The sequence below is a fragment of the Siphateles boraxobius genome, unplaced genomic scaffold (assembly GCF_051911475.1).
Source record: "Siphateles boraxobius isolate OS27281-9 unplaced genomic scaffold, OSU_SipBor_1 24, whole genome shotgun sequence".
NCBI lineage: Eukaryota > Metazoa > Chordata > Actinopteri > Cypriniformes > Leuciscidae > Siphateles > Siphateles boraxobius.
Genome location: NW_027508855.1, coordinates 14,334,415 through 14,478,593, shown reverse-complemented (window position 1 = coordinate 14,478,593; position 144,179 = coordinate 14,334,415). Strand labels below are relative to the sequence as shown.

Genomic DNA, 144,179 nt, shown 5'->3' with positions numbered 1-144,179 from the left:
GTTATAAACATACTGAGGACTTATCGTTTGGGCAGGGTATGGATCATACTTCAGCTGCTCATCATACTGACTTGGGTGGCAGAAATCCATAGTCTTCTCCACTGAAGTGAGTCGGGGACTGAAAGTTGGTGTGGCCCTTGTACTGCTGTAAAGCCTTTGCTTGTCGTGCTTATTTATAATTACTGGCTCTTCGTATGCGATAGGTGGAGGAGGCTCTGGCCAGTCTTCATCACTCACATGCTCTGCATGGTGGAACTTAACTGATGGACGATTAGAATGGATCTTACGAGTAGATAAAGGCCTTTGGAGACTACAGGCTCTGTCTAAAAGCTGAATCAACTCGTCTTTGGCTGTCTCGATTCGTTTAAGGTCAGCTTTAATGGCCTGCTGTGTTTCAAGGAGTCTGGCATTCTCCTCTGAGATCCTTTGCAAATTTATAGAGCTAGCATCTGACCGATCGCTCTGGTATCCATCACCAAGGGGAAGGGACTCTGCATTGGATTCAAACTGTAGTCGATTTGGATATTGTGGTGATGACTGGTGGAAAGAGTTGGAAATGCGCTGCTGTAGAAGGTTTGGTAGGTCATGATGCTCATCCCTGACAGTCAGCCGCGAAGGTGAATAAAAGGCAGATGAACTGTGTGCTCTTTGAGGTTTTGCTGCAGATACTCTGTTGCATGATGAAGAGTAATCGTCATCAGAAGACTCCACTGCTGCTTCTCTCGTACTGATTGGTGGAGCTGATTTATGAAGATTTGGGAAATCCACCTCATAATCTTGTAAATAGGCTGGACGGCGCTTTGGGCGAACCGAAGGGTTTACTGGTGCAGAACTGGCTGACATCTTAATCCAGGGAAGTGTAATCCGGCTCGAAGGACCATTTGTTGAGTTTGGAATTGGAAATTTGAATGTTATCTTTTAAGGACTGTAGGATAAGCAACACTCGCCCTGGATGGGCCTATCAGAACCCAGGAACTCAGTCAACCACAGTTGTTTCCTTTGATGTCTTTACTGGAGCATATGTTTGTGTGTGGCTGTACAAAGATAAATAACAATTACAATAAGTAAATAATACAGACTTCAGATCCAATTATTTAACAATCCAATATAGTAAACAATACTACAATCCGTGTGGAATATTACTTGCAATAAGAGTGCAATACAATAACTCCATGATTAGCCATATTAGCATCCGAATAGGCCATTTAACTATAATCGCATTTAACTCACACTTGTACTTGCAATTTACTACAGACACCTTGAACATGAAAATATCTCTCTCAACATAAATTATGTCAGCAGTATGATCAAAGCGATCGCATAATTCGACGGCAGATGTGAATATGATCCTGCATGTAACGATCGTTAGTTAGACACCATAAAACACTCGAATTTAGTTACAATAACTTCAACAATCAACAATTATATACAAGATTACAACATGAGCTTTCTCCTAAGTGTATATTAACAAGAATGAACTCACTTTATAGCATGCACGCACACATAACACTCCAACTTGGATCGGCTCGCATTTCTTCCTCACAGAACACTTTGCGGCATCAAAAAAGGGCAACAAGTCTTAAAGGGGCCACACACGCAAGCCGTTTGTACAGGTACGCGCGCTACACACATCCTACGACGTAGCTACAGTGTGAGTTCGATTAACCCAATGTAAATTAACCCAAACACACACACACACACACACACACACACACACACACACACACACACACACACACACATTCCCCCACCAGTGAAGACCACACTCAGGACAGAGCGTGGTGTCCGCTTACAAGACATTTTATGACTGATCGGAATGTCCCAAAGGAAGTGGATTCCAAAGCGAAAAGGAACTTCTTTTCTTTAAAAGACATTTAACCAGATATATTCGATGTGTTTTTTTTGTGTGTCCATTTGCCCATGTCACATTGGAATGACTATGATTTTATCGTAGCTTAAGGTGAATTATAAATACCTTCATTATGCATTTTAAATATAACTGTCTATTCCCATAACTTGTACACATAGTTCTGGACACCTCCAGAATGCTTTCGGTGTGATCAATCAGAATACGTACAGTAATATCCAGTAAAATATAGTTTACTATGTTTTCCATCTTTGGAGTGAAAAAAGACCAAAACTAACATCACTGCTGTTCTTAGATAATAGCGTTTACAACCCAAAGGAATGTTCACAGAACTGTGGCTCTCTCTGAATTCTAACCAAGGAGGAGAAATGAATCCTGTATTCATATATACACTTAAAATGGATGCGCATGCGCGTGCGATCTGTGTTTGTGTTTGGAGCTCCGTCGAATTGATTCATTAATCGCTGATTTTCTTCTTTACCACTCATTTATAAACAAGCACTTTCTATTTTATATCATGTGAACTTATCCTCGACACTATTCCTTATAAAAAACAATCGGATTGCTTTGATATCGCTACTTAGACCCAACTTTCCGAATCTCGGCTACTAGCCTTTAGCCCGCTAGCATTTCACGCGTGGCCTCGCGCCTATCGACCCTCTCATTTTACACCCGTTTGACTGAAAGGATACGTGTTATATCCATCATTTCAGTCCTAAATTAGTAGTGATATTGGTAGTATCACTACTAATTTACTGTTCATCTGTTATAATGGCGAACATATCGGATGTGTGTCTAACGTTACCTCTGAGTGCAGGTGAGGACACATTCGAGCTGGTTTCGGTACGATTGGAGCTGGAGTCGGTGGAGAAACAGATCCGCGTTCTGCTGGTGAAGCAAGCCGAGCTGCGAGATCGGCGATCAACGCTTGAAACATCACGCGCCGATGCTCACAAGTCAGTGGTTAGTAACTTTTTGACTCCGACTTCGTCTACTCCGTGCGTTTCTCTGCCCAGGAGGACGCGATCATCTCTGCCTTCATTCACTCCGGCACCGAGGCAACACCACGGACCCTGGGTGATCCCACAGCGGAAGACACGAGACAGGACCAGACCAAGGACTTCCCCCCCCCTCCCGGTCTTCGAGATCTCCACCCGGAACCGCTTCTCCCCTCTTCGCGAGCCGGAACGTGACGCCGCCGTGATCATCGGCACTTCCATGGTCCGTCATGTCCGTGCTACCTCAGGTAAGCGTAAGGTGCGCACTCACTGCTTTCCTGGTGCTCGTGTTCTTGATGTCGCTGCACAGATTCCCGAGATCCTGAACGGTGACGAGCGCGTCGGAGCTGTGGTCCTACACGCCGGGACGAACGACATCAGGCTGCGGCAGACGGAGGTTCTGAAGAAGGACTACAGAAGCCTGATCGAGACGGTTCGCAGCACATCGCCTGAAGCAACGATCATCGTGTCTGGACCGCTTCCCACGTACCGACTAGGACAAGAAAGGTTCAGTAGATTATTTGCTCTAAATGAATGGTTAATGTCATGGTGTAATGAACAGAAACTGCTCTTTGTAAATAATTGGAATCTGTTCTGGGAGCGACCTAGGCTCTACCGTGCTGATGGCCTGCACCCCAGCAGAATCGGAGCGGCTGTTCTGTCGGACAACATCTCCAAGACGTTACACACCATATGACAAGTAAGTCAAAGTCCAAATCACAGTCTTTGCTGTCCCAACTTAATTGATATAAGTAGTGTAGAACATTATATAGAAACTGTGTCTATTCCTCGCTTAGTGAGGCCAAACAATAAATCTAGTGTAGGATCTAGCAAAAATCTTATTGTAATTAAACCAGAAAATCTAAATATCAGTGAACAAAAACAATTTCTAAAGCTAGGTCTTCTAAACATTAGATCGCTCACACCTAAGGCGGTTATTGTAAATGAAATGGTCACAGATAATAGTTTCGATGTACTTTGCCTTACTGAAACCTGGCTTAAACCAAATGATTATTTCGGTCTAAATGAGTCCACTCCACCAGGATACTGTTATAAGCATGAGCCCCGTCTGATCGGTCGTGGCGGCGGTGTTGCAACAATCTATAGAGATATTCTTAATGTTACTCAGAAAACAGGTCACAGGTTTAATTCGTTTGAAGTACTTGTGCTAAATGTTACGCTCTTAGATGCAAGAAACAAATCCATATTATCTCTAGCCTTGGCTACCCTATATAGACCTCCAGGGCCCTATGCTGATTTCCTAAAAGAGTTTGCATACTTTCTCTCAGATCTATTGGTCAATGTCGATAAAGCAATAATTGTTGGAGACTTTAACATACACGTAGATAATACAAATGATGCGTTAGGGACTGCGTTTACAGATTTATTAAACTCCTTTGGGGTCACGCAAAACGTCAGTGGTCCCACTCATCGTCTAAATCATACACTAGATTTAATTATATCATATGGAACCAATCCAACTGATATAAATATTATACCGCAAAGTGATGATCTCACTGATCATTACATGGTAACTTGTATAATACGTACTGCTGAAATTTGTCACGTTGCGCAACGTTATCGACCAGGCAGAACAATCCTTCCAACCACTATAGATAGATTCTCAAATAGATTACCTGATCTATCTCAGCTGCGCAGTGCACCCAAACAAACAGATGAACTAGAGGAAATGACTAGCAGTTTGAGCACCATGTTCTCTAGTACACTAGATATTGTTGCACCAATTAGATTAAAAAAGGTAAGAGAGAAAACTAAAGCACCATGGTACAACAGTGCTACGCATGCAATCAAGAGAGAAACTCGTAACTTAGAGCGTAAATGGAAACAAACTAATTTAGAGGTCTTTAGAATCGCGTGGAAAGACAGTATGTCACGTTATAAAAAGGCTCTAAAAGCAGCAAGGGCTGAGCATCTCCGCAAACTAATAGAAAATAACCAAAATAATCCAAGGTTTTTATTCAACACCGTGGCTAGACTAACAAATAAACAAACATCACCAGAGCAAAATATTCCATTACAATATAGTAGTAATGATTTTATGAATTACTTCAATGAGAAAATAGAAAGCATCCGAAACACAATTGTAAATATACAATCCTCTATGATGTCTTATGATTCAGCCTCAATTATGGCCCCTCTAGAACAACTACACCGCTTTACAACTATAGGACAGGAAGAGCTAAATAAACTTATCATTGCATCGAAACCAACAACATGTTTATTAGATCCAATACCCACTAAACTACTGAAAGAAGTGTTACCTGTAGTCGAAGAGCCTCTTCTTAATATTATTAACTCGTCTTTATTTTTAGGTCATGTTCCAAAAATATTCAAGCTGGCAGTAATAAAACCTCTCATTAAGAAACCGCAATTAGATCCAAATAACTTAGCAAATTACAGACCCATCTCAAATCTTCCATTTATGTCTAAAATACTAGAAAAAATTGTGTCCGCTCAATTGTGCTCTTTCTTACAAGAAAATGATATCTATGAAAAATTCCAGTCGGGATTCAGACCGCATCATAGCACAGAAACTGCGCTAGTTAAAATTACAAATGATTTACTTTTAGCTTCTGACCAAGGCTGTATCTCAATACTAGTTCTACTCGATCTAAGCGCTGCGTTCGACACTATCGATCATAAAATACTCCTGGATCGACTACAAAACTACACTGGTGTTCAGGGACAGGCATTAAGCTGGTTTAGATCTTACTTATCAGACCGTTACCACTTTGTCTGTCTAAATGGGGAAAAATCAAAGATAACGTCAGTAGACTATGGAGTGCCGCAAGGATCGGTGTTAGGCCCTCTGCTATTCTCAATATATATGCTGCCACTTGGTAATATTATAAGAAAACATGGAATTAATTTCCACTGTTATGCTGATGACACTCAATTATATATCTCATCACGACCAGATGAAAACACTAACTTATCTAAATTGACAGAGTGTCTAAATGATATAAAATGCTGGATGACGTGTAATTTCCTGCTATTAAATTCAGATAAAACGGAGGTACTACTTATTGGTCCAAAAAACTACCCACAAAATCCCTTACAATACAACTTTAATTTAGAAGGATGTCCTGTTACTTTATCCACTACAGTAAAAGACCTGGGTGTTATACTAGACCGCAACTTGACTTTCGAAAATCATATTTCATATATTACAAGAACAGCCTTTTTCCACCTTAGAAACATTGCTAAGCTACGCAACATGCTATCTGTTTCTGATGCAGAAAAGTTAGTTCATGCATTCATGACCTCGAGATTAGATTACTGTAATGCTTTATTAGCTGGCTGTCCTAAATCCTCAATCAACAAGCTACAGTTAGTGCAAAATGCAGCTGCTAGAGTTCTTACTAGATCAAGAAAATATGATCATATAACACCTATTTTATCATCTCTACACTGGTTACCTATTAAGTTACGTATCAATTACAAAGTATTCCTACTGACCTATAAAGCCCTAAATGGTTTAGCTCCTGTGTATTTAACAGACCTTCTATCGCCATACAATCCATCGCGCTCTTTAAGATCACTAAATTCGAGGCTTCTGGTCATTCCTAGGATATCTAAGTCCACTAAAGGAGGGAGGGCGTTCTCGCATTTAGCTCCTAAACTCTGGAATAGCCTTCCTGATATTGTACGAGACTCAGACTCGCTGTCCCAGTTTAAAACTAGATTAAAGACGCATCTCTTTAACCAAGCATTCACTTAATGCTTAACCTTTGATACTGCTGAATCAGTTCGAATGCATTAACATTATGAACATCAGCTATGCTAATTATTTCCCATCTGCCTTTCTGCTGTTATCTCGGGACGCTAGTCCCGAGGTAAATAGCGTTCGTCAGCTCCAGTTTGTATCCAGCCTCTCACGGAGACTTCAGATGCCCCAACACCTGTGAAGAGACGACTCGACGCCTGTGAAGAGACGACTCAAAGCCGGCGATATGTTATGCCATAAATTAATACTTGATTAACTAACTGTATTTTTCTATGTACATTTCCGAAATGCAATTTCTGTAAAGCTGCTTTGAGACAATGTGTATTGTGAAAAGCGCTATACAAATAAATTTGAATTGAATTGAATTGAATATATATATATATATGCTATTATATATCCACTTGAGAATTGTATGAACAATGTATCTAAGTTCCCTATTTCATGAGTTGCCTTTTTGTGGTTTGGTCTATGTTTCTCGACAACTCTAATGCGATAATGTTTTAAACTTTGCCAACTAATGTTTAACCAAATCCATTTGTGGCAAGTTTGGTCTCGATAAACTCCAATCTTCATTCCCCATTTGTTAATTGACATTACATTTTGCTAAACTTGTGACACATTAGTATTATAAGAATTGTGAAGATTCTGCTCTTAAACACCGACGAAATTAGGGTTTCAAATGTCTCTCTCCTAGACAAAGAGCAATAAAAACCAAAGTCCCGCCTGTGAAATTCCAACCCTCTAATTGGCCAAGTCAACAGGAAGAGGCCAGATTTCTCCAAGGTGATAAATGACGCTTCCCCCCTCCGCTCGCTCTGTTACTTCGCCTGTCTTTGTGTCATAATGTAAGGTCTCGCCTCCGGGCGAGCTCTTCGCCTTTCTTTTATTTGTTTCTAGTTTAGTTTGTGTTTTTCAGTCTTAGATAAGTCTCCGTGTTTAATTCCAATCGACGAGTGAAAAGAACACCGCGTGACATATCTCTTCAGCAAATCCATCTACAAGGGACCTTTAAACGAGCGCGTGCTCGTTTTGAAGGAGAAACACGCGCACGTGACCACGTGGCGAGAGACGCACACACGCTTCTTCACCAGCCATGCGAAGATGTGACGTTAACTCCGCGTGATTTCCCCGTAGAGAGCTTTATTTCTTTTCTTTGTTAGTCATAGTTTTGTTTTCCGTAGTCGACTCTGTTCACTTCCACAAAGTGAAACGAACTTAGCCGAACTATTTTCCTTTGGTAATGTTACCCCAAAGACTTGGAAACTCCGTTCAACACGCGCGCCAAGCAGCCCCCAGTGACGCTTCCTAAAGGACTCCGCTCACGCACGCGCAGGAATGCCGCGACACAGAGAGACCCAGAAACTTAAGTATATCTCTTTATAGAGCTTCTAAGAAGCATTAAGATGATGTTTTCGTGTTGTTACAGACAGGGGACTGTCAGGGGGAATGTTGCCAATGCTCTCTCTCTCTCTCTCTCTCTCTCTCTCTCTCTTCCTCTTCCCCTCTCACACGTGTTTCCATTGTCCACACTCTATGCATTTCTCGTTCATCGATGCCTTATCGTGTATTGTTATTATGTTTGTAAATACATATATCCCATGTAACCGTAGTAAATACATAAGTAGTTCTGCCTTATTAAATTCATTATATTCATCTGATTGATGTACTGCCTTTTTGCTCATTTTCAAGTCCCTTAAGTGCCAAAAGATCTTATAGCAACAAGCTTACAAATTAAAGATACTTTAAAGAGTATGTGTTTATAGGGCAGGAAACCCAATTCTTGTGGCCACAGAATTGCTTTTCCTGAAATCCTATAAAGTAAGATGATATTGTGGAGTCCCACAAATATTAGTCTGACAATTGAGCTAATTAATTTAGCCTGTTTTGTAAGACGTGGTCCGTGTAGTTAATTGCAATCAACTTGTGGTTAAGTGCAAGGATACACAGACATGCATGCAGGTAAAATGACATCATCCCTTATCGGGAGTTTTATTAACATGTAAGACTGATCTAATCCAAACATGTATGAATAATTATTAATTACCAATTATTAATTATGATATGCAAATTCCCCACGGATTAGATCCGCCCCAGAGTCTTTACATCATTTTCATTCTTTTAACTCAAACTGAGGTTTTTACCAACCTTTAATGATTTTTCATGTTCATCGCTATTTCAAAATAAAGGCCTGCACACACCTAATGAGTATGAAATATTCTTGTTCCAAATTGATAAATTACTGCTCCTTTGTAATTTATTTTTAAAAAAAGTCACCAAATATGAAAACTAAAGATTATAAGATTTCAAATGATATATAGTTTGTCAATATTATTTAAGGTCTTTATTAAGATTTTATTGTTTAAAAATATACAATAGCAAAAAATATATAAAAGCAACCTTTGGGATGGTGACAGTTAAGGGGTTTAACATAATCTACTAAAGTTAATCATTTCAAAGTAAGTCAGAATAAATCCAAATTTAACAATTTATTAATAGTCAGGAAAATGTATCATGCCAATTAATTAATCAATTCAAATATACAATACAAAACATAAAATGCACTGGAATAAAGCGTAAAAGATGTATACCTGACATTAGAAAAAATACATAATGCTGAGTCAAGTCAAGCCAAGTCAAGTCTCCTTCATTTATATAGCACTTTTAACAATATACAGTAGATTGATTCAAAGCAGCTTCACAGTGATAATAGGAAATTAAAGTAACAGAGATTGTTTTGGCTTTACAGCAGCTCTAGAATAAAGTTATTGTCCAGCTAAAGTTAGTTTTGATTGATTCCAATCCATTCCATTGCAAAGATCATTAGTTGTTAACTTAGGGGCCGCTTACATGCCACCGTTCTAACAGAAAACCCTTAACGCGCTCCGACCTGCTCATTTGCATAACAACAGTGCCTGGTGGCTTGAGAACGTAAACCTTGAAATGGGTTCCAAGGTGCAAGCGTTGAACATTTTTGAAAAACGTTATCATCTCCATGTAAACTTCAAAAACGTGAATCTGTGAAAACGCTGACGGCGTGCACATGCATTATTACGTGTTTAGTCTATAGGTATGCGCATTTGAATATATATATGTGCGGAGATGTGTAGTCTTTCTTTACAAATTGACTTCATCAAATTACTTGTCTGGCCTTAAAAATTCAAAATACAGAATTTTTGTCGCTTCCGCGTATACATGTGAACTGGAATCATTTTGACAATGTTTTATCTGTACTGAGGTAAAGGGAAGGAGGCCTTCAAAGGGGAGAGACTAATTGACACTTCAGGACTGCGTTGCCGTTGTGTCCAGGCGCATGTACTTCTTCAGATCTGGATACGGCTTGGATCCGGCGGACTGCGGTAAACCTTGGGATAAATAGAGAGACTAATATTAGCGAAGACAGACGCCATTCTTCTTATGATGTAACGAGTACATCAGGATTTATGGGAAGTGTTCCCGGTTCCGGCTGACCTAATCTTGCAGCCTAACATTGAATTATAGAAGTTGATCATGTGTTATGTGTAAGCTCGGTCAAAGAGATGTGTTTTTAGTCTAGATTTAAACTGACAGAGTGTGTCTGCTTCCCGGAGAATGTTAGGAAGACTGTTCCAATGTTTTGGTGCTAAATAAGAAAAGGATCTACTGCCAGCAGTCGATTTTGATATTCTAGGTATTATCAACTGGCCAGAATTTTGAGATCACAATAGACATGAAGGACTATAATGCGTTAAGAGCTCCTCAAGTACTGGGGAGCTAAACCATTTAGTGCTTTGTAAGTAATCAGCAATATTTAAAAATGTATAGAATGTTTAATAGGGACCCAAAGCAATGTTGACAGAACAGGGCTAATATGGTCATACTTCCTGGTTCTGGTAAGAACTCTAGCTGTTGCATTTTGAACCAGCTGTAGTTTGTTTATTAAGCGTGCAGGGAAACCACCCATAAGAGCATTACAATAATCTAGCCTTGACGTCATGAACGCATGAACTTACTGTTCCACATTTGTAGTCATTCCTCAGTTCAGTGTAGGCCTATAGTAGGCTGTGTTATGTATGCTGATTGACTTTATGATTAGTTAAATCTGTTTTGCACATGCATCGCAACAGAGTTAACCATTTCAGACAGTACCGGACAGCCTCGGTCTCGTTCACTTCACGTCTGTGGGCGTTACGCACAGCTCAGTGTGGCCGCTCCAATTTACCTGGATAAAATAGCTGGGATAGTTGGTGTCTCCGGTGAGTTGGTTAAGTGCGTGCTGATGATTTATTATCTTTTTAAATAGGAGGGAAATAATTGCACAATGAGCAATATTTTTTTTAATAAATATTGAAAAATATTTTCAACATTCATGGTTGTGCGTTTCATATTATTTTTTGCATGCATGTATAGGCCAAACACCAGAGGATGCGAGTAGCAAAAGCGGAGTGGTGTGATGCTTAAATAGAAGTTAAAAAACTTAAACATACGTTTCATATATATGTTTAAATAATATAATGTTATTAGGGATGCACCAAAATGAAAATTCTTGGCCGAAGCCGAATACCGAACGCGGTGTTTCACATTTTTTCCATTTATTTTGCCAATTTTTTCACCATTGCATTTAATTAAATAGTAAAAATATGCTTTTTTACTAATTTGTCTTGCTTTTCAGAGAAAAAAAATCAAATTGCAAAAATACATTTTATTTAACACATTTTTTACATTCCAGCAGATATTATTTAAACAAAGCACAATTAAACTTAAAATAAATAAATTAGTAAAATAAAAAATATATTTTTATTTGGCCATCTTTGAAGCCCCCCCTTCTTGAATAGCCTATGTTAGGCCTATCATATAATGGAATTACTTTTGCGCCAATAATAAACGTAACTTTTCGAGAAACTGATGAAAATATAAATTGAAACTGAAAAAAATATCTTTGAAACTGAAAAAGAATAAATCGCGGGCACAATTTTTTACTTCGTTCTTAATACACAGAATGTTTTGCTAACTATTTCTCATATTTCGTTCGCTGATCTGAACTTACAAATGCGCTTCCAGAGTTTTCAGTTACGCGACTGAAGTTTTCGTTTAAGCTCCCTGAGTTTTCGTTCGCAATGCGCTCTATGCACGAACGCTGCTGACGTATTTCCGGTAGGATCTCAGCCAGCGTCTTTACTTCCGCATAGCGCGAAGTGTATAGCGGCACAACTTTAATAAAATTCATTTTCTCAGAAACGGAGACAACGATTTTAGAAACTGATTCGCTAGTCGGATTTCGCACGATATGAGAGAATACTCACCCTCAAAGTTGTCGATGTAGGTCGAAATATATAATTTAAAGCCCTTCTCTTTCTTACTCTTGTGTGACAGCTAACTGCCTCACAGTGTTGTTAACATCATTCACGTCAACCGCAGGAAGTTTTTGTAAACAGCGAGTGTAATTTGCCATTATCTCCACCTAAGGCAAACCCGGCTTCTGACGCAGCACCGGATGTAACTGGGCGGGCTGAGACAAAACGCGGAAGCGATCGTGCATAGAGCCTATTCTGACACATATCTCTCGTGGGGGCGGGGCTAGTAGCAGTGTGTTCTCATTGGCTACTGAGTTTTTGATTGACAGCTTCGTGACCTGGAAGTGAAGACGTCAGTGTTGTGTTTACATGTTTGAATGTGAGCGTCTGTAAGCGCAGCTTTCTATTTCATTTTACTGATATTACGTTTTTATCTGTATTTATTTGCTGGTACACTATATTGTTGAGATGATTTCTTATAGAAGGAATAGTAGCCTACAGACGAATGATATCATTATCATTCTTGCTTTTTAAGGTGGTGAGGCATTTTAGAGCTCAGTGAGCCCATAACATTATACAGTGTTGTCTTGATTCAACTGTTAGCCCAATCATTACATGACTTGTTTATCTACATACGATTATGTCTTTGATTAGATCATAGTTGCTTCGATTAGATAATATTCCCCCCAGCCACCCCAAACAACATTGGGCTAGAGTACTTTACAGTACCTGTACTGTGTAGCCTACAGTACAAAAAGTACTGTATCAGACAATGACCGATGCCATTGGACCAGAGCGCTGTCAATCACTGCCTGATTCAACTTTGGCAATGTAAAGCATTTTTTTACCATGCCAATAAAGCTATTTAAAACTGAATTTCTCAATTTCTGATTAATTTGTGATGCAGAGTTTTTGAATTCAGACCATGGGCGTCCCCCACTTTTTATACAATGTAAATTCGTCCCCCGCACTTTTTTATAGGGCAAGTGTTTCAACGACAAGCCGAGGTTTTCACGGGTGTGTATACATCGATATTTAAAATCAAAAGAGTCAAGGATAGTCTATACGTGACTTTCACGTTTCCATGGTAATCAGTCACTCGTCCATTAGCTTACGACACGCCCGCACCCGCGCCGAATCCATCAGTTTCATAGAGTTCAAAATGGCAAAAAACTCTTCACTCCTTTTTCACGAAAAAGTCAAGCACTGTAAGTAAGTTGTCATGTAGTATCCGAATTGTGTTGCACAATGATGAATAACTTCGCCTATTTCTCTTGTTGAATAATTAACATGTTTTGTTGTAAATTCGCTACCCGAACAAACATGCAATATTTTCAATCTTTTTTTACTCGTAATGCATTTTATTTTCACAGATATATTATCAAAGGCTTTCAAATGAGAATAAACATGGTGAATGTTATTGCTGAATTTGTATTTTCATGCATTAACAGCCACGATCTGCTTGAATCAGGCAGCGTTGTAACATGTGTACATGATGTTTATCATAATTTGGTAACACTTTACAATTAGATAAAAAAAGTTTGTAGACAAACTTTAAGTTCTCTTGAAAAGCCTAACTAGAAAGTTTGTAGTAGTTTTAAAAGCTTGAAGTTTGAAGGTTTTCAATTGGAAAGTTTTAGTTTAGTAAGACAGACTTTGTTTAGGCTAGAAAGAAAATGTAACTTTGCCAAAAGAAGAACTTTTATTTTAAGTAAATGTTATTTTTAAATCAGCTTCAGTGTGATATTTAACCATATTATCATGCTTAACACTGATAATTTGAATAATTGTAATGCAATGATCAGATATCTAAATCAGAGAATATCATATGTTTGGGCAGTTGGCTTATTTATTTTTAACAGTGGATTCGGGGCACTCAAAGTGCACCAGATTAGTGAATTTATCTTTAAAATGTACAACATTTTCTTTCAGGGGCGCATGCCCCCGGACCCCCCTAGAGGTACAGAGATCCACCTACGAAAATATTGTGGTAACACAGTAGACTATATGATGGTCTATGAAAAATACACATTTTATTATCTTATTAAAATACATGATCAGGATTTTACCACCTTCACCTCATTTTAAGCCAGGAAAAACCCTGCATGTGCAATATAAAGTACTGGACAACTTTCTTTATTTTTTTCTGCATTATTGCTTTAAAATAAATAGCATATTAAGCCAATTAAGCAAAAATCTGTCAACAAAAGTCTGAAGAAAAATAAAACTGGTATTACACTTGACATTCTGTCCCCCTCACTTTTGAAATGATGGCTACGCCCCTGACTCAGACCACAGACTCTGTTCATATGTGAACACACAATTATTTTGAAGTATCACCCTGGTCACAATATTTATTCTGATTACTTTTGTGTGATAAAGATGACTGATAAAGCTATTAAATGTAGCTAGTATGAGTAACAAAATGCTTTTTCTGTGTCCATATTTGACTAATAACAATGCAAAAATGTTCACTTCAAATTAACATTTCTGAGAAAAATGTTTAATCTTTAATACTCTTTAATAATAAATATATGTCCAAATTCAAAACTTAATACATGCAAGTAATTATGACTGAAAACATCCAGCAACTAGGGAATACACACCCATGGATATATGTTTATATATAGGGCTATAACAGCCGTCTACTGGTTACACAACAGTATTACAGATGATAAATGGTGCATGACTCAGATGTAAATATTTAGTACTGTAAAATCCCTTAAACATTTATATAATTTGTTTGAAATAAATATTTTAAGTCTTCAACTTGTTACTGTATGTGGTAGTTCAAATCAGTTTGTATTGATTATAATATGTTTCCTTTCTCATTTTCCAGGGAGTTGAGCAACTTTTCCATAAACAAAATTCTGATGCTGATACAGAGGATGGAGTGATAGTACCAGAGATACACTGTCCACATCAGACAATAATCTTACTTTGTTCAGACACATCATATTTGAATGACTGGGATCTTGATCTTCAGACACCTGATTTATTTTGTTTTTATAAAATAGCAAATATTTTAATTTCCTCTAGATCAAAACAAACACAGTTCACAAGTACACAAGAGGTTGCACTTAATTTATATTAGTTTATACTGATCATGCTGTTGGTATGCTAATCCATATGAATGTTAAGGGGATAGTTCACCCAAAAATACAATTCTCACTTATTTTACTCACCCTCATGCTGTCCCAGATGCATTTTACTTTCTTTCTACAGATAAACACGAATTAAGATTTTAAGGAAAGTAATCCATCTCTGCGAGTCCTAAAGATGCTTTAAAAACCACACACAGTGACCGTGATGTCCATGCGACCTCAGTGGATGAATCAATCACTTCTGGAGTGAAACAATAGGCTAGACAGGAAAAATACTAATAATGTAAACCGTTTAAAACTATTAAAACTCACTTCCGACCAACTGTCATATGTACATGAATTACAATCCACTTGTATTATATGGACTCACAGAGATGGATTATTTCCTTAAAAATCTTTGTTTATGTTTATGTGAAGAAAGAAAGTCATATACATCTGAGATGGCATGAAGTGAGTAAATGATGTGAGAATTAATATGAGAAATAGTTAGCAAAACATTATGTGTATTAAGAACGAAGTAAAAAAATGTGCCCGCGATTTATTCTTTTTTAGTTTCAAAGATATTTTTTTCAGTTTCAATTTATATTTTCATTAGTTTCTTGAAAAGTTACGTTCATTATTATTGGCACAAAAGTAATTCCAATTAAAAAATGTGGATGAACCCACAACAAATGAATAACTGTCCTAGACATAAGCCTACTTTTGCGGTTTACATACACTTTATCGTGGGCGTTGACAGGTTTGCATGCATTGCCTTAGATCAATTGGGTTTCAATATAGCGCGCGCTCTCCGTGGCGATTAGCAGATAAGGAGTTGCCATGAGAACGACTGACATCTCTCTCTTTTCATACAGATTACATAAACAGAGAATATTTGTTTTCGTTTTGAATTAGATCATTTAAAAGTAGACAATTAAATGATTATAAAGATAGATTGCCTTTGCCTGTGTGACTAGTATTGGCTGAGTTTTGTTTTAAGTTTACAACATGCTCCAGAAAAAAAGTTAACGGAGACTGAGGCAGAAAGCCACCCTGTTTATTTTCTTTATTTTACAAAAGCACAGTTATGTTTCTTGTGTGGACACAAGTAGACATTTAACAGTTTATTTTTTCATTTTTCTTAAGTCTGCATTTAAGTGACCATAAATGACGGAGTATTTTAAGTCTATTTTGCTGCTATGTGAAAAAAATCCAGCAAAACGCGGCATGGCTGCATTTATAAAGCGTGCGCCTCTCACTCTAGGCTGGTTACTATTTGATCGCGTCATCAAAAACGTCATTGTTCGATCAAATTTATTCTGTCTTTTTACTTATTCGGCCGAACACCGAAAGTGTTTTTTTTTTGTTGCTATTTTCCCCTGAATAATTTCGGTTGCCGAACATTCGGTGCATCCCTAACTGTTAGTTTTTTTATGTCATCTATGTTGGTTATATGAAAATGGAATCGCATGAGATGAGTAAGATAGGATCATAAGATGCCTAAGGCTATCGGAAAACATTTGGAATGGGTCAGACATAATTTTGACCACTTATTAAGTTTTGTTTTAAGTGAATTTCGTTTTGTATAAATTGTATAAGTAAGTAAGAATAAGAATTAATAAGTAAGAAGCAAATATAGTAGACAATATAGGGTAATTAGGACACGGAGGCGCCGGCGCGTGAACTGGAGTACTCTCATAAATTAACCAAAATGACAGAAAACGTACTCGGTTACTAACGTAACCTCGGTTGTCTCTAGAAGAGGGAACGAGTACTGCGTAATATCTTACGCTAGGGAAAAAACCTCTTTTCCATGAGATATTGAAGCCAAAAATTATCCTTAATTTTGAATTAATGTAAAATGCGTTGTAGCAGCATGCAAACATAGGCAAGGCAGCTCGCGTGCCTATTGGCTGTCCTTGGGCAACTGCAGCAGCCTATCGAGAGAGGCCCTTTGGTGACGGTTCAATGGGGGCGCCTCGTGCCCACTGTGTCACACTATAGGTATATTTATAGGGCCTAGCCCTATATGATATAAGTTTTTTCATTGCCGAAGCGAACCAGAGCGTGTTGTAGGCACGGCAAGATACGCAGTACTCGTTCCCTCTTCTAGAGAGAACCGAGGTTACGTTAGTAACAGAGTACGTTCTCTTACGAGAGGTTCTCTCGTACTGTGTAATATCTTATGCTAGGGGAACACAGTGTAAAACGCCGTGCGTGCTGGGAACCAACACCAAAGTCCCAAGGGCAGGTGCCCGGGGCTCATATAGTGCACAGTCACCAGGGACTCACAGAGAGCCAGAGAAGAGAGGATAGCAGCGCCATTCCCAATAAGTTAGCATCCCAAAGGAGCTAATCACTGTAACAGTGTTACACACAGTCAGGGTGAAAACGTTCGGCCTGAACTGTGTAACAGTTTGGGTATTACTTTTGCCCATGGGGAAAATTTTATCGGTAAGCGAGCGGTGCTCAAGCGATTGTAGTTTTCTGCGCCGAAGCAGCGGGGCATAATACTCGATTTTATACCGACAGTAGTTTAGCCTGTAGGGCGGGAACCTCTAGGTTATAAAACCTTATAAATATAGACGGGGAGGCCCAGCCTGCAGCCATCCCGATATCCTGTAAGGTAATCCCGCTAGACCAAGCCCACGACGAGGCCATGCCTCTTGTGGAGTGCGCTCTAACACCTAAAGGGCACTTAAGGCCCTTTGACGTGTATGCCAGCGTAACAAAATTTTCGATACCGATACCTTGACTTCGATACCGGTTCCTGAACGATACTTTTTTCGATACCAATTTTATCAATATAACATTACCTAAAAGGAAAACTTTTATTTTTTTCAGTTTGTTGACTTTTTTACGCTCATATTTTGAGTCTGTAAAAAAGCACCAATGCTAAAGTTTTCTATGTTTCCTAATCATTTAACAACATGTATTTTTTACTTCAATGAGCTCATTGTTTCTGCCTTAACTAAATGCATTGTTTAACAATGAAACTGAATGAAAATTAATTGAAATGCATTATACACAGTCACCCCTGATAACAAATCACTCTAAATTGTAATTTAGTGAAAAATGCTGAATTGATCGGAATGTGAATTGAATTAAATATAGGCTCCTGGGGTGCGGGATATATTCCTCACGCTCAGCACACATGAAGTTTGCGCAATTAAAGCACTGGCAAAAGTAGCCTAATTATTATGGTTGTGTCAGGAAACGATAGCAAGGAGATATTTTAATTGTTTATTAATGAACAAGTGTTTACTAAGTGTTGGCTGCAAAGATTAATATTGCGAATTTGCGATGCTGACTCGTCATCCCTGCAGTAGTGAACGCGGGCGCGCCTATATGGATTAGGTTATCAAACTATTTATTTCTAATTGTTTCGTTTAAAAGTAGACATATTTTGAACATATATAGAACTATTTCTCATGTTTGTGAGACAAGTATCCTATACGCTGAGTTTTGGTTTATATGTGACGCGCTCCAGTTCTTGTAGTCGAAGGCTGATAAACTTTCTACTCTCGAGTGTATTCTGTGTGCTTTTAAGTGCCTTATCAGATTTACTGTGTTACCGGTCTTGGCAGCAATTATCTTGTCGAAAATATTGCATCGTGTGCTTATGGCATCGAGTCGGGTACATAGGTACACTTTTGATCATTTCCACATATTTTCTATTTATCTGGGTTGGACGCTTACACACACGCACACACACACACACTACAGCCTCATGTGCGACAAGACACGTCTCTGGGCAGCCGCGTAAACTAGTGTTTTTCCGCCACAGCCAATCATGCTGCATGTTTATTGTTTCACTGACGTTGACGAGATTAACCACTTAGGTACCGAAACTTGGTACCGAAAAAAAGACATGTTTCGATACTCGGTAGTATCGAGGCAATCCGGTCGGTACCTAAAAAGTACCGAACTCGGTACCCAGCCCTAGGCGTCAACTATCCATTTGGATAGGCTCTGTTTCGACGCGGCTAGGCCCTTAGCATGACCGCTGAACGAAACGAAAAGCTGCTCAGTCTGTCTGAAAACGGACGAGCGAGACACATAAGCTCTTAATACCATGACTGGGTAAAGGAAGCTCGCGCTTCCTTTGCCCAGGAGGTCTTTCTTCATCGGAATTTGCCATGGGGCAGTGCTCGTCAGCTGCATCAGGACTGGGAACCAAGCTTGGTTTGTCCAGAGAGCGGAGCCACAAGAAGCACTGAGCATTCGGTTTCCCTGATTCGTTCCAACACCTGAGGCAGTAGCAAACTGGGGGAAAAGCATAGAGCGGGCAGCGGGGCCAGCGCACTTTGAAGCAAACTTTGGGCAGTGAGCTTTCCCTTGGGACGCAAACAGGTCTACCTGCGCTCTGCCAAATGTCTCCCACAGCAGAAGGACCGTCTGCGGGTGCAGAGACCATTCTCCTGCTGGAATATTGTTTCTGGAAAGTCTGTCTGGCCCCAAATACAGGCGACCAGGCACATGTGCTGCTCTCAGTGAGCGCAGATTGTGCTGAGCCCAGATCAGGAGGCGCTCCGTCAGCCTGTAAAGGTTTCGGGATTTGATGCCGCCCTGGTGATTTATGTAGGCTACCACCGACATGTTGTCCGAGCGGACCAAGACGTGGTGACCTTTTATTCGGGGACAAAGGCGCCTCAGCGCACTGTCGACTGCCATCATTTCTAGACAGTTTATGTGTAGGAGCTTCTCTCGTTCTGACCACTGGCCAAAGAACGGCCCTCGTGCAGCGCTCCCCATCCGTGGACACCACCTGCACACTCGAGGAAGTCCCCAGGTTTACACCTGACTGGTACCAGTCGGTCGCTCTCCAAGGTTTCAGAGCTGTAACGCATTTCTGATCGACTTTGAGGCGAAACAGACCGGAGGCTCAAGCTCGAGACGGTACTCGTGCTTTTAGCCATAACTGCAGTGGGCGCATGCGAAGCAGACCCAGCTGGAGTACTGATGATGTTGAGGCCATGAGACCCAGCATTTTCTGAAACCCCGAGCGGGACTATAGTGCCGCAGCGGAAGGATTTCGTGATACGCTGAATGTTCAGTGTGCGCTCTGGCGACAGTCGCGCTGTCATAAACAGCGAGTTCAGTTCTGTGCCCAGAAAGGATATTTTCTGACTGGGAGACAGCGAACTTTTCGCCCAATTGACTGTGAGACCTAGATTCTCGAGGTGCTCCAGTAATATGGTCCTGTGTTCTATGAGCTCTGAATGAGATCGAGCTAGAATCAGCCAATCGTCCAAGTAGTTCAAAACTCGCATGCCCCGAAGTTTCAGGGGTGCGAGAGCCGCGTCCATGCACATTGTAAATGTACGGGGTGCAAGAGACAGGCCGAACGGTAGGACTGTGAATTGACATGCCTGGCCCTCGAAGGCGAATCTCAAGAATTTCCTGTGACGTGATTTGTATCTGGAAATAAGCGTCCTTCAGATCTATTGACATAAACCAGTCCCCTTGGCAAATCTGTGCGAGGATTTTCCTGGTTGTGAGCAGTGAGGAGCTGAGAAATGTTTGAGAAATGGAGATCGGCAGGACTAAAACACACTCTTTTCTCATTTCGCCGGTGACGCATGCCTGCGGGGGCGGGGTATCTTTCTTATAACGTAAAGAAAGCTAGCCACGGTTTTGCTGCTGGCTCGTTTCCCTGACGACTCGCGGGCAGAAGGGGGAGGTCCACAGAGCTCGCCCAATCCTCACTGTCCGACGCCAGGATAGAGCAGCTGGCCTTCTCTACAGATGCAGCTATCTCGTCGTCATTAATGGCGGAAGCGGCGGCGCGCGGCGGCCGTTGTCCGTCAGTGAGCGAATCGAGGTTTCACGGGCTGGAGAAGGCTCGGGGACCCGCTGAGTACGTCGCTTTTACGGCGCGGCACTACAGCGGGCGGAAGTGCAGACTCTGAGAAAAAATGCCAGGCGAGTCCTTAGAGTCACCATGGCAATAGCTCGCAATGATGGCAGCCGCCGTCAGCGAGCGCGAGAGCTGCATGATCCTTACCCAGGCGGGAAACGCAGATGAAATGGTGGTCCCCATTGCTGAGTGCGGCTCGGCACAAGCTACAGGAATGAAGCAACTTTAAAAAGACACTGCTCTTTTAGATAAAGAGAGAGACTGCGAGTCGCGACGGTGAGCACACACTTTGCAGAGTGCAAAAGGACATAGACATCGGATAGCATAGCAGGAATGGCGACTGAAGGCGGCGAGATGAAGGCCAGCGACTTCAGATGCAGAGGCTCGTCCCGCAGAAGGCTTTTTCAACGGCACGGCTTCTCACTCCGGATCCAGCGATGCGTGAGCTTCGCTGAAGATATGAAAAATCTGTTATATCAGCCCATCGAGCTATATTTATAGGGCTAGGCCATGCCCGCTTCGGCGGGAGTGTGACACAGTGGGCACGAGGCGCCCCCATTGGACCGTCACCAAAGGGCCTCTCTCGATAGGCTGCTGCAGTTGCCGCAGGACAGCCAATAGGCACGCAAGCCGCCTTGCCTATGTCTGCATGCTGCCGCAACACGTTTTACATTAATTCAAAATTAAGGATAATTTTTGGCTTCAATATCTCGTGGAAAAGAGGTTTTCCCCTAATGATATTACGATATTAAGATATTACGCAGTACGAGAGAACCTCTCGTAAGAGAACACTAGTTTATTAATAAACAATTCAAATGTTTAATGCATAATCCTTACTTTGGCCGGTTCTTTGTGGCAAGCTTTATGCGTGCGTTGAGATGAAGATTGGGCAAAATAGAATTGCTGTCATTATAAAAGGTTTCTAGTGTGAATGTATTGCTTGATTTTCTGTTTACATTTCATGTTGTGACACTTCTCTTCTCTCGAACATAATGCTGCTATATCAGAGCAGCCAAAGCGTCAACAAGCTTCCCGGTACTTTTTGACAAGCGTCCTCAACAGGGCGACCCGAGCTTCTTTACTGCTCAAGTCGGCGGCGGTGTGAACGTACCTACAGTTATGCTTCTTACGCAGACTTTTGGGACTCAGTTTTGGTGTCAAGGCGCAATGAATGAAATTCACAAATGGTAATTAAATTTATATATGTATAAAAAAAATGGAAAACAAAAGGCGCGGCTCGAAATGGCTGTTATTTCAAATAGTGTAGCATATTTTAAACTAATCGGTTAACCGGTTTCAACCAGCGAATGAGGCTCGGTGGTCAGTCAAGAAAGTTTTTAGTTTTCACCATCCCTACATATACACCAAGGATGGCTTGAGGGTGAGTAAACCATGGGGTAATATTCATTTTGGGGTAAACTGTCCCTTTATCTGAAGGGTTATCACATATTGGACAGGACGGACAACATGACTGATGTCTCACACCTTAATTGCCAAGGAGGGCTACGTTCTTGACCCCTGTACAGACTGGCGAAGCATGTCTTTTTTGGGGCGCAGACCAAGTTTCTGTCAGTCAGAGCGGTTCATATTCCAGGCCATTTGAACCTGGGAGCAGACCTACTTTCGAGGCAGGACTTGGAACCTGAAGAATGGAGGCTGCACCCTCAGGTGGTGTGCCTAATATGGCAGAGGTTTGGCCGAGCGAAAGTGAATTTGTTTGCTTCGAGCATGATAATGCACTGCCTGCTCTAAATCTCCCTGTCTCCTTTGTCGCCTCTGGTAATAGATGCTCTGGTTCAGAAGTGGCCCAGACTTTATACCTTCCCACCGATTTGATTTCTCTCAACGGTTCTGCTCAGAGTATGAGCGGACGAAGTGAGACATCTGTTGCTCGTGACCCCGTTCTGGCCCACTCAGATATGGTTTTCAGACCTGGTCAATCTGCTTGTTGGCCCTCCTTTGGAGATTTCCCTCAGGCCATCCTGCTGACTCAGGCCCAGGGTATGATTTGGCAACCCGGTCCAGACTTATGGAAGCAGTGGGTCAGGCCCCTGAGCGGGCCACATTAATGTATTCTGGTCTTTCAGCTGAGATCACAGATACTATCGTTAATTCTAGGACCCCATCTACAAGGTGCCTGTATGCTTTTAAATGGAAAAAAGCTGTTTGCCTCTTGGTTCCGGAAACGTGACCTGGACCAGTTCAATGCCCTGTGGGTTCAATACTGGAGTTCCTGGCTCCCAGGTTTTATCTGCTTAAGCGGACACTTTCCACAGTCTTCCAACTATTCTCAGAGACATGAAGGTGTTATGGTATATCGTTCCCATAGCGTGAACTTTGCAGCATTGAGTGAACCTATGAAAGGGAACGTCTCGGTTACGTATGTAACCTTGGTTCCCTGAATAGGGAACGAGACGCCGCAATGTCTGCCTTTCCCATACCTTTCAATAAGTAGTTCCCTTCGTCTTAGAAATCTAATATAATAACGCGCAGCACGCTGATATGAAGCTGGTTTAAGAGCTTCAGACATTCTTCACATCGAAGGTGTTCCACATAGCAATGAGTTTGCAGCATCTCGTTCCCTGTTCAGGGGACTAAGGGTACATAAGTAACCGAGATCTTTCCAATAATGTGAAAATCCAGAGAAATCAATTATTTTAACCAGTGTAATGGCCCGTGTCATTGCGTCACCTGTAAAGGACATCATATACGGGTTACCCTCGATTTCTGGTTTTACTTCTGTAGAAACCATGGAAACACCAAAGAAGCTTAAAGGATTAGTTCACCTCAAAATGAAAATGACCTAATAATTTACTCACCCCAATGCCATCCAAGATATCCATGTCTTTCGTCTTTCTTTCCTCAGTTGAAGAAAAAATAGTTTTTTTTTGAGGAAAACATTGCTGGAATTTTCTTTGAATAATGGACATCAATGACAACCAGCGTTTTGAAGTCCAAATCAATGCAGTTTCAAAGGTCTTTGAAGTGCTTTAACGGACTGTGCACACTCGCAGCTGAGAACGGGGGTCTTGTCTGGCGAAACAATAGGTCATTTTCAATAAAATATATATACATACTTTTTAACTACAATTGTTCGGATTGAGGTGATCTGCAAGGTCATCACGTTGAAAGGTCAGGCTCGATGTCGCCAGCATCGGCGGAAGTACCGCCCCATTGTTTACAAAGCGACCAATACAATTTGAACTATCCTCCTTCGCACGGTCGAGTGGGGCGGTACTTCAGCTGGCACTGGCAACATCGAGCCTGACCTTTCAACGTGATGTACTTCCCGGCGTGTTGCAGATCAGCTCAATCCGAACAATTGTAGTTAAAAAGTATATATATTTTTTTTTGTTGGAAAATGACCTATTGTTTTGCTAGACAAGACCCCCTTCTTAGCTGCGATTGTGCACAGTCCATTAAAGCACTTCAAAGACCTTTGAAACTGCATTGATTTGGACTTCAAAACGCTGGTTGTCATTGAAGTCCATTTTTCGAAGAAAAATCCAGAAATGTTTTCCTCAAAAAACTTAATTTCTCTTCCACTGAGGAAAGAAAGACATATCTCGTATGGCATTGTGGTGAGTAAATTATTAGGAAATTTTCATTCTGAGTTGAACTAAACTAGACAGGTGAGCAACTTTTTCGATATATTTATTGACAGAAAGCTTTGTTATATAGAACACCACGATTAGTATTGTTGAATCTCTTGTCTTCTTGATTTACCATAAGTAACATGTTTTTACCCAAAAAGTAAATCAGACAACTATTTTGTCAAGTGGCTAACATAGTTAATTACATATTGTGCCTTTAATAATATATATATATATCGATTTGTCAAAATGACAATCAAATCTGAATGTTTGTGCAAGTTAAAATCTAGGGGTACACAATTCATAAAGTGCTATCTACAGTATGTGACATTTTATGAGCCTATTCATCAATTCATGTCATCAATTGTTGCAAAGAGTTTACATAATCCAGACACTTCCAGCTTTAAACCCTTTCATCGTCTTTGTTGTGTTTGGCTTATGGGATTCGTCATGATCTTGGAAATGTTTATATTCTCTATATATCTCAGATCACCAGACACATACCCTTGGTTTTTTCATCTCTTATTTTATGGGCCTCATTTTTCATTTGTCAAAAGGTAACTTATCTTCGTGAAAGTAGGCATTTTATGTCAAAAACGGCATAACCTCTTTATATGATGCATGGAAAATTCCTTACAAAATGCAGAAACCGTTGAACAACTGATTACTGTTATATTTTTATTACGAAAATTCTGACACAGCTGTGGGAAAAATGTATCCAGCAGATGTTTTTGAGGTTTTATGTGAATAGCCAAAGGTTGATGTGAAGGAATTGTTTTATTTTACACTAGTAGATTCTTTAAATTGGACCAGAGTATTATGTTTATGTATTATGTATGAGAACATATTTAACTGAAAACTTTTTAGATATGCTTTTTGACATTGGACACATTACATGAAATCCTCATTCACATGCAAGGACATACTTTCCAATTGGCACCTTGCCATAATTCAGTTCTAACAGAAATATTTGCATGGAATGGTTAGAAAAAGACTATCACGATACTGGTCTAAAAAGGTTACATTTTAAATTGCATGACTTTTTACTGCACAAGTGTCCAGCAGGGGGCGCTGTTTACGCCGAATGATTTTTTTTTTGCAGAGCTACAAGAACATCTGAACTGAAATGAGGTGCAAATGGAGTAGCTGGTAGTTGTCTGTCTTATGATGTTTTAACTTACTGAACAATAATGAATACTGAATTGTCTGGGCTGTGTGATTTTGCCTGTCACTTATAATACAGTGAAGGTTAGCCTAGTTTTTAGTAATTTGTTACGTTCTTTGACTTTTATAATAGAAATTATATAGGCTACTTTAATCAGTTTATTGTCCTGAAAGAAATTAATATTAAAACAATTAACAAACAAGCCTGTTTCAAACCATGACTACTTTATACAGGACTTGCGCCGCAGAAGAAAACTCTGTCCCTCTGAGGGAATGAAAAGCTCATGAAAAGCTTGAAAAAAATTAAATGTGAAGTGGAACCTGATTTTATGATAAGCTTATATGCAAGTGAGTGTTTTTGGAGTCTGATATTTTTCGCTGTTGATTTAAGTTTATTATGAATCATTATGATATGAGGCTGGGGGCAAGTGTCATACTTTTTTTTTTAAATAAACAACTGGATGACTTTTCATTCTCTAAAATGTAATTAATCATTAAAGAGTTTTAAAACAAATAATTGTTTTGGTACCACGTGGGCTTTAATCCCAAACGTAAAGGTATAAGAACAGTAGGTATAAACTAGAAAACGATTCAGGAATTTGAATGAACACGAATCGCCTATTGATTATCGCTTCATACAGCAGTAATAATATATGTTTTTTTTTTCCCAATAAAAAAATCTTATAATCTTTTTAACAGTTCAGCTGCTGATTAGTAGGTCTTTTGTTAGGACCACTGACTGGCACCCAGATAAATACAGCTTCTACTAGTAATAATAATTACCCATCAACACTAATGATACAGCATTCAGATATCGCACACATCTGTGAAAATATGCGGATGACACAGAACTCTGTTGCCATCATGTGGGCTTCTAGCAATAGTACATCTCAAGTCTTATTCTGACTTTGTCATTAAACATTATAGCTGAATTGTTTAGTTTTAAAATAAAATCTGATGTACAGCAAGAATGTATAGTCTCCCATGCTCAACAGAACTGTCAAGATTGGCAGTAAATAAATTAATAAACATTGCCACAGAAGTTCTTAATTTTTTTTAATTATTTTTTCTTAGTTTAGAACATAAAACAGTATTGTGGATCCTACCACATACACTATGTATTCACATAATACACCATACAGCTACAAGGAGAGAGACCAAACAAAAGAAAACACTTTTTACATACTGCATACTCAACATGAAAAATAGAACTAAGAACAATCTTTAACTCATAAAGGAATGTAGCTGCCAGTTTTTTTCTGTCTTTTTTTTCCTTTTTAGACATTTTGTCCTTTTGATGTTTTAAACTGGGCATGATTTATACTCATAACAGAGTGCTGATAGAGGGGGCAGGGTAGTGTGTGTATTTATGTGAGTTTGTGTGACAATGTGGCCAAATGTGTGTAAAGAAAAAGTGAGTATATTCAATTAAATGACAAAATGTATCAAAATTTCAGAATGGGTGAAAACATTTCTGGGCAATTTAGGTAGCACCAGAATATAAAATTAACAGTCTATTCACATCAAAGGCATGAGTACCTATTCCTCTACCTGCCATCAGGCTCTTCAAGTACCATTTCAATTATTTAGGGTGATGGCTAAATAGGGAAACTGGATCAGTTGGAGTGCTTTTTTATTTGTTTATTTATTTATTTATTTATTTATTTAAAAAGAAAAACTGTGACCATCAGAAGTGTTTCAGAAATAACTATGTAAAAAATATTTTAAAATGATCAGCACCATATAGGTTTTCATCTCAAATACTCTCAAAACGAGTTCACATCAATTTAAGAGCCCAAGAACTTTAGCAACAGTGTTTGCCAAGAGTCATTCCCACAGTGAACTGTAGAGGGTAGCACCATGGTTCAAAAGACATTTAGGGTGAATGAAATTGCAACAGGCTTCAAGAGCTGTCTTGAAACTCAGCTTCTTCTCAACTTCAGGGGTAAGTCTCACATCTCAGAGAACAATGACAATCTAGATAATATAATGTCAGTGCAGACTCTAAGTTCTGTTAAACTTACCCCACAACAATATTTAATTAAAAACAAATTTCAGCAATACATGATCTACCTGTAGATTTGAACTGAAAGCTGCAAGTTTAAACCTGATTATTTTCAGTTCTATGGGCAATTTTCGTGTAAAAACGATGTACTTCCAATCCCTTTGTAAAAAAAAAAGTGAGTCCTGAATCCTTGCGAACTGTATTAGTCAACATGCTCACATTTGTTTCTTTGTTCTCCATTACTTTATGGTTTATAGATGTGGATCAGATGCAGGGGAAGGAAGCCGGTGACAATGGTAGTACAGAGGTATTGGTGTAAGTACAGTACTCACGAAAGGAAGGACAGCAGTATCTTGAGTACACTGACAAAGCATCCTGCTTTCTGGTCTGTTGTTGACGGCTTGACATACAGACAACTGAAGACTAAAAATTTAGGAATCATTCATGATTAGGCCATCATCCCTCACCAGTTAAATAATCTTACCTAAATATTCAACTATTTACATTTCTATCTCTCCCAATAAAATTCCTTTAAAACAAAAACTAGGTTTCAAGTTGTCAATAATCCGTTCTTATTTTTTTTCTCATTAAAATCAAGATTAAAAGTGCTTTTATAAAATCCTCTCTTCAATATTTACAATTTCTCTAAAATGAACAAACCCAAAAAAATAAAATGACAGCAATCACAAGAACAATAATCATCATCATTATCATATAATAAATAATAATAAAAAAGTAGGTACGAATGTGGATGTAGACAGCAAGCCTGCAGTCTATAGCGCCCGTGTGTCTGTAGCATGTTGTGACTGGGACCAGTGTCTGTACAACATGAGGTAAAGAGCATTAGAACCACTTAATGAGCACCAGGATCTCTCCTATGAGTGTCAAGCATCTTAAAGCCCTGTGTAAACCAGCGGCAGCCCTGCATTGCTCCCTATATGAAGCTCACAGACAGGCATTCACACTGGCACACATACATTCTTACCAGCGTGCATGTTTCGGAATCTACACACACACACACACACACACACACACACTGTGTACTTGTACATACAATCACACAAACAACTGAGCTGAAACTGTATGCATTGACATTCAGCACCATGAATTCCAGGTGTGGGTGATCTCTCAGGGCGAAAAGAGAGAAGAGGGCTGCTTACAACAAGAGGGGCAACTTTACAGGAGCATTAAAGACTCATAGTAGCACCAACTCCAAGAAATGTGGTCTGTCTATCACAAATGGGTAACTACAGTTAATCTGGACATGGAAGACATGTTCAGTTTACACAGGGCCGGTTGTGTTGGGAATCCCATATATAAAAACAATTATTGGGAACTAAGGGAACCAGTTAGGCAAGTCCCCCTTTAGCTTTAACCCTGTGTAGATCTTTTTTTGACAGTCTGCTGACTGAAACCAACCAGATCCACTAACGTTTCAAATCTACTCATCTGTAATGACAATTTTGCAGCAATATTTTTTAAAATACAGATTTCTTGCGTATTGCAGCTCAAGGTCTTTGGACTACAGTCAATTTGAGCATATTTAAGGTAAATCAAGCCGAGATTGCAGAATTTCAAACCAATATAAATTGGCTGATGATTTTAGAATTCCCTGCTTGAGCCATGTTTGGATTGTTCAGTCATTGTGGAGATCACAAGCTTAAGACCCATGGTGGGTTATCTGCAGCTCTTTTGGGAGGATTTACGGAGGTGGATTTTTGCTAGGACTATCAGCACCTTAGAGAACTTAGTCTAAAAATGTCACATGGGTAGTGAAGGATGACCAATGAAACTGCAGGCAAATGAGTCAGCACCAATCAGGTGACATGATTTAAGGTTGAACCAATTACCGGGACTGGGAGGTCCCCGTCACTGAACATGACTGACATCTGCTGATGTAAAGAGCACCCAGGTCCAGCACCGGCCTCGATATTGTGAGGGCAAAATTAGAGAAAAGAAGCACCATTTGAAGGGATGAGAGACTTCACAGATTTCATTAGAGTGACACCAAACAGAAAGGCCCAAGCTGGTGTCTGGCTCTCTCTTTCTTGTGCAAGTGTTCGGTGACTAGCACAATATAGAGCAAATACTCTTTAGTTGCCTAAATGCAGTCACATAAAGATGACTTGCAATGATGTGAAGGCGCTTCATTAATATAGAGATTGGTGGGGTTGGAAGAGGCGAAAAGCGCAACAAAAAATGCTGAATAGCTTTTTCTCATGTTCATAATGAACAAGTGAGAATGAAGAAAGGAAGTCCCTCTGAGTCTAGAGGGGGAGGGAGGGGGAGGGGAAATCATATTAATAAAAATTATGAAAAAACATTAACATTAAAATAAAAAATAGTCATCTTCATAATATAACAACAATACCTGTAATATCAACGTTGACAGTAACAATAGCAATTGTAATAATATTGATAATAGAGCAATAATAATTAGGATCAAATTCACTTAAGGAGGGGTAGCTATGGAAATCCCTCCCACGTTGGAGAGAGCAAGAGCACCATAGACAGCGTGTCCGTTTGGGGAGTTCCCAAACTGCTGCCAAAATTTGAGGTAAAAGAAAAAAAAGTGAAAAAGTGCCCCTTCTAATATCCCTCCCTTGTGGTGGCCTGAGAGGTGTTAGAGCTGGAAGAGGGGAAGGAAATGGTAAAGGTGTAAGATTCATGATCCTTATCATTTCTATTCCCATCTCTGGCTCTAGGGGGCAACAGTTTACAAGAGTTCACACGAATCGGCTATAAGGACCAGTGAGTTGTGTGGACGGGTAAGGTGAAACTGTGACTACGGTGGTGGTATGCTGTGTGGGCGCCATTCGTGTCATCACACCCTCTCGTTTGTCCTTGGTTTGTCCAGGGGATGGGCTTGCTGATCCACCCGCCCACTTGCGCTTTTTCCCATAGGCCTTAATTTCTTCCTGTGAGAGACCCAAAAGAGCTGCTTCTTGTTGCCGCTGCCGTGCTCGCTCGGCCAGGAGTTTCATCTTGGATTCCCACAAAGCCAGACCATGGCTGGGCTGGTTCAGGTTCTTGTGCTGGTAGAATACCAGGGATATGCGGCTTGGGTGAGAACGGTCAGGCTTTTTAAGTGGTGTGGTGGCATGGAGCTCCCGACGGGCACATTCAATCAAGATAGAGCCATGAGCAGGGGCAACTGCAACTCCTCCAATGTTGGGATCCATGAAGTTGTGTTCACTGTCCGACCACACCTCATCCTCTTTAGGGTCATGTTCACTCTGGGTCTCTGCCTCACTGTCCCAACATGCCTGATCATTCGGCCTTTGCAGTGCATCAGGAAACAAGCGTCCCTCAGGAGCTGGAGATGGTGTGCTGCCTGCTGCTGATCCACCACCAGATTTCCAGGCTTTCTCCTGGAGTCCCAGAGGTGCAGAGCCACAATTCTCACCTGCTTGGGAAAGCATTTTGTCTGGGAAAGCACCAGCAGGGTGGCCTTGCCTGATACCACCAGTGCCGTAACCCATGGGACCATAAGGACCCCATGCTTTAGGCTGTGGACTAGGGGCAGGGCTACCCCACTGTCTTGGGGTGGATAGGTGTGGAGAGGGTGCAGGTGATGGACCGCCTTTTAGGGATGGGGACGGAGATGGGGCAGGGGATGACATTAGAGTGTTAGGGCAGGGACTCCACTGTTGCTGCTGTGGATACTGAAGGTGTTCATGTTGGTGCGGGTGTTGCTGGTGGAGCCTCTGCTTATCTGGAGTGAAAGGCAAATTAGTTGCAGTTCTGATGTTTCCATCCCAGCTTTTAGAGACTATGCTGCCATTTGGTTTGTGCTCAGGCCAGCCTTCAGGTTTTGGCGTGGTACTGGGAGTGCTAGGGCAGCTCTGAGCTTGCCCATCCGATCTGCCATCATATAGTGGCACATCCATGGGCTCCTGCTTGATGACTGGTGTTGAGCGGTGGTTCTGCTCAAGTGACACTGATGGAGTATGACTAGGTGGAACAGGAGACAGCGAAATCTCAGGAGGGTGTGGGTAGCCTTGAATGGATGCATCAGCCATTTGTTGCTGTGTGTGCCCCGGACGGCTGTGATAGGCCTGTGCCAGTGTGGCTTGGAGACACCGAACATCTGGCTTTTGGTCAAATGGTGTGGCAGATGGTTCTCCAGCTTTGGGCCAGGCTCCGTTATCATATCCCAAAAGCTCAGGAGGAAAAAGTGCACTAGGAGGGTAGTTGTAATATCGGTAGCGTATTTCTTGGAGGTTAGGGTGAAAACCATTGATGGGGCTCTGTGCAGGAGGTTGGCTGTTGGTAGGGATGCGACCTCTTGCATAGTTACCAGGGTAGGAGAACGAACTGCTTATGCTGTGGGGATCAGGGGTTGTCTTGCCGTTCCTTAGTGCTGGGTAGCCATGTATGGCTCCATTGAAGGGCTGGAAGCGGTCGACAGGCTCTTTTTTGATGGTTGGTTTCACCTCTTGTTTTGGAATAGCTAAATAAAAAATAAACGAGAAAAAAGGTATATATTAAATGTATACTTTATGGTTATTGAGTTCCAAACCTTCAATTGGATTGGCAAATTCTATTCAAATAATAACACCACTGTGTCCAAAGTCCACATCTCTAAAATACTCCCACTTCAGCTAAATTAAAGACCCGAAGATTTTGCCGACCAACATGCTAACACATATCAGACGACATCATCCAGATGTGCTAATTACCAGAGCTAGGCAGAAAAACACTACAGGAGTGCAAAAACTAATCTCTGCAGTTTACGTTTTTCATTATTCTATTTATTTTGTACTTTGGTCACAATCAGTTACAAAACTGAAAAGCATCTCTTGTGTTACAAAATACCTTTTGTTTTTTATCAGCCCTACATAAAAATTCCCTATTGTTGCATTCTGTTTACTGCTCTGTGCTTAATATAATAAAGGGGGCTGTACTGTACCAACTAGGGGACTAAATGCCGCTAGGTGGAACAAACTAATTTGCACTGATGTCTGTTCAAAATAAATGAAAAGAAACCTAGCTTTGGTGATTTGTTGCTTTTTCCTGTTGTAACGAACTCGTATCGAATCGTGACCCCAAATCCGAGGTGCGTACCGTACCGTAACTTCTGTTTACCGTTACACCCCTAATATAAAGTTAAACTGATATTTAACCACTAACCTTTATTGCCTTGCTGATGGTGGGGTGACTCCATGTGGTGCATCTCCATCTTGACAGTCTTCTCTGGGGTTTCTGCAAGCTGCAATTTTCTGTTCTTCTTCTCTGATGCTGCCTTTTTGGCCTCCAACCGACGCTGCCTGCAGGATTTAGCAGGTTCCGGAAGTTTTCTAACCTCTCGACGGAAGTTAGAGAGCACCTGGATGGCTCCTGTTTGCATTTTGAGACGCTGGTTCTCCTCACTACCAAATTCATCAGTTGTAGACATCTTGTAGAGTGGAAGCACATGCAGCTGCTCATCTTCTGGAATTGTGCCCACTGAGCGATTGTCCTCTTTCGTTAGAGTGCACACCTGAAAGTAACCAAATTAGGAAGTGTAAGGCTAAAGTAAATAGCAACTATTTCCACCATAGGGTGCATCTAACTCCTACTACCTGTTGTACATAAAAATGTTCTCACAAAACAACTCTAAACTCGACAAGTGAATCGTTTTACTCGTGCTCATTTATTTGTACATGAATAATTCACAATGCATGTATTGTAACAGTAGTACTCCAGGCAATCACAGTGCAGCCCTGGAGAGCATTCACTTAAAAAAATAAGTAAAACATCTAAAATGGCCACTACAGACAAAAAAATATTATTTACACAAATACATGTACATACAAATGGAAATTAATAACGTACCACAGTGCAGCCATTGTGAAGGTTATGCTGGTCTTTGTGAGCATGGGCACAAAAATCCATGCATGCAGTGACTCCTGAAAATGGCCGTCCTTCCTTCAAACCCAACCGACAGTCTGAAGCAATGTTCTCATTTAAACACTGAGCAACACAGAAAATTGTTTAAATAAATCAATTTGTTTTCTGTTTATTTATTTAACACTTCCTGATTCTGTAATTTAAACATTAAAATACACTGACTATTTTTAATTGTCAAACAAATTCAACAAACCTGGTTACTGTAGGCCTGGGGAGCCAGCCGTTGATATAGAGGGGCCACATGTGTGGCCAAGTTTTGGAAGTTATCCCTGAGATCATCCTCCTATACAAAAAATTAATTACTCTTGGCTATTTGTATTGGGCTTATAAAAATAACCACTAATTACATTAAAGAAGTATTCTCCCCTTCTTTATGAGCAACTGACCTCTTTGGGGTGGTCTCCCTGCAGTCTGAACTTGCGAGGGTTTTTGCTTCGAGCATACTTGCATCCATTGAAGTACATGCTCCAGGAACAGCCAAAAGAGAAGGAAGCTCCACAGGTCTCTGAGTCCTTCCCTTGGCACGCACATGTTCGACTGCAAAAGGCACCCACCATGAATTTAATCAGTTGTAACTATGATCTCTTACAATAGGTGACATAAGTAGGAGTCATTGTAAAATAGTCTAGAAAAATGTACCTAATATAATCAAATGAATTATTCAGAAATTGTCTTTAGGTCAACACATTTTGAGAGTAAATCATCCAATATAACTCCACCTGATGTTTGACTGATGCACATGTGATGCAACAAATTAGGTACAACTTTACAGTCATTAAACAAATTAGTCAATCCGAAATATAATTTTCTTGTGACCTCTTTGCTACATCTCTTGAAGACACAAAAGGCAAAAAATAAAAAATAAAAACATCAGTTGCGGTCAAAACTCACTCGTCATTGAGTCCACAACGACGGCTGGTGGGGTTGCCATATTTAATGATGGTTTCTGTAAGTTCTCTGTACAGTTTATCTCCCAGAGCACGGGGCACACCTTCCCAGGCCAAAATAACAACAACAATAACAGAATTGGCACAGTGGTGCCCAGGCCGTTGCTTCACAATGCATAACAATTTCTCCTTCTCGCTGCTGCGACGAATCACCTACAGAGAGAAAGACAGTCAATAACGATCAAGGCATATGGTAGATGCTAATCTGTAGGTGTGTTTACAGCAGGAAGACAGAAATCCTATGTATGTAACTTGTAAATTATTTTCCCACTTGGGCAGGGTCACAATGTAAAGAAATAATTCGTAGGGATGTCTTTGACTGTTATGTCATGTCTTGTGACATTTGAAGTTTAAAATAGTCCCTGACAAGCTGTTTTTGAATGCCAGAAGGTTCTAAGAAACATGCTTGTTTTGCTTATGTGAACTCCGAATTATACAGGACTTTCTTAAGCCCGATTAGTTGTCTGATCATTCAGGTAACCAAATGACTAATTGATATTAGAAATATATAGTTTTCCACACTTACCCACTTAGCGATAGGACATCCCTGAGAGCTCTTTCCTTCTCGTCCTGTGTAAACCACCCTCTCAATACGAACGGCTTCACCCTTCTCCCCATACCTGAAATAATAAAGAGAGAGAAGGGGATATACATGAATATCAGATGATGTCACCAACGTCTCCTCGCTGACGTTACTCACTTCTAAAACTAATCTGCCGCCATCTTCAGTACCTGATTCGGCAAGAACGATTCGTCAGTCGCAAAGGAACCAGCTAGCTATGCCTTCAATATGCTGTGCGGTGGGGTGCAACAGCAAAAAAGGAGACCCCAAAATATCCTTTTACAGGCTACCTCAGGACGAAAAAAGACGACATCAGTGGCTTGCAGCCATCAAGAGGGCAGACTGGACACCAACTGCAAACACTCGTCTGTGCAGTGCTCATTTTGTCTGTGGTGAGTGGATGTAAATCTGGAATATTTGAAAATCGCCTTTAAATTTGTCCATTTATATTCGCGATTTTGCTGCATTCACTTACAAAAATAAGTGTTTTATATATTTACGGTAGGAAATTTACAAAATATCTCCATGGAACATGATCTTTACTTAATATCCTAATGATTTTTGGCATAAAAGAAAAATCGATAATTTTGACCCATACAATGTATTGTTGGCTATTGCCAAAAATATACCTGTTCTACTTATGACTGGTTTTGTGGTCCAATGAAACTCTCAGTGCATGAGCATTACAGCAGCATGTGGGAAGTATAAATACTTTTCAGTTATAACTACACAGTCTGATGGAGAAGCTTCCAAGATCCACAGGGGTGGGCTATAAGGTCAAAGGCCACAAAAGGGTCAGGCTTAGGCTTAAGAAGGCTATAGCCACTGTCTGACAGACAAACAAAGGGGAGGTTCTTCTTCTACCCACCACCTCCCCCTCTATCTCAGAGAAGATGACTCAAGCTATAGAAATTACTGCCACTATGCCCTCAATCAGCACTCAAATAAAGCAATGAGAGTGGACAAGTGTACTAGAGGTCAGCAAAGGTGGAGATAATCTATCCAAATGGGTCAAGGAAGTCTTAGCTTCTGTATGCTTACAGGAGAAAGGGAGCAACACCCTGTGGAGCTTTTCTTCACTTCTGAATGATGACAGGATCTTTAAGTATTAGTAAAAGTTTTCAGACCTCAGGGAATCTATAAAGAATTCTCATATATAGCAAACTAACTTGATTTACAGCATAAATAGAGTGAACATTTTTAACATATGGACACCATATGACCGCTGCTGAAAAGGAAATGTTATTTCCTTTTGCCATGTGTATCTGGAAAAACAACAACTAGAGGATACTCATTGCTTCAAGTTTTAATATATACCCTTTATATATACCCCACCATTTTCATCACTTTCACACCTCCTTTGATTTCCTCTAAATTCTTTAACTCTTCCCCTGCTATTCATTGTCTTTCTATCTCCCTGTCTCTCCCCTGTGTCGCTCTTTTGATGCCAATATTTCCTGTTACTCCTGTTGGATTCTGGGTCAGGAATTCCCTGGGGACAATATCATAGAGAAGGAAGGTGGGAGGAGGGGAAGGGGAGAGCAAACGGCAGAAAAGGGAGATGCTTATCCTCGGCTGGTTAAGAATCTGTTGCCAGGATCCAACTGCCAGAGCTTCCAAACAACTCTCACAGAACAATGAAAGGGTCACTAGGGAACTCTTAAAGCAAATGACGTAGGATCAGCAGTATTCCTCTGTGGTTTCAGAAGTTTAATAACTTCTGGTTTAAACAGTAGAAAAATATATTGTAATCTATAAATGGATTTTCATTTGAGTTTTTGTGAATGTTAGTCATTGTATGTGTATGACAATATTTTCCTCTCTTTTTTTTGGTTAATATTTTACTTAGGGCTGTGTTGAAAAAATCGATTCACCAATTCTGAATCGATTTTGATATTAATTTCTAAAGATCGATCTGTAACTCAGAGGATCGATTTAATAATATATATGCTTATATTTTCCCTGTGAACTTTAACTTGCCGCGACTGGAAGATCCCTGTATGCGCATTGAAAGGCTTTCACTCAGCGCGCACATTGTTACGACAACGGGCTTTGAGTGAGTCATTAAACCGTTCATTCAACGAACACGTTCAAAAAAGCTGATTCATTAAAAGAGATGTAATGAAACAATGTGTTAATTATTTTTAACTTTGAGTTCCACTTTTCAAGGCTCAGCTGAGCAGCAATGTGTCGCATGGGTAACGCTGAAGCTGATGCTTCACTTATTAGAGACCAATAATGCATTGATTCAATGCGTGACTCGCTGATTTTATTTTCCCGCGGCTTCCTCGCGCTGTGGAATGCTGACCAGCCCTGCTGCTGACGCGCATTAATGGTAAATACCCGTGACGTGAAAGTTAGAAGGATGATACGACAAATATTTTGCTTTCCTTTGACACGGCAATACGAATTTTCACGAATACACATGACTTCAAAGACAGAAGCAGGTAATCGCACGCGCTCTGCCGATCTCTCTCATTCACTGTCTGTGCGAAGCCTCTGTAGGCTACACATCACCACGATAAACAGTCTTGTTTGTTATCATTATGAACTTGTTTAACATTCAATACACATGCATGAAGTTCAAAACAAGAAGGGTATAGCCTTATAAAAAAACGTGAATATCGCGGTTGCTGCGGTTACTTGCAATCCTCTGCGGTTGACTTGTCAGTAGCGCGGTACTACAAGATTTCGGTAGCCTAATCGCGATAGCCCTAGTAGCCTACTGCTGCTGAAATACCTCTGCGTCCTCTGTCGTCTACACCAGTGCAAGTTTGTGAAAGCAGTTGTATCAACACTCTGGAAGGGGGATTGTTCTTTACAACCATCAATACTCCATTAATTTGCAGTTAAATGTCTATAATAATAGTATCAATATGTTGCATAACTAAAGTCCTGTAATTCAGGTAACAGCTGGAAAAAATGCTTTTTTCTAAAACACTTATCTAAATCTCGAAGATCGGATCAGATCGGATCGAATCGAATAATGATAATCGATTCAAGATCTTGAGAATCGGAATCGAATCGATTCTTGAAATTTGAATCGAAACCCAGCCCTAATTTTACTAAAAAAGGACAAGACAGAAAAGGCAATTGCTAGAGTAAAAGCAAGCAGGCTGACCATTAAATTCAACATTCAAACTAGTTTCTTCAGCTAATTCCATTGTTTTAATAGTAATTCCATTGTTTTAATTCAGCTAATTCCCTTGCTTTAATAGTAGATCAAGCTTAATTTTAAAGTAGGAGCACATATGGCCCTTACATGTCCTGCAGGTTGTGTTAGCAAACAAACATGCCCACAAAAAAATCTGTGGAGGAGAAATTATGGTATGCAATAATGATTCAGTAATCTGACTTGTGCATCTCACCTCTCTTCCATCAGTTTTCTGACTGAAGGCATGTCTGGCCCAGACCCCAAATGGTTGTAGTATGGGCCCTCGTCCTTTTCTAGGATTTGGTCTAAGGGAGACAGATAGTGAAAGAGAATGCAGGTTAAAGCATGGACACACTCTTATACAATGATGCTTAATTCAGATGGCTAATGTGTAATTCCATTAGAATGATAGTATGAGTCATTCATGTGTGTGGATGAGCAAAAAGAGAGAATATGAAAAAAGTGTTTGTGAGAAACAACTATAGTGGATGCATACTACCTGCGTACTCAGCAGTGTAAAATACTGTACCAACAATACATGTAAGAATAGCTAACAAAATAGGAAAAATTGAGTGATTTTGAGAAGCACAGACTATGAGAGAAAAAAAAAAGATACAACAATCAAAAATATATACTAGATGTATTCTCCCATGTTAAAATCAGAACTGCTGTACTACATATGGAATGTGTTTGGTGTGTTTGTGAGTATCAAATGGCACTGGGTGTTCCCTGTGGTGTTGACAGAGTGCTATAAGGATTCACTATGGAAACCTCCCTTCTATTGTGCTTTGCTTTTAATAACAGTCAAGCTCCAACAAGTGTTCAGGCACAGGTTACTACCCTTGAATGAATACTTTCTTAACTGATTTATTTTATATTTGGCAAATCATTTTGACAATTACGTATCACACATATAATACGGTTTATATAATGAGGACAGCTTATTGGAATATCTTCAGTAAGAATTGCAAATAATTATTAGCTAGTGTTGGAATGCAATAGGAACATTTTCACACAGTTCACCAGAACCTCTGAAATGACAAAATAAGAGATACAACGGCTGAGCTGAGAGGTTGCAGACCATATTTTATCACCCTGTCCTCCCTAGTCCCTCCCTTCTTTGATGTCTAGCCACAGTATATCATATGATATATGAGCAGACTCTCTTCATTGTTACTGCCTCCTTTGGAAAACTAGCTGTACTAACTGTACCAATAGCCTGAACATAGACAGAAGGCACTGCACTGTAATGGCCCAAATAATTGCAATGGGCTCCTTTCTTTAAAACTATTGTTCCTCTGCAAGAGGCACAGAGAACAGACTGCAGAGCAATGCACGGCCCCTGATAGAGCACACATTCTCAGACATGGCCCAACACTACCCTGTGAAATGTGCTGATGCAGAAATTATGTGATGAAAAAGAAACATTTTGGTTTTCCTGAAAGGAATTTTGATGATCCATTTAGTCTATGTTATAGTCTATTGGAATAACCTTAATCCTAAATACTGGTAATAAAGATAACTGCAATGAAGCTAAACTATATTAAAATATAAATTGAGCTGAAAAATATCAGTGGTTAAAATAAAGAAAAAAGATAGGGGGTTAGGTGGGTTAGCTAAGTGAGTCTCATAGACTGATCAGTAGACTGAAAGGGGATCTGGGGTGATGTGCTATAATGTCACAAAATCTCAATGTCTGTTTATCTGCTTTTTTATTCTGTTTGAGAATATGAGTGTTCTTTCCCAGTTTGGTCCAATATGTTTTACTGGACCAGACTTAAATAAATAAATAAATAAAAGTCTGAATCCTCTCACACTTACCTACGCAGTCACAGATGGGAAAATCAGGTTGGGAATTTTTCCCAGGTGTATCCAGTAGGCTCTTGGTGGGAGTGTCCAGGTAGCGCAATGGTGACTCAAGAAAACCTTTAAGTGAGGGGGAGGAGGGAAAGCTATCCTTGGTGGGAGTATTCAAATCATCCCCCTCTCCGTCTGCAGAGAAACATGCAGTTGTGGAAAGCACAGTCACGCCACCAGATGACTCAATCTTTATACGTTTAGTTGGAGGGGAGAAAGGTGTGATGAAGGGGTGCTGTCGCTCCAGAAATGCATCCTGAGCTACAGACAGGAGCTGCCCAGAAGGTTTCACATCCACCTCACATTCCTCACTTTCCTGTTTGATAGTACAGAGCTCTTCAGATGGCAATGATGTTTTTTCTTTCAGTCTTTCAGTCATGTCCTTTTGACCTTCATCCATGGGCTCAGACTCATTTGTGGGAACAGGAGGGCAGTTAACTTGCTGCTTTGTGGATGGTGACTCGGGTCTGGTTTGTCCTGAGTTTGGTTGTGACTCGGTCACCACTGACTGAGCAGGGCCATTCTCTGGGGTTTCTGCTGCAGAAGCTGAGGAAATGGTGTCCCCAAACTCCTCCTCAAACTGGCGAATAAGCTCTTCAAATTTTGGATCTAGGTTACTGAGGCCAGCCAGAGAAGGAATTGGCTGTGTTGAAGAGGTTTGAGGCGTGATACTGGTTGTTGGGATGCTGTCATTTGGCCCAGCTGGACCTAAGCAAGCTATCACCTTCTGGGTGGATGAAAAATGAGTGTTTTCAGAGATAGGTTCACTACTGCTATTCAAAATGGATTCCTGAGACTGAGCTGGAGCTGGGTGGCTCTCAGCCACCTGAGAGGGGGGAAGCCCAACTTCCATGCCTGGTAGAGATGGAACAAGCTGGGAGAGGGATGGTGCATATCCTGGGGAGATGAAGGGAGGTTTCGATATTGTAATCTGTTTCTGTGGGAGAAAAGTTGGCTGGGAAGCTTTCTGTTTAAGCTTCTTGATAACAATCTGTTTGGGTTTTGGAAGAGGTGTGCCTACTGGAGAAAATAGCCCACCCACTGACTGCTTGAGAAGAGGAGAACTTTGAGCACCCTTTTTCTTTTTGGGTTCTTTGTGCTCCTGTTTGATGGTTACAGGACTCTCTGGAATAGACTGTGGCCACCATTTACGAAGGTTCTGACAAGCCATGGGGGCTAACGGACTAAAGGCAGGAGAATTAGAGAAGAGGTTACGTTTATGATGAAGGTGCTGTTGTAGTGCTGCCTGAGTTGAGTGCCTAATGGTGGGTGAAAACTGCTGACCCTGGAACGGCTGCTGGCCATTTACCGTCCCCTCTTGGCCCATGACTGCACATCCTGAGCCCAGGTACTCCTTTGTGTCTGCCTCCTGCTTGATGTGAGGCATCCCAGCAAGGCTGCCCTTGTGACCATCCTGCAAGCTGGGGTGAAGGAGTGGGAACTTGAAGGCTGAGTTGGTGTACTTTCCACCAGTGTCTCCAAGGAGTTGCTTTAGCTCGGACACTGGGTCACTGCTGCCTTGGGATGGGTTTGCAAAACGAAGCTGGGACTCTGTGTTCTCCATCATCCATGGGTTTCGAGGGGAGCTTCTCTCGCAGCTTCCAGCTGTGCCCTGGTTCCACTGCTGGGGTCGGGGATTGGGGGAGGATGGATGTATGCTTGAAAATGGGGACTTGGAGGATGGGTATGGGGAAGCATAGTGAGATGAGTTAGGTGCAGGGGCCTCACCCTGAGACTGTGGTCTCTGCTGCTCCCAAGATGATACCTCCTGGGGGTAACGTCCTGAAGGGATGGACTGTGGCATAGCAGAGGAGGAAAAAAAAGGACCAGATGATGAAGAGACCACTTGTGGCATACTCTGGGGGTAGGAGGTTGGCAGATGCTGATGGTGATTTGCAGGTGAAGATTCGCCTGGAGGAACAACAGTTTGTGGGACAGTGGCAGACAACTGGGTCAGAGCCTCAATTGCAATGGCTGTTTGCAAACTAACATTTCTTTCCTTGGCTATGGACAGAACACTAGGGGAGCAGGGAATAGGTGCTGGTGGGCCAAAGGGTCTAGGAGCAGAAGGCTGGTTAACAAGGGGCTGTGGATTTGTGTCTTGCATACACAAGAGGTTACCTCCACATTGTTGTGGTTGGGATTGAGAATAGCGATGCTGTGCATGTGGCTGTGTAGGAGCACCCGTGATCTTACAGGAACCTTTATCCTGGGAGTTAGCCACCATTTTGATTTGCTTCTCCAGCCACTCCAGGTAGTCAGGGCAGTCTGGGCCATCACAATCACAGTTAGGTGGCTTGTGGCCATGACGGGCTTTGCTCAGTGCTGCTTGAAGAGTGTTTAGATCTTCAGGGGGGCACAACTCACCACCCACACCTTTCTTTCTGGCCTCCTCACCCCCATTAGACATTTCCTGATGGAACCTTTCATACAGCTGAGCTGTAGGAGTCTGAGAAGTGTGATGGTTGGTGTAAGGTGGCAGTGAGCCAACAGTAGCAGAAAAGGCCACCAGGGTTCGTGCATCCTCTATATCCACATCATTCACTGGAGTGCTGGCATTTTGGCCACTCCAAGCACCCTGTTGAGATTCAGGACTTGAAGATTTCCCAGCTTGCTCAGGGACCCAGCCCGGTGTCTGGGAAATACATCCAGCCCCCTCATGGTAGTTGTGCTGGTTTTGCTCCCTGGCCATGCCCCTGACTTTTTCATCACAAATATTTTCTTCATTTGCTGCATGTTTGCTAAGCCCATTAGGCAGTTCATGGTTTAACATGCCTTCTTCCAGGCGGTCATGGGACCCAATTTCCATCTGGCCTCTTCCTCTGGGGCCATCCACTGAACCCACCACAGAAACAGTCTGTGGAAGAGCAAAAAACACAAGTTACTTGACAATTTAGCAATCTGACAGTTTACTCATATGTATTGAGTGTGTGTATCTTTTTCAAACCTTTTAAACTATTCTCAAACCTTTTGTATGAACGATGTGTTATGCATTGATTACATACAAAAATATAGGGCAAATACTATTTTAATTTATTAATTGCAGACAAATTCAAAAAAACATCACAGCATTTTGTCCTGGAATAGTGACATAATCATTGACCTCTATTAACTAAACAACATACTCTGACCTGTTGGACTGATTCATCTTGGTATTCTCTCTAAAGTTGTTGCTGCCTGATTTGAGAGAAGACTACATAATACATTGTCCCATGGAGATCAATGAGTTGTCTTATGTTCTTCTTTTGCTCTCTCTTTGTCTTTTTTTCTCTGTTCGCAAGAAAAAACATTCCGCAAAGAGAATAAAAAGTTGGTTATCGCTGTATTGTTTAATTTAATTTATGTCATTGGGCAGATGCCCAACGTGAGCCTACCTGTTCATTTTTCAAGGTGACAATGAAGACTGCTTCAACCAGATCAACTGTCTCATGCAAATACAACCCCATATTTATTTACAATTACAATACAACTGGTAATGCCCAAGTCAACATACTGAGAAACTCTTCCTGGTTCCTGGTTTTCAAATATTCTAATTGCTGGTATCTATTGTGCTTTTTATCCTGAAAAGGTTAAATGAATGTTGTGGAAACTCTGAACTGGCTCCAGATAAGTTAAAGAACAATATCACCATGCAACCATTTTGTGGCACTTTTAAGTGATAATGTATCTCTAAAACACACCATATTATTATGCATTTATGTGAATGATTTGTATAATGCCTTCAGTGTTCTTCTATTTGAAAGAGTGGATGAAATGAAAACCTGTTTGCTGCACAGAAGACAAACACAGAGAACTTTGTCCATGGTGAAGGCATATTTTAGAAAAGAGGACCTTGTGGTTTTATCACGTTAACTAACTAAATAAATAAAAAACATGAAAAAAACCCCACTAACATACATAACTCTGTCTTTTCAGATGTCGTAAGCAGTAATTCTGTAGTAGCATCAACAATATTTGAGTATAATAAAAAAAAAATCCATTAAATGAAGTCGTTTAGACTGCTGAGACAAGACAGCTGTATGTATGTATGTTCATAAGCACCCTTCTAACCTAACAGCTTCTGTCTAAATGTCTAAAAACAAATCTCTCTGATTGTGTCTTCATTGTGACAGGCCTTTAAATGGGTTTTACTGATTGGCAAGCTGTTCAGACACTTTGAATTCACCTTAACTGATGGTGCCTGTTTGGACACCCATGGGCAGTGTGCCAGCCACTGATCAGACTGATTGTGTGTGTGTGTGTGTGTGTGTGTGTGTGTGTGTGTGTGTGTGTGTGTGTGTGTGTGTGTGTGTGTGTGTGTGTGTGTGTGTGTGTGTGTGTGTGTGTGTGTGTGTGTGTGTGTGTGTGTGTGTGTGTGTTTCAAAAGCATGTGTCTGAGTCAGACTAGTACCCCATTTACCAACAATGGTCACACTTCAGCTCTTCAAAAAAGCTGAACCACACAATTGTTACAACAGGCTATTTTTCCTCTTTTCAGTGATGCAATAAACACCCTCATGCATAACATCACGCAGGAAACTTTCACAGTATAGTCTTAGTGCCACCGCAGAGTTCACTAGAACACACTTACACGCAAAAAAAAAAAAGCACAAAATTGTTTGTATTCTAAACAGAGTTGATTTAGGGGTGGTGATGGTGCAGTGGATAAGACACATGCCTTTGGTGTGAGAGACCCGGGTTCGAATCCACTGTGAGACACCAATGTGTCCCTGAGCAAGACACTTAACCCCTAGTTGCTCCAGAGACGTGCGACCTCTGACATATATAGCAATTGTAAGTTGCTTTGGATAAAAGCGTCAGATAAATGTAAATGTAATGTAAATGTAAATTTATTACATGCACCATGCAGGATGTGTATCAGATTCTTTGGATCAGTGACGCACAGTGACGTACACCTGCAAATCACACCTGTCTGACAGCAGAAAGCACGTGCTTAGGCAACTATCTGAGGCGTGCCAGGGCTTTGATCGCTGCCAAAACTCTCTCCCTCTTCTTACAGGCACAGACCTACTACTACTACTACCAAAACATTAACACGCCCAACCAGAAGAGACTGTAAAACCGGTTTTACTCAGAAGTATGAGGTGCCCTTTAAACTCTATGTTGCATCTACTATGTCTCAGAAATTACACACAATTAACAGCTGTCTCAGAGGTTGACAGCAAAAAACAAACAAACAAACAAACAGAGAGAGTGCGGATGGGGTTTAAAGCCTAGTAGTAGACAGCTGAACATGGTAAGACACACAACACCCCCCCTCCCCTTCCCGTTCCCCCCGTACTCCGGTGTCTTTCACAATCAAAATACAAAGCTCAAGCATACAGAGAGTGAGAAATTAACAGATTGGCGTCTACTCACAGGGGTCTAGCTGTCCCAATAACGTTGCTGGAGAGACAAAGGTGGGAAATTTGGACAAGAAAGTGCATGGAATACAGCTTTCGAGACAGTGCCAAATAAATAAAAAAGCAGCCGCCAGCTGGTGAAAATCCACAACGGGTACTTTCTCTTTCAGTCTTTCTTTCCTTTTTTTATTTCTTTCTCTCCCTCTCTTCTCAGTCCGCCAGGCAGTGCGGCACACGGACGCACACACACGCACGCACGCACGCACACACTCTGTCATACACACCTCCCCCACGCACACACACACTCGCTGTTTCTCTTCCTATCGCCACTGTCGTTTCTCTCTTTCTCCCTCCCTCATTATGTCTCTCTGCTCCTCCCTTCCCTTTTTCTATATTCTCCTTCTTTCTGCTTTTTGCATTCACAGTCTGCTTTGCCTTACAGCCCCCACCTCTCTCTCTCTTTCATTTGCTCGTTCACTCCCTCCCCCCTCCCTCGTTTTCTCCCTCCCTTCGTTTTTCTCCTCCCCCTCCTCTTTTCTGTGTGTGCAGAGTGAGAGAGGCCATTATCTGAGCCACACTGGGCACGTACGATGGAATGGTGGATAGTGCAGGAAATACAGCTGCTGCAAAGCATAGAGAGCGAGAGAAAGCACTAGTGGCAGACTGGCTGGCTACTGTGCTAAATAAAGGACTATATGAACACAGATCTATGACTTATGTGAAAGCAGAGATGCATGCAAAACAAAAATGAGCAGCTATATTATTATTGTAGAGGTGTTTTGGTCTCCATAAGATGGAGGCTGCAACGGTTAAATGCAGACGTCTACTCAGTCATCACACAGCAGCTGCCATTTAGTGTTTAAGAATAAAAAAAAAACAAAGAAAGGGAAATGACTGGCTCCAAATTATATTTAGTCCTGTCATTATAGTGCCGTCCTCAATAGTTCACAGTCTATTTGAACTCTTTATTGACATGAGCTTTATATTGCAAAACATCATAAGACGTTGATTTCTAACAGATTATAGCTGGCAGAAGATGCTTACAGACAAAACATATACAAGTGCTGTTGCTTAAACCAAATCATGTGAGACTCTCAAACCGTGAAAGGAATGGCACTCATCTACATCATATACGAGGCATATACATGTGTGCGCTTATATAGACCACAGATATAAGAGTCAAGCAGCAGCAAACAAGTCTTGAAGCCGAGGAACACAGGATGAGGGGGAAAGCACAGCGACTGTCAGAAGCAACCACAAGGTACAGGAAGGTTAACGGGAAACGCAGAGAAATAGGAAGCTCAAAGTTTTGAGGGAAAATACAACAAACGACATAACACACAAGCGTTTATGCACAATTTTGCTGCTATTTCACTATTTTGACTTGTTGATGGCGTTTATTCTGCTCGGAAGCGAGGCAGGGTGACGAGGTGCTATTACAGTGATACAGAAGGGGCAATGTTCGTGTGCAGGACTCAAGGCTAGGGAACAGCAGAAGATAAAGACCACAATGGTAAGTGAGTGTTCAGTGTAAAAGACAAATTTGCTATCAGCCTCGTAGTCTTGATCGTGTTCTGCTTTCCCTTTTCTGAGCCACTCTTGCGCTTTCTTTCCTGCCTAAACACTTTGTTTCATGCCAACCCATCTCTTCGAACTCCGAAGCTTCTCAGCTCAGTCTCTCACGCTCGCTCTTTTGCTGGCATCTTTTCTATCTTTACCTCTCCCTTTTCTCCATGAGCTTATTTCTGTACTCGTTCTGTTCAGAGAAAAACATGGCAATCATCTTTGACAGTCGCCAGAAAGCCCCTCGGTAGAATCGCTTTTTTATTATGAGGGTGCGATCGCAAACTGCATAACACGCAATTTGTATTAACCCGCATAACCTCTTGTTATGTCCACGACTCTCTCGTTTTGTCGTCTTTCCTTCTGATCAGTGTCTTTCTCTCCCGCTCGCTCACTTGCTGTTGAGTCCTGCCAGTTGGATCGCCACCATCAACACAGTGAAGGCAAGGCAACTCCATGGACAAACATTCACAGACCCAAAGCCCGAGCAGAGAGGTAAAGTGCACTGTCACCAGCGGAGGAGAAGTGCGTGAATGAGAGAGAGGGAAAACGGAGAGTGGGAACCGTTATGACGTTGCAGTTGCGTCACCACAATCATTCAATGCTCCCAGTCGACGATAGAGGGCTGGGCAGATGTGTCATAACACAAAATGTAGATGTGCCTCCCCTTACACACATACAGATTGGCCCGTCTAAGCGTAATCCTCACTCCTTTCAGCGAGACAGCAGTTCTTGTGCCCTGTAGTTACCTCACCCTTCCTATTGCAAGTTACGGCGCATCAATGCTGAGAGGAGCGAAACCGGAGCACTAACAAAATATTCAGCAATGTGGAACTGACATAACACTGATTACATGGCAACATTCCTACAAGCGTTATTTTGTTAAGCCACAAGGTGTCTTTGGACTTTATTTATCGGGTGAATGATTTGTGCCAATATTTGTTTGTTAACGAACAATGCAAACGAACAATGAACCTTTAACACGCCCTAAAAAGACACAATTTTAGCATGTACACATGCAGACAAACATACATAGACACATTTAAAGGGATAGTTCGCCCAAAAATGAAAATTCTATCATCATTTACTCACCCTCATGTCGTAACAAACCTCTATGAATGACCTTCAGTAAAACAGAATTGGACCCCACTGACTTTCACTGTATGAACAAAAAACCTAAAACTGAAATTTGAAAATGCATACAGGTTTGGAACAACTTGAGTAAATAATGACAGAATTATCATTTTTGGGTGAACTGTCACAAACTTTGTTCTCACCTCGATTCGAGACGTGACAAGCTGGTTGCTAATAATGAAAGACAAAAATTATACATACCTGTCCTATATAATCAGCTTTACTAAACCAAACAGGAAAATCTTGATTCTTCACAAGTATACACAGGGGACCTTTGCGTCTGCATTACAGTAAATGCCTGAGATGCCTTGTCTCTATTAAAATATGACAAATCTAAACCAAGCAAGCCACAAACATCCACAGTGTCACAAGACAGCTGATCATTGATCCAAACACAAGAGACACGGGGGATGTGAAACTAAACAGCTCTCAGAAAGACCATGGTAATACACGGAACGATTTGGCATTTCAATAAGATCCAAAAGGTCACCACTAAATGCTCTTTGTAGCAAGTTACTACTCATCAGACAAGTCTCACCTGAATCTTAAAACCACCATTAGAATAAAAGATGCGCAAGGTCTACAGGCTACAGGAACTGAAATTCGCTACTAGGCAGATGCAGCAGTTATCCTGTAAAAACTATGAACATTAGTGATGAATTATACTGATAGATCGGCCAGGCTGATTTTGAGAATACTGACCAGTAACAGTTATACATTAACATTCAATGTAAAAGTTAATTTTAGCAGGTCTGGGTTTCAACCACCACGTCTTAGGAAAACAGCACAAATAATTAAACAATGATTACCACTTCTTTACCAGCAACATCTAAAGAATACTCATGTTTGATTAGGAACTGAGTTTAAGAATGCTCATTCTCAAATTTCCAAGTTCTCTGAAAAACGATGACTGACACCTTAGTTGTTGCGGCATTTGATGATTTACTGTCTTTTTGTCTTTTGGTTCATCAGTATAGAGTGACTCATCCGTTGCTCAAAAATCACCCACATTCACCAAAAAGGGAGAAAAAAAATAATCAAACCCCCACCCACACAAAACCACCTACAGAAAAACAGAAAGAAACACACACACCCATAGGAAACAAGCAAACACATAAACACACAAGGATTCAAACATTTCTGTGAAATAAGTCATGAAGCATGTGAGGTTGAATATATTATTACAGTGTACAGCGTTTTAGGATGGAATGTATAGATTCTAAATACTGCATTTTAAGTATTCCGTATATATCTACAGGAAACAAACTGTTTAAATGAATTGGATTAGAATAAAGAAAGATAACGGTTTGATCTTGTTTGGTCTGCTTAAGCACAGTTTTTCAAAAGCCTAGTATCCCCAAAGAAAATTCCAACATTTCAGAAAGAGTGTAGACAAGAATTTAAAAAAAGGTAACAAAGCCAACTTTACTTTAAAACACAGCAGTCTTTTTGTCTATCACAACAAGTTCATCCACACTCCCTTTCCATCTCTCTCTCACAAACCCTTCCTCCCTTTCATTATCTATATTTGTTTACTAAACCTCTCCCTCCAGTCCAGAGCCGAAACACTTTCACATGAACAGATAAAACATGTCTGCGCTAAACTAGGGGCCCACCGAGAGGCTAAACCATGGAAGAGTTTCAAACATGCTTTCTAAGAAATGTATACGACTGCGTGTGAGGGCACACGCGCACACTAAAACGAATGCAGAACACTTGCACGCGTACATGCCGATGCAAATAACCTTAGGGTCACTGAGTGCATTAGGTCTGGGGCAGATCATGAATGGTACAGACAGTCATTGAGACTATCAAGGCATTCTCTTGACATATACCTTTCCATTTTTTCCCATCTTCTTTGTAATTCCCATTTCTTTAGTTCTACCTATTGTTCTCAGCCCCCAACATTTAACTACCTCCCTTCCTCGTCCTCTTTCTTTTTGTGTGCACCTTATTTTTGGTATCGCCTGACGTGATGCCTCATTTTTTGGGGCAAGGCTGGTAGGTCTGTGAGGTGTAGGATATTGAATGTAAATGTCTGTGTATGCATGTCATAATTCGTCCTGCCTGACACATGGCTCATGCAAGTCAGCACGCACAACTCAGCTGAGAGCACCCTCCTCATTTTACCCCACAAATACTCACAAAGGGAAAGAGAGAGACAGACCAAGAGAAAGAGAGGGGGGGGGGGAGCAAAGCAGAAAAGACAGGGAAAGAGGGGGAAGGGAAGGGAAGGGAAGGGAGGAGCGACCCTCATCACTCAGTAAGATGGTGGGAAAGGAGGAGGTATGAGACGGAGGAATAACACAGCCTAAAGAGTGGTCTTTGTGCAAGAAGTTTTGGAGTAGAAGGAAAAAAAACTAATGAAATTCGATGAGGGGGATACAAGAGAGGGGAAAGCAGAAAATAGCAGACTGGTAAAGAGACGAAGACTTGAAAGAGAAGAAGGATAGAGAGAATTGAAAGACAATCATGTTGAGGGAGATAGATAGATAGATGACATAATGCAGATCTCTTTCAAAATAGAAAGAAACTAGATCCATAACCCAGACTAGGTTGGCTATATATTCTCATATGGCTGAGAAATAATACATCAAATAATAAAATTCCTTTTTTTTTTAAAAAGCCTCAAAATTCAATCTATGTTGGGCAAAAATCTGCCACTATTGACCCAAAAACCTTATTCTGTTCAACTTCTATGGCAAAAGCACCAATAAGAGAGAGAGAGAATACTATCTCTCCAGTTCTGCAGTGGCTTGTTGCCAGCCTTGTTTCTCTCAGGAGTAAGGCTAAGATTAGCTCCCCATATGTTCAAGTCAGGCGTAGCTGCTCTTAAAGGGCCAGGGTCTCTTTGAAAATGGTACAAAGTACACTGCAGCAATGCATGGGCTGTTTTGTCACAACCTCTCTTTCACATACAGTTGAGCACAAATTCCTTCCAGCTATCAGCCAATCTGCCTTTCATGCATGTACAATCAATCAATCATCAATCAGTCAATCAATCAATCAATCAATCATATATATATATATATATATATATTGTATTTTATAAACAACTGTTTTAAACGTTGATAGTATTGAAAGTATTGAGTATTAAAGGGATAACTGAAAGATCATATTACTAAGACTGGAGTAATGGCTGCTTAAAATTCAGCTTTGCCATCACATGTCTAAATTACATTTTAAAATTATATTTAAAAAACAATAAAATTATCTTACCGACCCCAACGGTATTGTCTGTATTGTGTGTCTTTGTGTATGTGTATGTATGTATGTATGTAGAAATTACAAATCGTCAGGGGTAAGATGAAAAGAGAGATAACACCCCAATACTGAGCTAGTTCTCAGCTGATGTGCCACAGTACATCCTGTCCATTCATTTTTCATTAACTGCAGTAGTGCAGTCATCCATTCCACAGGAGAGTTACAGCCACAAGCCAATGTGAAGGGCAAAAATATTAATGCATGTGTGGTTGACTTTACCCAACATAAGTTTGAGAACAACTAGGTACAAATGTCCTGGATAAAGATAGTATTTTAGTTAAAAAATTATTAGGACACTAAGCAATGGTCTAACACCATGTCCTCCTTCCTAGAATAACAAACAACATGCTAGAGAAATATGTACTTTCTCTACCACTAGAGTCCATCTATTCTCCATCTACTATATCTGTCACTGGCCATAAAAACAGATAGCCTCTACCAAAATTCAAGCCATTGGTTGTGGTGCACAAACAAACCGAGTAAGGTCTCTGCATATTAAGCTGAGAGATTATTTTAACATCAAAATTCACCATTTTAACCTTTAACTATACAAGTTATTGTTGGTTATTGTATTATCTTAAATGCATCTACAATTTTTCAGGGCATGCATGATGGTTCAGCACAGAGCAGTTTTATTTACAGAAACAGACAAGGATTTGCAAGCATTTATTTTAGCTGTATCAGTTTCCAGCCTCCTGATATTGATCAAGCCTGGATAGTTGAAGCTGACGCTCTTAAGGATCATTTGAGTATGTTTAGCCTGCTTTGTTCGTTCTGTCTTATGCACGCACACACACACACACACACACACACACACACACACACACACACACACACACACACACACACACACACACACACACACACACACACCTAATTGACATTTAAAAATGCAAAACAGGATGCATGGTCTGCTGAGGTGTCAATTTTTGGAAGTTAAGAACGTGTTTGTATACCAGATTAATTTGTAGAGACAATTATCTACAGTAGTTCAGTCATGAAGGTTTATATGGTGCAAGCTGAGTTTAGACGGAATCTGTAAGCAATCACATGACTGCATAGCACAAGCTGTGCCTCTATTGATCCTGCAGCCAATGAGATTGCTTGCTCAATGTTTAAATGTCGTTTGTGACCCATGCTGGCAAAATTAATTAAAATGAGAAAATTTTCAAAAATGTTCTTGTTATCTTCATTCTCATTAAAAAAAAATGTATATATTCGTTAAAAAACTAATATGATTTGTTGGAATCGGACAGAAAAATTTATTGAGCTACACCTGTCTGAATCACCAGTCGTCAAGAAGCGAGCAGAAAAATTGGTGGGGGGTTTTCATCTATTAATTAAAAAAAGGAAAGATTTAGGAAGATACACCTCTCAGAAAATGTACAAATAAAGATAATTTTAGATGTTTAATTGCTATTTGGAGCATTAGTATAAATAGATGAGGGCTTAATGAACTAATTTATTGTGAAAACCTCAAATTCAACAAAAAATTACACATTTCACTTGCTTTGCCTGTAGCTCGTAAATAGCCCGTGCACGTTCCGACTCATTTTGCCAGCATAGGTCACATTTAAATATCAGAGTTCCTCTGAAACCCTCCACCTTCTCCAGCTCCACCTGCCTAGATCTGCTATGGGATTTATGTATGTGTATTTATGCAGCAGCAACATATATTACAGCATAAGCTCAGAGCAGCGTGCCTGTCTGTGAATCTGTTAGCAGTAGTAAATACATACTTGCTCTACAGCAGCAGAAATACTCAACAGCAGAAGTGTGGCAGATCTAGGTGGAGATCTTGATGTATTTGGTCACCAAGGTTAATACATTAACATTGCCATATTCGTTAACATGTTAAAATTATTTTGAGAGTTTCATGTTTGAACTATAAGAAACATGCGGTGCTTACTATTGATTATTGTTGACAAAATCTAAATTGTGTTATATGATTTAAAGCAAGCACACATACATATAAAATATATTTTTAAGTTACAGAATTCAAAAAATATTGCATAGCAGGAATGACCCAGTTATTAATCAAAAACATCAAAACAATGAAAAAGGTAAGAATTTAACTGTTTTTGTAAATTGTTTAATGCGACAAAAAAGTTTTGCACAGCTTTGCACAGCTATAGATATACAACAAAACAAATAAAAGTAAATATGAACAAATGTTTTTTAAGAATCAATTTAGTGAAATGAATCATGCCTAGTACCTAGTAAGTCCTAGTGCGTGCTACTAAGATGGTGGTATATTTAGCTAGAAAATCCTTTTTAGGTCACTCCCTGGACTCTGAAATGTTTGGTTGGGTGAATAGACAGGGAAAAAAACAGACCTAATGAGGTTACGTAAACCAAGCTTAAACTCTAGCTTGTGCATGTTTTTTTTCTTCCAGGAAATGGTTATGTGGTGAGAGACAACAAGCAATCAGCTAATTAAAATGGTTTACAGCCATAATTTTTAACATCCTGTTTTCTCAAAAGTAAACTTCCGTCACCGTTAACTCATAGTGGCATCTGTAGAACACAACCAGTCTATAACAGAGTGAATTACAATGTGCCCGTAATTTCAGGAGTGCGATGAAACGAAAACAAGCGGCTTCCTCCCTTTCGCATTACATTTAAACACTCACAAACCATTTCCCCTCACAAGCACAGATACACATATAGATACACACAAATACCACATCACGTGAGCAGCCTAATGGGCGGGTCTGAACTATAATTACAGCTGTGATGTCATCTGCCACTCAGTGTTGCCGCAAAATCTAGGTCACTGTTAACCCTTTCCCGTCACGCCAGGGGATTCCACACACCTCGAAATGAACCATTACTACAGATTTTCCATGAGCTCTTTTATGTGGTTCTGCCTCCCATGCAACTTTCGGAGCCTATTGAACTAATATAAACTGGGGTGATGGTGTACATTTACCCCACAGATCAAACACTTACATTAGAATGGCGTCAGCATTTATAGTCATTTGAGAGCACTTTCATGTTTTGGTTATCCCCACAACTACATTACGTCAATCGGAAGCCAAGCCAAAGGAAAGAAACAGAGAAATGACACCTCTTCAAGCAACCTCGAATTTCTGTGTATATTTGAATAATTATGTAACAATACAACTGAACGTCACCGCATGCTAAGTCTCGCATCATAGCAAAATTCCTAACAAAGCTTGACAATGCTAATCCAGAGTCATCCAAATTCAAATTATTTTGAGAGTAAATAAGCATCGGATGCAAGCCATCTTCTCAAGGCAAACTGGCAATTTGTGGCCGAGCGACAACAATGCACGACAGATGAAGGGCATGTTGGCCAACTGGTAAGCGGCAAAATTTGAGACTACTTTAAGGCAAGCAAGATTTAGTTGTACTTCAACCTAACGTGTCTGTTTTAGGTTATGTAATTCTTTGTGATTGTGTGAAGGTTTACAGGATTTAGCGGCAATGCACAAAAATAGCCAGTTGGAAATGAACTGGCATGGATTATAAGTTCTGGATTCAAGAACTGTGAATCCTGGCCGAAGCTATAGCTAAACCTGTCATGGTGTAGTCAGAGCGCCGCTGCTGTCGAGACTGTCTGCTTGATTTTGCAGCAGTTGCACCAATCACGATTACTCCTACGTGTAATTCAGCATATTTGTTGCGAGTAATTCGCCACTAAAGCTCTCAAGGCTCGTTGAGTATCTCTACCTCTGACGCGACATGTTACTCAAGTCCATAAACACTCCGCCACGTGCTCACTCACATGGACACACAAATACCAGCAACGTCACCGCGCATGCGTGCACTTATGTGACCCACTAACTTCTACTCTCTTTACCTCAGATGACTGGAAACTTTGGCAGTCCAGCCTGCCACTCTTTTCTCTGTTCCCAGGCTTGACACAGAGCACAGAGAAAAAGGAAGACAGACAGACTGACAGACTGAGCGAGAAAGAGAAAGTGAGAGAGAGAGGGAGAGAGAGAGAGAGAGAGAGAGAGAGAGAGGCCACCTCCTCCTCCTCTTCTCTTTGCCAGGCGAAGCTCACGCCTACGTCTCTTCCAATAAGCGAAGAGCCCGGGTCTCTTTAAACCGGGGCCTAGTCCACGAGATTGTCCGCTCACCCCATTCTGGCAGGAGAATACACACTACAGTACACCGCTGCGAAATGGACCTGGCATAGTACTAGGATCTGAAACGGAGGCCACAAACACTGAGTCACACCTGCAGCACACAGGTGGATGCCTGATTGCAGCTGTCACTTCAACCCCAAGCAGTCACACTGCATCTGGGCACGCCTTACGCCTGTTGAGTCACGCAAAAAGCACAAATCATCAACTGCAGCTCAAAACATTGTACCGTTTCTCATTCATACCTATGCGCTGAAGAAAACCTCAGGGAACTAGAGGACTATCAAATATAGTTGACATGTGCTGTAACAAGATACATAAAGAGAGACAGCTGGCCAAAGGTTATTTAGCTCACCTCTTTAGCCAGGTTTGGGATTATGGACTGGGTTTTTACGTCTTCAAAATATTCCACCTTCCAGGACAATCATGTAAAAAGAAAGAGAAAAAAATAGATTGAGATCAATCATTAACCATCAATGACAATGAAAATAACACATCATAATTATCCAAACCTTTATAACCCATGATAATTATTGAGAAAAAACAAACCATTTTTATCAGAAAGAGTCAAAAAGGATTTACTTGTGACAGGGCTCATTTACATGTATAAAACAGAATATGTTAAATAAATGATCAAATTCTGTCCTTTATATTTATACAACCCTGCCAGTTATGATTTAAAACAACCCTGTATGATATAAAAAGACATTTAACTGTGAGCTAGTTGTTTCTGACCCCAGCTTTTCTATAAACCAGTGCTGTTCAGAAGCCCCCCCCCCCATCTGCCATTACTGTCCGTCATTTTTTCCCTGTGCTAATAAATATTTACCTACTCAGCCTCGCTGCCTTTGCGTGTTGCTCTTCGATGGCGAGAGGTATCCCCCATCAGAAGACCCAAAGCATTCTCTCTGCGTCCCCCCACCTCTCTCTCGCTCTCTTTCTGTCTGTCTATCTTTATCTTTCTTTTCTTCTCCCCCTCTCTTCTGGTCTCTGTCCATTCAGGAAGCCATCTTGTGTTCTTAATCCTGTTTTACATTAGCTCTCGTACGCTCTTTCGTTCTCGCCCTCCCTGCCTCTCTCTCTCACTTCCTCCAATTCATGGCTCGACCATATATACACAGAAGAGCATTTTTTTTTAAAAGGCAGTGTGATCGCTATCACTGCTGCACTATAGCCTCCTCCCTCTTTCTTTTTCCTCTACCCCCCTTCCCCCCTCTCCAAACGAAAAAGCTAACAGAATACGTGATGTGAATACTCCCCCCGCCTCCTTTTCGACCTACACACACTCAACAAATGCACGCAAGGCGGCGTCACGCCACCGATAGCTCACAAAGAGCGGCCGTCGGCCAATCGGAGGCGAGCATGAGCACTGCTGCTAGGGTGAAACAGACAAGAGGAGAGAGAGAATGAGCGAGAGACATAGAGAGACAGAGAGAGAGCGCAAGGGCGGGATGTGCTGGATAAAGAAGAGAAGAGAAGAGGGCGCGTGCTGTGAACAATGCGTGTGCATGTGCGTCTGTGCGTTTCAGACTGGGGGGAAGGGTTTCTCTCTCTTGCGCTGTGGCTGTCAATTATCTAACCCGGCTTGCCTTCCTTAAACAATGGCTCTGGAATGTGGTATCACTGGAGACCATCTGTGTCCTGGCTGCCTGCAACAACTGGACTGGACTGCACACGTGCATGTGCATGCCGTGTCTTTGGTACCATAACGCAGGCGAATAATGTCACTGACAGAAAAAACACACATATCTGATCCCCTTGATCCAGCCAGTGACACACGATCAGCTGCCAACAGTTGTTTGAAAAAACACAAAGGAAACAGACAAATTCTAGTTTTCTTCCATTCCGCCAACCAAAAAATTAGCCCATTGTAAATACCATATGAGAACGTAACACCATTTTACAGTCGTCTGATCTTACATTGCATCGCAAATGCTAGTCAAATTGCAGCTGTTTTAAACGCTCAGGAACGACAGACTGTGCAAAGCATATGTGTAATGCTCCAATTTCAGTCTTTCAAAGTCTATAAACCATACACAGTAGACTACAACCTCTGCTGGCCAGACCAACAATAGCCTGCTAGATGGAAATGCGCGAGTTAGGTTATTTCGAGTGTCCAACAAAACTGACGACTAAAGGTTAGTAGCATACGTGCTTCCATTCATTAACCAGAAAACAGCAACTGCGAATAACAAAATCAGAAATGTGAAAATTAAAGAGATAAAAATTTAATTTGCTTTAATTTGACTTCATAATCCTCAGGATTTGCCTGTATTTTCCTTAAGCAGAGACATGTGGAGGACGAGAGTGGAGGGAAGCATGCGCTCAGGCTTTCGGAGAAACAGCGGACGATTGGTGACGCAGCAGTTGTGATGAGAGTGGATTACGGAGCGTGGGAGTTCCAGTAACACCGTGTTCGTGTATGTGTGCATCTGCGTGAAGGCTTGCAGTAACCACAAGACTAGGGAAGGTTGCGCTGTGGCACCAAATTTCTGTTTAACTTTTTCTTTACACTTCAAGCATCATAAGAAACAATATGAATGTAATTTTGTAGGTTTTGCCCAATGGAAACGTCAAAAGCATGTTCTACTGACAGAGAGTGTTGTGTTGCAAATGCATTCAGAATGACTGCCGTCTTCCTGATGTTATCTCATCTGTTTGCTTTGATACTGGCTGAATCACCTGGTTCGTCATGAGAGTCAAAGTGCCTAAGTGGTCATTAATCTCTTTCCTAGCACTCTCATAACAGGCCAGGTGATTCAGGCTGTATCAAGGCAAATCCCCTTTAGGCAAATAACCACTTTTACGCTTACGTAAAGTTCTCGTGGTCAGACTGCAGAAACATCATTAGGGCTTCATTGTCAATGAATTGCAAAGGTGTGTGAGCCTGCGTGAGTTTAAATGAGGGTTGAGACATCGTTGTAATAACAGAAGGATTAACAATCCTAATTAGCTCCCTCCTCCCACTTTTGTCAAACAATGGCACCCCAACTTCAACTAATCCACATTGAGTTTCTAAGACCCTGCTCCAATACACACACACACACACACACACACACACACACACACACACACACTCTTCGGCCCTAGTACTGCACATAAATTGACAATTTAAACTGTTACGTTATCAAATCAAGACTCAAAATCTGCCAAGAACTTGTCTAGGTCATATTTCACCCCAAACTACAAAAAATATATAGAAAAAAATAACGTAAAAATATGATGCATATAATAAATAAATACTTATAGATATTTATTTATTTATATAAGTACTTGTGCATCATGGTATTATTTGTTTTACTTTCATTTATTACAGTAATTTAATTCTCTTTTACTGCAATACCGTTATGTAATACCCTCCTGGGAACCAGGAATAGACTTTTGTCCACTGTAGTGGACATTATATTTTAGTAAATTTCTCTGAGACCATTCATGTCACATCTCACAACCTGGGTGTCCTGTAAAGAGCACATTCAGGGCTTTTCAGAGATACCAAATGTTTGGAGGTTTCATGAAAACAACTTCTCCTTGGTCTTTAAAAATGTCTGACATTAATTTTTCAAATTGTATTTCATAAACCAACATCTCAGGAAACGTTATGGGGTTTCAAATAAAAAAAATGACTTTGTTACAGAACAGGGCATTGATTTCATACATGTACACTTTAGAGGACATCAGTACTTAAATCATGTTTATCAAGCATTTTGGGAGACACAAGAAGTGAATATGGAAATGAATTATACATCAATATTCCTATGAAATATTAGATATTATTATTAAAATGTTGCCAATTATTACTCCAATTATTACACTTCTTTTTCCATAAATTGTTGCTCCAAGAAGACATAAATATTCAAAATAGATACATTGCATTGAATGGGAATATTCATTTATGACCATTTTACCCACATATTGCATAAAGTAAACTGGTTTATCAATTAATTCCGTTATATCTGTTATAACATAGTTGATCTTCCCCTATGCTTTCATCTTTATACAAATTTTGGCAAAAAAAAAAAATTCTGAAACCCCAACATTTATTGGTGATTGAAAAAAAAATCCCATTGTTTTTGTCTATAGGCTACATATAATTTATTACAGTAATGAGAGGGTAATAACAATCATCACTGGGAATAAGAAAAGGTCTAAATGATTACCCAGTTAATGTAGTATTATAAGTTACATTTTACTGTTTGAATGTTAACCCTAATCCATGAGCTACCCAAATAAAGATGTGTTAAGTTTGCATTTAATTTACTGGAAGAAAAAAGAAAGAAAAAAACAGAATTAAAAACCCTCAAGTGGTACAACATCTATACAGCGGTATAGTTGTTGCATGCAAGCTAATGTCGAGGGGGCTATCATTTGTCCACGATAAAGCAAAAAAGAAATGTAAAAAAATAAATAAACCAAAAATCTCCTGCAAGCCAAGCGTAGCATTGCTGTCCTGGAAGAGACATGACCAAATGACAGAGAGAAAATTAATAATGCAAAACGTGCACTACTTTTAATGCATGTGATGTAATAATGCATTCTTTTTAAGATTAATTCTCCACAAAGTATCTCAGTTTCTAGTAGTCTTACATGATTGATGCAGCAGCCCTGTTGACAATTTGCTGTAGCACTGACTGATCCATACTGCAGTGAATGGATCAATAAATGGGCAGTGATAGTCATTTGTGAAGAGCCCTCTTTAGTTTGCATTATTTAACTTTGCCATTCATTTTCAAATGCACCTTTTCACATCTATATCGAATATAATGTAGATTTAGTTCTAAACTGCTTAATGTTGCTCATCTTCCAAACACACAGAAAGCTAACAGCTACAGTAATTATTCTTGTTCAGTGACTGTTTGGGTTTTATTAGCATTATTGAGTGCTGCTACCTGTCATGCATGCTGGGTCTGCATTCATTCTGACTCAGAGCAAAGCTCTGATTGGTGGAACAGACTATAATGTGATTTGGTTGCCAGGCAATAGTTAAGTCAGCTGGTGGAATAGTGCAGAGGTCAGCTCAATGAAATATGGCCAATTTGGACACTGTAGTACAGCAAGGTTTGCTGTTCCAGCTCTCAAAATATAACATCTTTCCACTTTCAATCTCAAATTCAACAAGGCATGTGCTCAGAATAGGTTTTGTGCGCACATGCCAAGTCAAAATGCTTTGTGAATCTGGATTTGGATTAGTTCACATTTATGATACTAGGTTTCTCAGAATTCAGTCATTTATTAATGAATTTTTTGCTGCACATGTGAGATTTCAATGGGCAGATTTTGGAGCCGGTCTTTTTCATGTGCTCAGTGAAGTGATGAGGAGGGAAAAAGGGTGGGAGAGGCAAGGGGGGGATGGGTGACCCTGACAAACACACAGACAGACATTTAAATCTAATCCACCTCATCTTTTGTCTGATCTTAGCTAGTAAACAAAAACAGCAAACTGGTCTTTCAAAAATGTCTTTAACTGGTAACAAAAATCTCTTGTTATCAGAAACAAGAGTTATCTACTGTATATACTGCTGCTTAGAGTTTGAAATAACAATAGACTATAAGGTTCATTGATAAAATGCTTTAGGAGTGCAACAGTAATAGCAATAAGTATATATATAAGTGTATACAAGTTAAACATTCCCATTTTGTAAGAAACTACTTCACTTTCCTCTTTCCAGGATGACTTCATACAGTCCTTATACTTGGAATTCAACAGCTTTTATATTTACAATTACTCATTTGTTAGACTGTCTGAATGCACTCAGTCACTTTGAATTAAATTTTAAAAAAAAAGAAATGAATGTTTTTTATTCAGCAGGATTAAACGTGAAAGTAAAGACATTACAGTGTTACAAAAGATTTCCACTTCAAATAAATGCTGTTCCTTTTAACTTTCTATGCAAAATTAGCTCCCACTAAAAATATACTGAACAAATTTATAAATGCAACACTATTGGTTTTGTCCCCTTTTTCATGAGCTGAACTCAAATATCTAAGACTTTTTCTATGTACACAAAAGGCCTATTTCTCTCAAATATTGTTCACAAATCTGTGGCTGCGTTTACTCTTGGCATTAACATTTGATCACCGTGATCCAATCAAGCAGATGATAATAAGCCAATCAGGACACGGTGCGTTTAGACCTGTCCACATCAAGTGGCTTCTGTATCTGGATAACAGATCGGATCTCAAATTTCCCGCGAAGAAAAAAAGAAAAAAAAAGGATAGCTCCGGTGCAAAGTCGACCTGAAGTGGTGTGTTTTCTTTTAAAAACAGTTTTCAGTCGGGGTACATTTTACAAATCTCGCAAAATGAGGATGAAGAGGCTGCAAGTACTAATAATGTAGATAGATGCAGTAATGGAAACGGTATAGAGAAACGTATCCGAGAACGTTGCCAGCTGTGTTGGGAAAAATGCACGTTCTTTACAGAAAATGAATGGTTCTGCAACTTTAGGGTGCGAAAGGAAACATTTCAGTATATTTGCGATGTACTTTGCACTTGACTGTATCACAAAACCACACAGCTACGTGCAGCAATTCCCGGAGAGAGGAGGGGGAATAATGACAGTGGGCGGGGTTTTGTATGACGCAGTGCAACACATCTCCTTCGCATAGAGTTGATCAGGTTGTTGATTGTGGCCTATGTAATGTTGGGCCACTCCTCTTCAATGGCTGTGCGAAGTTGCTGGATATTGGCATGACCTGGAAGACGCTGTCGTATACGCCGATCCAGACAATCCCAAACATGCTCAATGGGTGACATAACTGCTGAGTATTCTGGCAATGCAAGAACTGGGATGTTTTCAGTTTCCAGGAATTGTGCACAGATCCTTGCAACATGGGGCCGTGCATTATCATGCTGCAACATGAGGGGATGGTCGTGGATGAACGGCACAACAATGGGCCTCAGGATCTCGTCATGGTATCTCTTTGCATTCAAAATGCCATCAATAAAATGCACCTGTGTTCTTTCTCCATAACAAACGGCTGCCCATACCATAACCCTACCGCCACTCGATCCACAACGTTGACATCAGCAAAACGCTCACCCACACAACGCCATACACACTGTCTGCCATCTGCCCTGTACAGTGAAAACCGGGAAGTGCCAGACACCATCGAATGTTAGTATTTTCCCACTCAAGTCGGTTACGACGACGAACTGCAGTCCGGTCGAGACCCCGATGAGGACGACGAGCGTGCAGAGGAGCTTCCCTGAGACGGTTTCTGACAGTTTGTGCAGAAATTCTTTGGTTATGCAAACCGATTGTTGCAGCAGCTGTCCGAGTGGCTGGTCTCAGACGATCTTGGAGGTGAAGATGCTGGATGTGGAGGTCCTGGGCTGGTGTGGTTACACATGGACTGCGGTTGTGAGGTCAGTTGGATGTACTGCCAAACTCTCTGAAACGCCTTTGGAGACGGCTTAGAGAAATAAACATTCAATTCTCAGGCAACAGCTCTGTCTGACATACCTGCAGTCAGCATGCCAATAGCATGCTCCCTCAAAACTTGCGACATCTGTGGCATTGTGCTGTGTGATAAAACTGCACATTTTAGAGTGTTCTTTTATTGTGGCCAGCCTAAGGCACACCTGTGCAATAAACATGCTGTCTAATCAGCATCTTGATATGCCACACCTGTGAGGTGGATGGATTATCTCGGCAAAGGAGAAGTGGTCACTAACACAGATTTAGACAGATTTGTGAACAACCTTTGAGAGAAATAGGCCTTTTGTGTACATAGAAAAAGTCTAAGATCTTTGAGTTCAGCTCATGAAAAATGGGGGCAAAAACAAAAGTGTAATAATTTTGTTCAGTGTATTAAGAAGCTCAAATGATCGACATTGATAATAATAAGAAAAGTTTCGTGTGCACCAAATCAGATTAATAGAATGATTTCTGAAGGATCATGTGACACTGAAGACTGGGGTAATGATGCTGAAAAATCAGCTATGCCATCACAGAAATAAATTACACTTTAATATTTTCAAATAGAAAAAAGTTTTTTTTTAAATTGTAATGTTTTTCAATATTACTGATTTTACTGTATCGTGGTGAGCATAAGAGACTTCTTTCAAAAACATTTAAAAATCTTACAGACCCCAAACTTTGGACCGAATGTGTACATACAAACAAACTCATCCAACACGATAAAATTGAGGAATGCACTTTCAATTTAAAAGCTTGTAGAAAAACGTAGTGCTTTGTTGTGAACTGAAGCTAGTCAGTCTCTAGAGTAGCCAGACATCCATCTCTACATATCTACCACCACTTTTTCTTGCTAAAATGTAACCAGAAGCATTCCATGCCTTGAATTGTATGGTCAATAATTAGGCAAAACGGAGGGAGAGTAGGAAGGAGTGTAAGGGAGAGGGAGTATTGTTGTTTCCTGTTATAGAATCAAAGATCTAATTCTGTCTATTTCCCACACAAGCATACAAAGACATGGATACCTTTCCTTCAATTGTCCTCAATGTCCTTTGCACTTTCTGCCCTTTTTGTTTATCTGCATTTCTCCTTTACCTTTCCACGGTTTCTCTATTTCTTTTGCTTCCTGAACTTCTCATCTCCTCTTTCTGGTTCTCTTTTTTGTCTCTCGCTCTATCCCTCCCCCGTTCTCCTTCCTCTTCTATTTGGCCACAGGTCAGCCCCCATGACTCCAATGGTCAAAGGTCAAAGAGCAGAGTATATAAAGTAAGCGAAAGGAATTCTCTGCACTGAGACTCTAAACCTGCTCAAACACATATACACACACACACACAACTGGAACCCATGTGAGTGCACTTACCCTCAAAATAAAGAAAAAAGATCCTAAACTCTTCAAGTTGCAGTAGAAAAAGGAAATTAAGAAATAAAAATAAATCCATTAAACTAGACATATCATTAGTGGTAATGATTAATAGGAAACATCTCAATTACTATTGCTACTCAGTTTGCAGAATGCCATTTAAGTATTAAACTTCTGTGCATAACTCGCACAGTGTGTGCTTCGAACATTAATGATACCTCAAATCGTGTGGCTTGGCGAGGAGAGCTGTGCTATTACTATTCAAGTATTATTAACTGAATTACAAAAATTTTGTCCTGGTAAACAATTAAAATGGGCATTAAAAACAAACGTAAGATTAACTTTATTAAGTATAACGGTAACACTTTACAATAAGGTTTCATTTGTTAACATTAGTTAATGCATTAACTAACATGAACTAATAATGAGAAATATATTTGTTTCACTATTTATTAATCTTTGTTAATGTTAATAAAAATCCAGCTGTTCATTGTTTTTTAATGTTAGTTCAGAGTGCATAAAAATTGTTAACAAATACAACATTTGATTTCCATAATGTATTAGTTAAAATAAACATAAACTAGAATTAATAAATGCTGTAGAAGTATTGTTCATACTTAGTTAATATTAACTGAAAGTGGACAAGCTCAAAATGATCACTTGTGATCCGATCGACCAAATCATAATACCACGTAAAAACAGGGCTATAGTGACCTGACCACTATTCTAGAAGAGGAATGGTTCATCCCTCTTGCCATCGTGAAGGACTTGTATCTGTCATCCCAAGATGAATTCGATGCTGAATTGGCCACAAAAGGAGGCCCACCATACTAATAAATTATTGTGGTCTAAAACCAGGTGTTTCAGTTTCATTGTCCAACCCCTATGCTAAAAACTTTAGAATCTTTTGACTATGCCAGTAAGCATCTACCTAGCAACCACTCAGAATACCACTCAGAATACACTAGCAAGTACCAAAAATAGCAATGTGCTAAAAAAAAAAACAACAACATTCAGAACACAGATTCAACTGCAAAGCAACACCTGGCAACCATACACAACATCCTAACATGATGGCAATGACATTTGCATGGATAAACACTCAACACTCAAAAATCAAAGTGCAAATCTTGTTAAATCTGAATTTGGTAAAGATTCTATAATGCCAAATACACTGAGGAAAAGCGAATTCTTGTTTGTCAGAGTAACAGACTTTTAGACAGCTGCTCTTTGGAAAAATAAAAGGTATGATTAGCCACTTATATGTGATACTTCGAGAAAAAGGACACACTACCGCAGCTGCCTCTTTTTTTTAAAAACAAACAAAAAAACAAACAAAGAGAGGCTCATTTTGTTAAGCTGTTGAGAGGGAGCTTTGCAGTGAGCAGCTGAGCAATTCTTCAATGCTTTTCAGTCTCTGTGGGCCGATTTCCATACCTTAGCTAACCTCCCAAAGCGATGTGCAAACACAAACATGCTCCTTAACACACAAACGGCGAGCAGTTTCAATACTGGAGTCAAACCATCTTAATGTCACTGATGCATAGTGTAACAAAGTACTAACTCCCATTAATCATATAATCATAATCATATAATACATATGTTAAGTATACATTGAAATAAATTTAAAAATCATAATAATACATTTAAATATCATAATTTAAATATCAAATTTATCAAGTGGAAATTTATTCACTGAGTGTATTGTACTGAAAGGACTACATTAATGCTCAAAATCTACATACATTTTATTTATATAAGAGTTTAACATTTAAAAAAAAGTCTCATTTGAGACTCTTTAAGAAACTTGCCATATTGTCCGGTAGCCTAATTACAATCTAGGCGAGAATGAAGGGATGAAAGCAGACATGTCAAGACAGGACGGGTAGGTAATGAGTCTAGGTGGACCAATAACAGTTAACAGACAGGAAGTGGTGCCTGTAGCTCTGCCTTTGAGTGTTAAATTCTCCAAACAACATTTGCAGATTACATAGATAGATATGTAGCATGGTCTTATGTACAGGGGTGGACTTTGTAATTTGGGGACCCTAACCCTAAGCAATTCCAGGTATGATGCCCCAACACACCATCTATGCACCGTTTCACCTTTGTAACTCTCTCTTCATCTCTTTCTCCAAACTTTTTTTTTCTTTTTTCTTTTTTTTTTACATTTGTAAACTGTATGTCAAATCTTAAAGGAGAACTCCGGCGCAGAATGAACCTGGGGTGTAATAACACATTGGTACCGAGTCGACTGTTCTCTGGGATTTGTTTTCATGATAATCGAGTGTAAAGAGTTTTATCTCTAAAAACTGTTTAGCTTATAACGCTAGTATATGGGGCATATAATAAGTAAAAAGAGATCGCTAGTTAGTACCACTAACAAGGCTCAAAATAGCCCCACACTAACACGGTAGCTTAATGAGGGTCTCTACATACAAATCGAAGCACTGATAACTTTGTAAGTCTACAGACAGTTTAATAATAATATACTTTATAAAGACAGTAGCATCGCGTATACAGGCAGGAGCCATCTTTGGGAAACAGCCTCGACAAGTCGAACCACTAACGCCGTGAGCTGAACTGTGAGATCCCAATTCACAGTTCAGCTCGTAGCACGCCGTTCGTGGTTCGACTGGTCGAGACTGTTTTCCAAATATGGCTCCGCGATGGTACTGTCTTTATAAAGTATATTATTATTAAACTGTCTGTACACTTACAAAGTTGTCAGTGCTTCGGTAAAAACTTTTTACACTCGATTATCATGAAAACAAATCCCAGAGAACAGTCGACTCGGTACCAATGTGTTATTACACCCCAGGTTCATTTTGCGCCGGAGTTCTCCTTTAATGTAATGTAATCTGTAAATGTTGTATTTTCTCATTGTGAAATAAAATAACTAATAATGAATTCAGAAATAAATACAAAAAAACTGGGATGTCTGCGATTGGCTACATTGTTCAACGCTGCAAAAACACATTGTAAATAGAAACCTTTGACGTTCTCCAGAATGCAGAACACAAATAGCGTTTGCCATATCTGTTTCAGGCATATGCTATAATTAAGGTTTCTCCAGAATCTCATAGAATCGGGTCTGATCTTGTCACTGTTTTTCATATTAATGAAGTAGTTGCTGTGTGTGTATCTACGACCAGCACTGGTAACTGGGAAATAATCTGTGATTTGAACTGGGCCTCTCCTTACAGGCTCACAGCACTCTTTTTCTGATAGTTGTTTTGGCAAGAAAGCAAGGTTTACCATTCATAAACCCTGCCTGTGTGCTATAATACGTCTGTTGTTCATATGCTACACTCACCGCACTGGCACATTGTCATTTTCCGGGGTCAGGAGAGAGTGGCTCATAGCAGTGCCGTTTTTGTAAAAAAAAAACAAAAAAACAAAAGAGACTTTGGGGAGTTTGGCAACATTGCTTTTTGCCTCTTCTCTTTTTCCTGCTTCACTGGGGTAACTGCATTTTATTATTAATTTATTCTTGACAACTTTACCGTTGACTTCGCTCTGTTGCTACCGTTTTACTCGCACTCGCTCTAGCCCTACTGACTCTACTTTAACTTTCTCTAAGTGTCGAGATGCTACTCACGTGCAGAACTAATGAAATGACCCACAAGAAATCCACAATAGGGGGTCCCCGCATTCACAAGATGCAATATTAACATGAATCATTTTTTGTTTTAATGGTTAAGAAAATTAATACATTCTATTTTATTTCTATATGCTTCTGGGTATTTGTTGGGGCCCTAAGTGGCTGCTTGCCTCACTTATTGGTTATGTCCGCCCCCGTTTATGTACAAAAACAGAAGTGTAATATGATCAAATCTTTTACCTCCCATGGGCTCTTCCTCCTCTTCAGCTCATCACACTTTCTCAGTTTGCAGATCTGGTGTCCGACCTTTCTGTTCAGGCAGTTGCTGCAGGAACCACAGTTCTCCTTCTGCATACAAGGCCCACATACGCCGCATCTCTTCCTTTTCTTTTTTTGGGGTACCAGAGGCTCCATCAGTTCCTGGTCCTCCATATGCGGGAAGGTGAACATGCCTGCTTGCTCATGCTCAGACCTGATGTAGTCAACTGCAGGAGAAACCACCCTTGTGCTCCTGGCCCCGAGGAACACTTTAGGGTCCTCCTCGTCCACAGAGAATTCATATATGTCCTGGACGGGAGGGCCAGAGCCACCCTTTAGCTTGTGCATATTGAGGGTCCCACTCTCCTTAAGGACAAGAGAGTGGTACAAGTGGCCGCTAACGGTTTCAAAATACAAGGTAAAATATAAGGTTATTTACAACACAGCACAGACCAGTCCATAAAGTGTGTGTGCTGTGTTAGGACAACAAAGAAGAATGTTTGTAAAGGGGTTTAAAGGGTGGCGATGGGCACAAGAGGTAGTTCTGGGCATGACGTCATTCACCTGCAGGTGCAGGAATGTTAGGAATAAGGCCACAGGTGATGGGGAGCATCTCTCTATTACACAAACTTTATGTCATTTGGATGGTGTCATAAAGCAGTTCAGCTCATTGCCACTTAAGGCAGTGTGGGGACTGTATGAAGAGGGAAAAAATATGGTTAAGGAATCAGGATATATTTCAGTTTTGCTTAAATTAACTATTGTCAATAAAAAAACATTTTTCATCTTAAATTCAAATAAAAAAAAAGATTGCATTATTGACATGAGTGTAAATAAGACAATATTGCCAAAGTTTAAATTACATGTACAAAAAGTACAAAATAAAGATCAAAATAATAAGTAAATATTAGAATCTATCTATCTATCTATCTCTAAATTAGGCTAAGATAAGTTGGGATATGGATATATTATCTAATATAAAGTTTTTAATAAGATGCATAATAAAGGTCATAAGTCAAAAGACATTGACAGTAACAGTCTAAAATTTCATGATCATTGTTCAGTCTCGTTCAATTATCTCCAAAGAGGAAAACCCCAAACAAGACAAAGATACTGAATCACGATAGGTAGCCTACTACGTGTAAAAAGTGAGAAAATACTCGGTTAGAATGAAGAATCCTTATGAGACAGCACAGCTCTTTGTTTGTCCTCTATGAGTCTCAATGCAGGTCTTTCGCTCAACGCTCTTTGTTCAGCGCTTGGGGACCGTCAATAAACTCAAATATTTTAACAGTAACTACGGACGTACTATTGAGCATTGTTGTTAAGGTATTGTATAGTTACACGTCAGTGAGGAATCGTTAAAAGACCGATATGATTCGAAATGACGCGTTATTTATTTGATAAAGTATGTGTGGAAGGTAATAGGGTTTTAATGAGGAATTCCCTCGGTGCCTGACTTAATGTTTCGATAGATATAAAACACACTGCAAAGAAATTACTACGGTAACTATATATATATATATATATATATATATATATATATATATATATATATATATATATATATATAAAATATATATATATATATATATATATATATATATATATATACACACTGCAAGTAATCCAATCTTCTTCAACTAAGGCGAGTATGACTCTTAATATAAAATATAAGTTGCACAGTCTATAGACATTATTGGTAGTATGAGCAAAATATAGTTCGAAGTGGCAATGCTTAAGTAAACAGAACGTAAAGCATTTTCAGAGTTTTTACGCGCTCTTAAACTTTGTAACAATATTCCCATTTTTATCTGATACAAATTTAAAAAGCTAATTTAGACATATAGCCTACTACAACGCACCCATAACCCGTGTAAAACGTTGTAAACAGCGTTCTAAAAGCATAACAGAAGTGCGCCCGTATTCATGACTATTATCCTATCGTGTGCAATCTTTTTGTGAATCCAGCACTGGAAAGCGTTGTAAACCTCACTTTAAGTTGTAGATTAAAAACTTGATTAGAGATTATATCTATCGAATTAAAGAAGAGAAACTGCTGATACGGATGAAACCGTGTTTATTTTAACGTCCATTAATTCATAATTATTGTACACTTAGGCTAGCCTAGCCTATACTGTCACCTCACGATGATGGTGGTGGGCTAACAGTAATTTTACCCATGTAGGTAATTTATAAATGACTAAATAACGGTGTTACAACTCACCCCGTGTTACAAAATATGTAATGGTTAATCTGCTAGTTAGTGAGCGATCTTTTGAATGAAACAAAAGTAATGACATTCAAACTGAGTAACCTACATAAGCCCAGAGCTAGAGCAAAATAAACCCGTATGAACCCTATTAGTATGGCGAAATGAAAAGTATTGCATATCCTGCAATCAACAACTAAGGAATCCTGCCTAATCGTTAAATGGCCCAAATAAAAAAATAAAAAACAGCCAGTCAAGTGTGTCGCACGCGCTCTCTGAGACTTGAGCACGTGGCTCCTCACTCAGCCGGGCGCTTTAACTGGCGGCAAAAATGAAGAGTTCAAGAAACTGAGGTGTAAAAACCGGCGATGATCGCCGTGAACACATACACGCCTTTATTAGCTTTTTCGATTTATGTTGACAAACAAGTGACAGTTTTCCTTGGAAGGGTGAGAGAAACGACACATCAGCAAGGCCCCCCTCTGCATAAAGAAAACAACACCCCGGGGTGCGTGTTGCAGCGTTGCCGTGCGCGATTTGTTACAAAGACACAAAATATAACATTTCTGAGTGAACAGAATGTTACCTTTATAACGCATTCAATACATTATAACAAAGGCAGTTTCAACGTTTTCTGGTGTTGTCGTTACATTGATAGCTCTCATTTCACCGCATAGCCTAATACAATCGACAAAAGTTATCAGTAATCGATGTGTATTGCGCTAATCACCTCATTAGGGATTCAAAAACGTACACAGGAGAATACACATCTTTCACTTGTGTAAAATTTACGTTTTCTAACTTCTAACTTTCTAACTTTCCCCAAAGAGAAAAAGTTTCCAAAATGTAAAGAAATAATATGCAGGAAGGACTTACCAAGCGATGGAAACGTGCTCGTGCGTCTTGTCAAAGCCCATTTAGATGATTTACTTTAAAAAAAAGTACATGCATATTCAGCTCCAAATGACTAGAATTACTAAAACGCAAGTAGCTTTTATCTTAAAATGCAGTGCAAATGAGGGAAAAGTTAATTTGTTGCACGGGTTAAAAAAACCCCCCCAAACAGTCAGGACATGACATGGCGAATTCCACGATAAGAAAAAAAGTTGCTATTTCATTATGGGACAGACCCTTTAAACTTTCCTCTAAGTCTCGTCCATGTACTCTTGGGAAGTTTTAGAGTTAAAGACGATGAGGAGGAGGAAGGAGAGGCGGCGAGAGACTAAAGTAAGTTGCGGAATGGAGTTCAGAGTCCTGTGGAACGATGGGGTTAAAATTACGTCATCGCGGTGACAAGATGTCTAGATTTGAACAGAACTTTAAGGGAAGAAAAATAGTAAACGCTTCTATAAGACTCAATGGTATATCACGTTGCCAACATCCTTACCACATGATAGATATTAACATAATACACATTTTAAAATTTGCCTGGTTTAAGAGATTCACACTGCATGCCAAACATAGGGTGTTTTGTGTATGTTTTATTACATAGTACTGTAAACAGTTGTATTTATCTGAAAAACAATAAGGAGGAAAGAAAACAACATCAATAGTACACTAAAAACAAAATTCACATCTTTCCTACTAAATTTCATTCAGTTTCCATAAGCAAACAAACCATGAATCATCATCATCATCATCAAATCTCTAGAACTGCACTTTAAATGACTGGACGGATGCCATCATTTTTTTAATGCATGTTGCATTCTGGGTAAGACAAACGATACAGTCAAGCATCACATATAGCATTATTATGGATTGTTATGGTCAGTTATGCTTCAAATAGGTTGGTTATGTTCAGATATGCAATAAATAATACAAGAAACAGTTTTCAAAAACATTCAAACAAAAGATACTGTCAGAATAGTACAGTAAACAAATAAAGAAAAGCTTCAGTGTTAAACCATCTGAAATATGGTTTACTTTGCACACAATCATTGGGGACGGAATCCAAAATCAGTCTGTAATGGTAATATAAGACTATTGTTCGGCAATGCAGAAATTAGTCACCTATTGCCTCACTTCTTAGAGGCACAGATCAATACATAACAGTGCAGTTCAATCTCATGAAGGAATCAGACTCAGAAATGTCAGGATGGAAATACAGTGTGAAGGACAGAGTTATAAAACTGACAATAAGAAATAAGCCAAGAAAGAGCCTATGAACACAGGAGATTGATGCAGGTTTGAGAGCAAATGTTATCCAAACAAGCTGTAAATAAAATGGATGAAACATTTTTAAATAAGAAAATGAGGCTCAGAAATGTAGTTACTGTCCCTTTAACCTCGGTGGACCTGTAATAGCACATTTGATAATGTCAATAACAACATTGCCTCTTTGGGAGTCACACACTTCCATTAATGGCTGACAGTCTTATACATTTTTCTGAAAAAGTCCTGAAATGCATTCCAAAGGACATGTATTTACTCAAACCTTTTCCCTCTCTCTTTTCTTCGTCCCCATTTTGCCATAAACCCATTGTTTTAATTATGGAATGGAAGCAGAAAGAGGTCCTCTAGGTTCGGACCTGGAATTTGCCAGCCTTGGTCATGTATTTGATGCCTTTGAAAGGTTTGTACTTCTCGCCGTACATGTCCAACCTATTTACTTTCAGACCTGTCGGGTGAGAAAGCGGAAAGCAAACATGTCAGTTGTGAAGCACGTATGTATGTGGCACCATAGAGTCTTTGGGGAAATGTTGCGAATCCTAAAAGAACTGAATCAATGCGCTTGAAACCCTCTATCTTACAGTGCCATGTTACAGGTGCAGCTGTTCCAACCATCTGTTTTAGAATCAACACAGCACCACCTCCTGGCCAGATAATGCAATTTTCATAAACAGTCTCGCTTGAACATTCATATGCACAATTTATTACATCCCCTGTGGGAGATTTAAAAAAACAAACAAATTCTGATTGAAGGTCAACTGTGAAAATTTCTCTGTTCACATTTATTTTACCAGAACAAAATCTGTGAGGTACAACAAACAAATTTTATATTTTAATAGACTAATTATATATAGATTTTTAATGCAATACATTTTATTTCCCCAGTGGCAAATTTTACTGTGCATAGTAAAATAATACAATAAATATCCACAATTAAATGTGAAATAAAAGCCTTGTGTAATCCATAACTATTTAAATTCGATTAGTGGGCTAATGGTTTCAAAAATGTATAAAACACATACAACATTTTGTTACTTTTCTATGAACAATCTTGGTGTTGTGTTGGGTCAACACTTGATGTCCTATATAAATTCTGAAGCAAAATCAGTGATCTATGGTACCTGAAATGGCCAGCTGCTGAATCTTGAACTGGATGTTGATTGTTGGGTTTTCATCAGGTTTGGAGGCTCCAGCCTGGAGACTCACAGATCCTTTTAGACTGGGCAGTTTCTGGGGGTTTATCTTACCCACATCCCATGACAAAAGCTGCAAATGACAACAATTCATTGCAAAATTAATATACAGCTTCTGCCAGTTAAAAATTCACATGACACTAAATAAAAAGACCGATGCACATATTGAGAGCATTATATTATATAATATTTATTATATCCATATCTGGTCAATCATAACCTGCTATTAAAATGTACGTATTTATTTGTTGTCACCATTAAACTAATTAATATCTGCTGATCAGGGAGCACTTCTTAGCCTCTGCATGTGAAAAATACAATGCACCCTTGACATCACTGACTGATTTTTACAAGGAACAACAGTGTAAAAATAAAAAGTTCAATCAAGTTTGCTCTCAGTTAACTCAAAATGAACATCAGCAGCACTTAAAGAACAACGAACAAAGAAAACAAATGCTTGTTTACCTTGGTGACAGGGTCAAAAGTGTAAGTGCCCTGTGAGGCGTTGAGGTTGGCGTTGAGGACGCCACGGGGCAGCTGACTGCTCACCAGGACCGATTCCACCGCCTTACCCATGGTCTGCTTTGGGCCGAGGGTGAGCTCAAAGCGACCTTGAGAACTGCCCTCTCTGAAGCTGATGTTATGCTTTACATACACTGGGATGGCCACCAGGCTGAAGAACAAAGCAATGAAGTATTCAAATCACAGATATAACTGTATATTAAACTGCGAAATAACAGCTTATAGCTTTGCTCAGAAATGTTATATAATGTGAAATACAAAATGTATTATAATAGAAAAGAGTTGTTTTAAACTGTAATAATATTTCTAAATATTTTACAGTGTTATTGATCAAATGAATGTAGCCTTGGTGAGCATAAGAAACTTTTTCCAAAGGCATGAAAAAAAGTTACCAACAACAGAATTAAATGACTGATATTAGTAAGGGATTCTTGAGATTGTCCCACTGCTCGGCACAAAAGGGGCTTTCGCACCAGGTAGTTATAGGAACTAACCACCAGGGCGGTCCCCTGAGAACAAAATTTTCCCCTAGGGTCATTTTCCTGGTTGCATTCGCAACGTAAGCTGGCCGACAGTGACGTAATTTAAGCATGGTATTCAACAACTGAAGGATGGCGTGATCGGCACTGTGTTTTTATTGTGGGTTTCGTGATAGTGGTGATGGAATGTAGAAAATTTATGTGATTGAAAAAGCAAAAAAGAGGGCTTAGAGACTAAATATCCTACAAGTTGCTGTGCTACATTTCATCGAGGCAGACAAAGGCAACAGGTAAATGCTAGCCAACACGGTTTCAGTTAATTCGTGTATATGTAACCTTTGCGTTTACATGGCTTTTTTAATTGGTTGGTGCCGGTGCTTTGTATGGCATGCATTCGGCCAATCAATGTACACTTATGTCACTGCTAGTTCCTGTTGTGCTGGGTTAGACCCTACTCTCCCTACTCTGACGTAGGAGATCATTTAGTTCCCCCAAAAGGCGTTCCTATAACTAAAATCGTTCACAGTTCCTGCAGAGCGAACACCCCAAAAAGCAGGTACTCCCACCAATAGTTATAAGAACTATGAAAACGTTCCTCTGGTGTGAAAGCCCCTAAAATGAATATCTAAAAGAGATTTTTTTGGTCATTTCCTCACTGTGAGTTGCTAATCCTGCCTTTAAAGTTAATCATATGTTGTGATGTTCTCACTTCTGAGAGCTGACGTGGTAGGAGAGGAGGCGGAAGTTTCCGTCTGGTGGGATGAAGGAAAGAATTCGCTCGGCTTCCCAACGCTTGAACCGCACACAGGGGTGGAAGCTGACATCATCCAGGAGTCGAGGGTTCTACAGAATGAAAGGTGCCGAATGCAAAAGAAAAAAAAAAGAAAGAAAAGAAATGAGGTATATGGGTTAGTTAGTATAAAGTATATAAATATAAAATATATTGCAGACTTGAACTTCAGAAGTGCATTTGGTCATTTTGTAAAAGTGAAAAATGTTCTAGAATTGAGAAGCAATTTTGAAAAGTGAAGATGTCAGCCCAAGGTAACACAAGCAAAGCGCTATGGAGTGAACCTTTAAAGGTATCGAAGTATTGAATTAAGTCACTTATCATTTAAATGTTTTTTTTTTAGTTTTTTTTTTTTGCGTTTCTCATTTTTATTAGTTTCGTTTCTGTAAATATTTCTGTTGGGCTTTACTTTAGTTTTTATTTCAGTTTAGTTTAAGTAATTGTAGTACTTCAAACTGAAACTTATTTTATTTAAGTTAGTTTAGACCTATTTGGACACTTGTATGTGCAACTATATTAAGAGCTGGGCAATAATATAGTTATATTTTGCAATGAAATGTAATTCAAGCAGTTGAAATTTGCTTTATAGTGTATATCGCTTCACACTGAATTTAGAACATCTTTTTTAGGCACGATGCGGAGCGGAGATATAGCTTATATATTACATATATATTTTATAAAACAGTTATTTTAACATTTATTGCAGTGGCGCAGCAAGTACTCAGGTCACAGGTGTAATTTACAATGGCTTTGAACATGGCTCAACCAATCAGAATCAAGGACTGGAACTATCCGTTTTATAATTTGATAATTATTCATTTATTACTTAAGTTATTAAAAGAATTGTTCACTCAAAAATGAAGATTATTCCATAATATAATCACCCTCTATCCATCCTAGATGTATATTACTTTCTTCTTTCAGCGGAACACAATCAGAGCTATATTAAATAATATCCTGTCTCTTCCCAGCTCCATTGAATCGTGCCAGAGTTTTTGAAGCTCCAAAAAGCGCATCCAGGACGTATGACGTAGGTGTAGTGTAAGCTTAGGTAAGAACTGACGAACGAGGAAGCCCAGAGGATAGAGCAAAACAAAACACAGCTCACGAAACGTCTAAAACAAGAAGTTTTAAAAGAAAAACATCAGAGGATTTCGATATAAGAGAAGAGGAACTACGTCCTACATCGCGTCAGAGGTCACGCTTCTGCCGAAACTTGACTATCTCATAAACACATGTACTGTACGTCCGTTGCCGAAACTAGTGATTATAGTTTATAAAGTTTTAAATGCGTATATTTTTATTTCAAAACCCCATCACTTTACTTCAGAAGGCATTTATTAACCCACTGGTGTCTTATGGATTATTTTTTTCTTAATGGATGGATTATGCTTCTTGGAGCTTCAAAAACTCTAGCACTATTCAATGTCATTACAAAGCTGTGAAGAGCCAGGCTATTAATTAATATGAAAGAAGAAAGTTATATACACTTAATATGACTTGAGGGTGAGTAAATTTTGGCTAAACCATTCCTTTAAAAAACTTCAAGACACTGGTGTATTGGTTGTTCAGGACTTCAAAAAGTTCAGCAAACTTATTTTTGAAAAGATATCCAGATTTACCATAAACGACAAAGTGAGATCAGGCATTCCTGTAAGTTTCACACAGGCGTCTACCACTCCCTGGATCTCTGCTGTGATAGTGGAACCTTTGAAGGAAAATATATTCATTCATAAATGATTTACTGATTTATAGGTTAGTAATCAGACAGCAATGTCATATGCGAAATTCGAGATTCGGCCAAATAATAAGATCTACCTGATTTGTCAATGATAGCATCGATTTCTTCCACCACGTCAAAGTAAGCTTCGTTGTTGGTATATTTGACTCCTGTGCGCCGCCATGGTACCACTGACAGCTGACCTGTAGGAAGCTGCTCGCCAACATTAGTACTTCCTGTGCACAGATAACAAACACAAGATGGATTCACAAGCTGAGACATTTAGCACACCACAAAATAACACAGAATACCTGTGATGGTGTTCACTACTGTGCGCAGGATGGTTGGAGGTTTAATAAGCTCTTTTAGGATGTTTGATTCGGTGGCCAGAGGGAAGCCATTATCCAACATCTCCTCCAGCAGCTCATAGACCACAACAACATTGTCTTTAATAGCTGCCTCTGTGCACACCCCAAAATAGTCCTAAAGGGAAAATAGAACACGTTAATAGAGTCTTTTCAGAAGTAATGGTAGCACTTAAAAGTAATGCTTTATATTAAATTAAGTAATAGTTAATATATTTCAGAAAACGGATCAGTAGCTCATGTAATGTACCACAGTAATTTAATTAACCACATGCAATGTAACCACGGTTGAATGTAGTGTGTAAATACCATGTTCTATGAAAATCGCACTCATTCTGTATATTTTATACTGATTTTCCATGTTATCACCATCTGATACCATCACTGTACCATGATAGCGCCATAGTACTTTTTTTTTTAGTTTGAGGTGTTTTTGGGCAATATGATACCATGGTAATATGATACAACTTTGGACATGTACAAATTTATGTTCAAATTTCTAAAGTTTTGGGGCCAATAATATTTAATTTTTTTAAAAGAATGGAATCATTTTATTTAGCAAAGATACTTTAAAGGTGACCGTACAGATCTTTATAATGATACAAAAATCTATTTAAAAATAAACACTGTTCTTCATAACTTTCTATACATCAAATAATACAGAAAAAAGAATTACAGTTTCAACAAAAATATTAAACAGCTTGACTGTTTTTAACATTGATAATAATTAGAAATGTTTCTTGAGCAGCAAATCAGGGTTACACTTTATTTGAAGGCGTCTTTGTTACACTGTACATTTTAGTACTGAGTAATATCAAGTACATATAGGCTTACTATAGGGTTAAGATTAGAGTTTAGTTTGGTTTAGACTAGAGTTTAATTAATACGCACTACCTCCGGGAACTTAACTGTCAATTTCGTCCCCGCCCCTTTTTAGGGGAAAACAAAATAAACTTCAATACAAAATAACGACACAAACCAACGTCCGTACACAGCCTGCAGGCGTGAATAACTTAAGAAATCACTAATATAAAACATGTCAAGTAATTATATGTCCACCCTGCTTGCCATATAGCGTGAAAGATAGACATCAACAAACTTAATTTGGTCAATTTAAAAACATGCCCCTTCATTCTCCCAGCGTCAAATTGGTGTAACAACCCCACCCAGTGAGGTTATATATTATAATGTATATTATAAGACATAATACATATATTTAAAGATGTTTACTTTACAAAATGAGGTAAAATCATTCACTGGCTTATCGATGAGGTACGACTACGAGTAAATGTCCGGGTAAGTACACCTCTGGCCACTGGGTGGGGTTGTTACACCAATTTGACAGAATTTGACGCCGGGAGAATGAAGGGAACTGTTTTTAAATTGACCAAATTAAGTTTGTTGATGCATCTTTCATGCTCTATGGCAGGCAGGGTGTACATATGATTACTTGACATGTTTAATCTTAGTGATTTCTTAAGTTATTCACGCCTGTCGGCTGTGTACGGACGTTGTTTTGTGACGCTATTTTGTATTGAAGTCTATGGGAAGTCTTTTTATTTTCCCCTAAAAGTGGGCGTGAATCTGTTCAGAGATATTCTATGACGTTGCGCCGGTTGTGCGTATAGTAATTACCAGACATGGGGACTTAGTCGACTCAGGTCGCTATTTTTATGACTTGTGACTTGACTTGACAAAAAACTAAATACTTGAGACTTGACTCGGACTTGGAAGTTGAAGACTCAGGACTTGACTTGAGACACGATTACTTGAGTGTTAATCACATCATGTTTTCAGTTTGAGTATAAAATATATAAATTATTTAAAAAAATAAAGTTGATCCACCTGGAGCGCAGGCTGAGAATAGCGTTGTCATGACTGGATCACGACACTATCATCAGTCACTCCCTCTCGTACCTTACGCACACCACGCCCACTTAGATCAGCTATCTCATATCAACATGTCAGCCGGAGGGGTACCGAGGGTCATCACTTTCGGCTTCAAAAATTATTCGCAAGATGGCAAAAGATGAACAGCGCTTTGCAAGACACGCAATATTAACATCGCGGACAGCCAGACGACAACCTCCAATTTTGTCCGTTATTTGAAGAGCCATTCTGCCCAGTAAGTGCTTGTCAATTTGTTAATGTTATCTGGTTAGTTGGTAGTTAGCTAATGTAATAATTTCAGGCCCAAAAAAGGCCCAAACATAAATGATCACATTCATCTAATCTTTCCTAACGATCCGCTAGCTGCCTGCCCCATAAGCAGGCCGTCAAAAAAACGCATATCTGTAGGCAGCCTAGGCTCCGAGATCTGCACACAAAAACAATTGCTACCAACAAGTGTTAACCAACCACTTCGGCTTCGATTTCGGTGGGGACGGTGGGGACACGTACCCACCAGATTTCGTCATGTGACAAGTCATTTTTTGAACCCACCACTTTTAACTTAAAGTTCATAACAATTGGACTTTGGGATAGATTTTTTTTGAGGAGCAATCTGAAGCAAGAAATTTGGTGATTGTTGTTTAGGTACATTAAAGGGTCACTCCACCCATTTGCATTAAGATTTCCATTGTTAGAAATCCAGTCATACTACTGAATGGTCGTGCAACACTCTTTCATTTTCCCCCGAGACGAGAGAAATCCTCTATTTACCTTTTTCACTTCCTCCTACAATGACGCAAAAATCGTCATTTTACGTCATTGTAGGAGGAAGTGTAAAAGGGGGGGGATTTCTGTGAAGACTACAAGCACTAGTTCCCACCCTTTCAAACCCGCCCATAGGGGGTTGGACCTAATGCGCTAACAGACCTATCAGATCAGTGCCAGTGCGTTTGATTTCACCGGGAGAAACTTTTTGAAAATATGGACGAAGGTACTGAATACATAGGCGGATGCATTATGGAGGATCTGGATTTTGACGAAGTTATGGTAGAAACGGATGTTCGTGGCTACCTTTATGAGCCACAGTATAGCGACGAGCAGCTGAGGGCTATGGAGGAACCGGAGGCGGCTGAAGCTGCTGCCACCACAGCCGATGCAGACGATCTGCCTGCTGCGGACGAGGATCCCGCAATGGCTCGAGCTGGGACAGATTGGTGGTGCCTGTGCTCTCTGTGCTGTGCTGCCTGTGCTCTCACGGTGCCTGTGCTCTCACAGTCCTTCACGTCTATTGCAATCTCAAAACTCCGGCCAGTTGATAATACCTAGAATATATAAATCGACTGCTGGCGGTAGATCCTTTTCCTATTTAGCACCAAAACTTTGGAACAATCTTCCTAACATTGTCCGGGAAGCAGACACAGTCTGTCAGTTCAAAGCTAGACTAAAAACACATCTTTGACCTAGCATTCACATAACACTCTATAGACTTCTATAATTCAATATTAGGCTGCTTAGATTAGGTCAGCCGGAACTGGGAACACTTCCCTCAAATCCTGATGTACTCGTTACATCATAAGAAGAATGGCATCTACGCTAATTTTAGTGTCTTTGTTTATCCCAAGGTTTTCCCGCAGCCTGCTGGATCCAGGCCGTTTCCAGATCTGGCGAAGGACTTTCGCCTGGACCTGATGACAATGCAGTGCTGAAGTCCCAACTAGCCTCTCCCTAAGGAGGATCCCTATACCACTCTACAGATAAAGCGTTGTGGAATTTTTCGGTTCGCGTACCTACCCAAAGTGATAAGATAAAATAAAAATTCTGCATCAAAATTTATAGACAAGTAGTTTGTTTAGGCATGGTTTGTAAGGAATTACAAACCTGCGCACATATATTCAAACGCACATAACTATAGAATCAATTCTTAATGCGCATGTGAACGCCATCAGCGTCTATCACAGGTTCACGTTTAAAGTCTGTTTAGAGAGAACGGTGTCGTCTTAGCGGCCCCTAATTTAATAACAAATGATCATTTAGACGGAAGTGAATCAATCAAAACTAACTTTAGCTGGAAAAAACATTTTTCAAGAGCCACTATAAAACCAAACCAATCTCTGTTACCTTAAATTATATGTTTATCTCTGTAAAGCTGCTTTGAAACAATCTACATTGTTAAAAGCGCTATATAAATGAGGATGACTGTGCGCCATTGGACACAGAACAAGAGTCTGTCTGCTGCCGAGAATTCCAGCGGTGCTACGGAATCGGAGGATGACACGGACGTGTGTGTTGTTGCTCACCCGAGTTTCACACCCCATATGGATAGCGGCGTACTGGAGACCTACTTTAGAATACCTAAGTTCAACTGGCAACGTCAGCCAAAGCCTACGGGGTCAAATGGTCGTCTTTCTGTAAAGTAAGTTTATTTTCATTTTGTTAACACGCTAACGTGGCAGGTTCATTGCACAAATATCTTGCAGTTAAGCTAGCTACTGTAGTGGGAGTGGTCTGCGGAGCTGAGCATTGCAATGAATTATGGGGATTGTTGTCTACAATCCACAGGCACTAAAAAGTCATTTTCTGGAAACACCGCAGAGCAAGACAGCATAATGCAATGTTTTCAAAGCCGGATTAATTAAACCATCTGTCTGTGATGCAAAAAATCTCCAGGTCTATAATTCTCCGGAGTGAAATGTGCGTTACAAACGACCGAGTGTGTGGTGATGACAGACGCAGCAGTGAAGTCTGCTCTCTTCACCTGCACAAAACGCACCCAAAAACGAAAAGCCTTGTTTTTCCTAGAAGAAAAATGATGGACACGATGTCCTGACAGACTGGAATTCGTGCAACAAGCACAAACACAACAATTTACCATTATGGCATCTATAAAACTCGATCTAAAACTTTCTCTGTCCCTCACTAAGTTACCGCTCTAACTACAGCTGAACGCGAGCTCTTGTTTGCCTCGGCCTACGTCATATGACGTGTTGCTAGCGGGAAAGGCGTATTCCAGAGCCTAGCACATTTTCATCAAAATCTCTACATCAAATGAGATTTCATTAGTAATTTCTACATATGTGTTTTTAAAAGACCTCTTCAGACAATATCAAGTATTAATTCAGTTATAAATTCAACCTGCACGTTGCTCTTTAAATTAGTAAGCTACAGAACATCGTCTTTCAAAACATGACCTGCGCGAAAGAGAAAAGTGAATGAATGCGTCATTGTACCTAAATGCACGTCCGAATGCGCCTCTGTCAATTTCAAACCAAATGGATGACTTGACTTGGACTTGACTTGACCTACTACAGGACTTGACTTGACTTGACTTGACATAGCTTGTGACTTGACTTGATTTGCCCAAGAAAAAAATACTGGTGATTACTATATGTTTGAGTCATGAACAATGAGTTTAAACATGTTTCAGCAGTTAAATAATATTTCAACAGTGTGAAAGTGTTTAAAATCATTTTTTGACTATTTTATGTCAGGCGGTACAACCAAATAGTTGTATGTATTCTGTAGTTTTACCACCTGACATGGAAAGTGTACCAACCAACCCATACTTGAAATGAGCAGTTTTTACCAGTATTTGAGAGAGATCTACAAACCTTTTCACTGTGCCACAAGGATCAGTTGGGCTCCTATGGATGATGCATTATCATGTTAAGTTACCATTACCTTGCCAATTCATAACAAAAGAGCCAGGTTTGCAGTTGTGGCACTGCCACCCTGACACTTGAGAAAATACAAATTGATGGACGAATTTAATTTATTTCATAATTAAGACACCATTTTAAATAGTTTTCTTAGTCTGTTAATTTGTTCGGACAGTTGCACCACCTGACATTTTGGGGGTTTAAGATAACAATAATGCAAAAGCAGGACACAAAATATGCATGTTATGACATTGACATTATGACAAAGCAACACGGTATTACAATCTAACACCATGGTAAATTAGAAGAATAAAATCACACAAACCTGAAATGTGTCCACCACACGATGAAGGAACTCGATGACAAACAGAGGAGGCACCTCGCTCTGTATGACGGCCACGAAGTAGATGCGATGTCGGAGCACGTTAATGAGGTAGTGGTGCGGGGTCGGGATCACCGGAGGCACGTTCTCCGGTTCCGTGGCCCGTTCCAGCGCCTCGAAAAAGTAATCGCAAACGGATCGGCTGACCACACTCTTCCAGTGCTTCTCCAGAAAGATATCCCCCGATGCGTTAACCAAGAAAAGACTGTGGATCATCTTGACAGCTGGAAAGACAAAACAAAAAATGTGAAACACAAAATTACAAAATATTTTTATGACAGACATTATTATTAATGCAGATCTGAAGCCTACACGGTGTTTAGTCCTTCAGGTAATAACAGAAGAGTAAACCTGCCAGCATCTTCATGGGTAACTGATAGGCCTCTGAGCTCATTTGTTATTCTACATCCCTATCTGGTTACCGGATAGAAGAATAGATTGTTTTTAAAAGCTCGGATGAAGAGACAGGAACGAGTTGGTTTGGTTGTTAACATGATCACATCATCATCCCCGTATCTATGCGTTAGTATGTTCTCCTCCCCTCTCTCGCATCACAGGACAGTCTTGTGACAAGCTACGGATTAAAAAGGTTCATTCACTCCACATTTTCACCAGCTGTTTCCTTTTCTTTGGGTGTAAATGCTCATATCGTATACATGAAATAATACTCACGATTTCTGGATTTTATTTCTGCCCCTTCCCGTAATTATTCTTTAATAAAGCACAATCACAAATGTCGCTTCCTTCTCTGTTATTTTGAGACTAGAAAATGTGTTATTGACTGTCATTCGCTCTGACCAATGGTGGGCTACGTATAGCACGTGTGCCCGCCCACTCTAGTTTTAATTGGTATATATTGCGGAAGCTTGTTCACAATAATATTCAAAGTTCATTGGACAGGGGCAAATAAACGTCACCGCACAGCGTTTTTTTTATTGGCTCAAGGTATCGTGCCCTCTGACAATGGGCATAAAGGTTGAAAAAAGGGCTGGCAACACCTCCATAGGATTATAAACTCTCTACATACTGCATTTATAAGACATATTGCTTTCTTTGCACATAAACAAAAATCATTAAAAATATTTTGTCTCCACATAAATAGTTATTCCTGCCACCATCTTCGTTTCTAACTTTTCTGTATTAGTAAAGATGTACTTTTAAAATCTAATATTTCCAAATATGGAAACAAAGGATAGCTTGCTATATTAGATTTCTGTCTATGTAGACCGATCATTTTCATATGCAATAATATTGTTTTTAATAGAATGTTTTATTCAAGCATTTAAGTTGTGTCCCCATGATAAGGGCCAACTCTATAAAAATTCTAAACTAGTGTCCAAAAACAAATATAAAAAAATAACCCCCACTAGAAATAAAATGAGATTTAAATGCTACAAGTTATTTATTTAGGTAAGACAACATCCTATAGTCCAGTATAAAAGATGGACATACATTTTGAGATCTACTAAAGATTAAGTTCAAAACAAATTGTTAAACAATGTTATTCAATACTTTGAGTGTGTGGTAAGTGGTACATAATGGCAAAAGTAATCTAACTGTAAAATTAGACTTAATCTTGAATGAATAAAAAAAGCACAAAACCATTCTAATACATCAGTTTAATGATAAGGAGCACAATAATAAACTAAAACAGACAACCCTGTTTTTAAATGCAAAGAATTTCCCAAGTATTTTTTTTTATTTAGCGGCAGACGGCTCAATGCAATTTACCAAAAAATCTTGTCTGATAGAATGTTTAAAGTAGTTTAGTGTAAAAAGAATAAAATGGAAAAGCTCAGAAACCTTAATCAGCCATTTCAGTTTCTTAAGAGATCGGCTTTTACTCATTAACAAGACTCCACTGTCTACATTAGGAACACTGTAAAGATTAGCGAGTTTTCAAAACCTGAACAAACTACATCTGACCAAAGCACACACTGCTTTTGAAATTAGCATGACTTTCATTAAAAGAAAATAATAATTTGCTACTGAACATTTTCAAGAAATACAATAACAAATGGAATGGCTCAACATAATTTATTTTTGTTTCATGTTAAAATGTACAGAGTTCTTTGAAAGTACTTGCTAAGAAAAAAAGAAAAGAAAGAAACAAATAAATGGAAATACATACAAGGACAAAACAGAGAGGAGTGGAAGGTGGACGCTTCCCATCATCTTACAGCGCCCCAGCTTGGCTCTCTCTCTGTCTCCGGCTACCAGGCTCTCTCTTAGCTTACAACTCACCATGTACAATTACAAAGTATACGAAAAGGTAAGCAATATAAACAGACAGAAATATACTGAGCTCATTTTTACATGCCTCATAGATGTAAGGAAGTTGTCCTATACACACACAATAACCAAGAAGAAAAAAAAGAAAATAACGCTAAGTGACCTTTAGATATCTGTTTTTTCCTTTTGTTTTAAAATAGCATTAATATACTACACAAAGATAGAAAACTCTAGAGATGAGATGGAATGGAAAGGTTAAAGGCATCTTAAATTCACTAAAAGTGTGTTGTAATTTTTTTTCGTTTTGAATTTCTTAATAATTTTACCCCAAGAGTCGAGCTAAAAAATATGCATTGTTTTTTCCTGAAACAGAAGTGAAAAAAATGACAGTACCAATATCCATGTCAGAATTTCTTTTTTTATATTTTAGAAAAAACATTTTCTCTACAATAAGTCTTCTAAAGTCAAAAAGAGTCAGCTTGTGTCATAAAAGAAAGCTGCCCAGTCTGATAAAATACAGAAAAACAAAAGCGCACAAATAATATATGAAACGTCAGGTCTTGAGAAAGATTCCTCATATTGACAATGAATACTGGAACATTAAGAAATTCTCTGCCCGTTGTCCTAAAACAGTGACATCTCAGGACATCATGCACTTTAACCTTTATCCCGGGTATGAGTGTTCGTTTGTCCATGTGTGCATTGCAGACACGGATCTAATTATTTGTACAACTCCCTCTCGTTGATAACAGACAACATTTCTTCTGCATGATCAGCTGGAGTACGAGGAGCGCTACTTACTGGTGCCACAGTAAGGCCTACTTTTGGAGGCATCATTATCATTGGATTAGCACAGTTGCAAAGCGAACTGCTCAGCAGACGTACTCCTGTGTGGTTAAACCCTTTTGACCCACCACATTACGTGGACACTGCAATGTGTAGTATGAAATTTAAGACCTTCCCACTATTGACATCTGTGGAGTGTTCGTGAAAAGTGTGTGTAATAGATTTAACGAGTATGTGCTGTGAACCAGGTAGTACCAGAATATTTACATTATTAATTTCCATGGACTTCTGTTCAGTCTAGTCTATGGACACATGGTCATTACTATTTATGTCCATTAGGGCTCTTACCACTATTAAGTTGTGATATACATTGTTCCATACTGGGAAGACACAGATTTACAGACAACTCGGACACCTTGTGCGTCCCGACTATAAGTGCCTCCACGTAAGCTTTCAAGTGGCTATAGAGCTGTGTGTGTGAGCGAATGTATTCATGAGTGAGTGTATGAGTGAGCGAGCGTGAATCACTTTGTCCAGAACAGCCACACACAAAGCATGAGAAGGTCAGATTGAAACACAAGCATTTCAACAGTCATTGAAAAAAATGAGAACATTTTAAAAAATAAAGTAAATAACAATAATATAATATAAAAAAAGAAAAAAGTCCATCTACAATTATTTTGTCTCTTTTAAGGTAAGGCTTCCTATGTCAATTGAACGATTGTGTGCATGATTCAATGTATGTTCATTAGCAACGTAAATGTATCTGTTTCTCAGTTTGAAAAGTTAGGTCCACTTCCCCTTTAGCTGCTTATATGCTTTGCCCCTTCTGTCGCATGGATGGAGTGGCGGACACTTCGTTGGACCAACCCCTGTTGGTACAACCATGGCAGACTGGTCTGAAGGACTGAAGGAGCATGACACGCCACAATAAAGGTCCATTAGATCATCTCGCATGATCAGCCCATCATCATTTCCCCAGCTCCATCAGCTCAGGCAATTGGGAAATGAACCTAAAAGGAACAGAGCTTGACGACAAAATATTTATAAAGGAAAAGAAATCGTCGCAGTCTCTATGTCCTCTTCCTCCACCAAGCTCACTTATCGTGTTGCCTTTTTGCCCAGACTTTGGTGGGTGGAAACAAATGGATCAAGTACAGAGATGCAGAGTCTGGTGGGGAATGTCTCTCAGTTCTCTCTGCTAGTTCTCTGGTGCTCATCTGCTCATGTAAGGCGACTGTTTGGGGACGCCAGCGTAGCTGTGGTGTGAGGGGCCCGTGTACATCATGTTTCCATGATGATTGGGTTGCATAGGCTGCTGTGGGTAACCCTGCCCTCCCATCATGCCCATTTGCATCTGCATGGGGTACTGGGCCGGCTGGTTCATATAGGGTGGGTTACTGTGGTACCCGCTGTTCATCATGGGCTGCGGCATGCGGTAGCCAGCTGACATGGCAGCATTTAGCTGATTCATGTTCATAGAGTTGTAGGCAGCAGGTGTGGGCATAAGATTGGTCATCATGCCACGCTGCACCGCTAGAGTGCGTGGGGAGCCTTGCATGGTCACAGCGCCAGAGCTGCGACTGTACAATTGCTGCTGGTGAGGGGAGCCTGCAGGAATTTGAGAGGCTTTGGAACGAATTGAAATGTGGCCTTTGACAGTAGCCATTTGGCCTTGCAACCGCTGCGTATGGGGAGGGGGAGGTAGTCCGATGTTAGCGCCTGTCATGTTGCACTGAATCAAGGGAGAGCCCAGGTTCATGGAGCCAGAACTCAAATTGGGAGGGGGGGTCATAGTGGGCTGAGCCTGGGGCAAGGGTGGGTGTGGGGAAGAAGCAAGCTGTGCTAAGCCTGGGTTGGATAGTGAAACACTTGTGGCGTATGAGGTGACAGCAGCTGAATGAGAGTAAGACATGGCATGCGGGTCCATGATGGTGTTGGTTAACTGCTGGAGTTTGGCTAAACTGAAAGTAGCTGAGGGTTGACCGTACCCACCCGCTCCAAAGTCCTGGCCCATGCGGTCATACAAACTCCTGCCTCCACCACCGCTGCCTGCACTTTCAGGAATCTCCATGATCATGGGTGTGGAAGCAAACCCATTTCCCATGCTGCACTGCGAGAGTGCTTGCTGTTGAGGTGGAGGGGGTGGTGGAGCAGAGGGTGGAGGCTGAGGGTTTTGTTGCTGTTGAGGTGGTTGCGATACTTTCTTCTGTTGCTGCTGGCTGGCACTTGGAGGCCTTTCGATGACGCAGCCTTGTGGAGACTTTATACCACAAGTTGGAGTGCTGGCAGAAGGGGGAGGAGGTGGGGGTGGAGGTTGTGGGACGCCACTACCACTGTTAGCTCCAGGTCCATTAGTTGGACCAGGACCTGCTTGCTGGATAAGGCTACAGCTCCCCATGGTGATCTGAGAGCCAACGCCTGTGCTAGAGGATGTTAGCCCAGGAGTTGAGACGAAGGAGCAGCTGTTGCCTTGCGAAGATGATGACGATGGTGTGGTTGAACTAGAGGATGAAGATGACGTAGAAGAGGAAGCAGCCACTGCTGCTGCAGCAGCTGCAGACATGCTACCTCCATTACTTCCATTTCCTCCTCCATTACCTCCACCACCCATGGTTGAGTCATAGCTGCTCGGATTGTCATAGTTTTCGGTGGTGCTTTCAATGCTGCCAAGGTCACTAAAGCCACTGTCCACCACTTGCTGTGAATGATCAGAAACTGACGGCACATCCATCATGGGGGAGGTTTCCATGTTTTGCAGTGAGGGAGCAGATAGAGAGCTGGGATGTTCTGGGGTTATTTGGGTATACCCTCCACCTGTTCCCCCTCCAGTTCCTGTGGGACCAGGCACCCCTGGTGCAGGGTCCATAGGACCAGGAGTCATTACTGGGCTGTTGACCGAACGGACAGACTGGTTTGGTAACGTGGGCATTGCTGGGTTGGGCATGGGACTGTGCTGGGAGGCTCCACACTCTTCCACCAGGGCTAGTGTTTCATCCTCTCCCTCACCGTGACTGTAGCTCTGGAGGGTTCGACAGGCAGCTAGCGTTTCCTCACAGTCCTGGTAGGCTCCATGGGACTCTGCATCCTCCTCCTGAGCCTCACCTTGCGTAAGTGACTGGACAGCTTGCACTGTTTCTAGATCCAGCTCACTGCTGTGGTGATGCGTGTGTTGCTGGTGGCTCAGGTCATCTTTGAAGTCAGGATGCTGGTGTGAGTGCTCAGCCCCCATCATGAGCACGGACTTATCCTCGACGTGTAAAGGCTGCATGTCCAATGGTTCAGAGGGGACTGCAATGGTGGTTACTGTCTCTACAGCTGCCGCAGCTGCTGCAGATTCCTCCTGCTCTCGTCGCCGGCGTTCATCTGTATCAGCAGAGCTAGTCTTGACCTCTTGTACCTCCTCTGCATCCTCCTCCTCGTCCTCGCCCTCCTCCTGTTTGCTGACATAATCCCGTGTCACGTTGACCTGCATATCTAAAAAACCCTCACTACTCTGGGGTTCTTCTTTCACAGGGGGAGAGCGAGCAGGCGACGATGGTTCCTCCTCTTCATCATCCTCTTGCTCCTCCACATCATCCTCAGAGTCTTGGCTCTTCTTCCTTTTACTGCTACTGCTGCAGTCACTTTTCTCTTCAAGACGACCGTCCCCTTCGTCATCTGCATCATGATCATCGCTACGTCGGCTTCCTGAACCTGGTGTGGTTGCTGTTCTTCGCTTAACCCCATTATCGCAATCTTCATCATCCTGCTCCTCATCCTCCTCTGCATCTGCCACATCTGTGTTAGCTCTTGGCTGAGAGACCCTGGAGCTGGAAGACTGTGGCATGGTACGAGACGTTGGACAGTTGATCTTCTCCACTGCCCATGGTCTGTCATCCTCTTCGTCATCCTCTTCTGGCTCAGACAGAGAAGGTTTAGGTAGAGGGGGAGGGAGGATGGAATTTTTTGGTGGGCGACCTCGCCTTTTGGGTTTAGATGGCTCTCTGAAGCTCTGAAGAAAATCCTCCTCCTCTTCAGAGTCTTTCTGCTTATCAGGATTGAGGTCAGATGTTATGGCTCTGGCTGTCCTCTTACAGGTCTTGTCCTCCAATGTTGAATTTTCTAGCTGCTTCTGCTGAGTTAATCGGCTTTGCACAAATTCATGTCTCACTGCTTCCTCCTGGGCCCGCTGAAGGTAATAGCTGCGAGGTTTTCTGCCAGGCTTCATTTTGATCTTTGGGGGTGGTGGGTCCTCGGAGGATGGAACTGCCAGACTAGTGTCAGCTGTCTGATCAGCTCCACAACCAGGCTTCCTACCTGGGCGTTTCTTCCAGTGCAGTGGCTTGCGACTCTTGCCCTTAGGCCAGCCTTTCTTCTTTTTTACTGGGACCTCAGGCATCTCAGTTTTTGCCCCTGTTCTCTGTTTGGCCTCTGAAGTTTCAGGTCTTCTCAAGACATCAATTGGCTTCAGCACAGGAGTGGGATCTGAACAAAAAAAAGAGGTAACCATTCTTTAAGAATATTTTTAAATCACACTGTCAAACACAAATATCACACAAAACTTTCAAGAATGCACATATAATAACCCCCAGCAGGAGTCTTTTGGTGTACTAACCGTCTTCCTCCGATTCAGTCAGATTCCCTCTGTTGATACTTTTAAGGGCTGGTCCCATGTGTTTGCGGGCTGCTGTGTAGCGCCGGAGAGGGTTGCCGAAGGGAGTTTCCTCTTCTAGTCTGGGCATGGGCCTTTCAGAATCTGAATCCACAAATGGCTCATCCAGAACTTCTGTAGTCTCTGAGATGGTTTCTGTGACTACACTACTGTGGGGGTGGCTGCGCTGACGTGCACGTCGCTTTCGAAAGGACTTCTGAGACTACAGGAGTAAAAAAAAAAAAAAGAAGATTTTTTTTTTTTATCCACAGCATTGCATGCTATCTTCAAAATAATAAAAAAGATTTCATAGACTGACATACTTATTTTTAAGGTATACAGGTCCTTCTCAAAAAATTAGCATATTGTGATAAAGTTAATTATTTTCCATAATGTAATGATAAAAATTAAACTTTCATATATTTTAGATTCATTGCACACCAACTGAAATATTTCAGGTCTTTTATTGTTTTAATACTGATGATTTTGGCATACAGCTCATGAAAACCCAAAATTCCTGTCTCAAAAAATTAGCATATCATGAAAAGGGTCTCTAAACAAGCTATTAACCTAATCATCTGAATCAACTAATTAACTCTAAACACCTGCAAAAGATTCCTGAGGCTTTTAAAAACTCCCAGCCTGTTTCATTACTCAAAACCGCAATCATGGGTAAGACTGCCGACCTGACTGCTGTCCAGAAGGCCATCATTGACACCCTCAAGCAAGAGGGTAAGACAGAAAGAAATTTCTGAACAAATAGGCTGTTCCCAGAGTGCTGTATCAAGGCACCTCAGTGGGAAGTCTGTGGGAAGGAAAAAGTGTGGCAAAGACCTTGGGGGACCTGCGGAAGCAGTGGACTGAGTCTGGAGTAGAAACATCCAGAGCCGACGTGCACAGGCGTGTGCAGGAAATGGGCTACAGGTGCCGCATTCCCCAGGTCAAGCCACTTTTGAACCAGAAACAGCGGCAGAAGCGCCTGACCTGGGCTACAGAGAAGCAGCACTGGACTGTTGCTCAGTTTTGCATGTCATTCGGAAATCAAGGTGCCAGAGTCTGGAGGAAGACTGGGGAGAAGGAAATGCCAAAATGCCTGAAGTTCAGTGTCAAGTACCCACAGTCAGTGATGGTCTGGGGTGCCATGTCAGCCGCTGGTGTTGGTGCACTGTGTTTTATCAAGGGCAGGGCCAATGCAGCTAGCTATCAGGAGATTTTGGAGCACTTCATGCTTCCATCTGCTGAAAAGCTTTATGGAGATGAAGATTTCATTTTTCAGCACGACCTGGCACCTGCTCACAGTGCCAAAACCACTGGTAAATGGTTTACTGACCATGGTATTACTGTGCTCAATTGGCCTGCCAACTCTCCTGACCTGAACCCCATAGAGAATCTGTGGGATATTGTGAAGAGAAAGTTGAGAGACGCAAGACCCAACACTCTGGATGAGCTTAAGGCCGCTATCGAAGCATCCTGGGCCTCCATAACACCTCAGCAGTGCCACAGGCTGATTGCCTCCATGCCACGCCGCATTGAAGCAGTCATTTCTGCAAAAGGATTCCCGACCAAGTATTGACTATTGTGTGCATAACTGAACATAATTATTTGAAGGTTGACTTTTATTTATTTATTAAAAACACTTCTTTTATTGGTCGGATGAAATATGCTAATTTTTTGAGACAGGAATTTTGGGTTTTCATGAGCTGTATGCCAAAATCATCAGTATTAAAACAATAAAAGACCTGAAATATTTCAGTTGGTGTGCAATGAATCTAAAATATATGAAAGTTTAATTTTTATCATTACATTATGGAAAATAATGAACTTTATCACAATATGCTAATTTTTTGAGAAGGACCTGTATATTAAGTAAGCAAGACATGCAAAAGAAAATACATACATGGACCTATATTGCACATACCTTGCATTTAAGCCCTAATGTGGGCTTAGTGAGGAGAGGAGGTGAACGAGCCCTTAACTCATCCTCATCATCCTCATCCTCTTCATCATCATCCTCATCCTCATCCTCATCTTCACTGCTCTCACTGATAAAGGCCGGACAGACTGGTGTGGGTTCACTTAGCCTTGTGGTATGGGGCAACAATGGCAGGTCATCTTCAGGCCCCTCACTGAGCCTGCGTTTTGGGCCACGCTTTTTCCGTGGAGGACGCCCTCTGCTGCGTGTGGGTGGAACTGCAGGGTGCCTGGAAGCATCCAAGGGACAGGCTGATGTAGAGTCAGGCTCATTATCTAAGGCCAGGAGCATTGACGATGTTGTTGTCACTTTATTAATGCCAGTTCTTTCATCATCATCCTCTTCATCATCATCATCCTCCTCATCATCCTCATCATCCTCATCATCCTCTGGGGGCCTTAGTTTACGGGGTCGACCTGGCCCTGGACGTGGTGCATCCTTCACCTTGCCCCATAACCAGTTTTTGGGAGGGCGCCCAGGTCCCCTGCGTTCCCCATTAGCCGTAAGAAAAAGGGAAGGACGTTCAGGACTGAGAACATTGTTGCAAACAGAAGATGACTGTGGAGGGCTTTGGTTTTTGGGCAATGCTGTGAAGCACTTTTTCTCATCCTCCTTGTCCTGTTCTCCTTTCATATGCCAGGAGAGTGGGGAACTCTTGTGGCTGGGTTTGATCTATACAAAAGATAAGTTGCACATAACAGAAGTTCAGCTTCAGAATGTACTGCTACACATCACAAATATTGCATACTTCATTTAATGAACCTTAAATAAAAGTTAAGGTGCGTACCTCTTTAAGTCCCTCCTCTCCTTCCTCCTCCTCCTCCTCCTCATCTCCTTCTCCTTCAGATGCTACTGTGTTGGTGACGATTACAGGCGTCCAGCGCAAGCAGTCTGGATCAACTTCAAGGAGCCGAGGTTTGGCCTTCAGTCGGACCATGTGAGTGGCCACCAGCTTCTCTCTGCGCAGAATAATCACCCTATAATAGGAAAGGAAATCAAAACAGGAGACTATAAAGAAAGCTAAAAATGTAACAAATATACACTTCTGCTCAATTTTGGGGCATTTATTTGAAATAAATAAATAAATAAAAACAGTAAAATGGTGAAATATTATTACTACTAAAACTTCTTTACTTTATTCATTCCTTTACTGCAAATGTTAAGCAACCATTACTCCAGTCTTTAGTGTCACATGACCCTTCAGTAATCATTCTAAAATGCTGATTTTTTAATTACATTTTTAATTATCAATACTAAAAACAGCTGGGTACTGTAGCTTTATTTTTATTTTTTTAGGATTCTTTTAAACTTATTTACTTGAAATAAAAATATTTTGTAACAAATGTCTTTACTATCACTTCTGATCAATTTAGTGCATTTTTGCTGAATTAAACTATTAATTTGTTTTTTCTTGTTAGCACAAAATCATGTTAATCATGTACTTTCAAGTATGCTGAAGACGAAGCACTGTGCACATTTTGGAATGCAAATGTTTTAGGTTGAAACAAAAGATAATTAATCTGCGACAGCTATGAAACAGAACTTGCATTATTGTTCTCTGCTTCAGCTTGTAAAGAAAAGGTAAGACATTAAATCAGACATTATAGTGTGCGAGCATCTCTCTCACCGGTCCCCTCTCTGTTCCAGCATATTTAGACTAAGAAGGGTGGCCGTGATATCTTGAGGACAAATGCCGGTGACTTTGCTGAGTTTGCGGATGGTGAGCTGTCGATCTCTGATCTCGTGTAGGCACTCCAGCACCACACTACGCCAATATGCCATGTAGGATAACCGGCCAAGGTCTGACAATGGCTTCTCTGGTGAGCCTGGCTGGCCTTCCCTCTTGGACAGAAGGTAACCTGCAGAGAGAGCCATAACGGTTTATTCTTTGTGTCTAATGACACCATCTAAAGGAGTATAATTGTCAAATATTTTCTTTACTAAATAACAAAAAATAAAACCACAGACTGAGGGAAGAGAGGAAAGATAATGCAGCGTACTTACTGAAGTCAATGAGGAATCGCCCATAGCCCCTGCGCTGATATTGTGGAAGAATCATGATGCAGGATACATTATATTTTTGTTGACAATGCTTCTCCTAGGGATAAAAAAAAGAAATTATAAAATAAGTATAAAATGAAAGCAAATGTACAAATGTAAAAAACATTCCACACAAAATATTTGTTAGGTAAGATCTTACACTAACGTTTACAAATATTTATTGCATTTTGAGGCATATACTGTTGTGTTTAAAACCTGTTTATTAAATAAACTCACTTAAACATCTTTTTTCCAGGAGCATAATCAACCCACAAGTAAACAGACTATTTTCTATAATTAAGCCAAAAAACAGCAAGAATGTGCAAAAGGCATGCTACCTTATATAATAATGAACCCAAATTGCTCAACATCATCATTTGACTTTAGAGAATGTAAAAGTAACTGAATTGAACTGAGTGAAAAGATTTGCTCACCTTTGAAAAGTATCCTACGAGATGGCAGCCTTTACTGTCATTCTGTGTGAGTACATAGAAGAGGAAGGGCTCCACATCATAGTACAGCGTCTTATGGTCCAGGAAGAGTTTGGCAAGCAGGCACAGATTCTGACAGTATATTGTGCTGACATTTCCATCCACCTGGAGTGGAGAGAAGTTTTTCAGACTTTGGTCAACTTACTGTGTCCTAACCAAATATGATGCTATAAAGCAACGATGTGAAGTGCATTTGCTAGGATTCAGACACTATTACACAAACAATTAGCTCCCATTCATAATAGCAAAATGCAATGCCAGTAAGATTCTCAATTTCTAAATACTAAATCAACATTTTGAAACAAGTCATGCGGCAGAGACTGGCACAAAACTTGCTCCACATGAACAGGCTATTACAAATGGCACGGCTCCTGCTTTTCCTGTCGGCTGAATGCCAACCATTTTAGCTTTTTGCAGTGCTCCCACCACAGGTATGCTGCTGAGTCAGGACCAGACCAGGAGCTGCTCTGAAACCTGAGCCTCTAAAACCAACTGACCAAACAGGAAGGCAAGCAGTAACACACCCAACACCAAGTGTGGTCTATTAATGTGGAACATACAGGCAGGTCACACAGCAACAGAATAAAGTTGTCAGTCCAGTTTAAGTGCATTAAACATGATTACATTTACACATACTTTAGTTATTAACAAAAACAACTGCATTGTATAACCAGATAAGACTCCTGAAATGTTCAGGTTCCAACGTTTGGTTAACTTTTGCTGTGAACGGAACAGCAGTGAAGGGCTAGTTATGAAACATAAAACTGTATAATAGCCACTCACTTTGGTTACACGAGTAATTGACCGCTATCATTAGAATGATACGGATATCGGCAGAGTTTTTTAAATTAAATTGTAAGACTTAAGACCCTTTATTTCATATTTAAAAGATTTTATGCATAATAATTGATTTTTTTATTATAAACAAGCCTAAAATAGACGGGGAGTCTTTTTTTGAAATGTCTATGTTTTAAACAGTCTTGAATAGAAGCTACAGCAGGGAATGAATTAGAAATAGCAAAAGAATAGAAGATAAAAAAAACAACAAAAAAACACTTCTATGATTTCACTAAGGGTGTACAAATCAAACCCTACCATTCTCCACCCACAGTTCGGCACACACTTGCACCGTGGTTCATCTAAAATTTGATGACACATACGCATCTACAATATGGCTTTATTGAAAATAACTCATAAAACTGACAGAGCTAGGCTAATGTACGTTTCTGCCAATAAACACAAATTCTGGCTTCCCTTCAACTTTGTTCAATGCAAGTGCAGTATCCTCTAATATGGCCATTTATTTATGCTGTCATCACCAGGGTGTTGATAGAGAGACCTGAGCAGCACACATTGCTATCTGTGTTTAAACCAAACTAATCTAAGTCCTGCCATTTTAAATATTCAAGTGCAAGGCACGAAAGAAACAGTGGGCAAATATTGAGTTCTCTTGCGCTTAGACAAATTCACACAATTTATGTCAAAATGCTCATCTTGGCGAGAGTCCTAGCAAACGTAGTAGGTTGTCTTAAGTGAACGTAAACAGTCGAGAAAGACAATGCATAAGTATCAGTATCAGTGTATTGGATCCGTGCATTATTTCTTGAAGTGACAGCAGCCTAATATTAAACAAAACAATTGACAAAACTTATTGAATAGGGAAAATAAACCTCTCTGAGCTAAAGGGACAATGAATTCACAAAGTATATTCAAAAGACGTATTTGTAACAACAACTCTTATACCTGTCTGCAAACCATAGCTCTTTTGTGGTAAACTTCTCATGACAAACACCTGACTGGTCAGACAGTTTACCTGTGATAACCACTGAGTGCTTGATTTGATGCACCAGAGCAGAGTGTCAGTAAACGAATATTCGATCTGTAATTATTATTCGAAAAAATAAAATACTATTCGAATTTTACTACGTTGCTTTGCTGGCAGTAAATGCTGTGAATCCATGATAAATCCCAATCACTTACTCGCAGTTATAATTAAATACACTGTTTGGCGCTGTGGAGCGTGTTGATTGTATTTGATCACATGTCGTCGTCAGCCTCTTGAAGTTTGGAATTACTTGGATGAAAATGATCTTACTAAATGATATTACAAAACGGAATTACTTTTAATCAAATTAATTAATGATACAGAGTTATAATATCACCACCACAATCAGAAATCACATGAAATCCAAACAGCAGTCGAATGAGGAAAGACAGCTGTCCATCACTGCATTGACGACTGCAGGTAGCGCAGCTAAATCCAAGTGAGCGAGATGATTACTTAACTGATAACAAAATGATTTTGACACATATGCTTCCTTTAAGTTTCGTTAAAGAAGCAGTCCTTAACTGAAAACGCGAAGTGCTGTTAGAAACTTTGTTATTTGTCACTGTGTCCCTGCAACGTCTGTCAGCGGCAGCGGGTTTTCTACTCGAGCATGTGAATATTATTGTTTTTCTCAACATGAAAGTGAAACAATATAACAAGATAAATATTATGTTGACTCGAGTGTATACCTTCGTTCTGTACGATTAGTGGAACGGTCTGTTTTATTAGCGTTTTTCCCCTTTCGTACTGATTGATCTTAAATGCTTCTTTACATTTTTTGTTTACACATATTGTTTAATGTTTTCAACTGAAAGAAAACCTTAAGATGCAACTTAAACTTGTTGCGTATATTTAATTTCCCTATTAGTCAACGATGTTGTTTAACAACCGTGCGTACTGGACATATGCGCTATCACACAGATGACGTCATATCTAGCAGGATTCCATAAACTACACAGAACCCCACTATTCGCCGACGCAATGTTTAAATTCAGGCAAACTTTATACTTTATGGACAAATTTACATAACGAAAAGATGATACAAAATGTAATACCTTGGAAAATGGCATTTAAGACTTTTTAATACTTTTTAAGGGCCTTAATTTTCTCTAAATTGATTTATCAAATTTTAATACTTTTTAAGAGCCCGCGGACACCCTGTATTAATCGCTACATTTATTTTTCACCAAAAGTGCAAAGTAATTGACAAAGGTGTTGACAGAGCAACAGGGCGAGCTGTCACTTTTCAAACTACTGCGGTGGAGCTCTGTGCTTCAGCCAATAACAGACAGGTCCGACTCGGGTGTAAAACCAATCAAAACTTCCAGTTCAGTTGGGGGTGGGGCATTCAAACCGTGCTTTGACATTCAATCACTGGCGCTCACGGTTTAAATCAGTATCGCTAAAGTTTCAATATATTAGTGAATGTTAGTTAGCTATGCTCATTCTGATTTTAAATTGTAATTTTGGCAGCTCCTGAAATGGCTCATACCATTGATATTACCAGAGCACTGTGCAGTTGAAGTAAATGGAAAACTCCACTCATACAAGGAAGCAGTTATTGTATGGACAGTGCAAGAACAATGTGCCTAAAATGCAGGCGCACAGTTCAGTTTAATGATAAAGCTTACCCTCTTTAACGGTAAAGCTTACCCTCTTTAACAATGCAGTTAAACCAAATGTACAAAGCAAATTTTGTACGAAGAAGATATAACCTCAACATTAGCAACAGTGAAATAAGATTGCATGATTTATCTGTCAATCAGATGCACATAAAATTGTAGTTCGTTACTATAGTAAATGACACATTTTTTGGTAAAATGAAAAAAGATCATTTTATTTAACATGTTAAACTGTACCCCACAATTTTTTTACTGGTACTTTTCTATTCATACAGTTTTAATCCCTCATTTGATCAGACCTCTTACTTACTGATGTGTTTTTTTAAGAAGGGCAAAAGGACTTACCTGGACTTTTCAAATTGAGTAATAAAAGAATCACTCTTGGCAAAAGGGATAGCTAGTATGTTTGCTAGCATAGCGTCAAACACGACAATTTATGAGATTAATATCATGTTTCGCTCCAATTCAATATTTATATACACACACTTGTCAGTCGTGTTTGAAATAACTTCTGTGTTTAAATTATTTTTTACATAAAATGCAGTATTATGCTTGCCAGACAAGTAATTTGGCGATGTCACTTTGTAAAGAAAGACTACTACCCTGCATACATACGCATTCAAATGCGCACGCCTACTAAACACATAATACGCAAGTGCATGCCCTAACCATTTTTACAGATTCACGGTTTAAGTTTACACAGAGATAATAACGATATAGTTTACAAAACTCGTTTTCAGAAAACTATTTGATAATTTGCGTTCTCAGTCCACCAAAACACTGTTGTCGTGTAAATGAACATCCAGAACGCATTTAAAGTTTTCTGTTTTCAGTTGAAAACGGTGTGGTGCAAGCGGCCCCATAGTTAATAACTAATGATTTTTACAACGGAAATGAATCAAAATCTTACTTAAGCTGGACAGTGACTTTCTTCTAGAGCTGCTGTACAGCAAAAACAATCGTTGCATTATTTTCCTGTTATCACTGTAAAGCTGCTTTGAAACAATCATTATTGTAAAACTATATAAATGAAGGTGACTTGACTTGGTCCCATGTTGTTGCTTAGAGTGAGAGGGAAAATATATTATTTTATAAAATACTATTATACAGGCTATGTCGATAAGCATTGCATTAGATAGGGTTAGGTACCTAATTCTTTATTTTTAAGGGCACTAACCAAATTACGTCAGTACTACGGAGTACCGACTCGCATTAAACCAATTGGTTCCAAACTTCAGTACATGAGAACACATCTGGGTGCGAGTGTAAGGTACGTTATAGAAAGATTGAGAGAGAGAACGTGACGTCGACCTAGCAACTTATTCAAACAACACACAGGGCAATGGCGAACTGAAAAACGTTCTTAAGTGTGGTTATATTTCACAAAAATAGATGCAGACAATGCATCTAGACGCTATTTTAAATATTTGTAATACTAAATGCAAGGCTGGCAATGGTAACACATCTAACCTTAGGAAGCACCTAATCAAACAAGATATATTTAAAACCTCAAGAGTTCTGTATTTGCCGAAATTTAGGGGCCTATGATTTCCACGATGCAGAAAACACAGACGGAATCACAGAATCCAGTCATAAAAACTGAATTTATTGTATAACGTGGAATTTCTTGAATATGTCAAATTTTTGAAGAATAAATAAAAAGCAGGTTAGTACACTTAAAACAATTCATGATATAAACCAGTGTCTGTGAATATTAAACTGCAAAAAGTATTTAAATACGAATCCTGCATGTTCTGCGTATCTCTGTGCAAATGAATGGTGTAGGAGCAGTTTCATTTAAAACTTTTAAATGACCAGCAGGGACCCCTGGAAAAAAGGGCCAGAAAAGGATTATCTGTTCATATAGATAGCAGTCTGTAAGCTGCTTTCTGTAGAGAAGAATTTGAGAATCATATGGTTTTCAATCCTCAAACTCTGAGAGTGTGAACTTAACCATGTAAGCACAGTTAATTCTGGACAGACAGAACTGATTTAGACCACACCGATACAGACCTGTATGTAACGTTTACACCTAAATGTTCTTTTGTAGAAACACAATGGCTATAGTAAATCACCATAGTGATTCTAAGACAATGAGCGCTTACCACTCTTCATTTATTACCCTGCTGTGCGGCACCATTGCTAAGGGCAGGAAGTGGGCGGATGTTATTGCCTGAGACAGTGTGGGAGCGTGCGTGCCTACAGTGTGAATGAGATTTCCTTTGTTGGCTCAGCACGTACGAAAACACACGTGCAGGTGCATGACTATTATTGATGAGCATATGCCTGTGATGCCAGGTGTGTACAAACAAAGAGGTGTATGCGCGAGTGTCTGTGTGCATTTGTGGTTTTTATCCGGAGTGGAGATTTCTTTTCCTCACCTCGAACACGGACACATCGTCCTTCCTGTAGATCTCGTTGGCAGGCGGGTGAAACCAGCTGCACTTTCGCATGTGCTGGTAGAGAATGCTGCGGCTCTTCATGTAGCGTAGACAGAACTCACAGAGGTAAAGCTTAGGGAGCCTGTCAAATCGAAACAATCACACATCAGTATTTAAAGCCTAATTTTTTTTTTTAAATTTAAAAAAAAAAAAACTAAAATCAAGGTGCAGAAACATAATAGCATGCGCATATAATATATTTATATATATATATATATATATATATATATATATATATATATATATATATATAAACACACTATTATACTATTTATTCATATAAATTTACTTTATATTTTTCATTTTAGTTTAAGTTTTAGTAATATTGTTATGTGATTGTCATTTTTTTTTTTTTTGCATTTCTATTTAGCTTCTATTTTAGTGTAATTAATTCTAGTACTTTATATTTCAGCTTTATTTAAAAAAATAATAATTAAAAACTATTTTTATAGTTTTAGTTAAAAATAACACCACATTTATCTGCATTTATACAAATTATCATGTTAAATTGACCAAATACTTCAATATTAAAAAAATGTGATCATCCAAGGTTGCTTGTCGGTTTAGATCATGACAAGAAAATACCAATCCATAAAAAGTATGTCAACCAGCAAAGAGTCCATAGGTATTGATGATGGAGATAACTTTTAAATGGCCACATATAATTCAATAAATCAAAATGAATATAATTCTAAATGCATATTTTTGAAAACAAAAAGATTAACATGTTGAAGCCGCATTAAACATCATAATGGGATTATTATTTTTTCATCATGGTGATTATGGCACTTGTTGTTTGTTACCTGCTGTACTCCTGTGGGTATGGAGAGGAGTACCACGTCTGTATTTCATACTTCCCAAACTCTATAACTGATGGGCATCGCATCTGGGGGTCCGGTGGACCAGTCACTCCGACTTTCTGTAAGAGTTCAAGCACAAGAAAGTTAAGAAAAAGATACCAGTGGACACATTTACAATTTAGAGACTGCTAGGCCACTATGGGACCCAGAGCGCCCTGCCACACACAGAAGAGAACAAAGTTACTCTTTTACACAAGAAATGTGTCGAGGCTCTGACTTTTGTTGTAATAATCAAAAACAGTTTTTCAAAAGCATACAGCTCCCCACTAAGGCTTACAAGATTATTATTAGCTCTTATCCGCAGACCAACTGGAAATTGAGAGCATCTGCCACTCACCAGCCTGCTGACACTCAGTAGCTGCTCTGCATCTCAATAACATATGCAATCCATTTATTCCAAATACGAACTAGAGGTGAAACAGCTTGTGTTGAACCACCGTTCAGATCATGTCGTGTTGGTTTAAAAAAAAGTGTGTGAATTGTAACATTTCCATGTTCAAGAGTAAGTATTTTAAGGGAAACTACGAAACACAAATGCAAACAAGCAAATACAAATATGAGCAGGTCTATACTTAATGTAACAAGTTCTACTAGAAATCAAGCTGCACATGAATCAATGCAAATGTTCATGGCCACATTCAGATGCACTAAATAAAATATTGTTTTTGACCCATGTATCCTTGTTTTGTAATAAATAAGTATTTGTACCCAATATTTTATATTCCAGTGAAATTTAACTATTCTCGATTCCATTTTCGATACCACAGCTAAAACACCAAACTAATATATAATTCAAAGATTATTAAAGACAGGTAAACAGTCATTAATAATAAAAAAAAGAACAAATAGTTAAACAAGCAATTGCACAAAATAAATAAATACAACAGAACAAAGATTAAATAATCAGTGCTTTTAAAGCTTTTCAGGTAGGTCTATCATCAGTAGCCTTCAGGTACAGAAATTTAATAAAGTAATCAAATGTAAAATAACACTGCATATAATCTTCACAGTACAAATAAAATAAAGTTTAATCCTTATTGAAGTTACAAAAAAGTTATTCAGTGAAGAGCAGGTAGTGATTTTCTCTGTCTTTTGTAGTTTGATTAACATTAAAAACACAGACAGCAACAGGAATATTAGGCTATATTAGCAACAGGAATATTAGGACTAATGCATTGATCCAATAATGATACACAGGCGTTCTTTCTCTACTGCTTACTTAAGAGATAAATTTGCATGAATTTGTCCGTTTAGGTGCAAGGAGACGTGAAAGAGAATTCATTTTATTATTTGCACGCTGTCTTGAGACGCGCAGCTGTGCGCTTTGGGTGTGTGCGCGCACAATTCCAATTTATTTATAAAGCACATAATAATACAACAAAGTTCACCATAGTGCTACACAAACAATAAACCATTAAAATATAACAAACATAAATAACTATAAATAAAGAATATGTATATATCTACTCTCAGATTGTTAGACCCACAGACTCTTACTCCACAGTCCACAAAAACTTCTCACACCGCGTGCACGAGTTCTCCATCAATTTGACCCTTCGCAGGGAGTTTGATTGACAGGCGATCTGACCAATCATAATCCGCCATCCGCAGAATCCGCCATTTTTGTCCGACAAATCGAGATGGTTCTCACTGCGGAACATGAAATCCACGGGGAGGAGTCGGATCCAGATCCAACTCCTCCCACCTTACATACACCTAAACCTAGCCAACTCCGCCCCCTGATCCCTAAACACACCCCTCATCCCTAAACCCAACCCTAATCCTACCCATCTCCACCCCTTGGATCTTGATCCGACTCCTCCCCGTGGATCTCATGTACTGCATTGAGGTGCTACTGGACAAAGCAGTCAAGAGAGTTAGTAGATTAACATTGGAGGATTTGAACTTGAAAAACAAAGTGTACTGACGTCTTTCCGTGGTTAAAATAAACTTCCTTCTTATTTTCATTCATGTTTATTTATTTTATGCTATAAATTAACTAGAAGGAAGAGATGATCGGTTCATGAGCAGCTTTAAATGAGGCGCTACAGCGATCTGTCAGACACATTAAAGAGCCACAAAACGATATTTATTGTTCACATTTCTTTAGAAAATAACCAAATGTTTAAGTTGAGACTGTTTCATATCAAAAGTAACCTGGTCTGTCCTGTCTGTCAGTGTGTTGTCAGTGTCCTCTCTGCTCCGCGATGTATTTTTCACTGCGTGAGAACATGGTGTGTCGTGAGAGCAGCGTAGCTTGTCAGACATAGCAACAGTAACTAAAGGGGACGGATCTTCACGAATGGTCAATTGAATGCCTAAATCGGCGAGGCTTGAAAATGCAAAACTTGAGGCGTGCAAATGGCAAACTTTCGTGACCATGCAGCACTGGCCCAATAGGGACACTGACAGTTCCTTACTGTACGTTCACACTGCCGCCGACTTGAGCGACAAAGAAGCTCTGGCCGCCTTGCCAAGGACACTTGTCAAAAAGTACGGGGAAGCTTGTTGACGCTTTGGCCGCTCTGACGTAGCAGGGAGAAGAGAAGTGTCACAACATTAAATGTAATAAACAGAAAAAACAACCAATATATTGAAGAAACATTTTATAATGACAGCATTTTTATAACCGTTTTGGTCACATTTGATCGGGGGAAAAAAATTTATAATTAGCTATAATTATTATTATTTGCATTATTATTTGCATTAGTGCAACTGGTCAAATCGGTGTTACCGTGAGCAAATGAATTTCATTCCCACTTGAAACGAGCGTTCGTAAATATTTCAAATAAAAGTTGCGCTCATTCTCAAACGTGTATCACTGGATCATGGATAATCGCGAAGTTGTTGTGTTTGGTGCTGCTGTATTGTATTTGCGGAGAAGACGTTGGACTCAGAGATTTTGGGTTCATGACACCCTCCAGGACCGTTATCTATATGCAAACAACGTGATATCATAAATGATAGGAAACCCAGCAACAGTGATGGTTAGGTTTTCCTCCATTTTCTCGGAACTAAGGTTTGGTAGGAACGAAAGTTTACATGGTATGTTTCTCTGGAATCAGCCAGTGCGGGGGACGTCTATATTCCGATTGGTTGCTGGCTTTTGCCGCTGCTTGCCGCTGAACCGCGTCATTACCATAAAGTTGAGCTACTTTCAACTTTCTGATTGACGCTCAAAACGCGACGCCGATGGATTTGACGCTCCTTGCAGCTGAGAGAAGCCAGCTTCCATTGAAGATGAATGACTTCCGGTAGCTTTGGAAGCTCAAGTCGGCGGCGGTGTGAACGTACAGTTATACTGTCTTTTACGCTGAAAGGCGCGCCTGCATCCGCCATTTTCAGCACTGAATGAATGACAGGGTACCTGCTGTAACATTGCGCAAGATAAATAAGAGGATGACATCTAGTGGAGAAGACTAGTAATAAGATTAATGTCAATCATATATTATGTTCAAAGTTTGCGGAAATAAATACGGGGGAAAATATATGTATAATATATCAATAATATATTATTATTAAAACATATATTATGTATATATAAAAATACATAATATATAGAAATCAATATCAAATTGACCACATTTTAAAAAAAGATTAATTGAAAAATCTAATTTTTTTGTGTGCCCAGCCCTAGTTTTTATTAGATAAATCAGGATTTGAACCTGGTTGTGCTTGCTAAATTAAATTGTATCCCTAAACTGGTAATAGGGATGGGACGATTACCGGTTTCACTATAAACCACGATAAATTGTACTGACGGTTAGTAATATCGTTTAAAATTCAATTATCATTTAAACCGTGTTTGATTATCGCGATTTTAATAACTCACTATAAATCCTATCCAGCCAGCAAAAATCTGACGCAGGAACGCAATGTTTTTTTTTTTTTTATTCGAGAAGGAATGGCGGAAGGCGGTGACCGTGTTCGGGAGATTTATCAGCCTTTTAAGAGGACCAAATCTGAGGTGTCGTCATATTTGGCATTTACAAAAATCCTGAGGGAAACTTAATCGATGATGGTCACTCTGTCTGCAGAACATGCACAAAAAATTTGCTGCGATCGGGGTAAACACTTCAAATCTGCCGAGTCGCCCTGTGTGACCATCATCCACTGTTGTAGCGAACGCAAGGCAAGTTAACTTTGACCTCAATACTAAAACTACGTCTGGGAAATAATTGGGCACTAAATGTTGTTTTGAGTTGAAATATTTGATCTCACTCACTTGAAATAAACGTGAAGCTTCCGCGAAGAAAAGTTTGCAGCAGGTGGCGTTGACCCAAAGACGAACGAACAAGTTCAAACAAGACTATTAAGAGTGACATTTAAGAGATAATAATGTATATTCATTGTACACTTATTACACCGATTTTTTTTTTACCACATAATTACGGGGACATATTGAATAGAGATTAATGTCTCTATTCGTACCTGTTAAATCCATTTTGTACAGCGTACAAAACTCGTCCAGACAAGATGATCACAACAATATTATCAAATTCTGTAAACAATAAATCAACTCCAATTTCATTTTCAATACAATCAAAAACGGTGACGCAAGACGGCAAGTTGTATTTGAATCAGATTTGAATTAAATGAGAGCGCGCGTCCGTTGTGATACATGGATGTGCGCTGAGTTATAATGCGTTGCTATTGACAACGGTCATTATAAGGAAGGAAATGCCACAGAATAGAATCTTTATTGTCAAACTACAGCATGGTATTCTTCCTTTCTGTCTGCTCAACACAAGCGTGCTGGTTCTTTCTGATGCAGTGTGTGCAAATATGATTGTCTCTCTCTGGGTTAGTGTGTGTTTTTCTTCGATTGATGGCCTCAGGCAGTCAGAGTGGCTGCTTCTGCTGGGAGCTTCAAATCACACACAAATCAGCCAATCAGTCTACACATGTGCATTTGTGTTTGTGTGTATCACTAAGAGAGGCACCAGCTGTCAAGATAATGGAAACTCTCAAATCCCCCACATTACATTCTGCAGAGATAAAGGCCTTGACAGCTTCCAAGCCTTCACTAATATAGCAAAACAAAATTCAGTGACTGCAAACAAGCTATGGGCATCCCTACCATCAAGCATACAATTTGTAGACCAGATTCGGTTTAATTTTTATTGAGGGCTATCAAAGTTTACACATTAAGTATATGGATTTAATTAAATGTTGTTGTTTTTTTTTAAAGCAGAACCAAGTAACTTTTTTACCTAAACCGAACAGCTTTGGAGTCATTGTAATGTTTTTATTACTGATTTCGTGTTGAATGGTGGTCGTCTCGCACCCCCCTGGTGCCTGTGAGCCGCAAAACCACCCTTGAAACTTTGGGCCGGCGGGCGCCGGCCTCAGTGTTAGGAAGTATCGTGTGATATCAGGTCTCGCGAGGTAACGAATTGCTTTACGGCACTGCACGCGTATACGCCCCCATCCAGGATACGGCTAGCTATAAGAACAACTATCGTCCCATGGCAAAGCTGGCATATAAGAAGCAGAAAGCTAGAAAAGCATTTTCGGAGGAATCGAGAAAGAGGAAATGGCAGACTGACCGAGCGAGGAGTCAGACACGAGTAAACATCGGACCTGCGTTTTCAGAATGGCGAAAAAAACGAAGAAAGCGCGGTAGGAAGAGTCAAGAAAAAGGTAACGAGAATCTGGCAAACGAGGAACCGGACAAGAGTCCTACTCGCTCAGTCTTTCACTGTTAAAGTTGATTCCTGCGATTATCATGAGAACAGTTGTCAATATCTCACATAATTATCAGGACATAAATAAGCCTACATGTTGTAAATAGTGTAAATGAGCGCAATTTGCAAACTATTATGATAAATTGCAATAATCATGTCTAACAACATCATAACGGATAGGGCTGGGTATTGACACAAATTTCACAATTCGATTCGATTTCGATTCACAAGCTTGCAATTCGATTAGATTTCGATTCGATTCGATTCAATATTGATTATTTTGGATATCAGGTATAATACATGGCACATTTTCTCAAGGAAAACAAATCTCTTAACCAATGCTGTAAACTATGGGAGTCAGTTGTATCATTAAAATTGTTTCATTTGCCTACTATAGCCTAATATTAAAGGTAAAGTTACACTTTTATTTATTTTTCTAATAATAAAGTTATATGAAATATAAATATTTAGATGGTGGCTGTCATAAAAACTTGCCAGATTTATTCAAACATGCATTAAATATTGAAAAACAAAATAATTATAAAATAACATAAAATGCATATGTAATATGGTGCATATATTTAGCAAAATGCTCCTCTCTAGAGTTAATTTTTCTAGCTGACTAACGAGTTCATGGTCACTGGATATGGTGTTTCTGAGGTAAATGTGACGTTACATGACATTGTTTACAAGCTGTTTCACTGACGTCTTTCCTCGGTTGAAACAATGATTGAGCGATTCCATGTGACAACAAGGATTTCGATAAGTTATACTCTATCTTTTAACACACTTTCAGATGCTCATTCATGTTTATTTCACGCTGTAACTGGTAATATTAAGGCGGAAGAGAAGATTATGTGTGCTCGGCGCTGCTGCTTCTCTTGAGCTGCACCAGAGCGATCTCACGCCACAGCGCCAAAACGGTATTTATGTTTTTGAATTTCGTAAGAAAATGGACGTAATTTGAAATCTGAGACTTTGTTTCATATAAATAGTAACAAAGCACAAAGATTATTGCGTTTATTGGATGGGATGCGCGCTACAATGTTCCATTCATTCATCAACTGAAAACAGGATGACTAATCGATGCTTGGGATTTAAGAATCGATATCGGTTCGTAAAAATGAGAATCGATTAAAACCGAGAAATCTATATTTTTTACCCAGCCCTAATAACGGACATTGTTACGAAATCAGGGCTCTCAAGTGTCACGCATTGAGCGTGACAGTCACTCATTTCGGTCTCATTTCGGTCTTTTGTCACGCTCTCCCGCCACACATTGTATTTCTCACGCTGAAAAACTATTTGTAATATATTTAATATGCCAAAACTCTGGCCGCGCCACTCTCACTGCGGAACCGGCAGGAATCAAGCGCGTCTCCTCTTGTGTTGTTCGTCGAGCTACACAATAGCCAATCAGAAAATAGCACTATTGTATCTGGGTAAGATTTAATGCAACAACCAATGACAAAAATGTATCTGTCGGCTGGATGTCACTCTTGCCTGTCTTCAAAACTTGAGAGCCCTGCGAAATAATGCGACGTACATGATACACTTTATTGGTGTCATCTGGCATTTAGGCTCAGGTAAGCCTAACGCGGTAGGCTACTTTATTATTATGAAGTGCAGAGGCCGTGAGTGGTGTTTACGACAGTAACGTTAAATACAAGTACTCTACAGCGACTCTAGGGATCGCTGTTTGACAAAAACAGAAATCCTGCATAGTGGCGCTTTAAATGAGATGAATTCATTTTTTTTTTTAACAGTTTCATTCTGTTCTGTGTGATTTCAAAAAAATTGAACTACAGAGCAAGTGTCTCTCTCTCACACACAGTCCCTAGAGGAGCACATTTCTCAGTAAATGGAGAAGGACATTCTTTACAGATTATTATTTTAAATTCAGATGGGACAGGAATTTGCATTTGTAAGACAAAATTTAATGATGTTTCCCCCTCCCTTTTTGTACCTGTAATGCCAGTTCCTGAATGTGCCTGAAGAGCTCCACGTCTTTCTCAGTTAGGTTTTCATGTCCTGGCAACTTGTCTTCTTCCTCCCGCCAGTTGTCTCCACACTCCTGATTGTCTGTGATGCAAACAGACACCAAGACAGTTAAAACAGCCAGACAGTGAGTGCAAGTACAAAACTGAAGGTACAAAGCAAACACTAATAAAAGAGATGGCAGATTCACATTTATTCGTACTTTTCATTTTACACTGATTTAATTAGGCACAATGTGACAAGTTTTATTTAATTTGAATGAATTATGTGTATTGTCACATTATATATGTCTTATATATATATAAAAGAATATGTCACATTATTACTGAATTACATTTATTTAAGACAGAATTCTGTCTTCAAATAACAGTAAAGACAATTATAATGTTACAAAGATTTGTATTTTAAAAAAATGCTGATCATTTGAACTTTCCATTCAATTGAAGAACCCTTTCCACAAAAAACATTGCAGGGCTCCATACTAATAATGCCAGGTTCACACATACTCCGTTTGCAGTGAGAATGCAGTATGTACTATAATACATATGAGGTGCAGAAGCGGCACAGGCAGCAAATGTGCTTTCACATATGCCGCGTTTACAGGGCGCAACTGATCCAGAGACGTTTACCACAAATACAAAATTGATTTATTACTTTTTATTTCAAATCCACAAGTTGTTACTGAAAATGTTTTTTTCAGCATCGTGATTCTCTTTGTACACAGTAGTTATACAATCTTTCATAGACATAAACGTTCTATTTAAACATTATTCAATTTATTACTTCTTTATATATTTACATATTAAGTTGCTCAAGCACGTAGCAAAACCTTTAAACATAGCCTATTCTTTTCTTATGTTAAAATCACAAATTTAAAATTGACAAAAATAGCTAGACTAACTCTGATGCTTTTTCTTTTGCATATAATACTTTAAACAAGAAATCCTGTGGGTCAAAAAGCCATGTGTTGACTGTGAAACACAGTGGAGTTTAATTATATGTGTTTGTGGTGAAATTACTACACACTAAATACGCACTGGTGTATATGCAAACATGGCATAACATTTGAGAGCAGTTCTACAGATGATGGGACCAGCACCGGATTTGTTAGAGCTTCTATAGTATCATACTGAACTGACAGACAGCCTCAGTGATTATAAAAGGAGCACTCTTTAATTCCTTTATGTGTAATTCACATTAAATGTTTTTCTTCATGTGAAATTGTGACTTCTACACACTCTTCATACTCAAGTATAAAAGTACTTTGTCACAAAAGTGATTTCTTGATTTGATATTTTATAAAAGTGATTGCATAATGTGTAAATATAAATTCAGCAATAATAATAATAATTTGTTACATTTTTATAGTAGCGTTCCGTATAAAAGCGTCCCGCTTTCGTTTTTCATCTGCCGTTTGATGTTTCTCATATGCAACAGAAATGACAGCTCTTATCAGTTGGACAATGTGGTGGTAACACCAGTGCAACCTCTAACAAAATTTAGTCACAGGACAAAAGGTTGAAAAATGTGACCCTTTGGTTGCAGTCTGGAGCCCTGCATTGTGCAATTGTTTCCAACATTGATAATAATAATAGTTTCTAGAACCCCAAATGGGGGGGGCTAAACTGACCCATCTCACCTCCTGTCCTGTCATCGTGCTCGCCTTTGCGGTTGCTCTTCTTGCGTATACGATATTGCTGGGAATAGTCCACCACTTCAGCGCGGGCTTTCCGCCCGTCCGGGGATGGTGTGAAAAACTTGCTGAGAGCGTCAATCAGACCCTTTGTTTTCTTGTTAAAACGCAGGCCACCATGCCCAGAATCTTCTTCTCGGAGAGAGAACAGCATGCGATCGTCACCAGGGTAACCTTCGCATGAGGAGCTCGAGGAAGAGTGTGGGGAGGAGGAGCCTTGTGAACACCGATCCACCCCTCCGGTGCCCCGCCTTCTCCTGCCACGCCCACCACCTCGAAGCTTCTTAAAAGGTCGTCCCGGTCTAAGAACAAGAAAACTTGTAGTAGTCTTATGAAAACTTGTGCAAATAATTTCAACAGTTCTGCAATCATGGTCAAAGAGAATCAAACAGTTAATATACCTGCCCTTTGGTCGCCCCAGTGGTGCATTGTATCGCCGTTTGATTTGTGCTGCTTTTTCATGTAAGAGCTTTCTTCCCTTTTTTCTAGGCCGACAGATCTGACAGATCCACATGCCTGCAGAGCAGCAATCAAGAATGATTACTTGGAAGTATAATTAGACAGAAAACTAATTTTTGTGTGAAGGATTTCATCAACACAATATGCATTTAATAGAAAAAATGTTAAATTAAACATTATGAGGCTTAGACACAAATCCACTGATTACACTGTAGTAGAAATGGCCTGCATTTGAGTGTGTGGGCACTCACCTTTTGGCATTCGCATCAGTGGGGGGTCACAACACTCCATGTGGAAACCTCGGTCACAGGAGTCACAGAACAACATGTTGTCCTGTAGAATACAAATGCACACAGACAACAAGAGTCAAGGACCCTAATTATGAATTTTTACCATTTTGAATGCTAGGAGTTTGTGACCGCTTGCTTTTCAGATCTTCAGTTAAAGAGATGTGATAAGGAACGCAAGGCTATGGTTAAGTTATAAAAAAGTTATTTTTATGTAAACCAAGAAATGCTTCATGTAAACATTACACAAACAGAAATCTGTGGTATCAGGACACAATGTTGACAGGGTAATACGCCCCAATACTGCCCCACTGTTGTACGACACTAGGACGGTATGATGATATGTATCTTAGGGTATAAAAGGTCTATCATTGGAGATTTTGCTATATTGTGTACATCACGGTACGTAAACATATACGTGTAGCACGGCACAACACTGCATCGGATCGCAAATTCAGCACTCTTTCACGTCTTATTGTGCTTGAATGGTCGAATACACACAATTGTCAAAATGGCCATCGTAAGGAGTGTTCATGTAAATACAGTGGGTTATGTCTCAAATGAAAGGAAACACTTGGTTGTAAATTAAATGTGTATCAGTATAATAGATCTGTGCATTCTGTCTTAAAGTGATAGCAGTATAATATACCTGCTGCTCTCTGTCATTAATGTTAATCAAACAACAAAAGACAAAGAGAAAATAACTTCCAGCTCGACTCTTTCCTCCTGACTGAATAACTTTTGTAGCTTTAATAAGATTAAAATGTATTTATGCATGTAAGTAATTCATATTGTTAAGACTATGCAGTACTTTTTTGTTAATTTGATTATTCATTTTCTGTTTCTTTGTATTTAACTACATGTTAAATAAAATTAATGTACCTGAAAAACTTAATCCGTTAATAAAATGTATAGTGATATATACATTGTTATCCTGGAAAAGATGATCATATTCTGAAATAGGATTTTGGTCATATCACCCTACTACATGTAGGTCATACTACATACTGAAAAAGTAGTTTCTTTCCCCATCACCAGTGAAGTACATACTTAAGTGCATAATTTAAGTCTATATACTACTATTCAAAAGTTGGGGTCAGAATGTTTTTTTGAAAAATTCAGACTTTTATTCAGCACGGATGCATTATATTTCTGAAAAGATACAGTGAAGACTTAAGATTTGAAATGCTGTTCCGTTTGAACTTTCTATTCAGCAAAAGAATACTGAAAAAGTTCAGTTTCTATAGAAATATTAAGCAACTGTTTTCAACATTGATGATGATAATAATAATAATAATAATAATAATAATAATAATAATAATAAATCTTAAGCACCAAATCATTATTAGATCAAATAAATGCAGCTTTGGTGATCATAAGAGACTTTTAAAAACATTAGATTTTTTTTAAACCTTTTGAACAGTAGCGTAAATGAGGACGCAGCCTAAATTAACATGATCTGGCAGCAACAATGAGAAAGACCCTGGAAAAACCTACTGCATTTTTTCCTTGGTCCTGGCAGCTGCTGCAGGTCTTGCACTCAATACATTGCCACCACAGAGCTTTGACCCGTGCAGTGAGCTCCGGAGAGAACTTCAGACAGGATGGGTGCCCTGAGAAGACAGAATGAAACAACCTTAAAAAACCTGAATAAAGCAAGCCTCATCACGATGAGAAGACAGACAGTCCCATTCATGCTTTCTACTCTTATCTTGACCCATAATTATTGTTGAGGGTATTTGTTGAGTTTTGAAAATCAAATTTATAACCTTTTGAAACCTTTAAGAGATGTGCAATTAAAATTAGTATTGTATATCCACTGAACAAGCAAATTCAATCTTAAAATAATTCACATATATAAGATTATTTCGCCAAATTTAACATGTTTTATCCAAAACATACATATACACTGAAATTGGTTAACATACCAACATATTAATACATACGCATTAGAGGTCAATCGATATAGGATTTTGTTTGTACGACAATATTGCGTTTAAAGAAAGGCAATAAACAGATCATTGTGCCGAAATAAATTAATTTGATGTAGCGTGTAAAAACATGTGTTTTGCCATCCCCAAATGTAAAACTTTTTTAGACCTAAAACTGAATACAAGAAGAATAATCTGTATTTTAAAATGTAATAAATTGTTTAGCAGATCCCTTTGTCCACAACTACTTCCAGTATACTTGGTGTTTTTAATATTTCAAAATAAAATGATAAAATTGTTCAAATGAACTTTCACCCCTTCCTTACCGCTGTTCCCACAGTCTGCACAGGAGATTAGCTCTTCAGGCTTCTTGTCACGGTTCTGTTCCTTGGTCCCCAAACAGAAACTACAGATGGGTATGGGCTCTGCCACAGGCTGAGAGAGAAAAACAGCAAATAATTTAATAAATAATATTAATATTTAATATTAATACATAAACTTCACAAAAATGGCTAAGCAGATCCAAATAATACAGTGAAACAGAGGTCTTATACCTCTCCACAGAGAAAGATTTAGAAAAGCCTGAAGCAAATAGATCGGCTTTTACATTGTTTAGGATTTTTTTTGATCCAAAAATCTTAATTTTTGAGATTTTAATATGCAAACGACACATTTCTGAGCGCTTTATTAAACAGAAATTTGCTGTTGGTGTATTAGCCTAAAACAACATGCTCGCCAGATTGTTTATCTAAATAGCCCTATGTTGTTAGAAAATACTGTTTACCAGGTTTTAGGTTATTTCCTTAATTTAAATTTTTTTTGTCTTTTTTTAAATTAAAACTAACATCATAAAATATGATTTTTTTTTTACTTTGAGCAATTCTGGAGCTATAATTGACTCTTCTTAGGAGCATATAAAACAAAACAGCTCCTTGGAAAAAATGAAATGTAATATTTTAGTAGTTATAAACAAAGGTTTATTTTAATTCAGATTTAGGGCAGCAATTGTATTCATAATGTCAAAATAAAACCGACGGAATGTTACTTGGAGGCATTATAGCCTACTATTCGATGGTTGCAGTTAGTGTTACTACAGTTAATCCATGGTGAATGTTGCTGATCTGTGGACACTGGATAGTTCATTCATGTTTCTTTCTGGTTTCCACGTCAGTGCTGTTTGATCCGTTAATAACGGAGAAATGTGAATGTTTCTCAGTAGATCTCGCAGGAGTCGCAGCGATGTTATTACTTCTGTGGCAAGTTCAAATGCGTCCTTTACTGGATCTCTTATTAGCACTGTGTAGTAACAGTGCCGCTTGATCAAGATCGGCTCGAGCTGCTTTGGTCCAAACTGATAAACGGTCCGTCAACCACACAATAACGAGCAGTTTCGTTCCGCTTGCATTACGTTTGCCATTTAATGTTGGGCAATGTTGTTGTGGCTCTGGCGGATTATGAGAGCGCTTACCACTTTTATGTTTATTTATTTGCTAATAAACATCTAAATAATTACAGCTCTGTGAAAATTAATTATGATCTCTGCGAGAGAAGTTCTGTGTAAAGCACAGATAAAAACAGTGCTCTGTCAGCAGATATTTCATAATCTAGACGGACAAAAACATTATTAATAATTCTCATAACATGCCAGAAGACATGGACTCAGTAATTGCGTTGATGTATTCGCGGTTTTATTTCTCTGACAATGGTTGTACTCCAGTGAATATTCCAGCCTGTTCTATTCTCTTAACTCTTTAGCTTAAACACACAAACCTTCTAAAACTGTAGTTTATGCTTATATTTGTAGGGAGTTGATAGACTCCACTGTCATTTGTTTATGATGTTCTCCATTTGAAAACATTAGACTTTTTAAATTAATTTTGCCTGTTGTTAATATTAATGCTGTTGTTATGTAATAAAAAGATGCAACTGGGATTATTAAGCTACACTAAAGTAGTGATGTTTTTTTTTATTCAGGCGGTTTAGAATGTTTTATGCTTTTTTAAATTTTGTTAGGAGTATTTTTACATGCTATATTCGTTACCTGTTTGTTTACCTGATTAATGATTCTATTGAAAAGAGACACTTCAGTGACAGTGCAAAAAAAGTGCACTCTTTCAGACTATTTATTGATGTAGAAGTGTGTTTTGTTTTGTATGCAAGGAGGGAGTGATATTTCAGAAATTACAGTATTAAAAATGTGTTAAACAGTTTGTTCAGTTCAGTGTAGCAATAACTGTCAAAAACAGAAATAAACCAACAAATAAATATAGGTTCAGTATATTGGTTATCGGGCACATAAACATAAAAATAATTGGTATCTGTAATAAACAAAATCAATATTGGTTGATCTCTAACTCTATTGAGAGTAAGGTGGCATATGGTGCAAAGTTACTTCTAGAATGTTTGAAGTGGACCATCGAAATAAAGTATTACCCAGAGTTTTGATAATCAAAGAGGCTGCAATGGGCATGATCACAGTGATTGTGTGGGCCTAGAGGTGGGATTATTGTCAGGGTGTGGGCACAAAAGCATGTGTTGATGCTTATTCTAAGCCACACCATCTGACATTTGCTTCTGTAGCAACATTAATCTTTCAGTGTGTCCAAGAGAGACCCACCCACGATGCAGTATGCCTCATACACACACACAGATACATGTGAGTGCAAGGAGAAGTTCAAGAAGAGTAGAACGCATGTTTCTTTTTTACAACATTGTTGTACAACATTACAGCCAATGGAACAGTACAAATATGAAGATTGCTACTATGGTTTTGAATGTGACTCAATCAAATAGGCTATTATGGCAGTAGCTCTAAAGAAAAACTCAGTGGGTATTAGACAGGAAGTGTGTTCAAATAGCGTTCTTGACTGGCTAGTAAGAAATGTCAGATTTAGGCTGGGAGAAAAAAGGTCAGCGCGCATATGAGGGTGTTTCTATGGTGTGTGTGTGTGTGTGTGTGTGTGTGTGTGTGTGTGTGTGTGTGTGTGTGTGTGTGTGTGTGTGTGTGTGTGTGTGTGTGTGTGTGTGTGTGTGTGTGTGTGTGTGTGTGTGTGTGTGTGTGTGTGTGTGTGTCCACGCAGGGAGGAGAGAGGACAGTGTGATTTATTGGGTTCATTTTCCTCTGACTCAGGTCCACACACATCCATACTCAAGGGTGGGACTCTGAGAAAGAAAACCAAACCCTTACATACAGCTCTCTTGTTGTTAAAATGCACTTAAAGAAGCACATTTGATTAGGCTATATCTAGGTAAACAAAAGCAATTAACTGCATATTGGGTGCTCTGCCACTCATGCATGGTCGCAAAAGCTATCGTAGAAAGACGTGAAGAGTTTTTACCAGCTCTACATGTCTCAATGCAGTTTCTTAGAGTTTTGAAAAAATGAAAGAGTTTAAGGTAGATGAACTAAAACGGAGCAAAAATCTAAGTTCACCAGACAGAGTGCCAAAATCTGATTTGCTGGTATAAAAAAAACACAACAAAAAACTCTCGTTTAAAAACCCTGGGGTTGGAAAGATTTTTTTTTTTTTTTTTTGTAAGAAGTCTCTTATGCTCACCAAGGTGGCATTTATTTGATAAATAGAGCAAAATAATATTTAAAAATGAAATTTCTATTTTAATATATTTTACAAAGTAATTTATTCCTGTGATGGCAAACATGATTTTTAGCAGATTAAGATTTAGTAGATGATTAATCCAGTCTGAAGGGTTACATGGTGTTGAAAACAGTTGTCTTGCTAAATATTTTTGTGCAAACGATACATTTTTTCAGGAATCTTTGATGCAAAGTAACAGCCTTTATTTGAAATAGAAATCTTTTGCCACATTATAAAAGTGTTTACTGTCACTTTTGATCTATTTAATGCATCCTTACTGAATAAGTTAATAAGTTAATCTTACTGACCCCAAACTTTAGAACAGTAGTCTATTTTTTTGTATACTACTAATACTATTATTACTACGACACACAACTTAGGATACTGCTTGATAGCACATGATAATTGTTTTTGTTCAGAACAAGTCAGGACAAATAGCAAACCTGGGCAGTTTGCGGACACACCTTGAGTTCATACAACAACTCTTTCATTCTTCAAAAAGACCAGCAAAACAACTTAGATGAGAAGAGCAAACTATTCACAAAGCAAAATTAAAGCACAGCTGCCAGGCAGCAGACAGACCACCACAGGAAATCTAAAAATATTTCATGTAGGAAAGAAAAATTATTCTTACAGAAGCGCATCTGACAGGACAAAAGCCGCCCCCTCACACTCACACGCGCGCGCATACACACACACACGCACGCACACACACACCAATCTGCCAGTTTTTCACCATTCTAATGAAGCCTTCAATTTCCTCTTAATGTACACAAAGCTGAGTGCATGTGCGTGGGCAATCAGGACACTGGAAACCCGAATGAGTAGATGGGGATACAACAGGAATGGCAGGGGGTGGAAGAACAAAACCTAATGTCCTTGTCTCTGGCTCTGTCAAGGTTCTCATTAACATGTGAAATTCATTTCTGCATTCATGCAGCCCCCCACCCATCACCCACAAGGCCCTGTGCAAGAACCTCAATGATCAACGTAAAGGGGGAGACAGCTGGAAACACTCACACACACTAAAAAACACAACCAAACACAAACAAGTGAGAGAAAGGAAACTGAAAGAAAAAAACAAGAGGGTAGAGACATCCAGATGCAACAATACTGTCAAACGACAAAGCAGGCTCTCACTGTCTCACTGGTTCTGCACACAACCAAAATAACAACACGTCTTATGGATGGGAATATGGGGGGTTCTCAGCCTTGACCTTAAGTTGTAATTGCCAAGCATGGTACTACAACATTTGTTGTCTTAGATACTCCCAGCCGCACCAGTAAAACAGAAGTACCACTTCATCAATATCAAATGTAACAACTGTAAACAGTACTGTGAGTGAAAAATAGACACCATTCGACAAACAGATAGATAATAGAATCACGGTTTTTCTTTTTTTCAAATAGAGATTACGATTCTCCCATGATTCTAAAGAGACAACCAAACAAAACAACATGTAATTTACTAGAGGTTCTGACAAAATGTTAATTGCTGTAGACTTTTTTTTTAAATTAGTTATTTGAATTATTATTATTTTGTAAATCAGTTTGAATGAGTGATTCAAAGAATCACAAATAAAGGCTTCACTTGTTTCACAACTCGAGATAGGGCTGCACAATTAATCGAATTTCTAATTGCGATTATGATTACGGATGCCCTGATTACGTAATCGTTCAAATCCGCGATTACAAAAGAAAATCCACTCTGCGTGTGTGTGTTTCGAGCATAATTATGCTATGAGAGGCGAATCACGACAACTTCAGAAAACCCAGCACAATATGACATACCAGGCAGTGACGTAAGTGTACGCTGAAATAAAAAGTCTTTCACCTCAGAAAAACATACTTTACTGTCCTGTCAGCCGTTATACTGTGCTCGTAGCGCGCACTCTTCAATTGCACGCGCAAATGCGGCGGCGCGCGCTGTGTATGGCTTCACTGTATGAAGTGCAAAAGAAACTAAGAGCAACGTCGTTACAATGTAAATTTGTAAGTCACGAAATAAAAGTAAAATACCAATAAATCACGTGTTAGGTGAGAAGGATTTGCATGCAGGTATGATTTTCATTCTATTCAACAGGAGCTGTTTCATTAACAGTTCTTGTTAGTATTGTGTATTTACCATGGTAAGTGTCGTTTCCATAACCCCAAAATGCCACTTTATCTTCACTTTGTGTTATTTTTTTATATTTTTAAATGACTGTGGTGGCTCATATCAACATTGTATTAACAAAAACTAGTTTGGGACTGCTATTTAATTGCTTTAGTAGTCCTAATGTTTTTCTAGTCTTTACTAGGATTCATTCTTACAATTTATGTGTAACCTATGTTAAGTAAAGGGGGACAGTACTTGTGAGTGTTGACAATTATTCTGTAAACATGTACTATAATATGCCTATATATATATTCAATGTAAATTGTGATAATCGTAATTAATAATCGCAATTACAATTTAAAGGGAATAATCGGCAATTATGATTTTTGTCATAATCGTGCAGCTCTTACTCGAAGAATCAGCAGTTTTGAACGAATCTCTCGAATGAATGATTCAATGACAAATACAGGGACTTTGTTAACAGTCACTTGTTGCTAACTAGTGGCGTAACAATGCAATTGATACAATCTTTATTTGAAGCATCAAATTCTTTCAAAAGGTGACTTACTCTATTTTGATCTCTACCATACACAAGTGTTGATATCCGAATTATAAACTATTATGACTATCCCAGTATATCTGTGATTTTTAATTATTTTAACACAGCAATAATGGCACTGTGTGGTTGAAAAGTAATTTGTGAAGCCGTTCCATACCTATAGGCTACATGACAACTCTTGGTCAGCAGCAGTGCCAGCAGAGATCTAAATGATCGCTGTGATCATAGGCTACTTGTCAAAGGTTTAATACAAACGGGCGAATCGTTGTCGCTTAGTAATAAGATTGCGTGGGTGTTTGAAGTGAGACTGCGATCTTTTAACGATTAATCATGCAATTCTAATAGATAGACATTCTTTTAACAGATTTCCTCTAATTCTAAAAGACCGTTCACAGTAACACAAACAATAAAACACCTTTCAGATTGGGTACAACTGCCAAAATGCCTCCTGCTGACTTGAGAAGCAATGAGAAATGAAGCCCATTTGTTGATATATCAAGTCAGGGTGGCTTCACAAATAGAAGAGCCAAACAAGTCATCATACTATGTGTAGACCCTACCTGGTAGACCATCTAAAATAAGGGATTCAGATTTGGAGGTCACGCTAGTGACACCAACGACATGTACTGTAGTTGCAAATACATCTAACAGCAGGAAGCAATGAAGCAGAGAACATGTGTGTGCTAAATAATGGTCAACCTTGTAAAGCTCAAGTCCATCATGGGACATGATGACCATACGATGCCTGAGGTCATGAAAGAGTCAACGTGAAGAGATGCAGTCACACATAAAGCAAGGTGCAATTAAAGGGTTAGTTCACCCAAAAATGAAAATTATGTCATTAATGACTCACCCTCATGTCGTTCCAAGCCCGTAAGACCTCCGTTCATCTTCGGAACACAGTTTAAGAGATTTTAGATTCAGTCCGAGAGCTTTTTGTCCCTCCATTGAAAATCTATGTGCGGTATACTGTCCTTGTCCAGAAAGGCAATAAAGACATCATCAAAGTAGTCCATGTGACCTCAGTGGGTTAGTTAGAATTTTTTGAAGCATCGAAAATACATTTTGTTCAAAAAATAACAAAAACGACGACTTTATTCAGCATTGTATTCTCTTCCGGTTCTGTTGTCAATCCGCGTTCATGAGTCCGCTGACGTAAGACGAGCTGACGTGTAATACAATGCTGAATAAAGTCATCGTTTTTGTTATTTTTGGAACAAAATGTATTTTCGATGCTTCAAAAAATTCAAAAAATTCTAACCTGAGGTCACGTGGACTACTTTGATGATGTCTTTATTGCCTTTCTGGAAAAGGACAGTATACCGTACATTAGGGGTGTGCCATATCATACCGTCCACGATAATACCGGTATACATTTTTACATGATAAAAAAAAAGTGTCATATCGCGATATCAATGATATAGCGACGCGATGACGTATTTACGTTCCCTAGCACGCACAACAACAACACCTGTCTGAGCGCGAGAGCAGTCTGTCAGCCTCCGATGATGATTTAGCAAGTTCACAAACAGCTTGAGTGTTCAGCGGGGCTGCCGACGCGCGTCTTCTCTCGCGCACGTTTAGGAGTCGGGACATGACTGAATGGTCTCTTGCACAATCAGGCCATCAGTGCATCGTAACTAAAGTTTATAATTTTCAAGTCTTCTTAATTCTTATCAGTTTAAACATTCAAGCAGTTTTAAACTATCCAGTAAGCTACTCGCGCACTCTCTGAGAGAGTTGCACTGCGTGCATACATAGAGCACAGCTCGCGAGAAACTAAAGTTATTTTTCGCGGATTATATCGCTTTAATGGGGGGAAAACGCAAAATTGTGTAAAACTTCCGGTCATGGTAAGTATACTCATAAACACAGTCGGTTATGTATAAAACGCATGTGACAGTGTGACAAGACAGTATAATGGAAACAGCAATGGATCCGTGCACTAGCTGTAAAAGTGACAGCAGCCATAGGCTATGCGTCTGTCATTAATGTTGGCGTCAAAACAACAAAAGATAGCTTTAATTGTAATAAATGAGAATTATTAGCCTATGTATTTAATTTAATCAGGAAACAGAACTAAAAGACTGTGTTATTTTACATTTGATTACTTTATTATGTTTCTGTAGTATTTCTGAATACTGGTGTTAGACCTACACACATTTAACATTTAATTCAAAGATTGAAATCAAGCTTCCTTGTGTTGTGTAAACTCTTAACAACAAAATTACCACATTGTAAAAACGCAATGAGTGAGCAAACATTTAGGCGAGATAAACATAATAAGAAAATTTTCAACAACAACAAAAAAAAAATGTCTATATCGTCATAAATATCATTATCGCAAATATTCTTGAAATATCGTGATAGAATTTTGAGGCTATATCGCCCACCCCTACCGTACATAGATTTTCAGTGGAGGGACAGAAAACTCTCGGACTAAATCTAAAATATCTTTAACTTGTGTTCCGAAGATGAACGGAGGTCTTACGGGCTTGGAACGACATGAGGGTGAGTCATTAATGACATAATTTTCATTTTTGGGTGAACTAACCCTTTAAGATTTAAGTAGGATACATTTATAGATCTAAAACAGTTTCCCTTTAAGAAACTTGTGCATAGTTATGAAATATTTAGCTATCCATATTGCAAATACAAAACCATCCAGCGCAATCCACACTTTCTATTTTCTTACACCATCACAAGAAAATTTCAGCATTGTTGTTTCTGTCCTCACTAAAAGCAACACTGTAAAAAGAAAAACAAAAAAAAAACAACAACAACAAAAACAACAACAAAGAATAATCGTTCAATACACAACAGGAAGCTGGATCTTAAACTATTGAGAATGTGTCAGCTGATAACTGTGCATTTTGGCTGATAAACAGAAGATCCAAAATCTACAACAAATTCGACAAACAACAAATTCGATTTATTTTGAATAAATAGAGGAAATATTGTATATCGAACGTGTTCATTGAATTTACTTAATTCTGCATACATGATGCATCCCATTTGCTATCCTTACATCTCCTTATATTTACCAGATATATATAATTTCCCACTGCATCAGCAGTCCTTAGCCACTCTGATTCTCTAATGCCTCGAACTTAGACCTATATAGAGGGATGATTGCATGTCTAATGGTTATCACACAAGTCCTGTAAACCTCTTTACATTCCAGTAACGTTTATGGTCAACTCATGCCATGCCAGATCAGTCAGGACAAAAGGGCCAACACTGATTACCTTCCAGACACATAATCAATGTACAGGGCAATTTTGTATGCGTTCTCTACAGCTTCACTTTGAAACAAGAAAAAGGTGAAAAAGTACACATTTATATGTGCTGATGGGTTTGAGGGGTGCAGGTCATTACAACAATGCTGTTCAGAGGAATGAAGAGAGTATAAAACAATAATATGCACTCAGAATTAAAAGTTATACATATCGTCCCACCTTTGTGTGTTTATTAAATATTTTGGAATAATCCTATTATGCTTTCAGCTTCCAATACAAGTGCAGAGCTATCAGCTCCTATTTAACACATTCAACAACGCTTAAATCAATTCTTTAGCCTGGGTTCCCTCATGCTGCCTTGCGCCCAGCGCGGTTTTATTCACGCTGCTGGGCAGTCTGGATTCCATGGACCAGATTTTCGCCTCAGCGAGGGGACCAATCACAGAACGAGGAAGGAGCAGCAAGACGATGACGACTGTGTTTTTTTCGATAAAAACATGTCTGTAGAGTGTCCATATATACCTTCTACTACCCTCATGTTTGTCTTGCACAAACGGCAATAGTCGCTGAACGCCATCGTGTACACATAAATCTCTGACCCATTGTCTTCTTCCTCGTCTAATTTCTGTCGCTCTACATACGTCATCTGGTATAATTGAAATGATCGACTATGAGCTACGTACAGGCGCATTTGATAGACATTCGTAGCACCCAATAAACGGCTCTGGGTATTCGTAAACCACGCCTCAAATACGAGAAAATGAACATGTGGCACCCAGACCCACGTCTCAATGAGACTAGGTCTGACATTAACCAGGCTATCAATTCCACCAAAATCACTGAAGATCTGCAAATTGCATCTGGACATGAAAATGACAAACTTACAATGAAAACCTAGAGTGCAGACTACTTTTATTTTAGGTCAATAAATCAATATCAATAAATGTAAACAACATGCATAGTGGATTGCAATATGTATTGTGAACAGTTCACACAAAATAAAAGATTAGACATTTAATTTAGCATTGAATATGGTAAACCCAGAAGGTCACACATTTGAGCTATCATGTTTATTAATAAACTGAAAATAAAATAGATAAAATATTTTATTTTCCATATATGTGCATGGGGGAGAATGACCAACTCCAAGCCTATTCAAGTCCACTCCTGATGGCTTTGTTTACAGTATCATCATGATATCAGTATCGTGTGTCGAACCAAATCGTGACATGGATATACTGGTACAATCCTTACTAGAGATTACTAGTATGAAAAATGTCCAGGTTTTACCAATTAGCTGCTCCTGATCACCATTTCAGTGGTCCATACTCACAATATGCTATGAACCTACTGAACATCATCAGGCTACAAATTCACATGACATACATTATTTGAGCATCATCAGGATTTTCACACGTCCCCAGAATGACCGCCTGAGGAACTTTCCTTCAACCCTGGAGCTTTCAGCTGTGAAAGGGCAACACGAGACTCCCATCCTTCTTACTGCTGACTCTTATACAAAACCCTCTCATCAGAACCAGCCCACTTAATGTCCTAAATACACACGCTCTCATAATAACCCCCCAAAAGCTATGAGATTTCCCATCTATACCTATGCCCCTTGTTTGACTTCAGCCCCCCCTCACTCCCCACATATGCCCTGGCAATGACCCCCTATTAGAGGAAGAACGTGTGAGCGAGTCTGCTATCATGTTTAAATGGAGGAGTGTGTCATTCGTGTGTTGACTACACAAATCGCTCCTTCATATCGGGGTCACAGCCAGTGCTCACCCATTTGCTTTGCTCCCTTCCTCACTGCACTGAAGCAGAACCCTCAATGATCATATACAGGCTACATGGGAATAGTCAGCTATATGCGGGTATAAACGGTCAAACACCACATCAGACAAGCATAAACCTGTTAGTGAAAAATCAAGTGCATTCTTCTAAATTCAAGCATTAAATCAAAGTTAAAAACAGCTGCGTTACAACTAATTCAATTGCCACAATTGATAATTGCTGCAATAAAAGCTTAAGTTGGAGCAAAACAGGGCCAAAGTGTTTCGTTTGCAATAAATAAGTTGATGACAGCTTTCTGTGTAAACCTGTAAGCAGATGAACCTAAAAACACCAAGAATGCGTTGGAGAAAAAAAGCAGCAATGCTGGGGTTTGTTGGTCATCTGGACATAAATTAATTCAAATTGCGATTACATACATTTTGTAGGACTGTCACTTATTGTCCAAAGCCAATTCTTAAATGCATTCTCATTGTATATATAGAGCTTGCCCTTTTGAAGAGCAATATTTAGACAATGACATCTTAGAGTTAAGATTAAGTTAACCCATCGCCTGAAAAGGCCCATTTTAAAAGTCAACCTCCATACATGGCGAAGGACAAAGCAATTGCAGAGATAATACTCAAAAAGATGACAAAAACATTAACACAAAAAAAAAAAAACAGTTGGTAAGAACCTAACTGATCGCTGTAAAAAGCAAACCAACAGGAGTAAAGAATCTAATTTTAGTTCAGGCACATTAAAACATGTACAGCTGCTACTAATTCACACTGAAAACAATAGTCGATTACACCGAAAACAACAGTCGATTACACTGAAAAAAAATAGCAAAATATTTAATCGTTCAAATTACTGTCGTATCAATGTTACTGTAAAGAGCAGGGTGCGAGTCGTGGAAACTGAGAAACTACAGCTCCGAAAGATGATCGGAGGAGTTACGACAGTGAAAGACGAGAAAATACCATGCCTGGGACATTAAAGGGATACTCCACTTTTTTTGGAAATAGGCTCATTTTACAACTCCCCCAGAGTTAAAGTGTTGAGTTTTACCGTTTTTGAATCCATTCAGCCGATCTCCGGTTCTGGCGGTACCACTTTTAGCATAGCTTAGCATACATCATTGAAGTGGACAAGACCATTAGCATTTCTCAAAAAAAAATGACCAAAGAGTTTCGATATTTTTCCTATTTAAAACTTGACTCTTCTGTAGTTACATCGTGCACTAAGACCGACGGAAAATGTAAAGTTGCGATTTTATAGGCTGATATGGCTGGGAACTATACTCTCACTCCTGCGTAATAATCAAGAAACTTTACTGCCGTACCATGAGTGCAGCTGGCGTAATGATATGACGCAGCACCTGACATTATTGTATATAAAACAACAAAAAATAGCATTAATTGTAAGGAATCAGGATTAATAGCCTATGTATTCAAATTATACAGGACTAAAAGACAATTCCGTGTTATTTTTTCCGTTTCTGGCATTTCTGAATACTAGTGTTAGACCTAAACTTTTCTCTTTATTTCATGTATTTGTTTGTGCTACTTTTTTCAATTTAATTCAAAGATTGAAATCAAGCTTCCTTTTGTTGTGTAAACAAAAATGACCCCATTGTAAAAACACAAATACAATGAGTGAGCAAACATTTAGCTAAACTTATTTTTTTTTTAAATTGTCTAAAAAAACTCCCCCCTCAAATTAAAAAATCCCCCCCATAAGAATGACCTAAAGTGGGATTTCCCCCCTATTTTCCAAAACGAAATTCAGGCCCTGTTGGTGATCGTTGGGAGACAAAATCGAAATTCAATTAATTGCACAGCCCTAGAACTTCATTACATTTATATTTAAAAGCACTTTACATAGCACATTAAAATAAAACACTTGGTAAAATAGATTAAGAAGTAGTACCTAATCATTTTACCTCAGATCTTATGCGTTTTCTTCATGTCACGGAAAACACTGAAATGATCACTCAAAAGACAAACGTGGTGTGGGTGGGAGTATTTTGAATTAGAAATAAAACAGAAATGTTTTATGTAAGCTGTGCCATGTTAAACTGGCATAATTCCACTAGAGCCAAGTGTAATTCAGCAAAGCAGAAGCGAGCAAATGTCCATCGCTTCAACCCTGAAAAAGAACTGAGCTTCAGAATCAGAATGAGCTTTATTCGCATAGTGTGCGGGATTTTATTATTTCCCGCACATTTATTTATGGGATTGTTTGGTTCATAGATTAAATGTTTCAAATGGATCATATGCCCAAAAATCTTTAGAGGGGTTTTACTTTTAGACCAGTCGGTTACATAAATTAGTTGACGCGACCACCCCTAGTTAAAACACTCATATATAAAAATCCACATTTCCTCTATATTTTTCTCCTGGATTTGCAATAAATGTAAAAACCTGTGCATCCTAAAAAAGAAACTTGTCATTACTATGGGGTCATTCCGTGTCAAATCGAACAAATTTGGGAAACTTTCCTGGCTCAAATTTCTTTTTTCTGTAGAAAGACAAAGATAAATAGTGATGAATGCCAAAATATTAAATGTCACATATGTATATTAACGAAGTACTTCACTATTTTGTAGAGGGGTCAAAATGACAAATTACCATCAATGATCTGAGATTTGGAGACAAATTACAAGGGGGTAAAAATGACTTTAGAAAGATGGCAGCATCATTTTATTTTTAGAGATTCACAGATTGGCAGGTCTATTAGTAAAAATCTATTGAATTTAGCGAAGTTTGTTTCACTATATGCCAACAGTGACAGTTCAAAAATGGGAAAAAGCACTTGTGTTTTTTTTTTTTTTGCCTCAAGTAGTATTAAATATATCCTTTTAGATTCTGGTTCATAATCTTTTCTTTTGGCATATAAAGGCCCTCGATGGTTCAATCCCAGATATATGGAGATCTTAATGCGGCTACTTGAGTAAATTGTAAACATTTTCAGTGGTCAAAAACCAAATGTTGGTTATTAGTTTGCATACAGCTGATACCTTTTGTCATTGGAAGAACAAATAATGTTGAAACTAGAAATATATCTCATGTTTTTCTATCAACACAATTGCATAAAACATATGTGTCTGAATGCCATAAATATTAGGTGTGGGGGAGAAAAAACGATTCTTAAACGCATGGCAATGCGGACGTGGACGATTCTGAATCGCTTCACAAATGACAAAAATAGATTTTCGGGGGAAAGAAAATTCTAACAACCTTATATTGATGGAACGCAAAAGGTGGAACTCTGAAGCGCAGTTTACTGTACTGCCCTCCACAGTCACAGTGTGTATCAGTGCAATGTCAATCAAAAAAAGTGCTCTCTGCAGACGTTCATTTACTTTTTTTGTATAAGCTGTTTTTGATTGTGGTATACAGCAACAATTTCAAGTCATAAGTCTTAGACTCTTTATTATTTATTTGTGTATAAGAGTAGCTTTGCATGTTACTACCTAATTATTCAGAATATGCATAAGTCCACAAGCATTATGTTTGTATGAGGGCTGCTGGTACATCATTCTATATTCTTTCGTATGAAAGCTGTTTGTGATTTTGCTAAAGCAAAATGTTTTTTATTGTTTTTTTTCTGAAGGATTAGCCTATATTGCTCATTGCACATAACAGGGGAATGTTGGATAGAAGTCTATTATTGTAAGTTAGATATTATGAATATGTTGAAGTTTGTATTTATTTACTACAAGTATGCTGCTAGTACAGACACACATTTCTTTTCCTGTTGGTTCTTTGCAATGTTGGGACATATGCTGGCAAATGTAACCTTACAGTTGACTTGCCAAATCACTTCCATTAGTTTTATTAATAAAATATATTGGAAGTAGATTCTTTATGGGTCATTATAAATACTTTGCTTTAAAAGTCTAGTAGTCACACACACAAAAATATGTATCGCATGTATTTTAGCACTGCAGCCCTCTGAATCGTAATTGAATTGTGAGGTCCCTAGAGATTGCCACCCCTAATAAATATTCATTTTCCAAAGTTGTCCTGCCTGTAACTCTAATTTCGAGCCGACGTCACAATTACGTCACGGCGCTAGCTGGAAGCAAAACAAAGGGAAAACTGCAGGCGGCCAATACAAACCAGCACAGATTCGGCTCCATAATAAGGAGCTTAAATTACTATTATTATTATTAAATGTCATCTTGTTGTGTTGTTGGATGCAAGAATCAATGAAAAATGAATATGCTGTATCTGGAATTTTTATTTCTAGAAAATATTCACATCATTAAAATTGCACCGTAATGTCACTCTTTACATTGACGTCTTCTTGGCGCTGGCTAGGCAGAACTGCGGATCGTACCACACAAGTCTTGTACATGACCATTCACCAAATAGTTATAGGCATCTAAAGATTTATATTAGAGATGCTCCGATCAGCATTTTTGGGGCCGATCACCGATTACCGATCACCAAAATCATGATCTGCCGATTGCCGATCACTGCCGATCACAGAATGGGAATCTTTTTTATCTATAAAAGTGTCGAAATGTGTTTATTTAATTGTATTTAGAAAATGAGATGTCTTACGGCTACTGTAGGCAAGCTTTCCCAAATAAGTCAGAGTAACATTAAATTAGGGCTGCAAATAACGATTATTTTGATAATCGATTAATCGGACGATTATTTTTTCGATTAATCGATTAATCGGATAGAAATTAAATTAGATTTTTTTTTTTATTATAACTAAATAAAACCGTAAATCAGGGTATTTATGTGTAAAAGTGTACTTTAAAAAGTGCAAAAGCCACACATTGAGTTTTACTAATATCAATATTTGCATTGTTTTTAATGATAATTGCTGATGGCAAGTTGACAAACATGATTATTGTTAAAAAAATGATATCCAACATATTATGTTTTAACACAATTTTTGTTAAAACAAATTTACACAGACATGTTGTTCAGATGTGAATATCTGAACTAAAAACAAACTAAAAACATCTAAAATATATAATTCATTTAATTTTTATTCAAAATTAATTATATATAAGGAATATAAGGATAAAGAATATAATATATATTATATATATAATATATAAAAGAATATAATATAAGGATAAATTGATTAAATAAATATAGAAAGACTGAAAACAATTGTGTGGATGTAGAGCCGCAGTAGATCGCGTTTGAAAAACAATTAAAACTTAGTAGACAAATGCTATAAAAAGAGAATGGAATGGAGGTAACGTTACCCAGCAAGCTAACAGGCTTGAGTAAAGGACAGGAGAAATTATGCATTAGTGCACAAGCATTCGCTGAAAACCACTGAGTACAGTGACTAAAAAACAATGTTTTACTGCTGCTGTTATTAACTGCCTTTGTATTTAATGCTTCACTTTGTAAACACCGTTTTAATTTAACCTATTTCTGCGGTAGCGCTATTTTAATCCATCACTTACGTTGCGAGCGAACTGATTGCACAACCTGATGCTCGAGACAAAATACAGACATCCCGGAAGTCCCGGGAGTCTCCCGCATATTGATTGCGGCTCCCTGATGCCCGCGAATTAGTTCAAACTCCCGAAATCTAGAGCGCGCAAGCAAGAGCGCGCATGCGAGACAGAAGAGACTGCTCCAAACCGTGTAGCGCGCGCGCTCGGCAGAGCGCCTGAGGGAGAGAGACCTTGCGTGTGTGTGCGTACCAGTAAACGCTCCCCGTGACGTAAGCAGACCAACTAATCGATAATAACATTCGTTGACAACGATTTTCATAATCGATTATAATCGATTTTATCGATTAGTTGTTGCATCCCTACATTAAATTATTCCAAACAAAGAGGGGTCAGGCAGACCAACACACATCAGATCAGCCTAATGGGAGGGGATCAAGTTCACTTAGGCATATTTGGAAATTGTAGCCTCTTAATACACCCACTACATTTACTAATTGGCAACAAAATGGACAACTTGTTACACCAAAACTGGCTACTGATAAAAGGACAAAACTATGGCAAGTTTTTTTCTGTTATTATTATGAACGTCTGATGTAGTTGAGCAGAATGCTCTTTTATGAAGTTACTTCATTAAAGGACATATTTAATGAGATTATGCCTGAAAAGGTTTTGGATTTTTTATCATATGTTCATTTAAAAATATATATTGTATAAAATTACTTCTTGTTTTGTTTTATTGTATTTATATGATATTTGTATTTTTATAATTGAATTTTTGCCATGAAAATAGCTTTGAATGCTGACATGGCATTAAATAAAATAATCTGAATCTGATGTAGTTGAGGAACTAACTACGTCAGATCAAAAAAAAAAATACCACCACCACTTTTGAAACATTGCGGCACGAATGTACCAATACAAATAAATAAAAACATTTCCAGTTAACTCAGAGCATTCATTTTGTTCATTTGTTAAATAAGAGGCGATCTAGCGCTGAAATGGTTTTTTTTTATCAAGTGATCAAAGTGCTCGTTGCCGCAGCGATCAGTGGCGCAGATACCGCATTCTGTTGTGGCTCGCGCGGTCATCACTCGGACGCGCGCTTCAATCCGTTGGGAGACTCCCTATTCGTTCCGGTGAAGGAGAATTCATTTTGCCACTGCCAAGCTCCACTCTGCTGTTGTGTGCCCGTGCGCCACGAATGCAGGTGGGAAAAAGTCGCGCGAGTAATTTACGTCACGTGATCGGCTTTTTTGATCGGCGCTTTTGGGGTTCGCCGATCAATCTATTTTTAGCCAATATCGGCCGATCATGATCGGCGTCCGATCAATCGGAGCATCCCTAATTTATATGACCCCAGTATGTCTTTACGCTCGGTTTCTCTATCGGATAGGTGTAGGACTGAGCCTAGCGTTAACGTTAATCCTGTCAGATCGTCCATCCATTGCCTGAGCGTGTACGGGTCAGCCAATCTGGTTCCGTCTGTTAAAATTAACTTTTGCAAATAACAATCGCGGTCCTGGACAGTGAGTGACCTTGCACATTAAGATAAAATCGATAAGATAAAAAAAGATAAGATAAAATTTCTCCTGTCATTGCAAGTTTTGTTAGCTTGTTTTTTAACAAACTAACGTTAGGGAAGCGGCCAGAGGGATCGTTCTGCAACCACCTAAGCTCCGCCCACAGAAAAACGTCACCATGTTTACCAACTGAAAAGGGGTCTATATAGTTCAGTCAAATAGATATGGGGATCTCAAAGCAGCTCCATGTTCACTGTGATCGAAAATCAAATGTGCTTCACTTTGTTTGCACAAAGCTGATACTTATTGCATTTAAAGAGGAATGTCTGAAGAATAAATAATGTCTATTAACTAGAAATGTATCTTATTTCCCTCTATCAAAAGAATTGCATAAAACTTATGCTAACTCTTGACTAAAAAAATTCATTGAAAATGGTTGAGGCACATTAACATGCTCTCAAACTAGTGATGCACCGATGTGAAAATTGTGGCCGATACCGAAAACCGATATTAATATTGCTGTTATGGCCGATACCGATATTTACCGATGTCGATATCTCTGTAGGCTATAGAAAACAAATTTTCTTTCTAGAAAACAAAGAGCTATTTTTACTTTTGTAATTTATTTTCAGAAATGACTGATATTGGGCACCTTTACCTAAATATGTCAGATTTTCAGAAGAAAAAATTAATTTTTATATAAAAATACATTTTTATAAAGGATACAAATGTGTCCTGAATTCACACTATGAATAAGCCAGCCTTGAGTATTCTCAATAAAAATCTAACTCACTTGAGACCAAGTCACTATATTCTGTGAACATTGTACAACAGTTCAAAACTTTAAAGTACAGTAGCCTACTGTCCTACTAAAGACCTTAACTTCTTATTTATAGCACAATGTTATGATAACACTAAAATGTAAGCAATATTAACCCTATTAGACTCACTATGATAAAAATGGCTTCACATGTATAAACAAGAAGTTGAAGTAGTAAGAATAGTTGGAATGTCCTGTATGAACAAAATGACGGAGTATGTTTTTATGTTTCCACTGTTCGATCGCGCCCGCGCCTCTCTCTCTCTCACATGGGCGAGACACACACACACACACACACACACACACACACGCACGCACACGCACGCACGCACGCACACGCACGCACGCACACGCACGCGCACGCACGCATTTCAATCTTGACGTCGCAGCCTAGCTGTTCATAATAGTCACAGAGCTTCAGAGCTAAGGCAGGGGTACAGATTAGGAGTCCCTAAAGAACTGTATCTAGTAGTTCCGCATTGTAATGGATTTGCTTTCTTGTCGGTTGTTCGACATGGATTTTAACCAGGGTTCAAAAGGTAGGCTCTAAATTACTACATTCCTGCTGCTGGTGTATAATGGGTGTGTCGTTGCGGCTACAACCAACAAACCCGCGTAGTTTTCAGTCAGTGGACTGTCATTGACAGGCGAGAGCTAGCATTTTATTTCAGTTGTAGCCTACATGTAGCGTTGTATTACGGGCTGTGAAATAAGATATCCTACAGGCCTGCTCTAATGCAGCGCTTTTTACTAGGTAAGTTGTTTATTATGGCTCGAAACGTGTTTGTGTCTAGTTTGTGAAGTAGCATTGCTAGCTAAAGGCTTATCACTTAACATAACATGTAACTTACATGTGTGTCTGAGGTGATTTCATTGCTACATCATAACCCCGTAACTCCAGCGTGGCAATACTTTGATGGTCGGTCAGAACAAGGCAGAGTGCCGTAACTTGCCGCCTCCAGCACCTGCTTCAGCAAATTATGTGTGTAATGTCTGCGCTCATGGAAAAACAAACATCCCCGCCCCCAAATAAGCCTACACACACATCAAATACACAGGAATGATTATCGGCCTGTTCACATCGGCCCTATTTTGACATCGGAACGATACTGATGTGTAAAAAAATGACCATATCGGCCGATATTATATCGGTGGCCGATATATTGTGCAACACTATCTCAAACATATCTCTAGGATTGAACCATCGAGGGCCTTTAAAATGAAGATTCCAATAAAAATGGTTGTTAGGAACCAGAATCTAAAAGGATATTAAAGATATCTGCCATTTTTGAATAGTCACCATTAGCAATCTTTGTTGCATTAAATGCCAAAGTCAACCGATTTTTCTAATAGACCTGCACCTGCCAATCTCTGTGTAAAAATAAAATAATGATGCTGCCATTTTTCTAAGGTCATTTTTACACCCCTATAATTTGTCTCCAAATTTCAGATGAAAATTGTCATTGTGACCACCCTCTAAAAAATAGTGAATTACTCAGTAAATAATATACATCTGTGACATTTATTTAGGCTTTCATCACCATTTATGTTTGTCTTTCTACAGAAAAACTATTAACAAAATAAAAAATTTGAGCCAGGGACCTCTGGTTGAGTTGACACGGAATGACCCTGTGGTGGACCAATCTAAAACAAGCCAAGATTATATTCTAAACCTTTTCTACAACTGCAGATGTGTGGTCATGTGACATCAGGCCACTTGTAGAAGCCTTTCCAGAGCCAGACACAAAACACATGGAGAACCTTGGAAGCGTGTAACAACTTTAACATCATGTTCACAAATCAAAACACAGACCTGAACAGCAACAAACTGAGCTCAAATTTAGCATGGCATCTTTCTGACAGCCAACACCCTGCAGTGAACATCATGGATGTGACCCATATCAGATGTGATAGCAGGGGTGGGTGGGTGCGAATGCGTGTGTGTTTAGCCTCTGGGGAGCATAAGGCAGAGATGCTATTTATCAGGTTACAAAAAAGTGGGTGTGTATTGTGCTCTCTTGTCGCCTGTATGTCTGCAGTTCAGCCTCTATCTCTCTCTCTTCATCCCTCGCTCTCTCTCGTGCAGAATGGTATGGAGTTTATCAGTCTGAGCATGTGTGGATCTCTTCTGCCAACGCTACACGTTGTACAAAACCTTCCATTTCACCTATCCCATCTAACACATAAACCCTTGTTTTTTCATACATTTCTAAACATAAACGAGCAGGCGCACTCTCTCATTCACTCACATGTTGTCTTTCTCTTTCTCTCCCAACCAACACAAGCCCATCATGCAGCTGGTAGCCTAGGCAGGAAGCAAAACTCACGTGACCTCCCATTCTTGACCATCTCTGTAATGTTTTCTTTCAGACTATCTGGCTTAAACAAGGTATTTCAGACTGACAACTGCAGTATTTTGAGAAACTGTCCCTACCCTGGATGTACTGAACATGCAACCTTAGAAATAAACTCCTGAAATCCATTAGGATGTCATCTAAACAAGTTCAAATCTGCAAAGGGGTAATAATGGAACAACAGTTTTAAAAAGTGACTTTTTTTACTATCTTTTACAACAGGATGTGCATTTTCATGGGTTTAAATAAAATATTTTTGTTATAAGAGACAATAAAACGACATTACTCATTACAACCACTCTTTTCCAGGTAAAAAAATGAACTATATTTTCAAAAGTCAAAGAATCTGCGACCGCTGAATGTAAAATTGTCACGCGCCTACAGACTAACTTTTTTTACTAGAAGCACTGTAGCCCCTTACTGCTAATCTTTAGGAGCACAAGCTGAATATTTAGATACACACCTTAAATCAGCCTGCAACGCAGTTATACCCCCCCCCCCCAATTTTGACTATTACTAGCAAACCCCTTGGTAATAAATAGATTTAACTTACAGAAATTACAATGTGCAGTTTATTATAAGTTCACAGGGCTCCAGACTAACATTTGAGGGCAGCAGTACCTAGTACAGAGTCACTAGTTCCACAGAGAGTATTTAGTAGCACTGGGGGATGACAATAAAGCACTGAGCTTAAGTTGAGGTGTAGATAAAATTAGCTTTAATATTAAGACATTATGAATGATAATAGGGCTGCACGATATTGGGAAAAAATTACATTGCGATATTTTATTTTTCTGCGATATATATTGCGATATGAAAACAATTTCACCCAATGACTTAAATAGCTTTCTTTGGAAAGAATGAATCATCTGAATGACTGGGGTGATTTTGTAAAGGAGTAAATCTGCATAGATTCTATTAACTAATGTAGTTAACTAGAGTTTAATAAATGGAACCTTATTGTAAAGTGTTTCCGATTTGTTATATCTCGTGAGTTCATTGTTGGACAGATAAGTTGTTTTAACCATTCATTAAAGTGAATCGGTTCAAATGAATCATTAGTTCGCGAATTGGAGGTGTCATTAACGGACCACGGCACACGTTGTGTGATTATCCCGGCAGTTAGGACATCGCACAAGATTGGTCTCAACACAGAAAACATTTCATCACTGGATAGATTTTTTTTGTTTTGTTTATTGAAAGTGTGGTTTATCTGAATGTGTGGAACGCTTTTCAGAGAATATTTTTTTTAGCACAATTCACAACCAGCGGTTGTTCAGGAAAAAAATATATCCAAATGCTTCACCTGAAACTTCGGTCTTCAGACCTTTTACCATTGTGTATTCTCAAAGATATTCAGTCAACTCAATTCATTAATATGCGCGAGGGAGAGAGAGAGCAAGACAGTTTGAAAACGGTGAGAGTGCGCGCGCGACCGGGGCTCTCTCTCTCGGCTCGTTCTCTCAGTTTTGCGCAGCAGTCAGTCATCTATCACTCACCGGTCAAATAAGGCTTTGGCGGGACAAAAATACGCTTTGGCGGTCGCCAAAAATTGTTCAATGGAGGAAGGGCATTCTGACTTTATTTTGAATTCTCGTGTTCGTTCAAGCTCAGAAATAAGAGAAAGACCACTGATCTGCCCGGCTCACAGAAAACAACGCGCAAGTTCCAGTCTTCTTACGCTTGATGTTTAAACTGACAGGACTTAAAAACACATGCAAATGATAAACTTTCACTATATGATGGTTAAACTTTGCAATTAATCCGGAGCTGCTGGCCCGTACAGATCATGAATCACGGATCAACTACTGTACGACTTAGGCCTACATCGCAACATCCTGCGATGTGACTATCGTGGATGCGCACATCGCGATATCGATGCTAAAACGACACATCGTGCAGCCCTACATGATAATTAATTAAAAATCAAAACTAGTGGAAAAAAATATTAGGGAGTGGAAATAGCTAATAAGCCAATAAGTGCTCAATGGTTACAATGGTAAATTAATGTTTTTTTTTTTTTTTGTTCTTTAAATAAGTGTGAGTTTTCCTACATCTTGAAATTTAGTTTTATAAATGGGGACGATATTTGAAGGATGAACAAATAATGTTTTGGTCATCACATTAAAAATAACATTGAAGATAATATTAGTTTTGAAGTGCTGGAAAAAGTGTAGGCCTAGTACTCGTAAGCGTTTGAATATTTATTAAAGCACGATCGGTCATTTCAAAAATAAATAAAAAAGTTTAAGTTTTATAAGCACAAATGCTCACCTCTGTTCTGTGATGCACGTTCGTGACTCTCCTGTTCGAACTCGTTCATCAAAATGAATGAATCTTTTTTCGAGTCATTTGTTCGTTGAATGAACGAAATGACTTGAAAAAAGACTCGTTCAAAATTAACAAATCTTTTTTCGAGTCATTTCGTTCGTTGAATGAACAAAATGACTCGAAAAAAGATTTGTTCATTTTGATGAACGTGTTCGAACAGGAGAGTCACGAACGTGCATCACAGAACAGAGCAAGGTGAGCATTTGTGCTTATAAAACTTAAACTTTTTTATTTGTTTTTGAAATGACCGATCGTTTCGCAAGAGAAGAGCCTTATTCATCGTCTGGTGTCGTTTAAAGCTGCACTGAAACTGTCATTAGGACCTTGGACCGTTTGGTACCCAATGAAGTCCATTATATGGAGAAAAATCCTAGAATGTTTTCATCAAAAACCTTAATTTCTTTTTGACTGAAGAAAGAAAGACATGGACATCTTGGATGACTTGGGGGTGAGTAAATTATCAGCAAAAGTATTTTAAAAAGTGAACTACTCCTTTAAGCCATGAACCAAACCAACCAGCTATGAAGTAAATCACAACATTACAAATTTGATTTGAAGCAAAAACGTATTGCAAATGAAAAATAAAACTACTCATTTAAAGTTTGTGATTTCATCTATACAAACAATAGTCTATATTTTAAATATATTGCAAAATAAGTATAATATACAAATTATATATATTTTTTAAAACATTTTTTGAGAGCGTAGGGAGACCAACTCGATAAAATAATTTGCGGTGCTTCATAACAGAGGGCTGACCTTCAGGGCTCTCATTTTTTGCGATTTGCTTTCTGCGACTCTCTGATTGGTGGAATTTTCTTGTAGCATCATGATTAATGTAGCCTAGTTTTCACAACAAATTCTGCAGTTAAACACGATTATATTAAAAAATATGTTTGTAAACCCTAACAGACAGCTTCAACAAAAGCATATAACACTGATTAACAACCATGTTGCTCACAATTGTCTGACTTTTAAGAATTAAGTTATTGTTAAAAATAAGTTTTCAAACTGTTACACTCTATAGAAAATGTCAGAAATGTAACATGCACATTACGTGGATGCCTTTAACATGCTCAATTATTTCTGGACATTTTAGCAATTGTACGAAATCTGTTTGCCAACTCAAATCATGTCACAGCTGAGAGCCGGTTTTTGAAACAGAAGTGAAATATGTAAATATAGGTCATCAGAAAAGGAAACTGAAAGTTTGCTTTGTTCACTACACGCAGAAAATTTCAAAACGTTCAAAAAAACTTCAGCTCACCCGATCTTGTTCGTGGGGCAGCAGACGCACCGGAGGCAGAGAATCCAGAGACACACAGCCCGTCCCGTCATTATGAGAACTCCTACTTACCAACCGGAAGAGCGGTCCTTGTTTTACCACCCGCCCGTGAGCTGCGGCCCGCTTCAGAGCAAGCCGAAGCTGCTGGTGGAAAATGCCTGGCCCCATAGATCCACTGCCAGACAGATAACCTGCAACATCTGCCTGGCATTTCAGAAAGCGTTCAATGCTCTTTAGGGATGATCCACCAGGTTCGTGAAGCCCCTCCAGAGAGCGCTTTATGAGTTTGTTCCAGTCCAAGCCTGGTTTTTTGCTGGAGCTTGAGGTGCTGGAAGTGCCTCCAACTCCTGCCGCCCTGGGTTTTGGGAGTGATAAACGTCCAGGGTTATCAGGGTCCTTGTATGAGTTGAGCCCCTTGTTGGAGACCTTGAGTATGGAGCCATCTTTAACACTGAGCTCGAGGTGCTCCAGAACCGTCTTGCGGTCAAGCCCATGGGACATTGACACAGCATTGCAGATGCGCTCTTCGGACGGCCGCTGTTTTTGCTTTTTCACCTTCTTGATGGCTTCCAAGATCCAGGTGGTGTATAACGGGTTGGCCAGCTTCACCATGGCTGCTGTAATAACTGCTGGGCCAAAGCCCAACACACTCTCACAACCGCTAGGGAGCACCCAGCGGCCTCAGCCCTGGCGCTGCCTCAACGTCGTTGTCCTCCTCCTCCTCTCTCTTCTTCCAGGAGGCTATCCTTTGTCCCGGGGAGGTGTAGTAAGTCTCTCTGTGCCTGAGCAGGAGCTGTTAGTGAGGGAGCCGATCACCATAGCATAGGCTCCCTAAATCCCCCCCCCCCAACCTCGAAAAGATTCCCCTAACCCAGTGACCCTTCCTCCTGAAGGGCTGCCACACCAAAGCAAAGAGGTGAGGTATGCAACAGGCGGACACGTCTTATTTGCCCGTCTCAAAAGCAGTCAGTAAAGTAGAATCCTCAATTCTGACGGTTAGTGTTATCCGTTTAGATGGAGCATCTTTGTTAAGAATTGTGACAGCACTTTCAGAGAGTTTCGTTTTCTTCTGTTGCGGAAACGTAAGTGTGAAAATACTGTCCAGTAGTTCGTTCCTTCCTTGTTGATCCTCCTAGCGCTGTTGGAACAAGCGGTCCTGAACAGAACTCTCACTCCAGGAAGCGACACAGGCTGACCATCTTCCTACTGGGTATTCTTCAGAAACTCCTGCAACCTGCACACACAAAAAAACATGAAAAGGATCAGCATCTGAAAAGCACACAAAAAACATAGCAACCAACAAAATTATTGAACACTCATATTAATCATCCAGCATATAAAAAAGGGCCGAAAACAAACAGTTTTACAGAAAAACACAGCCTCACTAAAGGAGGGTAAAATATGCATTAAATGCACAATGACAGCAAACTAACTCCACACCACACTTCAGAAATGTTTGTAGTGTTTAACTACCATGTACTTATGTTACAAAAATAAATATATATTGGTACAATGTACTTAATGTCTTAAGTATGTGTTATTGTTAAACACTTTTGCTGCTATTGAGGTGGGATACTGTTAAGGCTACTGAAAGGTGGTATGGTTAGTTTAGTTTTAAGGGTGGGTCCACAGTGCAATTATAGATGCAACTATAGAAATGAATTACAGATGTAATTACATGCACTCATACAGGTCATTATAAATACAATTACAAAATAAAAACGTACACAATAAGTGCATTGTTGTATAAAATGGTTAATAGAAATGTTAGCACATAGTTAAAAAAACTTAATATAAAGTGCATCTGAATGGTGCACTCTTAAATTTTTAAACAAAGTTAAACTTTGGTTTAAACAAGTTTAAGCCAATATTATCAACAATAATAGAACACTATTTTACAGTATCCCTGCTACACATGTACTTACTATAGTAATAGCAGTAAATCGTGCATAATTACAACCAACTAACCCTAAACAAATAGAAACCCCCATACTATAGTAAATACAATATTGCTTAGTGCTTATTTGTGTAATTACACTGTAACAATGACACCCTAATATAAAGTGTAACCTAATAATCTAAACAAAACGACTTGCAAGGGAGAACTGCCTAATAAACAGTTAAAATACACTATTTCCAATGACAGCAGATCAGTGACACAAGGGTTATATTAAAAAATATGTCTTACAACCAGAATGCCTGAAACATCCTTTTTTTAAAGTTATATGACTGAAAGAAAAAATAATCAGCACTGTTCTTTTATGAACAAAATGTAAATTTTGTAATGCAATGTCTATTATTATAACTTTAAACAGACGTGGAGCAACTTCACAGCACCTATGACAGATGGTCAGTCAGAAATCATGTGTAATGAGGTGCTAATCACATGTCAAACTGCAGCAGAAAGGAAAGCACGTAATAAATGTCAACACATGGCTAATAGTAAACAAAACAGAAACGGTTCTTGAACGTTGAAAAAATGTAAACAATATTACAAACAGCAGTTTGATAGTGGCTACACATCAGTAAATGTACTTTACTAAAGATTATTAAGGCATATAGTCCCATTCCAAACGATGTAAACTTTGAAGTAAAGAAGACAGGGGACTGAGCGGATGTTGTTAACGTTAGCTCCAAAACACAAGCAACGTGCAGCTGAGAATAAGGACAATGTTTCCTCCATTCCTCTCTGCGCCTGAGATTTCACACCATAACAATCTGAAAAAGGACTTTCTTATATATCTTTCCAACCTCATATTCCGTAAAGAAACATCGCGGCCTAACTGAAAACACAGTACCCGTAACCAGTGGCTACCGCGGTTAGCGCGCCTCAGCCGTTACAAAAAAGGGACGCCAAGATTCCTTCCTTCCTTCCCTCCCTCGCGCCAACGTTTGACGCGGCCTCAATCTCTGCCTCGGATAAGCGCATGACAAAAAAAATCCTCACGCGAGATGTTCGACTGCTCCTCCGCGCTTCCTCCACCATTTTCTCCGCCACTTCCTTCCCCGCTTACCGTAACCTACCCTCCCTACCCAACTGCGGTGGCGGTGGTAGCGGAGGAGACGAGGCCCGTGAGGGAAGTAGTTAGGCCTCGGCTAGCTCCCCCCACCCTCCCCCTTCATCTCCGCGTACCCCCCGTTCCCTCTACCTTCTCCCGCTCCTTCCCTGAAAGGCAGAACCACGAGTCCAGTTCGGGCTCTCGAGCCGAGAGCATTTTGAACGCTGAGTGTAATTGTGAGCTACTCACCAGAATTTCGGCTCGAGTGGCCGAGGAGAAGGTGCCAGAAAGGGTTGGAAACACAGACAACAACAAGCCCGAAAAATGCAGCCAGAGAGCAGTGGCTCCAGAGCTGACGCCATCTTTGAGTGAAACAGGAGCTTTGAGGGTGGGGGAGGGGGGAAACAGTCGGCGCTAGGGAGCGTCTGCATCGTGCGAATCCGAGTGAGAGAGGGAGAGGCATGGGATAAGAAAGGGACTGCAGCGGAGGAGAGAGGGGGGATACGGCTGCACACATCTGAAGGGCGAATGTCCGTTGATTCTGCGTGAAATGGAAGAAAGAGACAGATGGTAGAGCGGAAAAAAGAAAAGGCGATGTGGCACGCTTAGGGAACGTCTGAATGTTGCAGTCGCGCCTTGACAGCGACAAAAGAAATCAAAGCGATGGAGTGTGGTTTTAATGTTAGAGGGTATTTAAAGATCAAAGACGGCCCCTCGACACCTCCCATCGGGGTTCTGGGTAGCCATTCTGCTGTTTTCGTTCCCTGTTTCCAAGATAATTCAGAATGCTATACAATAATAAATAAATAAACGCAAACGACAGCGCATTTGACAAAGCATATGTTTTGATTTTGGGAACGGGGACGCACTATATAAACAATTCCTGTGAGAGTCACTACTAGATATGATTATGTAAATTTCCCGCAGTGCTGTATGAGCCAGTGATGACAGGTGACCTACACACACCTTTCCCTTCGGTGCTCCACGCGAGAGATTTTTCAATTTAACACCCACTCGGGAAATGTGAATCTGTTGCTTTAGTGCCATGCCATCCCTAGTCATTAATAGAATATTTATGATATGATGTAGTTGCGTTGTAATTGCAGTGATGTTTGAGCTGCGTGAATATATTAATATTAAGAATAGCCTACATAATTACTATTTAGAAAATGCTCTAGATAAGTTTTTAAATTCAAAAGAGGAAAGTTAGGAAACAGAGTTAAGACTATCATAATTGTTTCAGAATAATTGCAATTGTGTAATACATGTAGGGTCTTTCTTATACGCTATATCTCTGTATTTAATATCACACAATATGAATCATCAAAGCCACTACTGTTTGTTTGTTTGGTGTTTAAAATATAAAACTGATATCTCTGCTTCTTTAAATTTTCTTAATATGTAAGTGAAATTAGATAATTTATGACATACTTTGATACATCATAGTAGATCACCTGTAACTACATTATGTTAATATGGCCTTTTATATGGCTAACTGCAGAAACCAGGCTATGGTAAATTCAAGTATACTTGAAAGCCAAAAAGTATATGGATCAAATATATTATAAATCAATGCATATATTCACACAATATGTATTTTTGCATGGATTATTTCCTGAACATCACCCAATAGTGACTCACTTGTGTCAAGGACTCCGGACAGCCCATTTTAAATGTATAGCTTATCTATCCTTACAAACAGCAGAATGTTGTTGTCGTTCTTGTCTATTCGACAGCTGTCAGACCAAGCTAGCTGGCAGGTGTTGT

At 39.4% G+C, this 144,179-nt stretch overlaps 3 protein-coding genes and 1 long non-coding RNA gene across 7 annotated transcripts; 1 reads left to right on the top strand and 3 right to left on the bottom strand.

Moving 5' to 3' along the window:
- Window positions 1–26,622: 26,622 nt before the first annotated feature.
- Window positions 26,623–71,377, bottom strand: tet3 (tet methylcytosine dioxygenase 3). Of its 3 annotated transcripts, XM_077241592.1 has the most exons (12): window positions 71,146–71,377; window positions 68,040–68,751; window positions 55,774–55,830; window positions 39,965–42,857; window positions 38,358–38,448; window positions 34,954–35,047; window positions 34,372–34,580; window positions 33,867–34,017; window positions 33,674–33,763; window positions 33,406–33,543; window positions 32,722–33,070; window positions 26,623–32,041 (listed from the first exon to the last, which is right to left on the bottom strand). In XM_077241592.1, the coding sequence occupies exons 2-12, from the start codon at window positions 68,403–68,405 to the stop codon at window positions 30,315–30,317; spliced, it is 6,165 nt and encodes a 2,054-aa protein (XP_077097707.1). In that variant the 5' UTR covers window positions 68,406–68,751; window positions 71,146–71,377; the 3' UTR covers window positions 26,623–30,314. The 3 variants fall into 3 exon arrangements, with proteins under 3 accessions (XP_077097707.1, XP_077097705.1, XP_077097706.1); XM_077241590.1 differs by lacking the exons at window positions 68,040–68,751; window positions 71,146–71,377 and adding an exon at window positions 56,248–57,856; XM_077241591.1 differs by lacking the exons at window positions 55,774–55,830; window positions 68,040–68,751; window positions 71,146–71,377 and adding an exon at window positions 45,359–46,525.
- On the top strand, window positions 46,526–58,717 carry LOC143749127 (uncharacterized). Its single transcript, XR_013206882.1, has 4 exons — window positions 46,526–46,603; window positions 46,756–46,855; window positions 47,277–47,400; window positions 57,707–58,717. It is a non-coding gene; the product is annotated as an uncharacterized LOC143749127 (long non-coding RNA).
- A 353-nt stretch (window positions 71,378–71,730) lies between the features above and the next one.
- ap3m2 (adaptor related protein complex 3 subunit mu 2) lies at window positions 71,731–84,221 on the bottom strand. Its single transcript, XM_077241576.1, has 9 exons — window positions 84,108–84,221; window positions 83,379–83,659; window positions 77,454–77,625; window positions 77,241–77,378; window positions 77,045–77,130; window positions 75,342–75,475; window positions 74,097–74,304; window positions 73,560–73,704; window positions 71,731–72,886 (listed from the first exon to the last, which is right to left on the bottom strand). The coding sequence occupies exons 2-9, from the start codon at window positions 83,649–83,651 to the stop codon at window positions 72,786–72,788; spliced, it is 1,257 nt and encodes a 418-aa protein (XP_077097691.1). The 5' UTR covers window positions 83,652–83,659; window positions 84,108–84,221; the 3' UTR covers window positions 71,731–72,785.
- A 1,232-nt stretch (window positions 84,222–85,453) lies between these two features.
- On the bottom strand, window positions 85,454–142,805 carry kat6a (K(lysine) acetyltransferase 6A). 2 transcript variants are annotated; one of them, XM_077241588.1, is made up of 17 exons: window positions 142,662–142,805; window positions 139,396–140,647; window positions 114,722–114,830; window positions 113,962–114,077; window positions 112,429–112,510; window positions 112,120–112,234; window positions 111,665–112,020; window positions 109,994–110,109; window positions 102,284–102,399; window positions 101,421–101,562; window positions 95,533–95,694; window positions 95,063–95,156; window positions 94,686–94,917; window positions 93,846–94,035; window positions 93,005–93,730; window positions 91,051–91,309; window positions 85,454–90,920 (listed from the first exon to the last, which is right to left on the bottom strand). In XM_077241588.1, the coding sequence occupies exons 2-17, from the start codon at window positions 140,023–140,025 to the stop codon at window positions 87,670–87,672; spliced, it is 6,696 nt and encodes a 2,231-aa protein (XP_077097703.1). In that variant the 5' UTR covers window positions 140,026–140,647; window positions 142,662–142,805; the 3' UTR covers window positions 85,454–87,669. The 2 variants fall into 2 exon arrangements, with proteins under 2 accessions (XP_077097703.1, XP_077097704.1); XM_077241589.1 differs by lacking the exon at window positions 142,662–142,805 and adding an exon at window positions 142,361–142,446.
- Window positions 142,806–144,179: the final 1,374 nt, after the last annotated feature.

Coding starts and splice junctions, on each gene's coding strand:
- ap3m2 (XM_077241576.1), bottom strand. CDS start 83,651: ATGATCCACAGTCTTTTCTTGGTTAACGCATCGGGGGATATCTTTCTG. Junction 74,305..75,341: donor TACCACGTCAGCTCTCAGAA/GTGAGAACATCA, acceptor TTTGTTCTTCAG/CCTGGTGGCCATCCCAGTGT. Junction 73,705..74,096: donor CTTTTGACCCTGTCACCAAG/GTAAACAAGCAT, acceptor TGTCATTTGCAG/CTTTTGTCATGGGATGTGGG.
- kat6a (XM_077241588.1), bottom strand. CDS start 140,025: ATGGTGAAGCTGGCCAACCCGTTATACACCACCTGGATCTTGGAAGCC. Junction 112,021..112,119: donor CTGGGGCGACCAAAGGGCAG/GTATATTAACTG, acceptor TCTTGTTCTTAG/ACCGGGACGACCTTTTAAGA. Junction 90,921..91,050: donor GACTGAATCGGAGGAAGACG/GTTAGTACACCA, acceptor TTTTTTGTTCAG/ATCCCACTCCTGTGCTGAAG.
- tet3 (XM_077241592.1), bottom strand. CDS start 68,405: ATGCACAAGCTAAAGGGTGGCTCTGGCCCTCCCGTCCAGGACATATAT. Junction 38,449..39,964: donor TCCCATCTGTGACTGCGTAG/GTAAGTGTGAGA, acceptor TGTCTCCCTTAG/ACCAAATCCTAGAAAAGGAC. Junction 34,581..34,953: donor GATGTCCTATCGCTAAGTGG/GTAAGTGTGGAA, acceptor TTCTCTCTGTAG/GTGATTCGTCGCAGCAGCGA.